The 143,122-nt window shown below is 42.3% G+C and overlaps 1 pseudogene and 27 gene segments (V, D, J or C); 12 read left to right on the top strand and 16 right to left on the bottom strand.

Annotated features, from left to right (window-relative positions):
* The first annotated feature begins 8,534 nt into the window (after positions 1–8,534).
* Positions 8,535–13,495, top strand: LOC115787731 (Ig kappa-b4 chain C region-like). The segment is given in 3 exon segments: positions 8,535–8,598; positions 12,287–12,340; positions 13,013–13,495. Coding segments are annotated over 3 exon segments (444 nt in total).
* A 16,410-nt stretch (positions 13,496–29,905) lies between these two features.
* On the bottom strand, positions 29,906–30,391 carry LOC115787730 (Ig kappa chain V region 3381-like). The segment is given in 2 exon segments: positions 29,906–30,228; positions 30,336–30,391. Coding segments are annotated over 2 exon segments (375 nt in total).
* Positions 30,392–31,541: 1,150 nt separating this feature from the next.
* LOC115787820 (Ig kappa-b4 chain C region-like) lies at positions 31,542–33,300 on the top strand. The segment is given in 2 exon segments: positions 31,542–31,771; positions 32,832–33,300. Coding segments are annotated over 2 exon segments (465 nt in total).
* Positions 33,301–35,104: 1,804 nt separating this feature from the next.
* Positions 35,105–38,784, bottom strand: LOC115787728 (Ig kappa chain V region 120-like). The segment is given in 2 exon segments: positions 35,105–35,427; positions 38,732–38,784. Coding segments are annotated over 2 exon segments (375 nt in total).
* Positions 38,785–40,062: 1,278 nt separating this feature from the next.
* Positions 40,063–41,641, top strand: LOC115787924 (Ig kappa-b4 chain C region-like). The segment is given in 2 exon segments: positions 40,063–40,167; positions 41,227–41,641. A coding segment is annotated over 1 exon segment (258 nt).
* A 3,309-nt stretch (positions 41,642–44,950) lies between these two features.
* LOC115787921 (Ig kappa chain V region 3381-like) lies at positions 44,951–45,433 on the bottom strand. The segment is given in 2 exon segments: positions 44,951–45,273; positions 45,381–45,433. Coding segments are annotated over 2 exon segments (375 nt in total).
* Positions 45,434–47,233: 1,800 nt separating this feature from the next.
* Positions 47,234–47,903, bottom strand: LOC115787923 (Ig kappa chain V region GOM-like). The segment is given in 2 exon segments: positions 47,234–47,607; positions 47,824–47,903. Coding segments are annotated over 2 exon segments (360 nt in total).
* A 911-nt stretch (positions 47,904–48,814) lies between these two features.
* On the bottom strand, positions 48,815–49,305 carry LOC115787727 (Ig kappa chain V region 3381-like). The segment is given in 2 exon segments: positions 48,815–49,146; positions 49,254–49,305. Coding segments are annotated over 2 exon segments (384 nt in total).
* Positions 49,306–50,635: 1,330 nt separating this feature from the next.
* LOC115787726 (Ig kappa-b4 chain C region-like) lies at positions 50,636–52,534 on the top strand. The segment is given in 2 exon segments: positions 50,636–50,702; positions 52,209–52,534. Coding segments are annotated over 2 exon segments (393 nt in total).
* A 5,819-nt stretch (positions 52,535–58,353) lies between these two features.
* LOC115787725 (Ig kappa chain V region 3381-like) lies at positions 58,354–58,839 on the bottom strand. The segment is given in 2 exon segments: positions 58,354–58,676; positions 58,784–58,839. Coding segments are annotated over 2 exon segments (375 nt in total).
* Positions 58,840–60,302: 1,463 nt separating this feature from the next.
* On the bottom strand, positions 60,303–61,386 carry LOC115787922 (Ig kappa chain V region GOM-like). The segment is given in 2 exon segments: positions 60,303–61,084; positions 61,301–61,386. Coding segments are annotated over 2 exon segments (360 nt in total).
* A 1,493-nt stretch (positions 61,387–62,879) lies between these two features.
* On the bottom strand, positions 62,880–63,359 carry LOC115787724 (Ig kappa chain V region 3547-like). The segment is given in 2 exon segments: positions 62,880–63,199; positions 63,307–63,359. Coding segments are annotated over 2 exon segments (372 nt in total).
* Positions 63,360–70,857: 7,498 nt separating this feature from the next.
* Positions 70,858–72,556, top strand: LOC115787920 (Ig kappa-b4 chain C region-like). The segment is given in 2 exon segments: positions 70,858–71,008; positions 72,076–72,556. Coding segments are annotated over 2 exon segments (465 nt in total).
* Positions 72,557–73,880: 1,324 nt separating this feature from the next.
* Positions 73,881–74,868, bottom strand: LOC115787723 (Ig kappa chain V region 2717-like). The segment is given in 3 exon segments: positions 73,881–73,893; positions 74,441–74,705; positions 74,813–74,868. Coding segments are annotated over 3 exon segments (330 nt in total).
* A 10,136-nt stretch (positions 74,869–85,004) lies between these two features.
* Positions 85,005–85,488, bottom strand: LOC115787722 (Ig kappa chain V region 3547-like). The segment is given in 2 exon segments: positions 85,005–85,327; positions 85,434–85,488. Coding segments are annotated over 2 exon segments (375 nt in total).
* Positions 85,489–86,525: 1,037 nt separating this feature from the next.
* LOC115787829 (Ig kappa-b4 chain C region-like) lies at positions 86,526–88,165 on the top strand. The segment is given in 2 exon segments: positions 86,526–86,635; positions 87,689–88,165. A coding segment is annotated over 1 exon segment (258 nt).
* Positions 88,166–91,086: 2,921 nt separating this feature from the next.
* Positions 91,087–91,572, bottom strand: LOC115787721 (Ig kappa chain V region 3381-like). The segment is given in 2 exon segments: positions 91,087–91,409; positions 91,517–91,572. Coding segments are annotated over 2 exon segments (375 nt in total).
* A 1,104-nt stretch (positions 91,573–92,676) lies between these two features.
* Positions 92,677–93,872, top strand: LOC115787720 (Ig kappa-b4 chain C region-like). The segment is given in 2 exon segments: positions 92,677–92,809; positions 93,476–93,872. Coding segments are annotated over 2 exon segments (462 nt in total).
* Positions 93,873–95,801: 1,929 nt separating this feature from the next.
* Positions 95,802–96,284, bottom strand: LOC115787719 (Ig kappa chain V region 3381-like). The segment is given in 2 exon segments: positions 95,802–96,121; positions 96,229–96,284. Coding segments are annotated over 2 exon segments (372 nt in total).
* Positions 96,285–104,665: 8,381 nt separating this feature from the next.
* On the bottom strand, positions 104,666–105,149 carry LOC115787718 (Ig kappa chain V region 3381-like). The segment is given in 2 exon segments: positions 104,666–104,988; positions 105,096–105,149. Coding segments are annotated over 2 exon segments (375 nt in total).
* Positions 105,150–106,048: 899 nt separating this feature from the next.
* On the top strand, positions 106,049–107,934 carry LOC115787828 (Ig kappa-b4 chain C region-like). The segment is given in 2 exon segments: positions 106,049–106,297; positions 107,360–107,934. Coding segments are annotated over 2 exon segments (465 nt in total).
* Positions 107,935–115,527: 7,593 nt separating this feature from the next.
* Positions 115,528–116,724, top strand: LOC115787717 (Ig kappa-b4 chain C region-like). The segment is given in 2 exon segments: positions 115,528–115,660; positions 116,327–116,724. Coding segments are annotated over 2 exon segments (462 nt in total).
* A 2,750-nt stretch (positions 116,725–119,474) lies between these two features.
* On the top strand, positions 119,475–122,019 carry LOC115787716 (Ig kappa-b4 chain C region-like). The segment is given in 3 exon segments: positions 119,475–119,479; positions 120,422–120,531; positions 121,590–122,019. Coding segments are annotated over 3 exon segments (351 nt in total).
* A 2,933-nt stretch (positions 122,020–124,952) lies between these two features.
* On the bottom strand, positions 124,953–126,171 carry LOC115788020 (Ig kappa chain V region GOM-like; annotated as a pseudogene).
* A 944-nt stretch (positions 126,172–127,115) lies between these two features.
* LOC115787715 (Ig kappa chain V region 3381-like) lies at positions 127,116–127,595 on the bottom strand. The segment is given in 2 exon segments: positions 127,116–127,435; positions 127,543–127,595. Coding segments are annotated over 2 exon segments (372 nt in total).
* Positions 127,596–128,720: 1,125 nt separating this feature from the next.
* Positions 128,721–130,300, top strand: LOC115788021 (Ig kappa-b4 chain C region-like). The segment is given in 2 exon segments: positions 128,721–128,830; positions 129,862–130,300. A coding segment is annotated over 1 exon segment (258 nt).
* Positions 130,301–131,731: 1,431 nt separating this feature from the next.
* On the bottom strand, positions 131,732–132,214 carry LOC115787714 (Ig kappa chain V region 3381-like). The segment is given in 2 exon segments: positions 131,732–132,051; positions 132,159–132,214. Coding segments are annotated over 2 exon segments (372 nt in total).
* Positions 132,215–134,437: 2,223 nt separating this feature from the next.
* Positions 134,438–136,000, top strand: LOC115787713 (Ig kappa-b4 chain C region-like; the record flags this gene model as incomplete). The annotated part of the segment is given in 2 exon segments: positions 134,438–134,579; positions 135,516–136,000. Coding segments are annotated over 2 exon segments (468 nt in total), but the record flags the coding sequence as incomplete, so codon positions are not given.
* Between the last annotated feature and the right edge of the window lie 7,122 nt (positions 136,001–143,122).

Here is a 143,122-nt window from a genome sequence, read left to right as displayed (position 1 = left end):
GTATCGCTATCTCCAGCAGCAAGGTTTTTATCATCCAGAACTATACGGTAGACTTCCATGGCTGTATTGAGGTTTAATATTTTCCCTATTTCTTCTTTCACTCCCTCCCAGTAGAGTTTTATCATAGGGCACTCCCAAAATATGTGGGAGAAGTCTCCTATTTGTCCACACTTCCGCCAGCAGAAGGCAGTTGCATTATTATCATAACTGGCTATTACAATTGGGGTTTTAAAGAATCTCATTCTCAGTTTCCAGCTAAACTCTCTCCAGTTTGGCCTATTAAGACATTTATGCCATTTACTCCAAGAATCTTCCCAGTCAGCATCATTGATTAAAACATTAAGTTCCAGTTCCCATTTATTCTTTACATCAAGAGTTCTCTCATCTTGATTAATGCATAATTTCTCATACAGAACTGAAATAATCTTTTTAAAGTCTTTTTTCTCCTCTACTGCATCAATCCAAAATTGCTCAAAATCTGTCGTCCTTTTTACTTTGTCTAGTTCCTCATGGTTTTGGAGATAATGCCTTATTTGGAAGAATCTGAAGAGGTCACTATTAACAATATTGTATTCGGCTTGAAGCTGGGAAAATGATTTTAATGTTGTCTCTGCAGATGATTGATTTATTTTAATCAGGCCTTTGTCTGCCCATTTACCAAATCCCCCATCAAATTTGATAGGTGCAAAATCAATTAAGCCAGTTATTCTAGATGCTCGAGATAAAGAAAGTGGCAACCCTAATTTCTTCCTAACCTTTTCCCACACCCCTAGAGTAAACATTATCCATTCATTTTGTATTTTTAGTTTCTGCCATTGTTTTCTATTTAAAAAGGGTAAATCTGCTATGGATATATTTGCTACAGAGCCTTGCTCCACCTGTAACCATTTTGTATCTGTATCCAGCCTAATCCAGGAAACCAGAGCCCTAAGCTGCGCCGCCCAATAATAGCTCTTAAAATGTGGGAGGGCTAGGCCACCTAAGACTGTAGACGAACAAAGAATATTAAGTCTCACTCTCGGGCGTTTATTTTGCCAGATGAATCTAGATATGAGCCTGTCCAGCAGTTTAAAGGTGGTGTTAGGGACTACAGCCGGGAGGGAGCCAAAGAGAAAAAGTAATTGTGGCAACACATTCTGTCATGGCCGGGGAGGAAACGGACGAGGAAGGACTCACATGAAGGACTCCAGAAGCAAACATAACTAAAAAGGGGATTTATTTCAACGGGGAAACACAAATACAAAAACCTTGGAAGGGAGGCACAGGGAGACGAAGGGCAGGCACAGGGAACACAGGAACATGCGGGCACAAAACATCAACGACGCGACAAGGAACACATGGAAACTGAGGGCTTAAATACACACTGGGTAATCAGGGCAAGAGGAAACAGCAGGGAACCACAGGTGAGGCAAATGAAACTAATTACACAGGGGAAGCAAAGCTGAACACAAAGCACAGGAAAACCAGACTGTCAAAATAAACAGGAAGTGATAAACCAAGGAACATACTGACTAAACACGGGGAACAGGCACAGACTCAGGACAGAGACGCAGACATATCACAACACTAGGAAACACAAGACAAACATACTGGGAGGAGAAGCTCAGGAAATAAACTAAACACAAAACGCTGGGCAAACGGCCCAGGACGTGACAGTACCCCCCCCTTAAAGGCCGGCTCCCGACGGCCAAAACCAGAAAACAAAACCAGACAAGGGCGGGAGGCGGGGGACCAGGAGGGAGGGCCCGAAACAAAAACAAAGACAGGGAGCAAAACAGAAATCACAGGGCGTGAACAAAACAAATCAAACCCGTACAGGAAGAAAACAAAAACACAGGACCAGAACAAAAGGCGACGGCACAAGGCCGGAGACAGTCCAACAGGGGGCATCAAAATGAGGCAGAGCAGAGGCAACACAGTCCAAACAAGAACAAAACACGGGGACGAGAAGCAAAAAAAAAAAAAACAACCGTATCAAAAAAAACGCGACGGCACAAGGCCGGAGAGCTCCAATGTCCAAAACAGGGGGCCGAAACAAGGAACAGTCCAGGAGCTATGACAAAACAAAAAACAGCAGGGGAAAAAACAGTCCACAGTTCAGGGGAGTCAGTGGGAAATCCAAAAACAAAAAACACACAGTTCAGGAGGCCGCAGAGGCCAAGGGGCCACAAAGCAAAATCCCAACGAGGGAGGCCGACCGCGCTCCCTGCGGCGGCGGCGACGAGGACGAGAAGGAATCACTGGAGGCCGACCGCGCTCCCAGCGGCGGCGGCGACGAGGACGAGAAGGAATCACTGGAGGCCGACCGCGCTCCCAGCGGCGGCGGCGACGAGGACGAGAAGGAATCACTGGAGGCCGACCGCGCTCCCAGCGGCGGCGGCGACGAGGACGAGGGGGAGTCACAGGAGGCCGACCGCGCTCCCAGCGGCGGCGGCGACGACGAGGGGGAGTCACTGGAGGCCGACCGCGCTCCCAGCGGTGGCGGCGACGAGGAGGGGTCACCGGAGGCCGACCGCGGGGCGTGCGGCGGCGGCGACGGGGAGCAGACACTGGAGGCCGACCGCGGGGCATGCGGCGGCGGAGAAGGGCGACCCCGGGCTCTGGTGGGGAACCCTCGGGTGACGTGGAGCGCTCGGACTGAGCGGAGCCCCCCATCGGCTCGGACTGAGCGGGACCCCCTGGCTCGGAGCGCTCGGACTGAGCGGAGACCCCCATCGGCTCGGACTGAGCGGGACCCTCGTGCGCGGAGCGCTCGGACTGAGCGGAGACCCCCATCGGCTCGGACTGAGCGGGACCCTCTGGCGCGGAGCGCTCGGACTGAGCGGGACCCCCTGGCTCGGACTGAGCGGAGACCCCCATCGGCTCGGACTGAGCGGGACCCTCTGGCGCGGAGCGCTCGGACTGAGCGGGACCCCCTGGCTCGGACTGAGCGGAGACCCCCATCGGCTTGGAGTGAGCTGAGCCCATGGGCTGAACGGGGCCTACATAGTGAGGCACCGGATGCGTAGGCTGGGACCGCGGAACAGGGCACACTGCTGCTTTATTGAGCAGCAGGGGCTGCTCGAGGAATAGCAGAGGTGCAGGGGACTGCGTGGAAGCAGGCCGGGAGACGACTGGCTGCGTGGAAGCAGGCCGGGAGACGACTGGCTGCGTGGAAGCAGGCCGGGAGACGACTGGCTGCGTGGAAGCAGGCCGGGAGACGACTGGCTGCGTGGAAGCAGGCCGGGAGACGACTGGCTGCGTGGAAGCAGGCCGGGAGACGACTGGCTGCGTGGAAGCAGGCCGGGAGACGACTGGCTGCGTGGAAGCAGGCCGGGAGACGACTGGCTGCGTGGAAGCAGGCCGGGAGACGACTGGCTGCGTGGAAGCAGGCCGGGAGACGACTGGCTGCGTGGAAGCAGGCCGGGAGACGACTGGCTGCGTGGAAGCAGGCCGGGAGACGACTGGCTGCGTGGAAGCAGGCCGGGAGCCAGAGAGAGCGGGCTGTGAGCTAGGGAGATCTGGCTGCGTGGAAACAGACCGAGAGCTAGGGAGATCTGGCTGCGTGGAAACAGACCGAGAGCTAGGGAGATCTGGCTGCGTGGAAACAGACCGAGAGCTAGGGAGATCTGGCTGCGTGGAAACAGACCGAGAGCTAGGGAGATCTGGCTGCGTGGAAACAGACCGAGAGCTAGGGAGATCTGGCTGCGTGGAAACAGACCGAGAGCTAGGGAGATCTGGCTGCGTGGAAACAGACCGAGAGCTAGGGAGATCTGGCTGCGTGGAGACAGACCGAGAGCTAGGGAGATCTGGCTGCGTGGAGACAGACCGAGAGCTAGGGAGATCTGGCTGCGTGGAGACAGACCGAGAGCTCGCTGACACTGGGGCCTGAGAGGGAGCTGACACTACTGGAGCTACAGAAGGAGCAGGAGCTGAGGGAACTGGGACCAAAACCGAAGGAACTAAGACAGGGGCTGAGGGAACTGACTGAGAGGGCACTGAAACAGCTGACACTGGGGACCGAGGAAGAGTTACTGGAGCTGACTGAAGGCGAGGGAGAGCGACTGGAGCTAGAGCTGACTGAGACCCTGCTGCTGCAGCTAACACAGAAAACCGATGCGAAGGCTTGGACCTGGTTGCCCCCACCCGCGGAACAGGAACGGGTGCAGAGGTCAGCCCGTCCGTGGCTGCCCCCACCCGCGGAACAGGTACGGGTGCAGAGGTCAGCCCGTCCGTGGCTGCCCCCACCCGCGGAACAGGTACGGGTGCAGGGGGAGCTGGAGCCAAGGGAGCGGGAGCAGGGTGAGCAGAGGGAGCTGGAGCTAACTGAGGGGTCTGAGACTGCGACTGAGGAGGAGCTGGAGCTACAGCTGACTGGGAACACTGCGACTGAGGAGGAGCTGGAGCTACAGCTGACTGGGAACACTGCGACTGAGGAGGAGCTGGAGCTACAGCTGACTGGGAACACTGCGACTGAGGAGGAGCTGGAGCTACAGCTGACTGGGAACACTGCGACTGAGGAGGAGCTGGAGCTACAGCTGACTGGGAACACTGCGACTGAGGAGGAGCTGGAGCTACAGCTGACTGGGAACACTGCGACTGAGGAGGAGCTGGAGCTACAGCTGACTGGGAACACTGCGACTGAGGAGGAGCTGACACTGGAGGAACTGACACTGGAGGAACTGACAGAGTGCTAGGGTGAACAGACATTAGGGAAACCGACTGAAGGCTAGAGGGGCCTGAGTACGTCAAAACTGGCCGCGTGGAAGCAGGCCGGGAGACAGAAAGAGCAGACTGCGAGCTAGAGAGAGCAGGAGCTAAGGGCGTTAGAGACTGACTGCGAGGAGACTGACTGCGAGGAGACTGACTGCGAGGAGACTGACTGCGAGGAGACTGACTGCGAGGAGACTGACTGCGAGGAGACTGACTGCGAGGAGACTGACTGCGAGGAGACTGACTGCGAGGAGACTGACTGCGAGGAGACTGACTGCGAGGAGACTGACTGCGAGGAGACTGACTGTGAGCTAGGGAGAGGAGCTGACTGCGTGGAAGCAGCCTGAGGCACAGCTGACTGGGGAGACTGAGACACAGCTGACACCGGGCACTGAGAATGCGCTGACACTGGGGACTGAGAATGAGCTGACACTGGGGACTGCTGTAGGTGAAGGGTGGAGGTTAAGAAATCCTGCACTAACCCATGCAGAGAGCCAAATAACCAAGGGTAATCATCGACTAGCCCTTGCAGCTGGGCCGTGAGCTGTTGCTGTTCCTGCTCACATGGGTCAGCCAGAAGGTCCATAACCAGTGAATCCACCCAACAGATAATGGTCTGCTTTGCCACCTCAGGGAGGGGAAAGGCAGGGGGGTGACGGGAATAATTGTCCGCAGGCATAGTAGCGTTGAAGCCAGTGTTACTCACGGAAACGGAGGATTGGGTGTGAAGTGGTGAAGCGGTCCGCGGCGTTATACCGCTCGGGTCTCGGGGTGCCTTCCGCCGTTGCTGCCGGGAACTCCCTCTCCTCCGCGGCTGCCGAGGAAGGGAGGGATCAGCGAAAGGGGAGGCAGGTGAGTGACGATGACGGGGACTGTTCAAAGACGCCGGGCCCCCCAGCGCTAGACGAGTGCCGTCGAAAAAATTGGAGCCGGAGGGGGTTTTGTAATGGTCGCGTCGTTCTGTCATGGCCGGGGAGGAAACGGACGAGGAAGGACTCACATGAAGGACTCCAGAAGCAAACATAACTAAAAAGGGGATTTATTTCAACGGGGAAACACAAATACAAAATCCTTGGAAGGGAGGCACAGGGAGACGAAGGGCAGGCACAGGGAACACAGGAACATGCGGGCACAAAACATCAACGACGCGACAAGGAACACATGGAAACTGAGGGCTTAAATACACACTGGGTAATCAGGGCAAGAGGAAACAGCAGGGAACCACAGGTGAGGCAAATGAAACTAATTACACAGGGGAAGCAAAGCTGAACACAAAGCACAGGAAAACCAGACTGTCAAAATAAACAGGAAGTGATAAACCAAGGAACATACTGACTAAACACGGGGAACAGGCACAGACTCAGGACAGAGACGCAGACATATCACAACACTAGGAAACACAAGACAAACATACTGGGAGGAGAAGCTCAGGAAATAAACTAAACACAAAACGCTGGGCAAACGGCCCAGGACGTGACACATTCATCCTGATCGTTTCCACCCTGCCCACTAGAGACAGAGGGAGAATTTGCCATCTTTCCAAATCTTTTTTAATCTGTGATAGAAGCTTTCCATAATTGGCATTATGTAGTTGAGACGAGTTATCAGTCAGTGTGACTCCCAGGTACCTACTAACGTGATTTTTAATTAAGGTAGGTTTTTATCTCGGAGTTTATCTTGGAGTAAACATTAAATTGACCCAATAACTTTAATAAGCTGCACTGACTCAAAAGTCTGAATTTCTGAAGTTCTGTCTCTGTGCTCACAGTTGCTGAAACATAATGAGTGTCTCTGAAAAACAAACTATTCAGCTAACGCTGTTTACCCCCTAAAACATCCAAAGTACTGATTATTTCCCTTCATGTCACAGATACATTAAATGCTTAGTTCAGGTGTAACTGAGAAAAAGAGTGTTGCTCAGAGTGCAATAAATCCTTGGTGTTTGTTGTAGATATAATAACAAAATGAGTGCACACAGCAGGCTTTAATTGTGTTTTTTACAAGAGGCTCTGGCCTCAGCCTGTTAGGACTGTGCTGTCCAATCTATGTGTTGCAGGGTCCCTGTCTCCCTAAACTGATGTGTGCAGGTTAGCATTTGTCCACTCTGATGAACTTCACGTGAAATTTGTATGAACAATTCTGTCAGTAAACATGTCAAAGCGGGGACTTTACAGAAAGTGAAGAAGGCTTTAATGCACTGAAGAAGATTTGCTGAGAAAGATAAAGACAGAGTTCAAAGTGTGGAAGCCTCCCTGCTACTGCTGTGCTCTTCAAGCACTGCTACAACATCCAGAAACATCAGAGTCGCTGTTCAGAGGCCACATCACTGCACAAACAATGAATATATAAGAATATCATCCTAAAGAAGTCAACTGTTGAGTGATGCACTCAGTGAAAGAAATGAAATAGTTGGATTTTTTCATCCATGAATGTAAAAAATAAAAAGCCTTTATCAAAACATCTGTGTGCATTTTCCCGCAGATACACAGCCTGAGACGCTGACATACATTTGAAATGCATTAAGATTCCTTATCATCTTGGAAATATGAACAATACGTGTGTTTCAAACTTTCCTTTTGAGAGCAGGGAGAAACCTTTAAAATAATGTTTGCTGAGACTTTTCCCAAAATTTCCTGCGTGGACGCTGGAGTACCAAATCTTACTGAATCCTAAAATGTCTTCACCTGTGGGGGCACAAAAACTTTCAGTCTCCTACACCAGGATGATGCTGTGGTTTAAACAGAGAAGCAGACCATGTAACGTGAAGCAGTACTGGACAATGGATAATATCAATGTGCAATTATCACCTCAGCTGTCAGACATCTTATATCTTCTTTGTCTTTTTGTATCTTTGCTGATTATTAATCTATTGATTCTTTTGCTTGTATATTTTTGTGTATTTCCGACTGACAGTATTTCCAACTACATCTCTGCTTGTGTGACTATAATGTAAAAAGTGCTACTGGAACTTTAATTTCCCTGACAGAACCCTCCCAAAGGGATTAATAAAGTTTAATCTAATCTCTCATATATATGTCATATATATTCCAGGTGATTTTGGTATGGCCAATTAGATGATTGGCTGAATGAGCTGTCAATCAAAATGTGAGGGTCTAGCCTGCGATATATAACTACATAACGTGGCCAGTAAACAGGCTAAACGTATGAGTGAAGGGTTTAAAGGCTGGCTGTTGATGAAAGTGTAGCTCCGAGGGGAGAGAAACTAGAGATTTGAGGCTCCAGCACAGCATGAACAGTTCAGAAACAATTTGAAATGAGAAAAAAGAGCTATTTATTAACTGATTAAGTTGTGTTTTAGACTGCTTATTGCTAGCTGATCTATTCTGACCTAAAGTGCAGCCGTGACTAGTTCTGAATGACAGCTTCACAGCAGGCAGCCTCCCCCTCTTCCAGGTACTGTGTACCGGCACAGAATCTTTTAGTGGTACGCAGTACCGGACTGTACCGGCTTACTTTCACCCCTGCCTGCACCTCTCCAGGCTCTCTTCCACCTGCTCTCTACTCTCACTACAGATCATACAAAGTTGCCCTTTTATTAACAATTAAATGGTTGCTGTGTGCCGCAACCAAAACAAAACAGTAACAACAACGAGACTGACTCGGATAATGACGAGAGGGAACCCGGCATGCTTGATGCCGAAATCTCCCAGCTGTTCAACTCAGACACTGAAGATGAGGAATTTGATGGATTTGTGGAAGATGAATGATTTAAAATGTGAGGGTATTTTTCTGTATTTGTTACAACTGAACAATATTCTGAGTTATTGTGAATGAGTTGAATAAAGTTCGACTTACCTGACGCTTTTGTTTCGCTCTACATAATGTTTTGTCATGCTCCTTATAACCCGGTGCGCCTTATGGTCCTCAAAATACGGTACCTCTTTGGTATGTAATTGTAATTTTTTAGTATAAGACAAAGTGTGCAAAGATGAGAAAACAAATTTCTTTGCAGGTTGTGTCCAAGGCCATGACGCACTTATTATCAGACTGATGCTGTAGCTGTAGCTCAGTAGGTAGAGCAGGTCACCTACTGATCAGAAGGTCAGGGGTTCGATTCCTGGCTACTCCAGGCTACATGCCAATGTATCCTTGGGCAAGGTACTTAACCCCAAGTTGCTCTCCGACGCAACTGTCGGAGTATGAACGTGTGTGAATGTTATATAATTAAAGCACTGAGCTCAGTTAATATGGAAGTGCTTGTATGAATGGGTGTGCATGGGTAAATGTAAAATGTGTTGTATAAGCGCTTTGAGTGCTCTGACTGAGTAGAAAAGCGCTATGTAAGAACTAGTCTTTATGCTACATGGTGGTGGGAACTCATCTTCACTCAAACGTTCACATCATCTCCCAGATCCCGACATTTTTCCATCAGTGAGCTTTTACAACACGACCAATGATCGATCATTGATCACTGTGTTCTGTGTCTAAAGCTTCATACAGATCAGTGTGATGTAACAGTGATGCTGCAGTAACTACAGTAAATGTTTCAGAGCTGCAGCTGCGCTCATTATAAATCCATGACATCATCGCCGTCTCCGTCCTTACAGCCTGTTGACGAGTGAACGACTGTAAAAGCTTCATGTTACGTACAAAAATAACAAACTAACATCTAACTGGGATTTCAGTGCTTGTAGAAACACAAACGTCTGCAGATGAATTCGCTCCTCTGACGCTCTGACAGCCACTTTATGAAGGAGGAAATGAATCCGTGTGTCAGACAGGTGGTTCAGGTGCAGCAGGAGGGGAGGAGTCAGAGAGACACTTAGAGTCTATTTGATAAAACCTGCCAGAGAGCAGGTTGGGTTCACCGTCCTTTACCCCAGTGACAGAGGTCAAAGGTCATGATGAAGTTTTCTCCATAACTGTTCCACTTTGGCTCCTCTTTATGTATTTATTGTAAAAAAAAAAAAAAATAAAAAAATCATGTGCATGTGTGTCTTTTTAAAAATGAGACACTAAAAAAGTCTCACACTTTAGTTTAATCGTCGCAGTAAATTTTATACTTAAAGTTTTCAAAGCCTGTAACAGTGGGGAAAGTTCTATCATCCATTTTCTTCTGCTGATCCAAAGTTCAGTGATGCAGGAGCAGGAAGTTGAAAATACTTCCTACTTTTCCTGTTTTATTCTGAATAAATTGATGAATTGTAATAAAATGTCATGTGTTCAGTTATTTTCTTTTTGTTTGTCTTCAATTGTGTCTCTGTTCTATGTGTGTGAGTTTAACTTTTAATAACACGTGTGTGTGTGTGTGTGTGTGTGTGTGTGTGTGTGTGTGTGTGTGTGTGTGTGTGTGTCCTCAGTGAACTGTATCAGTCTCTGCAGTAGCTTCCAGCTGCAGCAGTCAGTTCAGTTTCTGTTCAGTCTGACTGAGGGAGGTTTTTGTACGACTGTTTTTCACTGTGTGAACACCCACTGACTGTTAGGAATGTGCAAACTCTGACAGTAATAAACTGCTGCATCTTCAGCCTGGACTCCACTGATGGTCAGAGTGAAGTCAGAGTTTGATCCACTGCCTGTAAAACGAGCTGGAATCCCTGAATATCGCTGATTACCATACTTTATTAAAAGTTTAGGAACTCCTCCATCTTTCTGTTGGTACCAGTAAATATTGTTGTTGTTATAAACATTCTGACTGGTCCTACACTTGATGGTCACAGATCCTCCCACAGCAGAGCTCACTGCTCCAGGCTGAGTCACTGTGTATTGTCCTCTGGACTCTGAGGATACAGAGACACAAACATAAAGCAGCTTGATGGTTTTGTCAGCTTCATTTCAGAGGGACAGATGTTGATAGAGGAGAGGAGTTTGATTCTCTGGACTTTACCTGTGAAGCAGCAGCAGAGGAGAGTCCAGATGAGGACGCAGATCAAAGTCATGTTTTTGATGAGGACGATTTCTGTGGCTTCTGTTGTGATGAAGGACAGCTGTCAGTCATCCAGTGTTCAACTCTCAGGACTATAAAGTCTCCCAGAGCACTGGAGCATGGTGCTGCTGATGCAAAGTGGCTCTCTATGGAAATGCTCTCACTGACTCACACAGGGATCAATATGATGATGCTGATTATCAACACTGTAAATCCGGATAAATTGAATCTACGTTAAAAAAAAAACTAAGGTAACTGGTTGCCTTAAATTTTTGAAGTAATGAAGCATCAGTTGAATAAGTGCAGTGGACTATGTTCAATGTACTTGAGACAATTTTGGAATGGAGTGAAAGATCTAAGTTAAATTGAAGATACTTAGTTTAAGGAATCACTCACCACCCATTTATTTCACTCAGCTTGTTAAGTAAGCACTGCTCCATTACCAATTGAACTAAACTGTATGTTCTAATTGACCAAATTATCTGTTATAGTTGGAGTCTATACCAGCTGACAGGGTGAGAGACAGGGTACACCCTGTACAGGTTGCCAGCCTGTTGCAGGGCTAACACAGAGAGACAGACAACCATTCACACCTGTGGGCAATTTAGAGTGACCAATTAACCTAACCCCAGTTATTGCATGTAATTTGGGAGGAAACCCACGCAGGCACAGGGAGACACACAGCCAAGGTCAAACCCAGAACTTCTAGAAGTTATTCTAGCTGTGAGGCAGCAGTGCTAACCACCGCACCACCGCGCTGCCTGATATATCATCAATCCAATATCATCAATCCTGTTAAAACTGGTATAAACTAGATTTTTGGTTGGTGCAAAACCTGATGATATTAATTTGTTTGAATTCAAACACATAATTACAATAAGACAGACCATTAAAAAAATACAGTATATTCAGAATTGATAAGTAATGTAGCAAAAGGACAGCTGTTAAAGAAATTAATATAAACTCAGTGGGAGATATATTACAATTAACCTGTGGACTCTGAAAATAAAATGTAGATATTTTATTATTATTAATATTCTAAAATGATTTTGGGGAATCAAGCAGGTCTTAATTTACATGGATACCTTTTAAATCCAGTGAACATTCTATGAATTGGTGCCACTGTGTTATTGTGAGTGTTTGATATCAGAAGAAAGGCCCAAAACAACAAAAGTCCAAAGTCACACATTCCAAATCTATATATTCTTCACTGTAATATTTTCAGTTTTCACATCAGCTGACAAAACTGTACAAACAGTGAATGATTTTGTTGAGTTTGTTTGTCTCAGAGTCAGAGAGCCGTGTCTCTGTGCAGTCAGAGGTTTTTGTACGGCGGCTCAGTGAGTTTGTATCACTGTGGTGGACGTTTGGTGGAGGAACCAGACTGGAATTTGGAAGTAAGTGAAATTTAAAGCGTTTTTTTAAGACACGCTTTCTGTTTTTGCTTTCTTTACTTTATAGTCATCAGAACTAAAACATTTTTATTTTTAATGTTTGATTTTCTTATGGCTTTTCGCACTAAGAGACAAAGGCTCATTCTGAAATGGAGATGTATAAAAAAAAAAAAAAAAATCAAACATTGATACAGAGAATAAGGAGGTTTTTCTTCTCTTTAAATGGTTGAATCTTGAGGGTTTGTAGGTTTAGTTCAGTCAGAGTCAGAGAGCCGTGTCTCTGTGCAGTCAGAGGTTTTTGTACGGCGGCTCAGTGAGTTTGTATCACTGTGGTACACGTTTGGTGGAGGAACCAGACTGGATTTTGGAAGTAAGTCAAAAAACAAATTTAATTTTAGGTCCTTTTTGTTTTTACCAGAAAAATATGAATCTCAGTTCATTTCCATGTTAACTTTCTTACATTTTTGTTTCAAACTGAATGAATCTTAGAAATGTAAAAAGTTCTAAAAATGTAGGAAACAGTTTATTTCTTTTAGTAATCTCTGTTTTTAAATTTTAAAAAGAATTCTGTACATTTAATTCATTTGTTTAAATTATTTATAAGGAGAAAAAATTTATTATGTGCTGTCATTACAGTCGCTGCTGTTTGATGAACTCAATCTTTTAGGACAACGTGAAGTTAAAAATATTGATGGTTTGTTGTGTCAAATATTGTTTCAGAGTTAGTTTTAATTCTGTTAAATACTGTTTGAAATCTTCAGGAAGTCAGAAGTGTTAGTGAGCTACATTAGGTTTGTTTGTTTCCATGAAATATTTTAAAGTCATGTGTGATTCATACTTTTATTTCCAGAGTAGTTTGAACATATTTCAGGTCAAACTGTGATGATTCTCTCTGTGCTGATGTGCATGAGAGCTTTCTTAAAGGAAGTGAAACAATGTGTGAGTGAGTGAGTGATGGAGCAGAAAAACATCTGGCAGAAACTTCTTCAAGGAGAACATCAAGTTGTGGTTCCTGTGCTCTAAGCTGATTGGTGTCTCCTAGGTGATGTGCGCCCCGCCCTGAAGGTGCTGGGACCCTCCAGTGAGGAGCTGCAGCAGGGGAAGGCCACGCTCATGTGTCTGGCCAACAAGGGCTTCCCCTCAGACTGGAGGCTGTCCTGGAAGATGGACGGCAGCAGTGGCAGCATCAGCTGGGAGGAGAGCAGGAGCCCCGGGGTGTTGCAGGACGGCCGCTACAGCTGGAGCAGCACCCTGAGGCTCCCTGCAGAGGACTGGGTGAAGGTGGGCTCTGTGACCTGTGAGGCCACCCAGGGCTCCCAGGCTCCAGTCTCAGAGACACTGAGGAGAGACCAGTGTTCCCAGTCCTGATGAGACTCACTGATCCTGCTCTCTGTTTACAGTCTGTGCTGTAACTCTTTCTGTCTGTTTCTCTTTCTTCTCAGATCAAATAAAATTCAATTATTTTCATCTGATAATGTCAAAAATATGTTTTAAGATAATAAAGATGTTTTTGTTTTAAGCAAAACTGTTTCCAAGTAAATTGTTTGTTTAGTGTGAATCTGAAATAGCTCTACACTCAACAGCTTAAAAGTTGGACACATGAGAAACTCACACCTATTTATTATTTTAAACACAAAGAAATGACACAGCAGGAGAGCAAAGAAGTGAGCGATGAAACAAACATAACAATAATGTTGCTGTTTAAACATCTACAGTTAACAATAACAAGGAGAGTCCATCTGTTTAAGAAATTCATGTGATGATTGAAAGCTTCATGTTAGCTACATGATGGAAGCTGGTCCCAGAAATCTAAAAACACAGTTTAATTTAAATAAAACTCTGAAAAAATATGGTTTTAAATTTTTAGAAAAGTATAAGCTAAGGTTTCAGTTTCATATGTAATAAAATCATAATGAATCAGTTCTTATTGTTTGTAACAGATTACTTGAAATCAAATAAATGGATATAAAACAAAACACATTTTCAAATATAAGCTGACTTCTTTGTTAATATTGTCATAAAATATAAATGATCATCTCTAATATTAAAAAAGTTTAATAAATGTTTCATATTTTTATTCAACGCAAATAAATTTTAAAAAATGATTGAAAGGCTGTAATAAAGCTGATTGAACCTAAAACTTTATTATATCATCAAAGTGATAGGTTCAGATCATTTTAAAAACTCAGAGAACAAACACACAACTCTTTTGAACTGGCGCAAGGAGGAGAGATCCGTTCCTTGAACTCAGCTCGCGGCTGAGCGGAAGTTATCTGTCCCGGGGAACTGCTTCCTGCGCAGCGCTTTTATTCGGATTTTCACAATAAGATCACGTGGGTTACATCAAACACAGTTTACAGCATGTAATAAACAACATTCTTGGCTTTTTCCTTACCATATATGGTCGTAAGCATACTGTGACATGTGCGCATGTAACATGGCGTATACGAGTCACGTATCCTATATGTGTTCTCTGCAGGCTGAGAGCAGCCTGCAGGTAACTACAACTTCCTTTGTAAGAAATACCACCACGTGTTCCCATTTCAAACATAAAAACAACAGTATCATATGCACATAGAACAACTTATAGAAAATATACAAACAGAAGATATGATAATTTATAATAAACAGAATGGAATTTATACCATAACTCCAACATTTCCCCCCTGTTTATCATAACTTCACTGGCATCTTATTTCCACGCCACACCACTTGCTTGCACATTTTCAGTGTGGGTTTCATTCATTGCCAAATATTTACATATTTACAAAATATCCTCAGGCATTTCAGCGTCTTGGTCGACCATCTGAAGCTGCAAATATGACACAACATAACCAGTAAAAATCTTCGTTATCATGGACCTGATGCAGGGCAGAATACACATTGTAAACACACAAATGAACACTAACACACACAAAACAGGAGTCAGGCATTTCAACAATACCTGCCACCAAGTTCCCGCATTTAGCCAGGAAAACCAATCACTCTGGCTTCCCTGAGTGTGCTGTTGTACATATTTTTGTAATTCAGTCAGTCTGTAGAGTGCCTCCCTTATGGCTCCACCAGCATTATCTTCATCTGGGATGTAAGTACAACATGTCTTACCAATAATCTTACACACGCCACCCTGGGACGCTGTCAAAAGATCTAATACTATCCTATTTTGCATCACCATTGCTCTGAGTGAACTTAACTCTTTTAAAGTTCCTTGTCCTAGAGCTATGGTTGTATTTACCAGACGTAATAGTGCATAGCGATTTATTTCCACTTGGTCATGCACAAATCCCAGTCCAATTCCTGGAAAGATAGACTGGGCAATCTTCGCTCCGACTCCCCAAATCCGGAGCTCCTCTGGGACTTGGCTCGTGAGCCACTCTCCAACCTGTCGCTTCGTCTTGTGATGTGTATGACTGGCCTGGTACTGCATGAAAAAGACATGATCTGACACATATGCAACACTACACAGGCCTCCCCAATCTGGGGGAAGGGACACGTACGCTTTGTGACCACAGATGAAATAACAATCCGCTAACACTCTTGTTCCCTTGGGTCCTGCATGGTGCTACTCGTGAGCACTGACTCAGCTCTCCAGTGTCCATCTGTATTCTGTAGGCCAGGTCAGACTGACAGTCCTCCCACTTGGTGGTTCCATTAGCTATAACACATGCTGGAAAAGCTTTCTCTGGCAAATGATTCAACATTAGCACCTCAGGAAGGGGGTGGCTACCTGATGCCTGGTGGGCAAATCTGTTAACATGAAATAATTACTATTAATGGGAGGACGTATCCCCTTTACTTTTTTAAAAATTATAATAAGATTTGCTTTACTCCATTTAGCTCTTCTCCCTGGGTGTGTAGCCAACCCATAAAGGCACCACGAGCGCTCCAGCTAACATTGTAAGGCCTCAGTCCAGTATTGTATCCTGCCACTGACATGTGCACACACACAACAATTTGTCCAATTAATATCATGAGCTGTGACATTCATTAACTGCCACCACTCATTGGTTGTATATTCATGTGGGTACTGGGTGTAATTTAATGAAGACGTTCCTCCTAAAACTAGCAGTGTGCTCATGCTGAAAATAGTTGGAATAATGGATCAGTTGTTTTCTTCACTGGGTTGAGACGAAAAAACCACTATAAGGAATTTCCCCCTTTGTAACCAGACTTCCACCTTTACTCCGAAGTAAGTGGCTCCACCTTCTTGCAGTGACTCAGATGAATCCATGTAGATCTTTCAGCGATTTTCACTGCTGTTGGTGTGGTCAGGAGAACTTGGTATGGGCCGTCCCACCTCGGGTTCGACCAGCACTTCCGTTTGATGACCTTGACCAGCACCCAGTCTCCTGGCTGTATCAGTGGCACCTGTGAAGAGAGAAAAAGATGCTTCTGGCACTTTGTTAGCATCAGTTACTCGTTTGCTTTGTAGAAATTTCCTCATCCAGTCACTCAAATCACAGCTCTCTTCTGCCTTCTCTTCCTCCGTATATACAGGCAGCCTGAATGGTCTGCCGTATAATATTTCATATGGAGTAAGTCCTATTTCTGATGGTGTTATGCGCATGTACATTTTCACTAGGTCTATACAGTCCACCCAAGGTCTCTTCCTCAACCTGTTTTTTATCGTCCTACATTGATTCAGTTCTGTAAAATCCATGTGGAGGAACTGAAAAGGATAACATGGTGTTGGAAATCTACCCCTTCTTGGTCTCAGATTACCCTGTGGATTATTTTTACAGCAAGTTAAACATGCTCTACAAAAATTTTTAATTTTTTTTAAATAGTTATAAAAGCCTTTTACATTGAAGTATTTGCTTATCTTTACCACTCCTCCCTGTTGAGGCATGGTAAGGCCCATGACTCAATAATGCTGCAGTTTTAAAAAGGGCTTTAGGGAGTACCGGTTTATCATTAATATGATAAATGTTATCCTTCAGTGTCGCTGTGGCCATAAAGGCCCTGTGCCGCTTTCTTAGCTATCTTATCTGCAAAAGGCATTTCCTAAGGTGTCAGGATCTTTGCCCACAGTGTGGGCTGCACATTTACAAATAGCTATGTTTTTGAGTTTCATAATAGCCAAGAGTAACTCTTAACTGTTAACTGTTAACAATGTAGCATGTTTCACTGGCTGACCTGTAGACGTCTGCATTCCCCTTCTTGCCCACTGGGCTGCAAAAAGATGTACTGTTGAAAATGCATATTGGCTATCTGTATAAATTGTCACAGTCTTATCCTTATAAAGTAAGCAGGCTTCTACGAGAGCTATAAGTTCTGCTGCTTGGGCAGAAAAATGAGCTCTGGCTCAGTTTCCACTGGTAGATATAATCAGACAAAGTTGGACTAAATTTTACTCCTGGAAGCTAAAACATTTTAGACACTAAAAGAATGAGTGTACAGTTGTCCTGACTATTTTGCCTGAGCTTGGAACTGCAAAACCTATTTAACTGTATTCCCAGATGTGGACATTGAATAGATGTGGCGTCCACTTAACTTAAATGAAACAAATAATGCATATTCACGGACAGTAGAATTTGTTGCTCCCTAATCAACCAAAAAAGAAAAATTTTCCCATTTACAATTAAATTTAGCATAAGCATTTTCCTATGCAATTCCAATGCAACTGTACATGGATGCATTAAAATAATATGTTACAGGAAACCTGCTGAGCAGGTTGCTGCACGTGTGCTAGGCTGTGTGTTAGACGCCAGTAATGAGTGTGAGTGTGTGTGTGTGTGTGTGTGTGTGTGTGTGTGTGTGTGTGTGTGTGTGTGTGTGTGTGTGTGTGTGTGTGTGTGTGTGTGTGTGATATCTCACTTCCCTTTTCTGCTGATCAGGCAACTCGCCTTCATCTGACTTGTCTGAAGTCCTCCTCTCCGATCAGTGTGACACAGTCTGGTTAGTCCACGTTCCATTCACCAGTTGTGGACATTCAGTTCACCAATGACCCGTCAGGCTGCAGTTGTAACATCTGTCATCTCGACGCACCTGGAAAAGTCACCCCTTCTTCTTCCACGGGCCACACTTTACCTAGTGACAAAGATTCAGTACAGAGTCAATGTTGCTGTTCAATGTTCAAGGGCATAGAGAGATGAGTTATCACAAGTAACAACAAATGGAGGTGGCCCCAAAACCGCCACTCCATTAATTAGAGCATCAGCTGTTCTGCTGCTCAAGCTCTGCTAAGATCTCGCTCTCCGCCGAGTTCTTTAACTATTAATTTTCTATTCCTACATTCCCATTTCCATTTTCCCAAACATTTCATTTATCTTTCATATTCAGCCATTTTACAGATTTTCACTTTTTCCCTATGCACACTCTAACCCAATAATTTACTCATTCAAATTATTTGGATCCATATCTCTTCTTTATATCATTTGCATGTGGCACTGTCAGGGGAAGGATTAACATCACTGCTCTAAGATCCCATTTTTCCTAGTGAGACGTCTCTCACAGGTTTTCTTCTTTCTACGTGTAAGAAAACAGAGAAAAAGGACACGTTCAAGGAGCCTAATCACCTTAGGTTAAACACAATTTGTCTTTAACCTCTTTTACATGTGACCCAGTCTGCGTGTCACCCGCTCAGCGATGGGTGTTACCCTATAGGCAGACTCCCAATGTCTATTCAACCCCGACAGTGACAGATGCAATTTTTAATTTACTTTTTAAATTATTTATTTATTTATTCTTTTCTTATTTTTAAATTATTTGGAATCCTTCTCACTCGATGTGTTACGGCCGTGCCTCTAAGGCAGGGTCCTTGAATCCAGGTGGCTGTCCAGCAAAGAGTGAAAATTCGAGTTCCTCCGTAATATGCAAATACAGGAGGACTGAAGCTTTTTTTTTTCTTCAGCCGGGCCAGAGACTCGTCAATCTTTGTGGAAATACTCACTGGATCTTACCAACAATCACCAAAATTATTATAGAATTTTACTTATCAAATGAGGGAGAGAAGATTCCTTTACATACTTTATTACTCGTACGAGGAGAAGTCACATACATACCAAGGAATGTATATGAGTTCTGCCTCTTACCAGAAACACAATGCACTTATACCCTTTTACACCCCCCTGTTCTCCCCCTCCTTAACCCAACCATAAAGAAGAGGAGATCCTCCCCCACTTACATGTTCCTGCCTAAAAGAGACTAACCAAAAGGACAATAAAACTAACTAATGTGACCCCCATTAACACATGAGATCCTGAGGGAGGAAGGGTGTGTATAGGTTACAGATAAGGAAATGCTCATCTGGACAGTTTTTACAACCTACATTGATTTTATGAGATGATACACATTTAACTACTTCGAACATTTCTACATTTGTCTACGGTCTAAAAACTAAGATTGTGTTTTATCATTGCCAACACCCCTATGTGGATTAGCTACTTCTACATAGCAAAGGTATTTACTGGCGGCCCTAAAGAGTGTGAGTGTCCCACAGAACAATCACAACTCCCAGCCCCCGAGCAATGCTTTTCACCCTATTTACACAGGGGGGGCTCTAAATCTGGATATCCTCCTTATACCAGGGCAGCCACATTCCCTGTTTGTTCTTATTATGACTTCTAAGGACCATCCTTCCTGCCCTTAAATTTAATTGCTGCACTAAATCCCCCTCCTCCTCAACCTGTAAATTACCATCTGCCCCCTGTAACTGCGGGGGAGATGCTTGAGCTGAAAGAGGTGCTTGAGCTGGGGGAGGTGGTTGAGCTGGTTGAGGTGGGGGTTGCCCCCTACAAGGCCTAACCGTCTCATCCTCTGGCCTTAACAATGCAGCATGCACATTGCAGGAAGTTTGTTTTCCCTTCTTTTGTTCTCTGCCCGTGTAACAGTTAATATTGTATTGGATTCCACTTGTCATTATTTTTCATTTTGGGTTTATGCATAGCGGGTGAAACGGCGCCATCTCTTGGTGGTTAGCCGCGATAAGGGTAGTGGACACAGGAACCTCGTTGCCAGTGTATGGGAGAAGAGCACGAGGTGGGTTCGCTGATATTAGCACTGTGGTAAAATGTTGTGTATTATTGCTGTATGTTTGTATATGATCACTGGCTAACTGTAATATGTACTTATATCAACCAGGACACTAATGAGTTGCATATTGTACCTTTGATGAGATTAATAACATTATAACACACAGTTGGAAAAGTTCGCTAGCCTGATGCTAATGGAAAATGCCATTCCTTGTAAGGTGCTGTACCCGATGATGAGCCCATGATTCTGACCAGTACATGTTCCGTTTCATGCAGGTATTTATTTCATGATATTGTATTTTATTTCAATATAAATGTATTAGACCTCGTTGCCAGTGTATGGGAGAAGAGCACGAGGTGCTGTACCCGATGATGAGCCCATGATTCTGACCAGTACATGTTCCGTTTCATGCAGGCAGATAAAGTCAGCATTCATCTCATCCTGTCTCCTGATTGTCATTGAACACAACGCAGACACAAACTATACGACGAATGAAAACACAGAACTGGGTTATGATTATTTGGACCGAGCTGAATTAATACACGGCCAAGTTCAGCACGGTTACACTGGTGCCGTGACCCGTTCTTCAGCTGTGTCGGCGCGGGCTGAGTCTACTTCCCGGAGCGCTCGCATCGGAGTACCGGGGCTGCGTCTACTTCCTGGAGCCGCTCGCTTCGGAAGTGCCTCGGATTCGGGACAGCTGTGTGGACCCTTACCGCTTTGGCGGTGTGGCGGTAATTTGTTTAGTAAATGCAAAGCTATTTTTAACCCTTTGTACCATTGTTTGGAGCTGTTTGTGGTTTTATGAGTGGCAGCACTGTTGCCATTGACCGCAAATTTTTTTTTTGCTCTCTCTACCTCAGTGAAGGAGGGGCGTTTTGAGACGCAACTATTTTGAGTGTATTTATTTTGTGGATGATTTCTGTTGCCCTGTTCTACTTTGTTGACCTGATGGGGATGCTTTTGTTCCCCTGTATTTGAGTTGTATGTGCTTTATTTTTTTTGTTATTTTTGACTGTTTTTTTGCTGTTGTTGGTAAAGTGTTGAGTATGGCAGGCAATTTTTTTGGTAGGGGGAGAGGGTTTACCCCTATGCCTGCAGCTGCTAGAGGGAGAGGTGTGCTTTTGTACACTCCAGCATCATCCTCACCAATACCAAGTTATGCAGATTTGGGTGGAAATGTTGATGACACTTTTGATGCACCACAAAGTGATGTTAATGATAAACGTTTGGGTGATATAGCTTCACAGATTGGAATTTCTATTGGTGAAAGTATTGCATCTTGCATTGAAACCCGCCTTAATAATACGCTGTGTTCAGGAGTAGTTGGGGGTACAGCTAATGAGTCTGCAATGTTAAATGTCATTGTTCGCCCTGATGTTAAGGAACCTGTGAGTTTTACAGGGGATCATGACTCATGTTCAGTCCAAGAGTGGGAAGTCATGATGTTATCCTATTTGAAAAAGAAGGGCATCCCTGTGGCTGAACAAGCTGATGAAGTAGTATCTAAGCTTGTGGGGAGGGCACATGAAGTGGTTAAAGTGGGCATACGCAGTAAGCCAGTTTTGAATCTGCGTGAAGGACCTGAGCCCATTTTTGAGTTACTGAAGCAACACTTTAGTGATACTATGTCCTCCAGCTTGCCCTTAGCTGATTTTTATGCTACTGTGCCCCATCCTGACGAGCACCCCTTTGACTATTGGCTGAGACTTAATAAAGCTCTGGATGTGACAGAGGACTCTCTAAAGAGACAAAATAAGGCTTTTGACTATCTGTCACGTGACTTAGCTGCCATGTTTATCCAGAACTGTCCTGATCCTGAACTGTCGCTCATATTCAAGTGTAGACAGCTGAAAGAATGGACAGTTGCAGAAATTCACGAGAAGCTCGTTGAACACTGCAGAGCTCGCAAGCGACTATCCAAACACAGTGTGACCAATGTTTTGCCTTCTCAGCAACAGGAGGTCACCACTTCTATGCAACGTGCGACACTCACAAGTGCGATTGTGCCTGCGGCTGCTGTTGTGTCGCCACCTGCTGGACAGGCAGCCGAGAGCTCCCCGGACCGCGTGGACCAGGTCATCACTCTGCTCGAACGTGTTCTGGAGCAGCAGCCACAACAGTACAAGTTTCAAAGTAAGTTCAATGTGCGCACACAGAGAGACCAACCAATGAAAGTAAAGCCCGTAGTACCTTGTGCGGTATGCAGCGATGATGGACACACTACTCAGTACCACTGCAGGTCGAACCGTCTGTGCTTTAACTGTTTTGCGCCTGACCATGTGCGAGTGGAGTGTCCGGGGGCCGTGGTGAGGAAAGCTAGAGGCGCTAAGCAGGGGGCGCAACCACAGGAAAACTGAGTGGCCTGCATGTGGTGGGGGCAAGTGTTGGGCCTAAAAGTGATCCCCCTGTCGCAAATGTTGATGATGACATGGAGTCTGTATGCCAAAGTGTGTGCGAAGTGAGAGAGATGGGATACACACCTATAGTTCAAAACATTCAGAGACTCAAACAACATGTGTAACCGACCCTCCCCAGTCAAAGCTAAGTGAACTGGGACTCTCTGATGTAGACATTGAGTCGTGTGACGTTGCCCCCGAATACAAGGCTAGACTGGCGGAACTCATAGTCGAATACCAGTCGATTTTCTCGAGGGACAAGCTAGATTGTGGTAAGGCCACTGGTTGCCTACACCGTATCAGAGTCATGGATGAGAAACCATTCCGGTTACCATGTAGACGCATACCGCCCACCCAGTATGAAAAACTGAGAGAGGTGTTAGATGAGATGGAGGAGCGTGAAATCATTCGAAAGTCTAGCAGTGAGTTTGCATCTCCACTGGTGATCATTTGGAAGAAGACGGGTGACCTGCGGATCTGCAATGATTTCCGCTGGCTCAACGCACGCACTATCAAGGATGCTCACCCGCTCCCTCATCCAGCTGATGCTCTAGCAGCCTTGGGGGGCAATGCATTTTTTTCGACCATGGATTTGACCTCTGGCTATTACAATGTGGAAGTCCATGAGGCTGATCGAAAGTACACTGCCTTTTCATCGCCATTTGGATTGTACGAGTACAATCGGATGCCTCAAGGACTTTGTAATAGTCCAGCTACATTCATGAGGATGATGTTAAATATCTTTGGGGACCAGAACTTCATGAGCTTACTGTGCTATCTGGATGATGTTTTGGTGTTTGCCCCGACAGAGGAGCTGGCACTCGAGCGTCTGAAAATGGTCTTTCAGAGGCTGCAGAACCATAACCTCAAACTCCCCCCAAAGAAATGTCACTTTCTGAAGAGGTCAGTGAAGTTTCTCGGTCATGTCATTTGTACAGATGGGATCTAGCCCGATCCTGACAAAGTGTCTGCTATCACCGCTCTAACTGAGTCAGACCTTATGGAGGATGGCACGAATATTCCTTCTCAGAGAAAGATCCGCTCCTTCCTTGGCATGGCAGTCTACTACCAGCCGTTTATTGAGGGTTGTTCTGCCATGGCCAGACCATTATTTCGACTAATCTCAGGTTCTAAAGGTCCACGTGGAGGTGGGAGGAAACGTCGCCAAGCCCGTAAACAGCTCCATGCTGAGGATTGGACTGGGGATTGTCAGCAAGCTTTCTGCCAACTTAAGCAGGCTTTGCTGGATCGGGTCATGCTGGCCCACCCGAACTTTAGTGAGCCCTTTCTGCTGTCTGTGGATGCTTCTTCTGACGGACTTGGTGCAGTCCTGTCACAGGTACCTGCTGGTGGTTCAACAGCCAGACCAATTGCCTTCGCCAGTAAATCGCTTAGTTACGCCCAGTCTAAGTATCCAGCGCATCGGCTAGAGTTTTTCGCCTTAAAGTGGGCGGTGTGTGAAAAATTCCATCACTGGTTGAGAGGTCACCAATTCACCGTGTGGACAGACAATAATCCGCTGACCTATATTCTGTCCAAGGCTCGGTTAGATGCATGTGAACAGAGGTGGATCGCTAAGTTAGCGCCATTTCAGTTTGACATCAAGTTCATTCCTGGATCAAAGAATGTGGTGGCTGATGCTCTTAGCAGGCAGCCCTTCGTACAGTCTAGTACATCTCACCGTTTGACAAGAGTACCTTATGACAAGTTACTGGCAGAGGCTGCAGCGCTTGGTGCTAATGGAGTTCAGGAGGTGTTTCGCTGGTCAGCTAACCCACCTGAAGTAGCATCTGAGTGCGGCCAACAGATATCTCAGGGTGTGGCAGTTGTTAAGTCAGGGACAGTATCATCGCTGGAGGTGGCTGCTGCACTTCATGGATGCAGTGAAGGTGACGCTGTGGTGTGCCCACATGCCCTTCTCCTGCCACAGTTCTCGCAGACGGTTCTAACACCCAGGCAGGTCAACTCTGAGTTGTTCTCGCATGATGTATTGAAAGAAAAGCAGAGAACTGATGCTGTTCTGAGTAAAGTAATCTTCTTTGTGGAGAGAAAGCGGAGACCATCCAGGAGGGAACGTGCCAAGGAATTGTCTGAGGTCGTCAAGCTTTTGAGGAGCTGGGATAAGCTTGTACTGAGAGACGGAGTTCTGTACCGGGTAGCTAAAAATCCTGTCACAAAGAGAAAGACCTACCTTTTTGTTGTTCCTCACTCATTGCGCAGTAAGGTGTTACAAGGTGTTCACGATGAGGCTGGCCACCAGGGTCAGCAGCGGACATTGTATCTGACAAGACAAAGGTTTTATTGGATAGGCTTGCTGCGTGATGTTGTGGAGTATGTACGACACTGCAGACGCTGTGTAGTCAGCAAGTCACCAGAGCCTGAAGCCAGAGCCCCATTGAAAAATATAATGACCTCTGAACCTCTTGAACTAGTCAGTGTCGATTTCTGGACTGCTGAGAATTCGTCAAATCGTTCGTTGGATGTGCTAGTGGCTACTGACCACTTCACGAAGATGGCACACGCCTTCTTGTGCCCCAATCAGTCAGCCAGAGCACTTGCGCACCAGTTATGGAACAACTACTTTTGCATTTATGGGTTTCCCAAGCGGCTACATTCAGATCAGCTCGCTAGCTCGCTAATTGCAGAGCTATTGAATGTGGCAGGTGTGCAAAAGTCACACACTACGCCTTATCACCCTATGGGAAATGGCTCGTGTGAAAGGATGAATCGGACTCTAGGTAACATGATTCGAGCGCTGCCACCAAGAGCTAAACACCGGTGGCCCGAGGCCCTGAAATCCCTGACATTCGCCTACAACTGTACAGTGCATGAAACAACTGGATATGCACCGTTTCTCCTCATGTTTGGGAGGGTGCCACGTCTTCCGGTGGATGTCATATTTGGCTCTGTACTCAGTGATCCAGAGGTGGTGGACTATGACCACTACATTGAGTCCTTGCGGAAGGACATGAGAGAAGCCATGGCCGTAGCTCAGTCAGCGGCAACTAAACAGCTCCAGCGTCACGCTGATTTATACAACCGTAAGGTACGGGGGGTACCGGTGGAAGTAAACGACAGAGTGTTGCTGGCCAACAGAAAGGAACGTGGCAAACGGAAGCTTGCTGAGCGCTGGGAAAGCACGGTGTATGTGGTGGTCGGAAAGGACAACGAGAGCCACACATTTAGGATTCAGAATCCTGTTACAGAGCAAGTGAAAGTGGTCCATCGCAACCTAATAATGCCAGTAAACTTCCTCCCTCTGTCCGAACATGACTCTGATGACCAGGAGGAGGTTGTATTGTCTCCATCTTCAAGTGAACTTGACCTTAGTGTCGAGAGGTCAGTTGTCGGTGACACTATTTCTGACTCAGCAGAGTTTAGAACAAGAGTGTGGGTGTCTGAACTGCCTTTGGGAGCAGGCAGTGGGTCAAGTGCAGAGGATGCTGAGCAGTTGGAGCTGGATGAAGCGTTGGAACCTGCTGATGTCTTGTCCAGGGGCAGTGCGTTACCTCAAGGCCAGCCAGTTTTTGATCAGTTGCAACCCACTGACGAAGCTACGTTGATGGACAGCAGTTCACCAGACTATGGCTGCCCGGCATCCCTGGCGGTTTGCCCAGAGACTCTTACGGCTCCTAATACTGACGCTCCTACCGATATACCTGCTACTGATGCTGCCACAGCAACAGTAATTGACGGTGCGACTCACCGTAGATCTAGAGCTGGGCGGTTGTTGAGACCAGTGACTAGACTTATTGAAATGATGCACCAGAAACCAACATTGGTCTCATGAGTTCTTTGTTATAGAATTACAGTTTTGTTTGTTCTCATTTTTACCTTGATGAGGTTTTGTGACATTTTTGATCAATTGTCTGTTTGTCTTGCTATTCAAGAGGTGTGTTTTGCAGCTACATGTTCATTTAATATGTATATGGGCATATTTTTTTCCCCTACGTGTGTAGATAGGGTCTGGCCAACCCTTTTCTCGTATTGATCCTCATGGGATAGTCTTTGTGACTGGGTAATTGTAACTGTGATTTTGATGTGATAATACCTCACCAGCAATTTTGGAAACGGTGGTTCTGTCTTGGTTTCCTGCGCATTAGAATAGCGGTTGTGCACCTTTTTGTGAGATTGTACCTGTGGTTTTATTGTATTGGTCATTTTTTTGTTGTTTTGTTTGTTGCAATGGGACAAGTGGAATTCAGCAGAGGGGAGTGTAACAGTTAATATTGTATTGGATTCCACTTGTCATTATTTTTCATTTTGGGTTTATGCATAGCGGGTGAAACGGCGCCATCTCTTGGTGGTTAGCCGCGATAAGGGTAGTGGACACAGGAACCTCGTTGCCAGTGTATGGGAGAAGAGCACGAGGTGGGTTCGCTGATATTAGCACTGTGGTAAAATGTTGTGTATTATTGCTGTATGTTTGTATATGATCACTGGCTAACTGTAATATGTACTTATATCAACCAGGACACTAATGAGTTGCATATTGTACCTTTGATGAGATTAATAACATTATAACACACAGTTGGAAAAGTTCGCTAGCCTGATGCTAATGGAAAATGCCATTCCTTGTAAGGTGCTGTACCCGATGATGAGCCCATGATTCTGACCAGTACATGTTCCGTTTCATGCAGGTATTTATTTCATGATATTGTATTTTATTTCAATATAAATGTATTAGACCTCGTTGCCAGTGTATGGGAGAAGAGCACGAGGTGCTGTACCCGATGATGAGCCCATGATTCTGACCAGTACATGTTCCGTTTCATGCAGGCAGATAAAGTCAGCATTCATCTCATCCTGTCTCCTGATTGTCATTGAACACAACGCAGACACAAACTATACGACGAATGAAAACACAGAACTGGGTTATGATTATTTGGACCGAGCTGAATTAATACACGGCCAAGTTCAGCACGGTTACACCCGCAGCCCTTTTTTTTGTGCTTGTTCCAACCACATTTTTTTCACCCATTAACTGTCTTTTTCAACTTTCCTCTTCCCTTCTTTTGTTACCACTTTTTTTAAAATTCCCACCAAATCTTCACATTCCCTTAACTCCAACTTTCCACTAAAACCATACTTTTTCTTCCATTTATCACAAAATATTGTGCTGCCCGGAGAGTATCTCTCCATATATTTTAAATCCCCCTCTAGGGCAGGCTTACTCAGTTTGCTATCCATACACCCCATTTTACTCCCCGTGCTTTGTCCCGATCCGACCACGTGTCTTTCTGGGACCTAATACCAAATCCGCCAATCACTGTGTACTCCCTTTGTGCCATTACTTCCACTTCAAAAGGCGGCTTTCACGCTCTCATTCACTCACATTCACACACACGTAAGCGTATTTTCGGCGCCTATTTTAAATTTTTAAAGTCCGAATTTGGGAAACCTCTCTTTCCGGCGAGAGTTACCAATTTACTTTATCTTTTTAACGAAAGTAAAACTACAGTACCGTCTTCCCAGCCTGAGCAGACCTGCACCTCCCGAGTGCAGCGGTAACCACTGAGGATAACCAATTTTCTCCAGCCCGAGCAGACCTATACCTCACTGGTCCAGAAATTAATTTCTGGGCCTAGGTTCGAAAGTATAGTGGTAACCGCTGGAGTTTTTACGTTTTCCAGCCCGAGCAGACCTGTGCGTCCCCGAACCTAAGACCACAGCGGTAACTGCTGGTTAAAAACGGATTCCTTTCGGCGAATCTACCTAATTTATAACACGCGGCTTTCACATACCTTTGTTACTGTTGGTGTTACGTCCCCTCGGACTCTGGGAGAGTGACGAACGGCGCTGGAGGAGCGAACCTAATGACCGGCCTGATCATGAATACATGCTCAGGGCTTCTCTCAGGTCAGCTAATGATCCTGGCTGCCGACAGTCTGCGGTGTTCCTCTCCTCCAGCGTCAGTCAGTAAAAAATGACCAAAAAATGATAGGTTCAGATCATTTTAATAACTCAGAGAACAAACACACAACTCTTTTGAACTTGTGCAAGGAGGAGAGATCCGTTCCTTGAACTCAGCTCGTGGCTGAGCGGAAGTTATCTGTCCTGAAGGACCGCTTCCTGCAGCAGCGCTTTTATTCGGATTTTCACAATAAGATCACGTGGGTTACACCAAACGCAGTTTACAGCATGTAATAAACAACATTCTTGGCTTTTTCCTTACCATATATGGTCGTAAGCATACGCTGACATGTGCGCATGTAACATGGCGTATACGAGACACGTATCCTATATATGTATTCTCTGCAGGCTGAGAGCAGCCTGCAGGTAACTACAACTTCCTTTGTAAAAAATGTCACCACGTGTTTCCATTTCAAACATAAAAACAACAGTATCATATGTACATAAAACAACTTATAGAAAATATACAAACAGAAGATATGATAATTTATAATAAACAGAATGGAATTTATACCATAACTCCAACAGAGCTAACTGATCATCTGCTGAGGAACGGTTTCAGTCAGGTTTCAGAATTCATCACAGTACAGAAACAGCATTAGTGAAGGTTACAAATCATCTTACAGCCTCTGACAGTGGACTCATCTCTGTGCTTGTCCTGTTGGACATCAGTGCATCCTTTAATACAGCTGACATTTTATTACATTTTATATTAAATATTAACATGTTACTTCAGAGATTAGAGCATGATAGGTATTAAAGGTACTGCACTGCAGTGGTTTGAATCATATTTATCTAATAGACTCCAATTTGTTAAGGTTAATTATGGAGTTCCACAGGGTTCTCTGCTAGGACCAGTTTTATTTACATTATACATGCTTCCCTAAGGCAGTATTATTAGAAAGCATTGCATACATTTTCACTGTTATGCAGATGATACCCAGCTTTATCTATCCATGAAGCCAGATGGCACACATCTTAAAGACATAAAGGCCTGGATGACCTCTAATTTCCCCACATTACTGCCTTCACAAGAACACATGGCAATATGTGTTGTCCACTCCTTTTTGAAATAATGAATGAAATCTTGATTTTTATGTAATGATATGCAAAGTATTACATCTCCCATCCATCCATCCATCCATCCATCCATCCATCCATCCATCCATCCATCCATCCATCCATCCATCCATCCATCCAGTCTCTTCCACTTATCCTTTATGTTCTAAGTGTTTAACTTTATCTTTCTAGCAATCAATTTGACGACTCCTCTGTTTGGAGTTGTTGTACATGTGGGTGAACTGTGGAGAGGTGAGTGTGTGTGTCCTGTAGAAAGAAAATTTCTGCCTCTAAGTCATTTAACTGTTCAACAATTTTTAGCCTGGAACCAACTTTGAGTTCATTCATAAAGCAAACCTAAGTGTGGTCATGCTTAAACTACCTGGTGGAGGGTTTAGTGTTCACAAAATGTGTGTGTGTGTGTGTGTGTGTGTGTGTGTGTGTGTGTGTGTGTGTGTGTGTGTGTGTGTGTGTGTGTGTGTGTGTGTGTTCTCAGTGAACTGTATCAGTCTCTGCAGTAGCTTCCAGCTGCAGCAGTCAGTTCACTTTCTGTTCAGTCTGACTGAGGGAGGTTTTTGTACGACTGTTTTTCACTGTGTGAACACATTCTGACTGTTAGGATAGTGCCAACTCTGACAGTAATAAACTGCTGCATCTTCAGCCTGGACTCCACTGATGGTCAGAGTGAAGTCAGAGTTTGATCCACTGCCTGTAAATCGAGCTGGAATCCCTGATGCTCGATTGCTAGCACCGTAAATGAGACGTTTGGGAGGTTTTCCATCTTTCTGTTGGTACCAGTCTAACCAGTTGGAGCTATGAACATTCTGACTGGTCCTACAGTTGATGGTCACAGATCCTCCCACAGCAGAGCTCACTGCTCCAGGCTGAGTCACTGTGATCTGTCCTCTGGACTCTGAGGATACAGAGACACAAACATAAAGCAGCTTGATGGTTTTGTCAGCTTTATTTCAGAGGGACAGATGTTGATAGAGGAGAGGAGTTTGATTCTCTGGACTTTACCTGTGAAGCAGCAGCAGAGGAGAGTCCAGATGAGGACGCAGATCAAAGTCATGTTTTTGATGAGGACGATTTCTGTGGCTTCTGTTGTGATGAAGGACAGCTGTCAGTCATCCAGTGTTCAACTCTCAGGACTATAAAGTCTCCCAGAGCACTGGAGCATGGTGCTGCTGATGCAAAGTGGCTCTCTATGGAAATGCTCTGACTGACTCACACAGGGATCAATATGATGATGCTGATTATCAACACTGTAAATCCGGATAAATTGAATCTACTTTAAAAAAAAAAACTAAGGTAACTGGTTGCCTTAAATTTTTGAAGTAATGAAGCATCAGTTGAATAAGTGCAGTGGACTATGTTCAATGTACTTGAGACAATTTTGGAATGGAGTGAAAGATCTAAGTTAAATTGAAGATACTTAGTTTAAGGAATCACTCACCACCCATTTATTTCACTCAGCTTGTTAAGTAAGCACTGCTCCATTACCAATTGAACTAAACTGTATGTTCTAATTGACCAAATTATCTGTTATAGTTGGAGTCTATACCAGCTGACAGGGTGAGAGACAGGGTACACCCTGTACAGGTTGCCAGCCTGTTGCAGGGCTAACACAGAGACAGACAACCATTCACACCTGTGGGCAATTTAGAGCGACCAATTAACCTAACCCCAGTTATTGCATGTAATTGTGGGAGGAAACCCACGCAGGCACGGGGAGACACACAGCCAAGGTCAAACCCAGAACTTCTAAAAGTTATTCTAGCTGTGAGGCAGCAGTGCTAACCACCGCACCACCGTGCTGCCTGATATATCATCAATCCAATATCATCAATCCTGTTAAAACTGGTATAAACTAGATTTTTGGTGGGTGCAAAACCTGATGATATTAAGTTGTTTGAATTCAAACACATAATTACAATAAGAGAGACCATTAAAAAAATACAGTATATTCAGAATTGATAAGTAATGTAGCAAAAGGACAGCTGTTAAAGAAATTAATATAAACTCAGTGGGAGATAAATTACAATTAACCTGTGGACTCTGAAAATAAAATGTAGATATTTTATTATTATTAATATTCTAAAATGATTTTGGGGAATCAAGCAGGTCTTAATTTACATGGATACCTTTTAAATCCAGTGACCATTCTATGAATTGGTGCCACTGTGTTATTGTGAGTGTTTGATATCAGAAGAAAGGCCCAAAACAACAAAAGTCCAAAGTCACACATTCCAAATCTATATATTCTTCACTGTAATATTTTCAGTTTTCACATCAGCTGACAAAACTGTACAAACAGTGAATGATTTTGTTGAGTTTGTTTGTCTCAGAGTCAGAGAGCCGTGTCTCTGTGCAGTCAGAGGTTTTTGTACGGCGGCTCAGTGAGTTTGTATCACTGTGGCTCACGTTTGGTGGAGGAACCAGACTGGATGTTGGAAGTAAGTCAGTCTTAGAACTCTTTGATTTCTTCTTCTTTTCATTCCTTTCATTTCCTTTAATATTCAGCATGTAGGAAACTTTTCATGTTCACGATTCATTATTTTAGAAACATTTTTGCTCTGAGAAACAAAGTCAGCTTTGGAAATGTAGATTCAAAACTTTCTTTCTTTCTTTCTTTCTTTCTTTCTTTCTTTCTTTCTTTCTTTCTTTCTTTCTTTCTTTCTTTCTTCTTTCTTTCTTTCTTTCTTTCTTTCTTTCTTTCTTTCTTTCTTCTTTCTATAATAATCATTTGTTGTCAGACTCGTCATGTTTGCTTTGTTTCACTGAAACTGTGAAGTTTGAAGTTTAAACTCTGATGTTTTTATCGTGTCAGATGTTTCAAAGTTAGTTTGGAATTATGTGAACTGTTCAGTAACATTTGAAACCTCTATGAAGAACATTTGATGCTGATGAGTAGTTGTTCTTGTTTCCACTCATTCCTTCAGTCAGTGAGCATATTACTCCAGTTTTAGCTTCTCTTCACTGGCTTGCTGTCAATATTAGGATTCATTTGAAGATTTTATTGATGGTTTTTAAGCTCTGAAATGTGCTGGCACCTTTTTCATGTTCTCACCTCTGTCAGAGCGCTGAGGTCTGCTAATCAGATCATCCTCAATATTCCAAGATTTAGACTTAAACATAGAGCTGACCGAGCTTTTCCAGTCGTTGCCCCGAGTCTCTGGAATGCCTTACCATTTCATATTAGAGCTGCCCGAACAGTTTCTACCTTTAAGTCTTTGCTCAAGACTCATTTCTACTCTCAGGCCTTTAATTGCAGATAAATGTGTTTTGTTTTTTAATGTGTGTTATTTTTGCTGCCTGTGAAGCTCTCTGGTTGTTTAAATGTTGGTCAAACTGTGATGATTCTCTCTGTGCTGATGTGCATGAGAGCTTTCTTAAAGGAAGTGAAACAATGTGTGAGTGAGTGAGTGATGGAGCAGAAAAACATCTGGCAGAAACTTCTTCAAGGAGAACATCAAGTTGTGGTTCCTGTGCTCTAAGCTGATTGGTGTCTCCTAGGTGATGTGCGCCCCGCCCTGAAGGTGCTGGGTCCCTCCAGTGAGGAGCTGCAGCAGGGGAAGGCCACGCTCATGTGGCTGGCCAACAAGGGCTTCCCCTCAGACTGGAGGCTGTCCTGGAAGATGGACGGCAGCAGTGGCAGCATCAGAGGGGAGGAGAGCAGGACTCCCGCAGTGCTGCACAATGACGGCCGCTACAGCTGGAGCAGCACCCTGACACTCACTGCAGACCAGTGGGGGAAGGTGGGCTCTGTGACCTGTGAGGCCACCCAGGGCTCCCAGGCTCCGGTCTCAGAGACACTGAGGAGAGACCAGTGTTCCCAGTCCTGATGTGACTCAGTCTGATGCTGGTTTAAAGCTCCTGCTTTCATTCTGTGCTCTTTAACAATCTCACTCTCTCTTCATCCTTGTTGTGTTTGTTGCTTTTCGTAGAGTTGATGTTTGTAAGGTTTTTCAAATAATAAATATCTTTCTTACACACATCTTTGTATTTCTTGCAGTACTATCATTAATCAGAAAATGACCTCAAAGGGAAAATTACATTTTAGAACAAAAACAGATTGACATGTTTTGTTTTTCATGATTTTAGAACTGTTGATGGTGTTCTCATATCTGTTTAATTTTAATTCATATTCCTGTCTTGCATTTTGCTCTGAGTACGAGGATTTTAAAAACTAAACACTGAAGATTTTTTGGGTTTGAAATCAAAAATAATTTAACATGAACCGATTAACCAGAAATAAGAGAAATCCTATAAAACTCTGCTTATGCATATTATGTATGATCCATCCATAAATGAATACATCAGACTTTGTACAGATGCACAGCAGGCAGCAGTAATGCAGGTCAAAAGTCATGAATGAAGGTAACATTGAAACAACTTTGAAATCAACAGACATGTAAAAATATTACATCAGCCAACAAATGTAACATAAAGGAGACTGAAATTTAAAATAAAGAATATTTTACATATTTAAACAAAACAAAGAAAAAACACAGCATGAGCAAAAGTAAGTATTGTAACATATAAAATTTCATACTGAGAAATCAAATGTTTAATAATATGTTGTTGACTACAGCCGAGAGCTGATAGAGTCAGTGACATCATCATTGTGCTGCTGGTGTGTGATTGGCTCTGAAAGGCCTGAAGAGCCTCTGATCAGCACTGGCCTCTGAACATGTCATGCTGTTTGACCCTCAACAAACACTGAATAATCAAATCATTCATGACATCATTTGATTTCCACCAGTAAAAACATGTTAATTTACTACATCTAATACATCTACATACTCTTACATGGGACTTTCTGGGATCTACAGGCTGAAACGTTAAAATTCTTGTGATTGATTCTTGTCTTCACAAACTGGATGTACTTAAGATGTCTGTGAAGAAGCACGAGGTAAGGTCAAAGGTCATGAAGTGGATTGATTGTCACACATTCTCACAGCTTGTCTGTAGATACAAAGATTATATTGAATGGATGTTGTGAAGCTGCAATGGATGAAGTAATCAGATACATATTGACTAGTGGTGTGATGTCAGTGCTGCTGTGTCCCTGCTTTTGTGGAGGGGCTGGGGTTGGGCTGTTTGTTCCATATCGAAGCTTCAGAGTCGCACCGTCATCACTAGTTTGAGCCAGTCTGCCTTCCCCACACCGCTCTCACCTCAGAGTGACAAACACAAAATAATCCCCTTCTCCATTTTTCGTCAGAACCGACCCGAGGATCTCTCTTCTCCCCCATGCCTCCTCACACCACCAGTCTGGGAGTATTAGTCAGCTTCAGAGTTATTCATGCATTCAGTGGTAGCCCTTTTATAAATGTACATTTATATTTATGAGTGACTCTGTTTAGTTTGGCATAGGTTTGGTTCTCATCAATCGTGTTCACACTTTGCAAACTAAGAAGCTCAAATTTCGTGGTTAGACTGGCTGCTGATTTTTATGTCAGTTCTTTTGAGTCACCTGTAAATAAAGTTTACTGTGAATTTGAACTCCACGCTCCTCCATGACTGCATCTGAATCCCTTTGTTTGAGTGTACAGCACTGATGACAAGTGGTTAAAGGGGTACTTTGGAAGGTTTAGTGTGCTTAATGACAGTTTACACTGTGAGTGTGTGTGTGTGTGTGTGTGTGTGTGTGTGTGTGTGTGTGTGTGTGTGTGTGTGTGTGTGTCCTCAGTGAACTGTATCAGTCTCTGCAGTAGCTTCCAGCTGCAGCAGTCAGTTCACTTTCTGTTCAGTCTGACTGAGGGAGGTTTTTGTACGACTGTTTTTCACTGTGTGAACACATGCTGACTGTTAGGATAGTGAAAACTCTGACAGTAATAAACTGCTGCATCTTCAGCCTGGACTCCACTGATGGTCAGAGTGAAGTCAGAGTTTGATCCACTGCCTGTAAAACGAGCTGGAATCCCTGATGCTCGAGTGCTAGCACCGTAAATGAGACGTTTAGGAACTCCTCCATCTTTCTGTTGGTACCAGGCTAAATAGTTGGAGCCATGAACATTCTGACTGGTCCTACACTTGATGGTCACAGATCGTCCCACAGCAGAGCTCACTGCTCCAGGCTGAGTCACTGTGTATTGTCCTCTGGACTCTGAGGATACAGAGACACAAACATAAAGCAGCTTGATGGTTTTGTCAGCTTCATTTCAGAGGGACAGATGTTGATAGAGGAGAGGAGTTTGATTCTCTGGACTTTACCTGTGAAGCAGCAGCAGAGGAGAGTCCAGATGAGGACGCAGATCAAAGTCATGTTTTTGATGAGGACGATTTCTGTGGCTTCTGTTGTGATGAAGGACAGCTGTCAGTCATCCAGTGTTCAACTCTCAGGACTATAAAGTCTCCCAGAGCACTGGAGCATGGTGCTGCTGATGCAAAGTGGCTCTCTATGGAAATGCTCTCACTGACTCACACAGGGATCCATGTACAGTTATCACAGTGTGAATTAACAGGTGTCATTTCAATCAGAAATAATTTAGTTATTTCTGATTGAAATGACACCTGTTAATTGGTGTACAAACTGGTGTAATGGATTAAAAACAGATTGAAATAATTTTCATACCAAACTGCATTCCTTTCCAAAATTGATACCATTGACTGCCCCCATGCTTGCCTGACCTAAATCCAACATCATGTTCAAAAGAATCATCTGAATCAGTGGGTAATATATAACTGTTTCAGTATACATTTATATACATTAATAAAATGAGTCTGTCACAGGGTCAGACTGCCTGATTTTTTTTTCATATTACATATGATCACATGGTAATCATAAACAGGTGTTTGGGTCAAACTTGACCTGTTTTAATATTTAACAGCAGTCAAAATCGCATAAATGTCATTTTAACATTTGATTTGATTAATTTGACATTTTATCCACAGCAAATACATTTATAACTTTATTTTATTGGAATTAATTTGTTTTCATTTAGACTGGATCTGGTATTTAAAGTCAGTTAATTTAAAAAGTATGTGAACCACAATAAAACCCTAAGTTTTATTTTCTAATAATGAACTCATATGAAAAGCTGAAAGCTTCTCTGGACTGTCTATTATATATATCTACATCTCATCAGTAGTTTTACATCCTCACTGTGTACGACTGTGGATACTGTGGATCCTCTGAAAAAGAAAGCTTCAAATCAGAAGGGCCTGACTCCCTGCTATAACTCACAAACGCACAGCTTAAAGCAGATCACCTGTAAGCTGGAGAGGAAATGACATCTTATTAATTTAGAAGATGCTCCTTTAGTCTGGAGAAAGAGTTTGTTGCTCTATAAAAGAAAAGCCCTCCGTAAAACTAGGACATCTTACTATTCATCACTGATTGAAAAAATAAGAACAACCCCAGGTTTCTTTTCAGCTCTGTAGCCAGGCTGACAAAGAGTCAGAGCTCTGTACAGCCGAGTATTCCTTTAAATTTAACTACTACACATTAGAGAAAAAAATGATTCATAACCATCTCACAGATGTATCCTGGTACTTTCAGTAGTACTGCTGTTTATTTAGACTCTTTCTCTCTGATCTTTCTGAGTTCAATAGTTGCTTCCTCCAACCTCATTCTTACTAGACTGCTCAAAGAAGTTCTTTCATTAATTGATGCTTTTATCTTAAATATGATCAATCTGTCTTCATTAGTTGGCTATGTACCACAGACTTTAAGGTGGCAGTAATTAAACCATTACTTAAAAAGCCATCAGTTGACCCACCTGTCTTAGCTGATTATAGGCCAATCTCCAACCTTCCTTTTCTCTCAAAGATTCTTGAAAGAGTAGTCGTAAAAGAGCTAACTGATCATCTGCTGAGGAACGGTTTCAGTCAGGTTTCAGAATTCATCACAGTACAGAAACAGCATTAGTGAAGGTTACAAATCATCTTACAGCCTCTGACAGTGGACTCATCTCTGTGCTTGTCCTGTTGGACATCAGTGCATCTTTTAATACAGTTGACATTTTGTTACATTTTATATTAAATATTAACATGTTACTTCAGAGATTAGAGCACGATAGGTATTAAAGGTACTGCACTGCAGTGGTTTGAATCATATTTATCTAATAGACTCCAATTTATTAAGATTAATTATGGAGTTCCACAGGGTTCTCTGCTAGGACCAGTTTTATTTACATTATACATGCTTCCCTAAGGCAGTATTATTAGAAAGCATTGCATACATTTTCATTGTTATGCAGATGATACCCAGCTTTATCTATCCATGAAGCCAGATGGCACACATCTTAAAGACATAAAGGCCTGGATGACCTCTAATTTCCCCACATTACTGCCTTCACAAAAACACATGGCAATATGTGTTGTCCACTCCTTTTTGAAATAATGAATGAAATCTTGCTTTTTATGTAATGATATGTAATGTATTACATCTCCCATCCATCCATCCATCCATCCATCCATCCATCCATCCATCCATCCATCCATCCATCCATCCATCCATCCATTCATCCATCCATCCATTCATCCATCCATCCATCCATCCATCCATCCATCCATCCATCCATCCATCCATCCATCCATCCAGTCTCTTCCACTTATCCTTTATGTTCTAAGTGATGAACTTTATCTTTCTAGCAATCAATTTGACGACTCCTCTGTTTGGAGTTGTTGTACATGTGGGCGAACGGGGAGAGGTGAGTGTGTGTGTCCTGTAGAAAGAAAATTTCTGCCTCTAAGTCATTTAACTGTTCAACAATTTTTAGCCTGGAACCAACTTTGAGTTCATTCATAAAGCAAACCTAAGTGTAGTCATGCTTAAACTACCTGGTGGAGGGTTTAGTGTTCACAAAATGTGTGTGTGTGTGTGTGTGTGTGTGTGTGTGTGTGTGTGTGTGTGTGTGTGTGTGTGTGTGTGTGTGTCCTCAGTGAACTGTATCAGTCTCTGCAGTAGCTTCCAGCTGCAGCAGTCAGTTCACTTTCTGTTCAGTCTGACTGAGGGAGGTTTTTGTACGACTGTTTTTCACTGTGTGCACACCCACTGACTGTTAGGATAGTGCAAACTCTGACAGTAATAAACTGCTGCATCTTCAGCCTGGATTCCACTGATGGTCAGAGTGAAGTCAGAGTTTGATCCACTGCCTGTAAATCGAGCTGGAATCCCTGATAATCGTTGATTAACATACTTTATTAAAGGTTTAGGAACTCCTCCATCTTTCTGTTGGTACCAGAAAATACAGTTGTTGCTATAAACATCCTGACTGGTCCTACACTTGATGTTCACAGATCCTCCCACAGCAGAGCTCACTGCTCCAGGCTGAGTCACTGTGATCTGTCCTCTGGACTCTGAGGATACAGAGACACAAACATAAAGCAGCTTGATGGTTTTGTCAGCTTCATTTCAGAGGGACAGATGTTGATAGAGGAGAGGAGTTTGATTCTCTGGACTTTACCTGTGAAGCAGCAGCAGAGGAGAGTCCAGATGAGGACGCAGATCAAAGTCATGTTTTTGATGAGGACGATTTCTGTGGCTTCTGTTGTGATGAAGGACAGCTGTCAGTCATCCAGTGTTCAACTCTCAGGACTATAAAGTCTCCCAGAGCACTGGAGCATGGTGCTGCTGATGCAAAGTGGCTCTCTATGGAAATGCTCTCACTGACTCACACAGGGATCAATATGATGATGCTGATTATCAACACTGTAAATCCGGATAAATTGAATCTACTTAAAAAAAAAACTAAGGTAACTGGTTGCCTTAAATTTTTGAAGTAATGAAGCATCAGTTGAATAAGTGCAGTGGACTATGTTCAATGTACTTGAGACAATTTTGGAATGGAGTGAAAGATCTAAGTTAAATTGAAGATACTTAGTTTAAGGAATTACTCACCACCCATTTATTTCACTCAGCTTGTTAAGTAAGCACTGCTCCATTACCAATTGAACTAAACTGTATGTTCTAATTGACCAAACGTATCTGTTATAGTTGGAGTCTATACCAGCTGACAGGGTGAGAGACAGGGTACACCCTGTACAGGTTGCCAGCCTGTTGCAGGGCGAACACAGAGAGACAAACAACCATTCACACCTGTGGGCAATTTAGAGCGACCAATTAACCTAACCCCAGTTATTGCATGTAATTGTGGGAGGAAACCCACGCAGGCACAGGGAGACACACAGCCAAGGTCAAACCCAGAACTTCTAGAAGTTATTCTAGCTGTGAGGCAGCAGTGCTAACCACCGCACCACCGCGCTGCCTGATATATCATCAATCCAATATCATCAATCCTGTTAAAACTGGTATAAACTAGATTTTTGGTTGGTGCAAAACCTGATGATATTAAGTTGTTTGAATTCAAACACATAATTACAATAAGAGAGACCATTAAAAAATACAGTATATTCAGAATTGATAAGTAATGTAGCAAAAGGACAGCTGTTAAAGAAATTAATATAAACTCAGTGGGAGATATATTACAATTATCCTCTGGTCTCTGAAAATAAAAATGTAGATATTTTATTATTATTAATATTCTAAAATGATTTTGGGGAATCAAGCAGGTCTTAATTTACATGGATACCTTTTAAATCCAGAGAACATTCTATGAATTGGTGCCACTGTGTTATTGTGAGTGTTTGATATCAGAAGAAAGGCCCAAAACAACAAAAGTCCCAAGTCACACATTCCAAATCTATATATTCTTCACTGTAATATTTCAGTTTTCACATCAGCTGACAAAACTGTACAAACAGTGAATGATTTTGTTGAGTTTGTTTGTCTCAGAGTCAGAGAGCCGTGTCTCTGTGCAGTCAGAGGTTTTTGTACGGCGGCTCAGTGAGTTTGTATCACTGTGGCTCACGTTTGGTGGAGGAACCAGACTGGATGTTGGAAGTAAGTCAGTCTTAGAACTCTTTGATTTCTTTTTCTTTTCATTCCTTTCATTTCCTTTAATATTCAGCATGTAGGAAACTTTTCATGTTCATGATTCATTATTTAGAAACATTTTTGCTCTGAGAAACAAAGTCAGCTTTGGAAATGTAGATTCAAAACTTCTTTCTTTCTTCTTTCTTTCTTTCTTTCTTTCTTTCTTTCTTTCTTTCTTTCTTTCTTTCTTTCTTTCTTTCTTTCTTTCTTTCTTTCTTTCTTTCTTTCTTTCTTTCTTTCTTTCTATAATAATCATTTGTTGTCAGACTCGTCATGTTTGCTTTGTTTCACTGAAACTGTGAAGTTTGAAGTTTAAACTCTGATGTTTTTATCGTGTCAGATGTTTCAAAGTTAGTTTGGAATTATGTGAACTGTTCAGTAACATTTGAAACCTCTATGAAGAACATTTGATGCTGATGAGTAGTTGTTCTTGTTTCCACTCATTCCTTCAGTCAGTGAGCATATTACTCCAGTTTTAGCTTCTCTTCACTGGCTTGCTGTCAATATTAGGATTCATTTGAAGATTTTATTGATGGTTTTTAAGCTCTGAAATGTGCTGGCACCTTTTTCATGTTCTCACTCCTGTCAGAGCACTGAGGTCTGCTAATCTGATCATCCTCAATATTCCAAGATTTAGACTTAAACATAGAGCTGACCGAGCTTTTCCAGTCGTTGCCCCGAGTCTCTGGAATGCCTTACCATTTCATATTAGAGCTGCCCGAACAGTTTCTACCTTTAAGTCTTTGCTCAAGACTCATTTCTACTCTCAGGCCTTTAATTGCAGATAAATGTGTTTTGTTTTTTAATGTGTGTTATTTTTGCTGCCTGTGAAGCTCTCTGGTTGTTTAAATGTTGGTCAAACTGTGATGATTCTCTCTGTGCTGATGTGCATGAGAGCTTTCTTAAAGGAAGTGAAACAATGTGTGAGTGAGTGAGTGATGGAGCAGAAAAACATCTGGCAGAAACTTCTTCAAGGAGAACATCAAGTTGTGGTTCCTGTGCTCTAAGCTGATTGGTGTCTCCTAGGTGATGTGCGCCCCGCCCTGAAGGTGCTGGGTCCCTCCAGTGAGGAGCTGCAGCAGGGGAAGGCCACGCTCATGTGTCTGGCCAACAAGGGCTTCCCCTCAGACTGGAGGCTGTCCTGGAAGATGGACGGCAGCAGTGGCAGCATCAGAGGGGAGGAGAGCAGGACTCCCGCAGTGCTGCACAATGACGGCCGCTACAGCTGGAGCAGCACCCTGACACTCACTGCAGACCAGTGGGGGAAGGTGGGCTCTGTGACCTGTGAGGCCACCCAGGGCTCCCAGGCTCCGGTCTCAGAGACACTGAGGAGAGACCAGTGTTCCCAGTCCTGATGTGACTCAGTCTGATGCTGGTTTAAAGCTCCTGCTTTCATTCTGTGCTCTTTAACAATCTCACTCTCTCTTCATCCTTGTTGTGTTTGTTGCTTTTCGTAGAGTTGATGTTTGTAAGGTTTTTCAAATAATAAATATCTTTCTTACACACATCTTTGTATTTCTTGCAGTACTATCATTAATCAGAAAATGACCTCAAAGGGAAAATTACATTTTAGAACAAAAAACAGATTGACATGTTTTGTTTTTCATGATTTTAGAACTGTTGACGGTGTTCTCATATCTGTTTAATTTTAATTCATATTCCTGTCTTGCATTTTGCTCTGAGTACGAGGATTTTAAAAACTAAACACTGAAGATTTTTTGGGTTTGAAATCAAAAATAATTTAACATGAACCGATTAACCAGAAATAAGAGAAATCCTATAAAACTCTGCTTATGTATATTATGTATGATCCATCCATAAATGAATACATCAGACTTTGTACAGATGCACAGCAGGCAGCAGTAATGCAGGTCAAAAGTCATGAATGAAGGTAACATTGAAACAACTTTGAAATCAACAGACATGTAAAAATATTACATCAGCCAACAAATGTAACATAAAGGAGACTGAAATTTAAAATAAAGAATATTTTACATATTTAAACAAAACAAAGAAAAAACACAGCATGAGCAAAAGTAAGTATTGTAACATATAAAATTTCATACTGAGAAATCAAATGTTTAATGATATGTTGTTGACTACAGCCGAGAGCTGATAGAGTCAGTGACATCATCATTGTGCTGCTGGTGTGTGATTGGCTCTGAAAGGCCTGAAGAGCCTCTGATCAGCACTGGCCTCTGAACATGTCATGCTGTTTGACCCTCAACAAACACTGAATAATCAAATCATTCATGACATCATTTGATTTCCACCAGTAAACACATGTTAATTTACTACATCTAATACATCTACATACTCTTACATGGGACTTTCTGGGATCTACAGGCCGAAACTTTAAAATTCTTGTGATTGATTCTTGTCTTCACAAACTGGATGTACTTAAGATGTCTGTGAAGAAGCACGAGGTAAGGTCAAAGGTCATGAAGTGGATTGATTGTCACACATTCTCACAGCTTGTCTGTCGATACAAAGATTATATTGAATGGATGTTGTGAAGCTGCAATGGATGAAGTAATCAGATACATATTGACTAGTGGTGTGATGTCAGTGCTGCTGTGTCCCTGCTTTTGTGGAGGGGCTGGGGTTGGGCTGTTTGTTCCATATCGAAGCTTCAGAGTCGCACCGTCATCACTAGTTTGAGCCAGTCTGCCTTCCCCCACACCGCTCTCACCTCAGAGTGACAAACACAAAATAATCCCCTTCTCCATTTTTCGTCAGAACCGACCCGAGGATCTCTCTTCTCCCCCATGCCTCCTCACCCCACCAGTCTGGGAGTATTAGTCAGCTTCAGAGTTATTCATGCATTCAGTGGTAGCCCTTTTATAAATGTACATTTATATTTATGAGTGACTCTGTTTAGTTTGGCATAGGTTTGGTTCTCATCAATCGTGTTCACACTTTGCAAACTAAGAAGCTCAAATTTCGCGGTTAGACTGGCTGCTGATTTTTATGTCAGTTCTTTTGAGTCACCTGTAAATAAAGTTTACTGTGAATTTGAACTCCACGCTCCTCCATGACTGCATCTGAATCCCTTTGTTTGAGTGTACAGCACTGATGACAAGTGGTTAAAGGGGTACTTTGGAAAGTTTAGTGTGCTTAATGACAGTTTACAGTTTACATCAGAAATAATTTCTCTAATTTGTATTGTGGTGTACAAACTGGTGTAGTGGATTAAAAACAGATTTAAATCATTTTCATACCAAACTGCATTCTTTTCCAAAATTGATACCACTGACTGCCCCCATGCTTGCCTGACCAAAATCCAATAGAGCTCCTCTGAGACATCATGTTTCGATCCATCTCTTCATAAAAATCTTCCTAAAGAAAAATAGGGTCCGCAGTCTGCCCCCTGCTGTCTGTCAGGAGAATTACCACCATCACATTTTCCTCACTGTAATAACATCATGTTCAAAAGAATCATCTGAATCAGTGGGTAATATATAACTGTTTCAGTATACATTTATATACATTAATAAAATGAGTCTGTCACAGGGTCAGACTGCCTGATTTTTTTTTCATATTACATATGATCACATGGTAATCATAAACAGGTGTTTGGGTCAAACTTGACCTGTTTTAATATTTAACAGCAGTCAAAATCGCATAAATGTCATTTTTTTAGCATTTAATTTGATTAATTTGACATTTTATCCACAGTAAATACCTTTCTAACTTTATTTTATTGGAATTAATTTGTTTTCATTTAGACTGATCTGGTATTTAAAGTCAGTTAATTTAAAAAGTATGTGAACCACAATAAAACCCTGAGTTTTATTTTCTAATAATGAACTCATATGAAAAGCTGAAAACTTCTCTGGACTGTCTATTATATATATCTACATCTCATCAGTAGTTTTACATCCTCACAGTTTTATTTACATTATACATGCTTCCCTAAGGCAGTATTATTAGAAAGCATTGCATACATTTTCATTGTTATGCAGATGATACCCAGCTTTATCTATCCATGAAGCCAGATGGCACACATCTTAAAGACATAAAGGCCTGGATGACCTCTAATTTCCCCACATTACTGCCTTCACAAAAACACATGGCAATATGTGTTGTCCACTCCTTTTTGAAATAATTAATGAAATCTTGCTTTTTATGTAATGATATGTAATGTATTACATCTCCCATCCATCCATCCATCCATCCATCCATCCATCCATTCATCTATCCATCCATCCATCCATTCATCTATCCATCCATCCATCCATCCATCCATCCATCCATCCATCCATCCATCCATCCATCCATCCATCCATCCATCCATCCATCCTTTCATCCATCCAACCATCCATCCATCCATCCATCCATCCAGTCTCTTCCACTTATCCTTTATGTTCTAAGTGTTGAACTTTATCTTTCTAGCAATCAATTTGACGACTCCTCTGTTTGGAGTTGTTGTACATGTGGGCGAACGTGGAGAGGTGAGTGTGTGTGTCCTGTAGAAAGAAAATTTCTGCCTCTAAGTCATTTAACTGTTCAACAATTTTTAGCCTGGAACCAACTTTGAGTTCATTCATAAAGCAAACCTAAGTGTAGTCATGCTTAAACTACCTGGTGGAGGGTTTAGTGTTCACAAAATGTGTGTGTGTGTGTGTGTGTGTGTGTGTGTGTGTGTGTCCTCAGTGAACTGTATCAGTCTCTGCAGTAGCTTCCAGCTGCAGCAGTCAGTTCACTTTCTGTTCAGTCTGACTGAGGGAGGTTTTTGTACGACTGTTTTTCACTGTGTGCACACCCACTGACTGTTAGGATAGTGCCAACTCTGACAGTAATAAACTGCTGCATCTTCAGCCTGGACTCCACTGATGGTCAGAGTGAAGTCAGAGTTTGATCCACTGCCTGTAAAACGAGCTGGAATCCCTGATGCTCGAGTGCTAACATGGTAAATGAGCAGTTTAGGAACTCCTCCATCTTTCTGTTGGTACCAGGCTAAAAAGTTGGAGTTATGAACATTCTGACTGGTCCTACAGTTGATGGTCACAGATCCTCCCACAGCAGAGCTCACTGCTCCAGGCTGAGTCACTGTGTATTGTCCTCTGGACTCTGAGGATACAGAGACACAAACATAAAGCAGCTTGATGGTTTTGTCAGCTTCATTTCAGAGGGACAGATGTTGATAGAGGAGAGGAGTTTGATTCTCTGGACTTTACCTGTGAAGCAGCAGCAGAGGAGAGTCCAGATGAGGACGCAGATCAAAGTCATGTTTTTGATGAGGACGATTTCTGTGGCTTCTGTTGTGATGAAGGACAGCTGTCAGTCATCCAGTGTTCAACTCTCAGGACTATAAAGTCTCCCAGAGCACTGGAGCATGGTGCTGCTGATGCAAAGTGGCTCTCTATGGAAATGCTCTCACTGACTCACACAGGGATCAATATGATGATGCTGTTTATCAACACTGTAAACCAGGATAAATTGAATCTACTTTAAAAAAAAAACTAAGGTAACTGAATCATTCATTTTCATCAGAATTCAAATGTTCAAAATACATTTTGTTGAGTTCTTTCTGAATGAATAATTTCATTTGCATTTCTTAATAAATATTTTGCTTTTCTTTGATCAACTGATAATTTATGAGATAATTGATTGTAAATAGGTTTCATATTATGTACAGAGACAGCTTTAAGCATATGAATGTGTAGTTTCAGTGTATTTTCTTGTTCTTGCATCTTTGGCTTCATCTACACTCATACAAACATTTTTTTAAATGTGAATTTTCAACTTTCATTTAGAAAAATATCACAATCCACATGAAAATCAGAAGGACGGCCTCTACAGCTGGAGCAGCACACTGAGGCTCCCTACAGACCACTGGGGGAAGGTGGGCTCTGTGACCTGTGAAGCCACTCAGGGCTCCCACACTCTGGAGAAACCGATGTTCCCAGTCCTGACCTGATTCAATCTGATCCCAGTTTTCCACTCCTGCTCTCAGTCTCCACTCTTTAACAGCCTCACTCTGTAGCTTCATCATAATGTGTTCACTTACTTTCATCCAGCTGATGTGTTCAAGATTTTTAAATGATGATGTCATTCTGGGTGGTAACCTGAACACAGGTGCAGAGCACAGTAATCAGGTTAAGAACAGGAAGTTTCTGTAACAGGTTAGACAGCAGTTTGTTCTTTTCCTTCAAGTGTGTGATCAGCAGGATGGAGACCTCAGACACACTCCACTACTGGAACACAAAAACACACTCACACAAACACACACTCACACAAAAACACACTCACAACAACAGGAGAGAGAGAGAGAGAGAGAGAAGGACGAGTCAGCCCAAGAGAGTCATTGACCCTGTCAAATTAATATCTTTCATATATTTATTAATATTTATTGTATTTTACTTTACATTAAGAACATCACATTAGTTAAATAAATACTGAAAAAGGAATATTTTAGTCTGTAATCACAGGTCATTTTAATGTTCATGTTATTGTGTATGAATGTGTAACTTTGATGCAAAAATGCAAACTGCAGATAAAAGTTACTGCTGATGACTTTGTGAAAATTAAAAATGCTCTATATTTGGATTTAAACTAAATTATTCTGTATTAAATTACTAAATAAAATAATATAATTTAATTTTGTAGAGACAGTATTTCATAGTAATGCAGGGCAAATCTCATGAAGGAAGTTAACATTGAACTGACCTTGAAAATAAAAACAAATATTTAAAAATCTCAACAATCAAAACTCAAGAAGAAGCCAGAAGCAAAACAGGACAAAATGTTGTCAGTGGGTTAAACTGATAAACTGCATGAAAAAGATAAAACTGAAATAAAAATATTATTGGTCTAATTTGATGTAAGAGGAAAAAAATTATGTAAAATGATTTTGACCTTTATATTACTCTAATTTCAGACGGATAGTTTTTGCTTTTAAATCAAGTTAAAAGTTTTATATTTTTAAAAATATGTAAAACAATCAACAAAACAATAGAATGAGTATCATTAAATGTAGAAAAAAATATTTGTATGCATTTAGAAATAAACAGATTATAACTTGATGCTTTTTGTGCGACTGCAGCTGTCAGATCAGTTCCTCTCCAGCTGTCTGAGGTTTTTGTACGACGGGTTTTCACTGTGTGAACGGGTAGCTGTTGTGCTGCTGACAGTAATAAACTCCTGCATCTTCAGCCTGAACTCCACTGATGGTCAGAGTGAAGTCGGTCTGAACTGCTGTTGCCCTGAAACGATCTGGAACTCCAGACTGACGGATTGTAGTATCATAGATCAGAAGTTTAGGAGCTTCTCCAGATTTCTGAAGGTACCAGTTTATGTCATCACCTATCAGTGTGCTGGATTTACACCTGATAGAGACAGTCTGTCCTGGAACAACAGACTGAGCTTCAGGAGTCTGAGTCAGGATGATTTCTCCTGATGAACCTGGAAACATGAGAAAGAGGAGAAGAGTTATTGAGACCAATCCAGCTTGGAGAAAGATGATCAACATCCAAAGAGAAGAGGATCATTTCTTTAACATGGAGAACAGATGGAAGAAGGTCAATGCTGCTGGTTTCAGTGTTTCTCCATCAGAGCAGAACATCATTGTGGTGAACCTGGCTGCATCCCGAAGCAAAGTTTTCTCTCAGAGATTCTCACCCTGAACAAGGAGCCCCAGGGTGGCCAGCAGGAGAGTCAGTGACATCATCATTGTGCTGCTGCTGCTGCTGTGTGAGTGGCTGTGAAAGGCCTGGACAGCCTCTGATCAACACTGGCCTCTTAACAGCTGGGAGCAGAGAGGCAGGACACATATGCAAACACACAGAGTCAGTCAGCTGCAGCTGTCCTCAGTATAACATGCAGTGAACAGTGAGCACACAATTTAATCATTCATGACATCCAGTGGAGAAAAATATTGATTTTCACCAGTAAAAGAATGTCAGTTTATTCATGTTATTCTACTACATTTAATACACATACTGAACTTCCCTCCACAACCTGCAGGACATTTACATCAAGCATTGCAGGTTCAGAGCTAAGAAGATCCTTAAACAGTCCAGACACTCCCTGCTCCCATCAGGTTGGCATTACTGCTGCCTGAGGACTGAGACTGAAAGGCTGAAGAAGAGTTTTAGTCCACAAGCTTTCCATCTGCTCAGCTCTGAGCTCCAAACTGGATGTTATGTAAAATGTAAATTATTCTATTCTGTTCTGTTTGAGTTGCACTGAACCATAAACTCATTAACAAAACTGCAATAACATGCATTCATGTAAATATCAGTGTCTAGGACTTTATATTTTTACCTTTTATTCATTTTTATATCTTATCTTATGATTGTTGTCTTTACATAACATGGGAATTGATGCTCTTACAATGTATGTGAAGAATTAAAGGTTGAGGTCAAAGGTTATAAAGATTATTAACTGTTACACTCACACTTTGTCTGAGCTTATAATGATACTGAATGGATGTTGTGAAGCTGCAATGGACAAAGTATTCAGATACATACTGACTAAAAATGACCTCTGTGTGTGTGTGTGTGTGTGTGTCCTCAGTGAACTGTATCAGTCTCTGCAGTAGCTTCCAGCTGCAGCAGTCAGTTCAGTTTCTGTTCAGTCTGACTGAGGGAGGTTTTTGTACGACTGTTTTTCACTGTGTGAACACCCACTGACTGTTAGGAATGTGCAAACTCTTACAGTAATAAACTGCTGCATCTTCAGCCTGGACTCCACTGATGGTCAGAGTGAAGTCAGAGTTTGATCCACTGCCTGTAAAACGAGCTGGAATCCCTGAATATCGCTGATTACCATACTTTATTAAAAGTTTAGGAACTCCTCCATCTTTCTGTTGGTACCAGGCTAAATAGTGAGAGCTGCCAGATGCATAAACATTCTGACTGGTCCTACAGTTGATGGTCACAGATCCTCCCACAGCAGAGCTCACTGCTCCAGGCTGAGTCACTGTGATCTGTCCTCTGGACTCTGAGGATACAGAGACACAAACATAAAGCAGCTTGATGGTTTTGTCAGCTTCATTTCAGAGGGACAGATGTTGATAGAGGAGAGGAGTTTGATTCTCTGGACTTTACCTGTGAAGCAACAGCAGAGGAGAGTCCAGATGAGGACGCAGATCAAAGTCATGTTTTTGATGAGGACGATTTCTGTGGCTTCTGTTGTGATGAAGGACAGCTGTCAGTCATCCAGTGTTCAACTCTCAGGACTATAAAGTCTCCCAGAGCACTGGAGCATGGTGCTGCTGATGCAAAGTGGCTCTCTATGGAAATGCTCTCACTGACTCACACAGGGGTCCATGTACAGTTATCACAGTGTGAATTAACAGGCGTCATTTCAATCAGAAATATCCATCCATCCATTCGCTTCCTCTTATCCTGTTCAGGGTCGCGGGGGGGCTGGAGCCTATTCCAGCTGTCATAGGATGAGAGGCAGGGTACACCCTGAACAGGTCGCCAGCCTGTCACAGGGCCAACACAGAGAGACAGAAAACCTTTCACACTCACATTCATGCTCTCATTCACACCTATGGGCAATTTAGAGCAGCCAATTAACCTAACCCCAGTAACTGCATGTCTTTGGAGTGTGGGAGGAAATCAGAGCACCAGGAGGAAAACCGCGCAAGCACGGGGAGAACATGCAAACTCCACACAGAGAGAGAGAGGGAGAAGTCTGGGCCAAGGAGGAATCAAACCCAGGCCTTCTAGATGGTGTTCTGACTGTGAGGCAGCAGTGCTATCCACTGCGCCACCGTGCTGCCCTCCCCCTGAATCAGAAATAATTTGTCTAATTTGTCTCATGATGTATAAACTGGTTGTAATGGATTAAAAACAGATTTAAATTCATACCAAACTGCCTTCCTTTCCAAAATTGATACCACTGACTGCTCCCATGCTTGCGTGACCTAAATCCAATAGAATTCCTCTGGGACATCATGTTTCAGTCCATCCGACACTGCCAAGTTGCACCTAAGACTGTCCACGTGTGTGTAAGGATTTGAGCAACTTGACACGGACCAGATTGTGATGGCTTGATGACTGGATCAGAGCATCTCCAAACCTGCAGCTCTTGTGGGGTGTTCCTGGTCTGCAGTGGTCAGTATCTATCAGAGGTGGTCTAAGGAACAGTGCTGAACCAGCGACAGGGTCATGGGCGGCCAAGGCTCACTGATCCAAGAGCAAAGGCTGGCGTGTGTGCTCCAATCCAACAGATGAGCTACTGCAGCTCAGACTGCATAAGAAGTTAATCCTACATCTGACAGAAAGATGTCAGAATACAAAGTGCATCACAGTTTGTTGTGTATAGGGCTGCATGACCACAGAGCAGCAGGGTACCCATGCTGACCCCATCATCCACTGAAAGCACCAACAATGAGCCTGTGAGCATCAGAACTGGACCACAGAGCAATGGAAGAAGGTGGCTGGATCTGAAGAATCACGTTTTTGTTCATATCACATTGATGGCCAGGTATGTGTGTGTCGCTTACCTGGGGAACACCTGGCATCAGGATGCACTGTGGGAAGAAGGTAAGCTGGCAGAGGCAGTGTGATGATCTACATGGATGTTACTTTGACACGTACCACCTACCTAAGCATGGTTGTAGACCATGTTCACCCTTTGATGGAAACTGTATTCCCTCATGGCTGTGGTCTCTTTCAGCAGGATAATGTTTCCTGCCACAAAGCAAAAAATGGTTTGAGGAACAGAACAACAAGTTTGAGGTGTTGACTCGGCCTCCAAATTCCCCAGATCTCGATCCAATCATCCGTCTGTGGGATGTGCTGGAAATCTCGCAACTTCCAGGACTTAAAGGATCTGTTGCTAAGATCTTGGTGTAGATACCACAGCACACCTTCAGGGTCAGGGCTGCTTTGGCAGCAAAGGAGGACCAACACAATATTTGGCACATGGTCATAATATCATGCCTGATCGTGTATATAACCTTAGTAACTTAGTAAGTTATTCTGGTGAGTTTGTTTGTCTCAGAGTCAGAGAGCCGTGTCTCTGTGCAGTCAGAGGTTTTTGTACGGCGGCTCAATGAGTTTGTATCACTGTGGTGGACGTTTGGTGGAGGAACCAGACTGGAAGTTGGAAGTAAGTCACATTTAAAAGTGTTTTATTTAAGTATTTTTTTTTTATCTTAATTATATTTTACTTGTCTGCTGGTAATAGCAAAAAACATAAGTATAATTTTTGTAAATTTAAGAATATGTACTGCATTCCCAATGAAACAATCTGGATTAGAAATGGATATTAGAAATAGATTTTAATTATTTTGAAACATTAGAATAATCCAGAGATTAAATTTTTTATTTATGATTTTAATGGCTGAATCTTGAGGGTTTGCAGGTTTAGTTCAGTCAGTCAGAGTCAGAGAGCCGTGTCTCTGTGCAGTCTGCAGAGGAAGCAGACATCAAGTTAGAAGTTTATTCTGTTTTCCTATCAAATTGTTTCATTTTATTAATTTATATATTTCTTTTCTGACTTGTGAATGAGAGAAACATAATTTCACAAACAAATTGTTGCTGATATTTTTCATCATGCTCTTTTGTCATGGAGGGTAATTCAGATCAGCTCTGTCAAAACATTTTGTCTGAATTTTGGTCAAATTAAAATTTAATCTTGATAAAAATAATCTTTATTTGTAGAAAATACAAAGATAAGATAATATTTTTAGTCTCTCAAATATTTTTTAAAATTTTGTTTAAATTTATGTGAACTTAGATACACATGAACAACATTTCATATTGCTGAATATATTTTCTATACTTGTTTCCACTGAACAGTGATGTGAGGTCATGTATGAGTTTGATGATTTTAAACTTGTTTTTGTACATTTTGCTAGTTTGAACATATTTCAGGTCAAACTGTGATGATTCTCTCTGTGCTGATGTGCATGAGAGCTTTCTTAAAGGAAGTGAAACAATGTGTGAGTGAGTGAGTGATGGAGCAGAAAAACATCTGGCAGAAACTTCTTCAAGGAGAACATCAAGTTGTGGTTCCTGTGCTCTAAGCTGATTGGTGTCTCCTAGGTGATACTCGTCCCATCCTGACAGTGCTGCCCCCCTCCAGTGAGGAGCTGCAGCAGGGCAATGCCACAATCACATGTCTGGCCAACAAGGGCTTCCCCTCAGACTGGAGGCTGTCCTGGAAGGTGGACGGCAGCGGCAGCATCAGCTGGGAGGAGAGCAGGAGCCCTGTGGTGCTGCACAAGGACGGCCTCTACAGCTGGAGCAGCACCCTGAGGCTCCCTGCAGATCGGTGGGGGAAGGTGGGCTCTGTGACCTGTGAGGCCACCCAGGGCTGCCAGACTCTGGTCTCAGAGCCACTCAGGAGAGACCAGTGTTCCCAGTCCTGACCTGCCTCAGTCTGATGTTGTTTTTACTGCTCAGTCTGCACTCTGTAACTGTCTATCTTCTATTATAACAAATAAAGACTAAAACAGTTTCTTTCTCACAACAACAACATTTGTGTTTTCAGATAATAAAGATGTTTTGCAAAGTAAATTTGAATCAGGCATTTAACTTTACTCAGAATTTACAAATCTGCACACACCTGATGAATATATTTACAAGCGTTTAGTCCAACATGAAGTCTTTATGTTACACTGGTTGAACAACATAACACAGGCTGAAAGGAGCATTAAGAAGATGAGCATTCAGAGAAAAGATGAAAAAATTAAAGGATGATTGTACCAGTTATTTCTGTTTATTTAAATTTCCATGAAGGTGTGTGTGTGTGTGTGTGTGTGTGTGTGTGTATCTACTAACCTTAAAAAATATCTTTTACTAACGTGATTTTTTTTTTTTGGAACTTTTATTAGAACAAATCCTTGACATGGTCCACACACATATCAACATTGCAACATTTTCAGAGAAACAGCTTTTACAAAGATTTTTTTTTAAATCCAATATCACAAAAGTTCAAGTCCTCTGTTCCAGGTAGGAAATAACTGAAGACCATCTTCTCATATAAGTGTCCTTCCGTAGTCTCAGAGTTGCTGTTATGTCCTCCATTAAGTTGACAGTGTTTAACCTCTGAATCATTGTTCCACAGTCGGTGGATGTGGTCTAAGCCAGTTTGCAGTAATAACCTTATGAGCAATTAACACAAGGGCTTGTAACATATATATGGTATCGCTATCTCCAGCAGCAAGGTTTTTATCATCCAGAACTATACGGTAGACTTCCATGGCTGTATTGAGGTTTAATATTTCCCCTATTTCTTCTTTCACTCCCTCCCAGTAGAGTTTTATCATGGGGCACTCCCAAAATATGTGGGAGAAGTCTCCTATCTGTCCACACTTCCGCCAGCAGAAGGCAGTTGCATTATTATCATAACTGGCTATTACAATTGGGGTTTTAAAGAATCTCATTCTCAGTTTCCAGCTAAACTCTCTCCAGTTTGGCCTATTAAGACATTTATGCCATTTACTCCAAGAATCTTCCCAGTCAGCATCATTGATTAAAACATTAAGTTCCAGTTCCCATTTATTCTTTACATCAAGAGTTCTCTCATCTTGATTAATGCATAATTTCTCATACAGAACTGAAATAATCTTTTTAAAGTCTTTTTTCTCCTCTACTGCATCAATCCAAAATTGCTCAAAATCTGTCGTCCTTTCTTTTACTGTGTCTAGTTCCTCGTGGTTTTGGAGATAATGCCTTATTTGGAAGAATCTGAAGAGGTCACTATTAACAATATTGTATTCGGCTTGAAGCTGGGAAAATGATTTTAATGTTGTCTCTGCAGATGATTGATTTATTTTAATCAGGCCTTTGTCTGCCCATTTACCAAATCCCCCATCAAATTTGATAGGTGCAAAATCAATTAAGCCAGTTATTCTAGATGCTCGAGATAAAGAAAGTGGCAACCCTAATTTCTTCCTAACCTTTTCCCACACCCCTAGAGTAAACATTATCCATTCATTTTGTATTTTTAGTTTCTGCCATTGTTTTCTATTTAAAAAGGGTAAATCTGCTATGGATATATTTGCTACAGAGCCTTGCTCCACCTGTAACCATTTTGTATCTGTATCCAGCCTAATCCAGGAAACCAGAGCCCTAAGCTGCGCCGCCCAATAATAGCTCTTAAAATGTGGGAGGGCTAGGCCACCTAAGACTGTAGACGAACAAAGAATATTAAGTCTCACTCTCGGGCGTTTATTTTGCCAGATGAATCTAGATATGAGCCTGTCCAGCAGTTTAAAGGTGGTGTTAGGGACTACAACCGGGAGGGAGCCAAAGAGAAAAAGTAATTGTGGCAACACATTCATCCTGATCGTTTCCACCCTGCCCACTAGAGACAGAGGGAGAATTTGCCATCTTTCCAAATCTTTTTTAATCTGTGATAGAAGCTTTCCATAATTGGCATTATGTAGTTGAGACGAGTTATCAGTCAGTGTGACTCCCAGGTACCTACTAACGTGATTTTTAATTAAGGTAGGTTTTTATCTCGGAGTTTATCTTGGAGTAAACATTAAATTGACCCAATAACTTTAATAAGCTGCACTGACTCAAAAGTCTGAATTTCTGAAGTTCTGTCTCTGTGCTCACAGTTGCTGAAACATAATGAGTGTCTCTGAAAAACAAACTATTCAGCTAACGCTGTTTACCCCTAAAACATCCAAAGTACTGATTATTTCCCTTCATGTCACAGATACATTAAATGCTTAGTTCAGGTGTAACTGAGAAAAGAGTGTTGCTCAGAGTGCAATAAATCCTTGGTGTTTGTTGTAGATATAATAACAAAATGAGTGCACACAGCAGGCTTTAATTGTGTTTTTTACAAGAGGCTCTGGCCTCAGCCTGTTAGGACTGTGCTGTCCAATCTATGTGTTGCAGGGTCCCTGTCTCCCTAAACTGATGTGTGCAGGTTAGCATTTGTCCACTCTGATGAACTTCACGTGAAATTTGTATGAACAATTCTGTCAGTAAACATGTCAAAGCGGGGACTTTACAGAAAGTGAAGAAGGCTTTAATGCACTGAAGAAGATTTGCTGAGAAAGATAAAGACAGAGTTCAAAGTGTGGAAGCCTCCCTGCTACTGCTGTGCTCTTCAAGCACTGCTACAACATCCAGAAACATCAGAGTCGCTGTTCAGAGGCCACATCACTGCACAAACAATGAATATATAAGAATATCATCCTAAAGAAGTCAACTGTTGAGTGATGCACTCAGTGAAAGAAATGAAATAGTTGGATTTTTTCATCCATGAATGTAAAAATAAAAGCCTTTATCAAAACATCTGTGTGCATTTTCCCGCAGATACACAGCCTGAGACGCTGACATACATTTGAAATGCATTAAGATTCCTTATCATCTTGGAAATATGAACAATACGTGTGTTTCAAACTTCCTTTTGAGAGCAGAGAGAAACCTTTAAAATAATGTTTGCTGAGACTTTTCCCAAAATTTCCTGCGTGGACGCTGGAGTACCCAATCTTACTGAATCCTAAAATGTCTTCACCTGTGGGGGCACAAAAACTTTCAGTCTCCTACACCAGGATGATGCTGTGGTTTAAACAGAGAAGCAGACCATGTAACGTGAAGCAGTACTGGACAATGGATAATATCAATGTGCAATTATCACCTCAGCTGTCAGACATCTTATATCTTCTTTGTCTTTTTGTATCTTTGCTGATTATTAATCTATTGATTCTTTTGCTTGTATATTTTTGTGTATTTCCGACTGACAGTATTTCCAACTACATCTCTGCTTGTGTGACTATAATGTAAAAAGTGCTACTGGAACTTTAATTTCCCTGACAGAACCCTCCCAAAGGGATTAATAAAGTTTAATCTAATCTCTCATATATATGTCATATATATTCCAGGTGATTTTGGTATGGCCAATTAGATGATTGGCTGAATGAGCTGTCAATCAAAATGTGAGGGTCTAGCCTGCGATATATAACTACATAACGTGGCCAGTAAACAGGCTAAACGTATGAGTGAAGGGTTTAAAGGCTGGCTGTTGATGAAAGCGTAGCTCCGAGGGGAGAGAAACTAGAGATTTGAGGCTCCAGCACAGCATGAACAGTTCAGAAACAATTTGAAATGAGAAAAAAGAGCTATTTATTAACTGATTAAGTTGTGTTTTAGACTGCTTATTGCTAGCTGATCTATTCTGACCTAAAGTGCAGCCGTGACTAGTTCTGAATGACAGCTTCACAGCAGGCAGCCTCCCCCTCTTCCAGGTACTGTGTACCGGCACAGAATCTTTTAGTGGTACGCAGTACCGGACTGTACCGGCTTACTTTCACCCCTGCCTGCACCTCTCCAGTCTCTCTTCCACCTGCTCTCTACTCTCACTACAGATCATACAAAGTTGCCCTTTTATTAACAATTAAATGGTTGCTGTGTGCCGCAACCAAAACAAAACAGTAACAACAACGAGACTGACTCGGATAATGACGAGAGGGAACCCGGCATGCTTGATGCCGAAATCTCCCAGCTGTTCAACTCAGACACTGAAGATGAGGAATTTGATGGATTTGTGGAAGATGAATGATTTAAAATGTGAGGGTATTTTTCTGTATTTGTTACAACTGAACAATATTCTGAGTTATTGTGAATGAGTTGAATAAAGTTCGACTTACCTGACGCTTTTGTTTCGCTCTACATAATGTTTTGTCATGCTCCTTATAACCCGGTGCGCCTTATGGTCCTCAAAATACGGTACCTCTTTGGTATGTAATTGTAATTTTTTAGTATAAGACAAAGTGTGCAAAGATGAGAAAACAAATTTCTTTGCAGGTTGTGTCCAAGGCCATGACGCACTTATTATCAGACTGATGCTGTAGCTGTAGCTCAGTAGGTAGAGCAGGTCACCTACTGATCAGAAGGTCAGGGGTTTGATTCCTGGCTACTCCAGGCTACATGCCAATGTATCCTTGGGCAAGATGCTTAACCCCAAGTTGCTCTTCGACGCAACTGTCGGAGTGTGAATGTGTGTGAATGTTAGATAATTAAAGCACTTAGCTTAGTTAATATGGAAGTGCTTGTATGAATGGGTGTGCATGGGTAAATGTAAAATGTGTTGTATAAGCGCTTTGAGTGCTCTGACTGAGTAGAAAAGCGTTATGTAAGAACTAGTCTTTATGCTACATGGTGGTGGGAACTCATCTTCACTCAAACGTTCACATCATCTCCCAGATCCCGACATTTTTCCATCAGTGAGCTTTTACAACACGACCAATGATCGATCATTGATCACTGTGTTCTGTGTCTAAAGCTTCATACAGATCAGTGTGATGTAACAGTGATGCTGCAGTAACTACAGTAAATGTTTCAGAGCTGCAGCTGCGCTCATTATAAATCCATGACATCATCGCCGTCTCCGTCCTTACAGCCTGTTGACGAGTGAACGACTGTAAAGCTTCATGTTACGTACAAAAATAACAAACTAACATCTAACTGGGATTTCAGTGCTTGTAGAAACACAAACGTCTGCAGATGAATTCGCTCCTCTGACGCTCTGACAGCCACTTTATGAAGGAGGAAATGAATCCGTGTGTCAGACAGGTGGTTCAGGTGCAGCAGGAGGGGAGGAGTCAGAGAGACACTCAGAGTCTATTTGATAAAACCTGCCAGAGAGCAGGTTGGGTTCACCGTCCTTTACCCCAGTGACAGAGGTCAAAGGTCATGATGAAGTTTTCTCCATAACTGTTCCACTTTGGCTCCTCTTTATGTATTTATTGTAAAAAAAAAATAAAAATAAAAAAATCATGTGCATGTGTGTCTTTTTAAAAATGAGACACTAAAAAAGTCTCACACTTTAGTTTAATCGTCGCAGTAAATTTTATACTTAAAGTTTTCAAAGCCTGTAACAGTGGGGAAAGTTCTATCATCCATTTTCTTCTGCTGATCCAAAGTTCAGTGATGCAGGAGCAGGAAGTTGAAAATACTTCCTACTTTTCCTGTTTTATTCTGAATAAATTGATGAATTGTAATAAAATGTCATGTGTTCAGTTATTTTCTTTTTGTTTGTCTTCAATTGTGTCTCTGTTCTATGTGTGTGAGTTTAACTTTTAATAACACGTGTGTGTGTGTGTGTGTGTGTGTGTGTGTGTGTGTCCTCAGTGAACTGTATCAGTCTCTGCAGTAGCTTCCAGCTGCAGCAGTCAGTTCACTTTCTGTTCAGTCTGACTGAGGGAGGTTTTTGAACGACTGTTTTTCACTGTGTGAACACCCACTGACTGTTAGGATAGTGCAAACTCTGACAGTAATAAACTGCTGCATCTTCAGCCTGGACTCCACTGATGGTCAGAGTGAAGTCAGAGTTTGATCCACTGCCTGTAAAACGAGCTGGAATCCCTGAATATCGATTGCTAGCATAATAAATGAGCAGTTTAGGAACTCCTCCATCTTTCTGTTGGTACCAGTAAAAATAGTTGTTGTTATGAACATCCTGACTGGTCCTACAGTTGATGGTCACAGATCCTCCCACAGCAGAGCTCACTGCTCCAGGCTGAGTCACTGTGATCTGTCCTCTGGACTCTGAGGATACAGAGACACGAACATAAAGCAGCTTGATGGTTTTGTCAGCTTCATTTCAGAGGGACAGATGTTGATAGAGGAGAGGAGTTTGATTCTCTGGACTTTACCTGTGAAGCAGCAGCAGAGGAGAGTCCAGATGAGGACGCAGATCAAAGTCATGTTTTTGATGAGGACGATTTCTGTGGCTTCTGTTGTGATGAAGGACAGCTGTCAGTCATCCAGTGTTCAACTCTCAGGACTATAAAGTCTCCCAGAGCACTGGAGCATGGTGCTGCTGATGCAAAGTGGCTCTCTATGGAAATGCTCTCACTGACTCACACAGGGATCAATATGATGATGCTGTTTATTATTAGAGAGAATTTTTCACAACATATCCTTCATGTAACTCACAAACCCTTCAGGATGAGGAGAGGTGACAAATTAAGGACAAACTTGATTTCTTTGACCCCTACAGTGAGGGGATGAAATGGTTTGAGACCACTTCTTCCACTTCTAGTTGCTCTAATTCAGGGGTATTCAACTCCAGGCCTTGTGGCCCGGTGTCCTGCAGGTCTTAGATTTGTCCCTGATGCAACACACCTGAATCAAATGGCTGAATTACTTCCTCAGTATGCAGTCAAGTTCTCCAGAGTCCTGCTAATGACTTCTATATTTGACTCAGGTGTGTTCAACCCTGTACAACTACAGTGAGCACTTGGTCCGCATAAGTTGGACTTGTTTCCTGTGGGTGTTGAACTCCACCAGAGCTGCTCTTTGTCACCAATACTGTTCATAGGATAATATATAATATATTGTAAATAGTCTGGCCTGTTAAGGTTCAACACACAGGCACATCATGTACATTGTATATAGTGTTATTATTAGTAGTATTATTATTATCATTATTAAGGTTAATCTTGTTTTTTGTTTATATATATATATATATATATATATATATATATATATATATATTCTTTTCTTAATAGTGTAAATTATTATATGTATATTTATAAGAACTGCGGCTGCTGTTACACACAAATTTCCCCTCTGTGGGACAATAAAGGCTGTTTCTTCTTCTTCTTCATAATTTTTATGGACAGACTTTCTAATCATGCAGAGCACAGTAATCAGGTTAAGAACAGGAAGTTTCTTTAACAGGTTAGACAGCAGTTTGTGCTTTTCTTTTCAGGTGTGTGATCAGCAGGATGGAGACCTCAGACACACTCCACCCCTGGAACACAAAAACACACACACACACAAACACACACTCACACAAAAACACACACACACCAACAGGAGAGAGAGAGAAGGGACGAGTCAGCCCAAGAGAGTCGTTGACCATGACAAATTAATATCTTTCATATATTTATTGACATTTGTATTTTACTTTACATTAAGAAGATCACATTAGTCAAATAAATACTGAAAAAGGAATATTTTAGTCTGTAATCACAGGTCATTTTAATGTTCATCGTTATTGTGTATGAATGTGTAACTTTGATGCAAAAGTGCAAACTGCAGATAAAAGTTACTGCTGATGATTTTGTGAAAATTAAACATGCTCTATATTTCATTTTAAACTAAATTATTCTGTATTAAATTACTAAATAAATGAATATAATTTAATTTTGTAGAGACAGTATTTCATAGTAATGCAGGGCAAATCTCATGAAGGAAGTTAACATTGAAATGACCTTGAAAATAAAAACAAATATTTAAAAATCTCAATAATCAAAACTCAAGAAGAAGCCAGAAGCAAAACAGGACAAAATGTTGTCAGTGGGTTAAACTGATAAACTGCATGAAAAAGATAAAACTGAAATAAAAATATTATTGGTCTAATTTGATGTAAGAGGAAAAAAAATTATGTAAAATGATTTTGACCTTTATATTACTCTCATTTCAGACGGATAGTTTTTGCTTTTAAATCAAGTTAAAAGTTTTATATTTTTAAAAATATGTAAAACAATCAACAAAACAATAGAATGAGAATCATTAAATGTAGAAAAAATATTTGTATGCATTTAGAAATAAACAGATTATAACTTGATGCTTTTTGTGCGACTGCAGCTGTCAGATCAGTTCCTCTCCAGCTGTCTGAGGTTTTTGTACGACGGGTTTTCACTGTGTGAACGGGTAGCTGTTGTGCTGCTGACAGTAATAAACTCCTGCATCTTCAGCCTGAACTCCACTGATGATCAGAGTGAAGTCGGTCTGAACTGCTGTTGCCCTGAAACGATCTGGAACTCCAGACTGACGAGCTGTAGTATCAGCGATCAGAAGTTTAGGAGCTTCTCCAGATTTCTGAAGGTACCAGTTTATGTCATCACCTATCAGTGTGCTGGATTTACACCTGATAGAGACAGTCTGTCCTGGAACAACAGACTGAGCTTCAGGAGTCTGAGTCAGGATGATTTCTCCTGATGAACCTGGAAACATGAGAAAGAGGAGAAGAGTTATTGAGACCAATCCAGCTTGGAGAAAGATGATCAACATCCAAACAGAAGAGGATCATTTCTTTAACATGGAGAACAGATGGAAGAAGGTCAATGCTGCTGGTTTCAGTGTTTCTCCATCAGAGCAGAACATCATTGTGGTGAACCTGGCTGCATCCTGAAGCAAAGTTTTCGCTCAGAGAGTCTCACCCTGAACAAGGAGCCCCAGGGTGGCCAGCAGGAGAGTCAGTGACATCATCATTGTGCTGCTGCTGCTGTGTGAGTGGCTGTGAAAGGCCTGGACAGCCTCTGATCAACACTGGCCTCTTAACAGCTGGGAGCAGAGAGGCAGGACACATATGCAAACACACAGAGTCAGTCAGCTGTCCTCATCGTGTCTCCTGTTTCATGTAACTTTTATTAACAGGATCCTTTTTTTGTTCTTACGCTTCAAACTGAATAACAAAGCAAAGATATTTCAAACACACCAGAACATTTATATTAAATTGATATTCATGCAACTCCATCTGCTGAAGAACAGCATGTGATTTGGCTGAAGTCTTCACACCTCCACAAAGTTTTCATCAACCTCTGTTTATAAGATCAAACTTCAACTTTCAGCCTAATTACATTTGTTCAGTGTTTATTTTTCAGAGAGTGTGTGATTGCTTATGCTTTGTAGTTTATAATTAAAATAATTCTATAAATGTGTTCAGAAAGTTTACTATAGAGCCCAATGTGCTGTTTTTCTGTTGTATGATCCTATTTTTGGGTTTCCTTCAGATTATAAAGTCTTTATATTTACAATCATATTTAGCTGCAGCTGTGAAATATAGATTAGGTTTGGGTCACTTTTATCATGAAGATCTGTGATGCTGATTTGTGTTATATAGTCTAGCTGGCTATAACTGAGATGTGTGTTGTAGAGTGAAGCTGAAGTCAGTCACACAGATTCTCATAAACTGTGACACACTGGGTGATTACCATCACACTCTTGTCCATTCCTGCAATTAAAATGAAAGTAATGAAAGTAATTTTAAGATTGGTCTGTCTTCAGTTAAACAATGTGATGTTGTGAGCCAAAGGTTTTCTAATGTGTTGAATATGAAAACGTTCTCTGCTGCTGCTGCCGTCAGTGTCAGATCAATAAAATTCTCCTCCACCTCCTTCATCAGAGGAAGGCTGCAGAGGTCTTTCCCTGAGCTCACGCTGATGGTGTGACTCTGATCAGATATTTATCATTTTGATTAACGGAGCCAAAGATTTACTGAAGACTGCACAGAGATAGAAACATATAATTCAATGGAAATTGAGCAGCTCAGAAACACAGATTGTTCCATTACCTTCAAGTGTTTCATTTACCTTTGAGCAAAATGTGTTTCTTACAGCATGTTGCTCAAACTCATGGATGAATATCTTTACTCTTCACCTGAGTCTTCATATTTATAAGATTATCCACTGTGAACCTGAGGTCAAAGGTCATGATTAAGCATTTTCTAATACAATGTCATGTGGCTCGTTTCAATTTTTTGGCCAATCCATAAAAAGCAAAAAAATTAACAGGCACATGATCTCTGACAGTCAGTCATTTTTTTAAAAATAATTAACTTGTGTTGATAAATGTTCATTCATGTGTGTGTGTGTGTGTGTGTGTGTGTGTGGTGTGTGTGTGTGTGTGTGTGTGTGTGTCCTCAGTGAACTGTATCAGTCTCTGCAGTAGCTTCCAGCTGCAGCAGTCAGTTCACTTTCTGTTCAGTCTGACTGAGGGAGGTTTTTGTACGACTGTTTTTCACTGTGTGAACGAATACTGACTGTTCACATAGAATTCACCCATGCAATAATAAACTGCTGCATCTTCAGCCTGGACTCCACTGATGGTCAGAGTGAAGTCAGAGTTTGATCCACTGCCTGTAAAACGAGCTGGAATCCCTGATGCTCGACTGCTAGTAGAATAAATGAGCAGTTTAGGAACTCCTCCATCTTTCTGTTGGTACCAGGCTAAACGGTTGCTATGAACATTCTGACTGGTCCTACAGTTGATGGTCACAGATCCTCCCACAGCAGAGCTCACTGCTCCAGGCTGAGTCACTGTGTATTGTCCTCTGGACTCTGAGGATACAGAGACACAAACATAAAGCAGCTTGATGGTTTTGTCAGCTTCATTTCAGAGGGACAGATGTTGATAGAGGAGAGGAGTTTGATTCTCTGGACTTTACCTGTGAAGCAGCAGCAGAGGAGAGTCCAGATGAGGACGCAGATCAAAGTCATGTTTTTGATGAGGACGATTTCTGTGGCTTCTGTTGTGATGAAGGACAGCTGTCAGTCATCCAGTGTTCAACTCTCAGGACTATAAAGTCTCCCAGAGCACTGGAGCATGGTGCTGCTGATGCAAAGTGGCTCTCTATGGAAATGCTCTCACTGACTCACACAGGGATCAATATGATGAAGGTGTTTATCAGTGAATCATTTACTTTTATCAGAATTCAAATGTTTAAAAAAATACATCTTGTCACTGAGTTCTTTCTTAAAGGATATTTTTGTCTGCTTTTTTAAATAAATATTTTTGCTTTATCTTTGATCGACTGATAATTTATAATACTATTGATTATAAATATGCTTCATATTTTGTACAGAGACACCTTTAATCATATGAATGTGTAGTTTCAGTGTATTTTCTTGTGTTCTTGCATCTTTGGCTTCATCTACACTCATGCAAACATTTTTTTAATTTGTGATTTTCAACTTTCATTTACAAAAATATCACAATCCACATGAAAATCAGAAGGACGGCCTCTACAGCTGGAGCAGCACACTGAGGCTCCCTACAGTCCACTGGGGGAAGGTGGGCTCTGTGACCTGTGAGGCCACTCAGGGCTCCCACACTCTGGAGAAACCGATGTTCCCAGTCCTGACCTGATTCAATCTGATCCCAGTTTTCCACTCCTGCTCTCAGTCTCCACTCTTTAACAGCCTCACTCTGTAGCTTCATCATAATGTGTTCACTTATTTTCATCCAGCTGATGTGTTCAAGATTTTTAAATGATGATGTCAGTCTGGGTGGTAACCTGAACACAGGTGCAGAGCACAGTAATCAGGTTAAGAACAGGAAGTTTCTGTAACAGGTTAGACAGCAGTTTGTTCTTTTCTTTTCAGGTGTGTGATCAGCAGGGCGGAGACGTCAGACACACTCCACCCCTGGAACACAAAAACACACTCACACAAATACACACTCACACAAAAACACACTCACACCAACAGGAAAGAGAGAGAGAGAGAGAGAGAGAAAGGGCGAGTCAGCCCAAGAGAGTCGTTGACAATGACAAATTAATATCTTTCATATATTTATTGCCATTTATTGTATTTTACTTTACATTAAGAACATCACATTAGTTAAATAAATACTGAAAAAGGAATAATTTAGTCTGTAATCACAGGTCATTTTAATGTTCATGTTATTGTGTATGAATGTGTAACTTTGATGCAAAAATGCAAACTGCAGATAAAAGTTACTGCGGATGACTTTGTGAAAATTAAAAAATGCTCTATATTTGGATTTCAACTAAGGTATTCTGCATTAAATGACTAAATAAATGAATACAATTTCATTTTGTAGAGACAGTATTTCATAGTAATGCAGGACAAAACTCAGGAAGGAAGTTAACATTGAACTGACCTTGGAAATAAGACATTTTTAAAAAATCTCAACAATTACAACTCAAGAAGAACTCAGAAGCATCAGGTAACAGTTTATGTCATCACCTATCAGTGTGCTGGCCAGTGTTATTTTTGACAGCAAATTTAGATTTAGTTTTAGTCATAGTCTTTTGATGAAAATGTAATTTAGTTTTAGTCATAAATTAGTCATCTGAATAGTTTTAGTTTTAGTCTAGTTTTAATCGATGAAATTATCGTAAAAATATAGTTGACTAAATCTACAGCCGATATAAAGGGAGTAAAATGTAGATGCTTTTTCTTCACTTCCCTTGAATTAGTCATTATACACACTTACACAAAATTACACATTTATTAAAAGTTATGGAATATTATTAATAACATTAGCGTTTCACCTGCTTCCCACACAACTGATCATTAACACCACCTTACTGAGATAATACGAGCGTTTTACAGCAGGACGCTCTGACAGGTACAGGGCAGTGTTCAGGACTAAGATTAGGAAAGGCTAATCCACCGCGGTGTGGAGATTTTCTCTAAACACAAACGCTAAACTGGGAAAAACACTTTACCCTGCATGACATTAAAATGCTGACCTCTGCATGGAGATCTGGGTGACTGGTTTGCAGATGTTGTAAGATTTGTGGTGTTTTTACCCGAGATAGTCGCCCCACATGGTTTGCACATCATTTTGTTTGTCACGGTATCAAAGGACAAATGTGTCCATACATCGGCTCGTCTCTTTCTCCCTGCTGACATTGTTTACATAACTTAGTTCTATCGGAAGGAACGACAAATCACAGGCTAGTTTGTCCTTCCCGGGTTTAGAGCAAATTTGTGCAACTGTGCGTTTGATTGGATGTTTTCCTAACTTAAGCAGCAGTAGAGAAACATGAGCCTGTTTCAAGTCCTGCCGCCAGAAAAATTCACTTTCAAGGCTGAAGACTGGCCCAAGTGGATCAAGCACTCGAGAGGTTTCGAATTGCGTCCGGTCTGGAAACGCTAGCCGACGAAAACCAGGCGAATGCGCTGATCTACGCAATGGGGGAGGAGACAGAGGATATTCTGACCTCTCTGCATCTGAGTCCTACTGAAGCAAGCGAATTCAGCACAATTAAAGACAAATTAGATGCTCATTTCATAACACGGAGAAACGTCATCTTTGAAAGAGCAAAATTCAATCAGAGGCAGCAAGAGCTGTGTGAGTCAGTCGATTGTTTTATTACTGCACTGCATTGCCTTGCCGAACATTGTGGATATGGAGCTCTGCACGATGAAATGGTGAGAGACAGACTAGTAGATGGCCTAAGAGACACTAAACTATCTGAACAATTGCAAATGGACCCTGAATTAACGCTCTCCAAGGCAGCCACCAGAGCAAGACAGTGAGCAAATAAAGAAACAACAAGAAATGCTAAAGAAAAATTTTAAAGGAGATGCATTAACTTAAGTTAAGCCACAGTCATCCATGTCAGCTAGTAAAGCAGCATGGAAAAAGACCATCAAAAACACACAATGCAGAAGATGTGGAGATATGAAGGGCCACAGCTTGCAGCAATGCCCAGCTAAGGAAGCAGTGTGCAACCACTGCAAGAAAAAAGGGCATTATGCCAGAGTGTGTAGAGCTAAAAGGCTTAATGAGGGGAACGTAGCAATATTGACAGAAGAGGTGGGAGATGAGGCCGCATTTCTGGGTTCACTCACAGGTATTACAGATGAGGGCCCATGGATGACAGAGATAAAAATGGATCACAGCAACATCGTGTGTAAAATAGACACAGGTGCCGACGTAACTGCAGTGCCAGAGAGGATGTACAGCCCGGACCAACTCAACAGACTGAAGAGAGTTTCAAAGGCCCTGAAGGGACCAAGAGGAAGGCCACTGAAAGTAAAAGGACAATTTACTGCCATACTAAAGAAAGGACAAAAGAGCATCTCACAGGAAGTCTATGTGGTGGAGGAGCTGGCCACACCATTGTTAGGTCGTTTAGCTGCTGTAGCGCTGCAGTTGGTAGCTAGGCTGGATGCCATCAGCCTAGACTCAGATGAAGCAGTAAAAGCAGAATTCCCAAAGCTATTCAAAGGCCTAGGAAAGATGCAGGGCGAGTATAACATTGTCCTGAAACCAGACGCTAAACCTTTTTCTTTCTCTACGCATTTCTCTCCCTCTCATACCTAAGGTCAAAGAAGAACTAAACCGCATGGAGCAGCAGGGAGTCATCTCCAAGGTGGAACAACCAACCGAGTGGTGTGCGCCTATGGTAGTAGTACCCAAACGAACAGGTAAGGTGAGAATATGCACTGATCAAATCAGTCATGAGGGAAAGACACCCGCTTCCCTCTGTAGAGCACACACTGGGACAGTTGGCAGGAGCCAAAGTATTCTCGAAGCTAGATGCGAATTCTGGATTCTGGCAGATTCCACTCTCAAAAGAATCTTCACTGCTCACTACCTTCATAACTCCATTTGGAAGGTACTGTTACAATCGCCTATGCTTCGGAATTTCTTCTGCTCCAGAGCACTTCCAGAAGCATATGACACAAACCCTTGAGGGTCTGGAGGGTGTTTTGTGCCAGATGGATGATGTACTCATCTGGGGAGCTACTCAACAGCAGCATGACGAGAGGCTACGTGCAGCACTGTCACGACTTCAGGAGGCCGGGGTCACACTCAACGAAAAATGTGAGTTTTCCAAGAGCAGAATCAAGTTTCTGGGGCAGGTGATTGAAGCATCAGGAGTGAGCGCAGACCCAGAAAAGGTGAACGCAGTCAAGCCCATGAGAGAACCCCACAACATCAGCGAGGTGAGAGGGCTGCCGGGAATGATAAATCACCTGGGGAAATCCATACCCCACCTGACTGAGAAAACCCGTCTGCTGAGAGACTTGCTGAAAAAGTCAAATATGTGGATGTAGGGCTCCCAACAGCAGGAAGCTTTTGAGGTCATTAAAAAGGAACTTACAACACCACCAGGATTGGCACTTTATGACCCAAATGCTGAGACATGGGTCTCTGCTGATGCCTCATCATTTGGCTTGGGTGCTGTCCTCCTTCAAAAGCAAACAGACCAGGACTGGAAACCAGTAGCGTATGCTTCCAGGTCCTTAACAAGCACTGAGCAGAGGTATGCTCAAATCCAAAAGGAGGCACTGGCCTCCACATGGGCCTGTGAGAAATTCGCAGAGTTTCTCATCGGAAAAAACTTCCATATGGAAACAGACCACAAGCCCTTGGTCTCTTTGCTGGGCTCAAAGACATTAGACATGCTCCTACCGCGAATACAGCGTCTCAGAATGAGACTATTGAGGTTCTCGTACACAATCTCACATGTGTCTGGTAAGAACATTGCAACGGCAGATGTACTTTCTAGATCTCCGGTGACTAGCACAGCAGATGGATTGCAGGAGGAAGAAACAAACCTCTATGTCAATATAGTCATGGCAAATTTGCCAGTCACAGAGCCTAGGCTCAGGGAGATTCAAACACACCAAGACAATGACCCTACACTTCGCCAGCTCAAGACACATTGTTTAGAGGGCTGGCCTGATAAATTCTCTGTTGTAGAGGCAATTCGGCCCTGCATGCCATTTTCAGGCGAATTCACAGTACAAAATGGAGTGCTGCTAAAAGGAGGAAGAATTGTCATCCTGGCATCCCTCCGGGCAGAGATGTTGTGCAAATTGCACGAGGGACATTTGGGCATGACAAAATGCCGTGAGCGTGCTAAGCAGTCGGTGTGGTGGCCAGGTCTTAGCAAGGAATTGCAACAGTTGATTGAGAACTGTGACACTTGTGCACGAGAGCAAACAAACTTCAAAGAACCAATGATGCCAACAGTGTTTCCAGCCAGACCATGGTCCACTGTCGGAGCTGATCTTTTCCAGTATGGTAACCAGCATTACCTTCTTATTGTCGACTATTTTTCCAGATTCTTTGAAGTTGCCAAATTATCATCCACTACTTCAGAAGCAATGATCCAGCACTTTAAATCGATCTTTGCTCGTCATGGTATTCCAGAAGTTGTACGTTCGGATAATGGCCCACAGTTTTCTTGTGACAGTTTCCAACCTTTCGGACAGGAATGGGGCTTCAACCACGTGACGTCCAGTCCTCATTTTCCACAGAGCAACGAGGAGGCTCAGAGAGCAGTGAGAACCATTAAGGGTCTTCTAAAAAAGTCAACCGACCCCTATCTCGCCCTCATGGCCTACCGCGCTGCTCCACTGGCGAATGGATACAGTCCCACAGAGCTTCTCGTGGGAAGAAGGATCAGAACATCTGTTTCTATAGCACCATCCCAACTCCAGCCAAGATGTTTGGACTGGGACAAGCTAAGAGAGACTGAAAACACATACAGGAGAAAACAGAAATGCAACTATGACCACAGACATAGAACACATGTCATGACACATCTCCATCCTGGTAAGAATGTGTGGGTAAAGGACATTGGGGAGCGAGGCACAGTGGTGTGCCCTGCAGACACACCAAGATCCTACATTGTGGAGACACCTCGGGGCATCCTACGGAGAAACGGATTCCATCTCTCCCCAACCCCGGTGGCTCCTGACATTGCGACTAGCTTTCCTGACATGCCAACAGGCGGAGTCACGGCGACAGACACAGCCAGAACACTCCCCTCACCAGAGGCTCAAGTTCAACCACAGCAGCAGAGCCAAACGCCTGAGCGTTGTTACCTCATCAGAAACAGGAAGGTCCCTAGTCACCTCCAGGACTTTGTTTGTACATAAGTTAAGGTACAGAGAGCCGAGTGGGCAATGGGGCAGAATAATCCCCACACTTGGCAGAAGGGATGGGTAGTCTACCCCACCCTTCTCTAGAAAAAAAAAAAGAAGTTACTTGTCTCAGAAAGGGGGATGTAGTATCAGCTCAGTTAGAGGGTAGGAACATTTGTTGTGGGTCATGTAATGGAAAAAAGGGAGGGGGAAACATTTAAATAAAGCGACAGGGGTCCAAACCGGATGGTACGTGTCTGTGTCGTCTCTCACAGCTCACTAAGGGTTAAGGTGGTCCCTAACAACGTGACACCAGGCATTTTCGTCTCGTTTTCATTCGTTGACGAAAGTGTCAATTAATTTCGTTATCATTTTTATATCCTTTTAGGTAGTTTTAATTTAATTATCGTCTCGTTATCGTCATGAAAAAAAGGGTCGTTGATGAAAACTATGACGAAAATATTTCGTCAAGGAAATTAACTCTGGTGCTGACTGGATTTACACCTGATAGAGAAAGTCTGTCCTGGAACAACAGACTGAGCTTCAGGAGTCTGAGTCAGGATGATTTCTCCTGATGAACCTGGAAACATGAGAAAGAGGAGAAGAGTTATTCAGACCAGTCCAGCTTGGAGAAAGATGATCAACATCCAAACGGAAGAAGATCATTTCTTTAACATAGAGAACAGATGGAAGAAGGTCAATGCTGCTGGTTTCAGTGTTTCTCCATCAGAGCAGAACATCATTGTGGTGAATGTGTTCAAAAAGTTTAATAAAGAGCCCAAAGTGTTGTTTTTCTTTTGTTTGATCCTTTTATTGGGTTTTCTTCAGATTATAGAAGCTCGACACAGTTGAACTCTGGGAGATTTTGGAGCGATGTGTTGGACAGAGCTCTCCATCTGCATGTTTTGGGAGGATGGCCTTCATCCCTCCAGCAGAGTTCAGAGTCTTGGAGTCTCAGTGGCGGCTCATCACCAAAGTATTTACATGTTTTTGTGTCCTTTGTCAATACATATGCATCTTTCTATGGAGGGAATCAGCCAGTTTATCAGAGGATCAAATGGAAACATGTCTTATTTTTCAATATTTACAGATATTACAATTATCCTCTGGTCTCTGAAAATAAAAATGTAGATATTTTATTATTATTAATATTCTAAAATGATTTTGGGGAATCAAGCAGGTCTTAATTTACATGGATACCTTTTAAATCCAGTGAACATTCTATGAATTGGTGCCACTGTGTTATTGTGAGTGTTTGATATCAGAAGAAAGGCCCAAAACAACAAAAGTCCAAAGTCACACATTCCAAATCTATATATTCTTCACTGTAATATTTTCAGTTTTCACATCAGCTGACAAAACTGTACAAACAGTGAATGATTTTGTTGAGTTTGTTTGTCTCAGAGTCAGAGAGCCGTGTCTCTGTGCAGTCAGAGGTTTTTGTACGGCGGCTCAGTGAGTTTGTATCACTGTGGCTCACGTTTGGTGGAGGAACCAGACTGGATGTTGGAAGTAAGTCAGTCTTAGAACTCTTTGATTTCTTTTTCTTTTCATTCCTTTCGTTTCCTTTAATATTCAGCATGTAGGAAACTTTTCATGTTCATGATTCATTATTTTAGAAACATTTTTGCTCTGAGAAACAAAGTCAGCTTTGGAAATGTAGATTCAAAACTTTCTTTCTTTCTTTCTTCTTTCTTTCTTTCTTTCTTTCTTTCTTTCTTTCTTTCTTTCTTTCTTTCTTTCTTTCTTTCTTCTTTCTTTCTTTCTTTCTTTCTTTCTTTCTTTCTTTCTTTCTTTCTATAATAATCATTTGTTGTCAGACTCGTCATGTTTGCTTTGTTTCACTGAAACTGTGAAGTTTGAAGTTTAAACTCTGATGTTTTTATCGTGTCAGATGTTTCAAAGTTAGTTTGGAATTATGTGAACTGTTCAGTAACATTTGAAACCTCTATGAAGAACATTTGATGCTGATGAGTAGTTGTTCTTGTTTCCACTCATTCCTTCAGTCAGTGAGCATATTACTCCAGTTTTAGCTTCTCTTCACTGGCTTGCTGTCAATATTAGGATTCATTTGAAGATTTTATTGATGGTTTTTAAGCTCTGAAATGTGCTGGCACCTTTTTCATGTTCTCACTCCTGTCAGAGCGCTGAGGTCTGCTAATCAGATCATCCTCAATATTCCAAGATTTAGACTTAAACATAGAGCTGACCGAGCTTTTCCAGTCGTTGCCCCGAGTCTCTGGAGTGCCTTACCATTTCATATTAGAGCTGCCCGAACAGTTTCTACCTTTAAGTCTTTGCTCAAGACTCATTTCTACTCTCAGGCCTTTAATTGCAGATAAATGTGTTTGTTTTTTAACGTTTGTTATTTGTGCTGCCTGTGAAGCTCTCTGGTTGTTTAAATGTTGGTCAAACTGTGATGATTCTCTCTGTGCTGATGTGCATGAGAGCTTTCTTAAAGGAAGTGAAACAATGTGTGAGTGAGTGACTGATGGAGCAGAAAAACATCTGGCAGAAACTTCTTCAAGGAGAACATCAAGTTGTGATTCCTGTGCTCTAAGCTGATTGGTGTCTCCTAGGTGATGTGCGCCCCGCCCTGAAGGTGCTGGGTCCCTCCAGTGAGGAGCTGCAGCAGGGGAAGGCCACGCTCATGTGTCTGGCCAACAAGGGCTTCCCCTCAGACTGGAGGCTGTCCTGGAAGATGGACGGCAGCAGTGGCAGCATCAGAGGGGAGGAGAGCAGGACTCCAGCAGTGCTGCACAATGACGGCCGCTACAGCTGGAGCAGCACCCTGACACTCACTGCAGACCAGTGGGGGAAGGTGGGCTCTGTGACCTGTGAGGCCACCCAGGGCTCCCAGGCTCTGGTCTCAGAGACACTGAGGAGAGACCAGTGTTCCCAGTCCTGATGTGACTCAGTCTGATGCTGGTTTAAAGCTCCTGCTTTCATTCTGTGCTCTTTAACAATCTCACTCTCTCTTCATCCTTGCTGTGTTTGTTGCTTTTCGTAGAGTTGATGTTTTTAAGGTTTTTCAAATAATAAATATCTTTCTTACACCCATCTTTGTATTTCTTGCAGTACTATCATTAATCAGAAAATGACCTCAAAGGGAAAATTACATTTTAGAACCAACAACAGATTGACATGTTTTGTTTTTCATGATTTTAGAACTGTTGACGGTGTTCTCATATCTGTTTAATTTTAATTCATATTCCTGTCTTGCATTTTGCTCTGAGTACGAGGATTTTAAAAACTAAACACTGAAGATTTTTTGGGTTTTGAATCAAAAATAATTTAACATGAACCGATTAACCAGAAATAACAGAAATCCTATAAAACTCTGCTTATGTATATTATGTATGATCCATCCATAAATGAATACATCAGACTTTGTACAGATGCACAGCAGGCAGCAGTAATGCAGGTCAAAAGTCATGAATGAAGGTAACATTGAAACAACTTTGAAATCAACAGACGTGTAAAAATATTACATCAGCCAAGAAATGTAACATAAAGGAGACTGAAATTTAAAATAAAGAATATTTTACATATTTAAACAAAACAAAGAAAAAACACAGCATGAGCAAAAGTAAGTATTGTAACATATAAAATTTAATATGGAGAAATCAAATGTTTAATGATATGTTGTTGACTGCAGCCGAGAGCTGATAGAGTCAGTGACATCATCATTGTGCTGCTGGTGTGTGATTGGCTCTGAAAGGCCTGAAGAGCCTCTGATCAGCACTGGCCTCTGAACATGTCATGCTGTTTGACCCTCAACAAACACTGAATAATCAAATCATTCATGACATCATTTGATTTCCACCAGTAAAAACATGTTAATTTACTACATCTAATACATCTACATACTCTTACATGGGACTTTCTGGGATCTACAGGCCGAAACTTTAAAATACAAACTTGCAACAATGAACACAAACAGGATGAATCTTAACAGGAATGTGCAGGTGTGTGATGATGATCTTTGTCTTCACAAACTGGATGTACTTAAGATGTCTGTGAAGAAGCACGAGGTAAGGTCAAAGGTCATGAAGTGGATTGATTGTCACACATTCTCACAGCTTGTCTGTAGATACAAAGATTATATTGAATGGATGTTGTGAAGCTGCAATGGATGAAGTAATCAGATACATATTGACTAGTGGTGTGATGTCAGTGCTGCTGTGTCCCTGCTTTTGTGGAGGGGCTGGGGTTGGGCTGTTTGTTCCATATCGAAGCTTCAGAGTCGCACCGTCATCACTAGTTTGAGCCAGTCTGCCTTCCCCCACACCGCTCTCACCTCAGAGTGACAAACACAAAATAATCCCCTTCTCCATTTTTCGTCAGAACCGACCCGAGGATCTCTCTTCTCCCCCATGCCTCCTCACACCACCAGTCTGGGAGTATTAGTCAGCTTCAGAGTTATTCATGCATTCAGTGGTAGCCCTTTTATAAATGTACATTTATATTTATGAGTGACTCTGTTTAGTTTGGCATAGGTTTGGTTCTCATCAATCGTTTTCACACTTTGCAAACTAAGAAGCTCAAATTTCGTGGTTAGACTGGCTGCTGATTTTTATGTCAGTTCTTTTGAGTCACCTGTAAATAAAGTTTACTGTGAATTTGAACTCCACGCTCCTCCATGACTGCATCTGAATCCCTTTGTTTGAGTGTACAGCACTGATGACAAGTGGTTAAAGGGTACTTTGGAAAGGTTTAGTGTGCTTAATGACAGTTTACACTGTGAGTGTGTGTGTGTGTGTGTGTGTGTGTGTGTCCTCAGTGAACTGTATCAGTCTCTGCAGTAGCTTCCAGCTGCAGCAGTCAGTTCACTTTCTGTTCAGTCTGACTGAGGGAGGTTTTTGTACGACTGTTTTTCACTGTGTGAACATACTCTGACTGCTAATTTCATGAACACTCTGACAGTAATAAACTGCTGCATCTCCAGCCTGGACTCCACTGATGGTCAGAGTGAAGTCAGAGTTTGATCCACTGCCTGTAAAATGAGCTGGAATCCCTGATGCTCTCCTGTTAGCAGTGTAAATGAGCAGTTTGGGTGGTTTGCCATCTTTCTGTTGGTACCAGGCTAAATAGTGAAAGATGCCATCAAAATAAACATCCTGACTGGTCCTACAGTTGATGTTCACAGATCGTCCCACAGCAGAGCTCACTGCTCCAGGCTGAGTCACTGTGATCTGTCCTCTGGACTCTGAGGATACAGAGACACAAACATAAAGCAGCTTGATAGTTTTGTCAGCTTCATTTCAGAGGGACAGATGTTGATAGAGGAGAGGAGTTTGATTCTCTGGACTTTACCTGTGAAGCAGCAGCAGAGGAGAGTCCAGATGAGGACGCAGATCAAAGTCATGTTTTTGATGAGGACGATTTCTGTGGCTTCTGTTGTGATGAAGGACAGCTGTCAGTCATCCAGTGTTGAACTCTCAGGACTATAAAGTCTCCCAGAGCACTGGAGCATGGTGCTGCTGATGCAAAGTGGCTCTCTATGGAAATGCTCTGACTGACTCACACAGGGATCAATATGATGATGCTGTTTATCAACACTGTAAATCAGGATAAATTGAATCTACTTTTAAAAAAAAACTAAGGTAACTGGTTGCCTTAAATTTTTGAAGTAATGAAGCATCAGTTGAATAAGTGCAGTGGACTATGTTCAATGTACTTGAGACAATTTTGGAATGGAGCGAAAGATCTAAGTTAAATTGAAGATACTTAGTTTAAGGAATCACTCACCACCCATTTATTTAACTCAGCTTGTTAAGTAAGCACTGCTCCATTACCAATTGAACTAAACTGTATGTTCTAATTGACCAAACGTATCTGTTATAGTTGGAGTCTATACCAGCTGACAGGGTGAGAGACAGGGTACACCCTGTACAGGTTGCCAGCCTGTTGCAGGGCTAACACAGAGAGACAGACAACCATTCACACCTGTGGGCAATTTAGAGCGACCAATTAACCTAACCCCAGTTATTGCATGTAATTGTGGGAGGAAACCCACGCAGGCACAGGGAGACACACAGCCAAGGTCAAACCCAGAACTTCTAGAAGTTATTCTAGCTGTGAGGCAGCAGTGCTAACCACCGCACCACCGCGCTGCCTGATATATCATCAATCCAATATCATCAGTCCTGTTAAAACTGGTATAAACTAGATTTTTGGTTGGTGCAAAACCTGATGATATTGTAACGTTGTAAACACACTTCCACAGTCGGCGATATTCACAACAAAGGTCGTCTTTATTAGCAGAAAAACGGCTGCTGTAGGCCACAGCCACGCCAACCACAACTACAACAGCGGAACAGCAACACACACACACAGGCAAGCTCTCGGTCTTTTCTCTCTCTCCATGCTGCCTTCACGAACCTCCCGAACAGTCCGAAATCCCACAACATCAACACGCTCTCTAACTAAGAGAATCGCTACATTGCCCCCCCTCACTAAATCCCTCGCCCCGAGGGATCCCGTACAAAGTCTCTGAGGTGACCTGGGGGTCTTCTCTGCCTCTGCAGCCCCCTTGTAGACGACACTTGGGGCTGTGTCTGCTGTCCTGCAGCACCCTGCTTTTGATCTGGGATGGGGTGCAAAAGTGGAGGAAGCTGTGGGGCAGTAGAAGGGGGCACAGTCAGTGAGTCTGGGGCTGTGGCTGTTTCATTTCTCAGGGGGGTTGACTGGACTGGGCGCACATCACCCTTATATGGAGCCAGCCTGTCTCTATGAAGGGCCACTCGTCTCCCCCTAGTCGGCAGCTGAACCGTGTACACCACTTCCCCCAGCTTCTCTACCACTACACAAGGCCCCACCCAGTGGCAGTCCAGCTTAGGGCACCGTTCTTTCTTCCTCCTCGGGCTGTACACCCACACAAGGTCACCGGCCCTGAAGTCTTTCCCTTTTACCCTCAAGTCATAATTCCTTTTCTGTCTCATTCCCGCTTTCTCCAGCTGATCACGGGCAAAAGCATGGGCCGACTCCAGCCGGTCCTGCAGTCTCCTGGCGTATTCCGGACCCGGTACGACTACCGGAGCGTCCGGAGGCCTCCCCAGTGCCATCTCCGCTGGCGTCCGTAGCTCTCGCCCCAGCATGAGCAGGGCAGGCGTACACAAGGTGGAATCCTGCACAGCGGACCTATACGCCAACAAAACAAGGGGGAGATGCATGTCCCAATCACGCTGGTGCTCTGCAGTGAGGATGGCCAGCTGTTTCGCCAGGGTCCTGTTGAAGCGCTCGACGAGCCCATCACTCTGCGGGTGTAACGGTGTCGTCCGGGTCTTTCGCATCCCTAAGCGCTCACACATGACAGAGAAAACAGCCGACTCAAAGTTCCTTCCCTGGTCACTGTGAATGGTTTCTGCCATCCCGAACCTGGCAAACATGCCCTCCACCAGCCTGTCGACCACCGTCTCCGCCTCCTGGTCGGGTATGGCATATGCCTCCGGCCATTTTGTGAAGTAGTCCATGGCAACTAAGACATAACGGTTTCCTCTGTCTGTGCGTGGAAAAGGCCCCATCACGTCCACTGCTACTCTCTCCATCGGGGTTCCCACTGCTAACTGCTGTAGCTGGGCCCGGGACTGGTCTGAGGGACCCTTGTGCGCTGCACAGAGGTCACACCGGCGGCAAAAGTCCTCAACATCCCTCCTGAGCTGCCCCCAGTAGAAACTCTGCCGGAGCCGCCGAAGGGTTTTGGAAACTCCAAAATGCCCCACCCCGGCGGTTCCGTGGGAGGCCTTCAAAACTGCCTCCCTCAGGGCCCTGGGGACCACCACCTGCCACCTCTCCTCCCCCGTAGCTGGCTCCTTCCAGGCTCTCTGCAGCACTCCGTCCTTTACTCGGAGAGCTGAAAATTTCACAAACAGTCCTTTAGTTGCAGGTGAGTATACAGCCACTCCGCTCCACTGCGGTCTTTGACCAGACTCCACCCATTGTAGCACTGGCCAGAGGTCAACATCCTGCTCCTGTTGCGCTCTCCACTCGAGCGGGTCAATCACCTGTGCCACTCTGCAGGCCAGCTCACCTCCGCTACACCCGGAATCATGCTCTCCCCCAGCCCGGAGCTCCTCCTCCCGGGCTTCCCGCTTTTCGCAGTACCGGCAACCAGCTGGAGCACAGGGGCGGCGGGACATGGCATCTGCGTTGGCGTGGTGAGCCCCCGCTCGGTACTTCACTTCGAAGACGTATGGCGCTAATTCCTCCAGCCAGCGTGCAATCTGCCCCTCTGGCTCCTTAAACGCCATTAGCCACTGCAAGGCTGAATGGTCTGACCGGACAGTGAAGGGCAGGCCACAAAGGTAGTACCTGAAGTGACTTATTGCCCGTACTATGGCCAGGAGCTCCCTTCGCGTCACACAGTAGCGTCGTTCAGCCTTATTAAAGGTTCTGCTGAAGTACGCCACCACTCTCTCCCCCGCTGGCCCCACCTGGCTCAACACTGCCCCCATTCCGACATCGCTGGCATCTGTGTCTAGAATAAACGGCAGACTGGGGTCCGGGGGTGGCGAGGGTGGGAGATTCTGTTAGGGCGTTTTTCAGCCGCTCAAAAGCCTGTTCACATCCTGCTGACCAGTCAAAGTCACTATCCTTTTTCTGCAGGCGGAACAGGGGCGCAGCAATACAGGAGAACCCCCTTACAAACCGCCTGTAGTAGGACGCCAGACCAAGGAAGCTCTTTAAGTCCTTCAAGTTTGTGGGGGTTGGCCAGTCCTTCACCGCCTGCACTTTCTCCTCCAGCGTACTGATACCCTCACCCCCGATTTTGTGTCCCAGGAACTCCAGCTCTTTCCTCATAAAGCAGCACTTATCAGGGTGGAGTTTCAGGCCCGCTGCCGCTATCCGCTGTAGAATCTGCCGCAGGGATGCCAGAGCTGCCTCGAAGGAACTTCCGTGGACCAGGATGTCGTCCAAGTAGACCAAACATTCCTGTCGGGGAATATCGGCCAGCACCTTTTCCATCAACCTTTCAAACGTGGCCGGCGCATTGCATAGGCCGAAGCAGAGAACACGGAATTGCCACAGCCCCCTGCCTGTGCTGAAAGCAGTCTTTGGTCTGGCTGCGGGGCTGAGGGGCACTTGCCAATACCCGCTACGCAGGTCCAGCGAGGAGAACCAGGAAGAGCCGGAAACCAAATCCAGGCACTCATCGATGCGGGGCAGCGGGTATGAGTCTTTCTTAGTCACACTGTTCAACGGCCTAAAATCGACACAGAATCTCATTTTGGGGCTCTTCTTCTTTTTAACCATCACAACCCCCGAGGCCCAGGGGCTGTCGGAGGGTTCAATGACGCCAGCCCTGAGCATCTCCCCGATCGCACTATCAGCCGCAGCCTGATGCGCCAGGGGGAGGCGGCGAGGGCGTGACTTCACAGGCCGTGCATCTCCCGTGTCAATGTCGTGCTGCAGGAGGTGAGTTAAGCCTACCTCGTCTTCTGACAGAGCAAAAATGTCCTTGAACTCCAGCAGCACCTGCCACAGCTCCTCCCGCTGTGGATGATCTAAATCTTGGCAGCTACGTGTCCATATGTCCCTCACTACTGCCAGTCTATCCCCCTCCCCCATTACAGTGTGCTGGTCTGAGGCAGGAGAACCCACCACGGTGGCTAAATCAGGGTCAGGGGACAGGGGTGCAGGGGGGTAGATCGGGGGCGGAAGGTGTGCCTCATGGTGCACCCCCGCTGCTCTCGACTTTGGCGGGTGTAGGTTCGGGGCCTGTGCGGGGCGCACCAGGTCAACCATGGGGCCCCCTGGAAAGATCAGCGTGTTATTCCCCAGGTCTAAGACACTCTGTGAGGCCCGCAGAAAGTCCAGGCCTAATATGCAAACGTCCTGCACCGCTGCCACCCACACCTTCAAGTTCACTCCCAGGCCCCCCACCTGAATAGGGACCAGTCCTTTTCCCAACATCGGGGCTAACTCACCAGTCACTGTACGCAGTTTTACTGTAGTTGGTTCCAACTGGGTTCCTACCGGCACCACGTCAGGTCTCATCAAGGTCGCAGTGGAGCCAGTGTCAACCAGAGCTGTGCACGGAGCCCCTGCCAGGGTGATGGGGATGTGACAAAAATCCCCTGCACGCGTCCAGCCCACCACCCTCGCGGACTCTGTGCTGTCGTCTGCTTCTGGGGGGAGCTGAGCCCCGCACCCCCAGCTGTACCGTTGGGCTCTGTCCACCGGCGCCCCGGCGGATTGGGACACAGAAGAGGGGGCCTGCGCCGTCCCGCCTACGCAGGCCCTGAGGCGTTTCCCTGAACACCGGCACGGTCTGGGCATCGCACGCTGATGTGGCCCAGCTGTCCGCACGTCCAGCAAACAGGAGGGTCTCGGCGAGGACGAGCACCGCGGCGTGAAGATTGTAGAGACACGCCTCGAACCAGTTCGGTCAATTCGGCCCGCCCAAGCTGGCACCCCCTGGCCCGGGGCCTCCGGCACCGCAGCCCTCACCACCGGGTCATACTCGCTATGGTCGCACCCCGCAGAAGCCACCACGGCCTCCCTCTCCAAGGCCATCTCCAGGGCCTCGTGCAGATTGCGGGGGTGGGAAAGTTGAGTCTGGATGCGCAGCTCACCAGGGATAATGGCGCGGATGAACTGGTCTCTGGCCAGCTCGTTCTGCACGTCGATGGGCATGTGGGCATATGCTTTCTTCGCTAGCATCTCAATGTCATTAGCCAAAGCGCGAAGCGGCTCACCCGGTTGTCTCCGTCTACTCGTCAGTTCGGACCGCAGGACAGCAGGCTGGCCACACTGCCCAAACCGCCGCTGCAGAGCACCAACCAGAGCCCTGTAGTCACCCCTCTCCGCTGGGCTAAGCAGCAGCAGGCATGCCAAAGTGTCGTCAGTGAGGCACAAGGCTAGCTGGAGTGCTTTAGTGTCTTTGGACCAGGCCGCAGCATGCGCTAACAGTTCAAATTGAGCATGGAAGGCCTCCCAGTCAGCCTTACCGGAGTACTTGGGGGTTTTCACATTTGCCTGGCAGGGCCGGGCGCCACTATCGCCAAGCACGGGCCCCGCGCTGTTTGGGGCGGGCGTCTCCGCGCCCGCGTATATTCCTGCAGTCGACGGGCTAAAGCCAGCGGCGGCCACCAGGCCTCTGGCAGTCCGTCTGAGGCGGGCCAAACGCTCTCCGGCACTGTCCGCTCCCTCAGGACCCAGCGTGCCCCCAAAGTCACTGTCCATAGCCTCTCTCTTGATCTTCGGGCGGGCCCCGGCCACATCTCGCTGCACTGCCATAGTTAGCGCAGGCTGTCAACTGAGGTAGCCGAAGCAGGGCTAGCCGACGGTTAGCAGTTTGACTTCTGACACCAGTGTAACGTTGTAAACACACTTCCACAGTCGGCGATATTCACAACAAAGGTCGTCTTTATTAGCAGAAAAACGGCTGCTGTAGGCCACAGCCACGCCAACCACAACTACAACAGCGGAACAGCAACACACACACACAGGCAAGCTCTCGGTCTTTTCTCTCTCCCCATGCTGCCTTCACGAACCTCCCGAACAGTCCGAAATCCCACAACATCAACACGCTCTCTAACTAAGAGAATCGCTACAATATTAAGTTGTTTGAATTCAAACACATAATTACAATAAGAGAGACCATTAAAAAAATACAGTATATTCAGAATTGATAAGTAATGTAGCAAAAGGACAGCTGTTAAAGAAATTAATATAAACTCAGTGGGAGATAAATTACAATTAACCCGTGGACTCTGAAAATAAAAATGTAGATATTTTATTATTATTAATTTTCTAAAATGATTTTGGGGAAATAAGCAGGTCTTAATTTACATGGATACCTTTTAAATCCAGTGAACATTCTATGAATTGGTGCCACTGTGTTATTGTGAGTGTTTGATATCAGAAGAAAGGCCCAAAACAACAAAAGTCCAAAGTCACACATTCCAAATCTATATATTCTTCACTGTAATATTTTCAGCTTTCACATCAGCTGACAAAACTGTACAAACAGTGAATGATTTTGTTGAGTTTGTTTGTCTCAGAGTCAGAGAGCCGTGTCTCTGTGCAGTCAGAGGTTTTTGTACGGCGGCTCAGTGAGTTTGTATCACTGTGGCTCACGTTTGGTGGAGGAACCAGACTGGATGTTGGAAGTAAGTCAGTCTTAGAACTCTTTGATTTCTTCTTCTTTTCATTCCTTTCATTTCCTTTAATATTCAGCATGTAGGAAACTTTTCATGTTCATGATTCATTATTTTAGAAACATTTTGCTCTGAGAAACAAAGTCAGCTTTGGAAATGTAGATTCAAAACTTTCTTTCTTTCTTTCTTTCTTTCTTTCTTTCTTTCTTTCTTTCTTTTTCTTTCTTTCTTTCTTTCTTTCTTTCTTTCTTTCTTTCTTTCTTTCTTTCTTTCTTTCTTCTTTCTTTCTTTCTTTCTTTCTTTCTTTCTTTCTTTCTTTCTTTCTATAATAATCATTTGTTGTCAGACTCGTCATGTTTGCTTTGTTTCACTGAAACTGTGAAGTTTGAAGTTTAAACTCTGATGTTTTTATCGTGTCAGATGTTTCAAAGTTAGTTTGGAATTATGTGAACTGTTCAGTAACATTTGAAACCTCTATGAAGAACATTTGATGCTGATGAGTAGTTGTTCTTGTTTCCACTCATTCCTTCAGTCAGTGAGCATATTACTCCAGTTTTAGCTTCTCTTCACTGGCTTGCTGTCAATATTAGGATTCATTTGAAGATTTTATTGATGGTTTTTAAGCTCTGAAATGTGCTGGCACCTTTTTCATGTTCACACCTCTGTCAGAGCACTGAGGTCTGCTAATCAGATCATCCTCAATATTCCAAGATTAGACTTAAACATAGAGCTGACCGAGCTTTTCCAGTCGTTGCCCCGAGTCTCTGGAATGCCTTACCATTTCATATTAGAGCTGCCCGAACAGTTTCTACCTTTAAGTCTTTGCTCAAGACTCATTTCTACTCTCAGGCCTTTAATTGCAGATAAATGTGTTTTGTTTTTAAATGTGTGTTATTTTTGCTGCCTGTGAAGCTCTCTGGTTGTTTAAATGTTGGTCAAACTGTGATGATTCTCTCTGTGCTGATGTGCATGAGAGCTTTCTTAAAGGAAGTGAAACAATGTGTGAGTGAGTGACTGATGGAGCAGAAAAACATCTGGCAGAAACTTCTTCAAGGAGAACATCAAGTTGTGGTTCCTGTGCTCTAAGCTGATTGGTGTCTCCTAGGTGATGTGCGCCCCGCCCTGAAGGTGCTGGGTCCCTCCAGTGAGGAGCTGCAGCAGGGGAAGGCCACGCTCATGTGTCTGGCCAACAAGGGCTTCCCCTCAGACGGGAGGCTGTCCTGGACGTTGGACGGCAGCAGTGGCAGCATCAGAGGGGAGGAGAGCAGGACTCCCGCAGTGCTGCACAATGACGGCCGCTACAGCTGGAGCAGCACCCTGACACTCACTGCAGACCAGTGGGGGAAGGTGGGCTCTGTGACCTGTGAGGCCACCCAGGGCTCCCAGGCTCCGGTCTCAGAGACACTGAGGAGAGACCAGTGTTCCCAGTCCTGATGAGACTCAGTCTGATGCTGGTTTAAAGCTCCTGCTTTCATTCTGTGCTCTTTAACAATCTCACTCTCTCTTCATCCTTGTTGTGTTTGTTGCTTTTCGTAGAGTTGATGTTTGTAAGGTTTTTCAAATAATAAATATCTTTCTTACACCCATCTTTGTATTTCTTGCAGTACTATCATTAATCAGAAAATGACCTCAAAGGGAAAATTACATTTTAGAACAAAAACAGATTGACATGTTTGTTTTTCATGATTTTAGAACTGTTGACGGTGTTCTCATATCTGTTTAATTTTAATTCATATTCCTGTCTTGCATTTTGCTCTGAGTACGAGGATTTTAAAAACTAAACACTGAAGATTTTTTGGGTTTTGAATCAAAAATAATTTAACATGAACCGATTAACCAGAAATAACAGAAATCCTATAAAACTCTGCTTATGTATATTATGTATGATCCATCCATAAATGAATACATCAGACTTTGTACAGATGCACAGCAGGCAGCAGTAATGCAGGTCAAAAGTCATGAATGAAGGTAACATTGAAACAACTTTGAAATCAACAGACATGTAAAAATATTACATCAGCCAAGAAATGTAACATAAAGGAGACTGAAATTTAAAATAAAGAATATTTTACATATTTAAACAAAACAAAGAAAAAACACAGCATGAGCAAAAGTAAGTATTGTAACATATAAAATTTAATATGGAGAAATCAAATGTTTAATGATATGTTGTTGACTGCAGCCGAGAGCTGATAGAGTCAGTGACATCATCATTGTGCTGCTGGTGTGTGATTGGCTCTGAAAGGCCTGAAGAGCCTCTGATCAGCACTGGCCTCTGAACATGTCATGCTGTTTGACCCTCAACAAACACTGAATAATCAAATCATTCATGACATCATTTAATTTCCACTAGTAAAAACATGTTAATTTACTACATCTAATACATCTACATACTCTTACATGGGACTTTCTGGGATCTACAGGCCGAAACTTTAAAATACAAACTTGCAACAATGAACACAAACAGGATGAATCTTAACAGGAATGTGCAGGTGTGTGATGATGATCTTTGTCTTCACAAACTGGATGTACTTAAGATGTCTGTGAAGAAGCACGAGGTAAGGTCAAAGGTCATGAAGTGGATTGATTGTCACACATTCTCACAGCTTGTCTGTAGATACAAAGATTATATTGAATGGATGTTGTGAAGCTGCAATGGATGAAGTAATCAGATACATATTGACTAGTGGTGTGATGTCAGTGCTGCTGTGTCCCTGCTTTTGTGGAGGGGCTGAGGTTGGGCTGTTTGTTCCATATCGAAGCTTCAGAGTCGCACCGTCATCACTAGTTTGAGCCAGTCTGCCTTCCCCCACACCGCTCTCACCTCAGAGTGACAAACACAAAATAATCCCCTTCTCCATTTTTCATCAGAACCGACCCGAGGATCTCTCTTCTCCCCCATGCCTCCTCACACCACCAGTCTGGGAGTATTAGTCAGCTTCAGAGTTATTCATGCATTCAGTGGTAGCCCTTTTATAAATGTACATTTATATTGATGAGTGACTCTGTTTAGTTTGGCATAGGTTTGGTTCTCATCAATCGTTTTCACACTTTGCAAACTAAGAAGCTCAAATTTCGTGGTTAGACTGGCTGCTGATTTTTATGTCAGTTCTTTTGAGTCACCTGTAAATAAAGTTTACTGTGAATTTGAACTCCACGCTCCTCCATGACTGCATCTGAATCCCTTTGTTTGAGTGTAACAGCACTGATGACAAGTGGTTTAAAGGGGTACTTTGGAAAGGTTTAGTGTGCTTAATGACAGTTTACACTGTGAGTGTGTGTGTGTGTGTGTGTGTGTGTGTGTCCTCAGTGAACTGTATCAGTCTCTGCAGTAGCTTCCAGCTGCAGCAGTCAGTTCACTTTCTGTTCAGTCTGACTGAGGGAGGTTTTTGTACGACTGTTTTTCACTGTGTGAACACCCACTGACTGTTAGGAATGTGCAAACTCTGACAGTAATAAACTGCTGCATCTTCAGCCTGGACTCCACTGATGGTCAGAGTGAAGTCAGAGTTTGATCCACTGCCTGTAAAACGATCTGAAATCCCTGAATATCGACTGCTAGTGTAGTAAATGAGCAGTTTGGGAATTTGTCCATCTTTGTGTTGGTACCAGTAAATATGGTTGTTGCCATAAACATTCTGACTGGTCCTACAGTTGATGTTCACAGATCCTCCCACAGCAGAGCTCACTGCTCCAGGCTGAGTCACTGTGTATTGTCCTCTGGACTCTGAGGATACAGAGACACAAACATAAAGCAGCTTGATGGTTTTGTCAGCTCATTTCAGAGGGACAGATGTTGATAGAGGAGAGGAGTTTGATTCTCTGGACTTTACCTGTGAAGCAGCAGCAGAGGAGAGTCCAGATGAGGACGCAGATCAAAGTCATGTTTTTGATGAGGACGATTTCTGTGGCTTCTGTTGTGATGAAGGACAGCTGTCAGTCATCCAGTGTTGAACTCTCAGGACTATAAAGTCTCCCAGAGCACTGGAGCATGGTGCTGCTGATGCAAAGTGGCTCTCTATGGAAATGCTCTCACTGACTCACACAGGGATCAATATGATGATGCTGTTTATCAATGAATCATTCATTTTTTATCACAATTCAAACATTTATAAAATGCATTTTATCAATCTGAGTTCTTTCTGAAAGGACATTTTAATCTGCTTTTTTAAATAAATATTTTTGCTTTATCTTTGATCAACTGATAATTAATAATATTATTCACTGTAAATATGCTTTATATTTTGTACAGACATCTTTTTGACATTGTGGTGAATGGATTCAAAAAGTTTAATAAAGAGCCCAAAGTGTTGTTTTTCTTTTGTTTGATCCTTTTTTTGGGTTTTCTTCAGATTATAAAAGCTCGACACAGTTGAACTCTGGGAGATTTTGGAGCGATGTGTTGGACAGAGCTCTCCATCTGCATGTTTTGGGAGGATGGCCTTCATCCCTCCAGCAGAGTTCAGAGTCTTGGAGTCTCAGTGGCGGCTCAGCACAGAAGTATTTACATGTTTTTGTGTCCTTTGTCAATACATATGCATCTTTCTATGGAGGGAATCAGCCAGTTTATCAGAGGATCAAATGGAAACATGTCTTATTTTTCAATATTTACAGATATATTATAATTAACCTGTGGTCTCTGAAAAAAAATGTAGATATTTTATTATTATTAATATTCTAAAATGATTTTGGGGAATCAAGCAGGTCTTAATTTACATGGATACCTTTTAAATCCAGTGAACATTCTATGAATTGGTGCCACTGTGTTATTGTGAGTGTTTGATATCAGAAGAAAGGCCCAAAACAACAAAAGTCCAAAGTCACACATTCCAAATCTATATATTCTTCACTGTAATATTTTCAGTTTTCACATCAGCTGACAAAACTGTACAAACAGTGAATGATTTGTTGAGTTTGTTTGTCTCAGAGTCAGAGAGCCGTGTCTCTGTGCAGTCAGAGGTTTTTGTACGGCGGCTCAGTGAGTTTGTATCACTGTGGTGGACGTTTGGTGGAGGAACCAGACTGGATGTTGGAAGTAAGTCAGTCTTAGAACTCTTTGATTTCTTCTTCTTTTCATTCCTTTCATTTCCTTTAATATTCAGCATGTAGGAAACTTTTCATGTTCGTGATTCATTATTTTAGAAACATTTTTGCTCTGAGAAAACAAGTCAGCTTTGGAAATGTAGATTCAAAACTTTTCTTCTTTCTTCTTTCTTTCTTTCTTTCTTCTTTCTTTCTTCTTCTTTCTTTCTTCTTTCTTTCTTTCTTTCTTTCTTTCTTTCTTTCTTTCTTTCTTTCTTTCTTTCTATAATAATCATTTGTTGTCAGACTCGTCATGTTTGCTTTGTTTCACTGAAACTGTGAAGTTTGAAGTTTAAACTCTGATGTTTTTATCGTGTCAGATGTTTCAAAGTTAGTTTGGAATTATGTGAACTGTTCAGTAACATTTGAAACCTCTATGAAGAACATTTGATGCTGATGAGTAGTTGTTCTTGTTTCCACTCATTCCTTCAGTCAGTGAGCATATTACTCCAGTTTTAGCTTCTCTTCACTGGCTTGCTGTCAATATTAGGATTCATTTGAAGATTTTATTGATGGTTTTTAAGCTCTGAAATGTGCTGGCACCTTTTTCATGTTCTCACCTCTGTCAGAGCGCTGAGGTCTGCTAATCAGATCATCCTCAATACTCCAAGATTTAGACTTAAACATAGAGCTGACCGAGCTTTTCCAGTCGTTGCCCCGAGTCTCTGGAATGCCTTACCATTTCATATTAGAGCTGCCCGAACAGTTTCTACCTTTAAGTCTTTGCTCAAGACTCATTTCTACTCTCAGGCCTTTAATTGCAGATAAAAGTGTTTTGTTTTTTAACGTGTGTTATTTTTGCTGCCTGTGAAGCTCTCTGGTTGTTTAAATGTTGGTCAAACTGTGATGATTCTCTCTGTGCTGATGTGCATGAGAGCTTTCTTAAAGGAAGTGAAACAATGTGTGAGTGAGTGACTGATGGAGCAGAAAAACATCTGGCAGAAACTTCTTCAAGGAGAACATCAAGTTGTGGTTCCTGTGCTCTAAGCTGATTGGTGTCTCCTAGGTGATGTGCGCCCCGCCCTGAAGGTGCTGGGTCCCTCCAGTGAGGAGCTGCAGCAGGGGAAGGCCACGCTCATGTGTCTGGCCAACAAGGGCTTCCCCTCAGACTGGAGGCTGTCCTGGAAGATGGACGGCAGCAGTGGCAGCATCAGAGGGGAGGAGAGCAGGACTCCCGCAGTGCTGCACAATGACGGCCGCTACAGCTGGAGCAGCACCCTGACACTCACTGCAGACCAGTGGGGGAAGGTGGGCTCTGTGACCTGTGAGGCCACCCAGGGCTCCCAGGCTCTGGTCTCAGAGACACTGAGGAGAGACCAGTGTTCCCAGTCCTGATGTGACTCACTGGGACTCTGATCCTGCTTTTCTTCAGCTACTGCTCTCTGTGTGCTCCAACTCTCTCTGTCTCTTTCTTTCTTTTTCTTCTCACATTAAAAGAAAAAAATCAAATCATAATATTTTCCATCTCATAAGGATAAAAAAATGCTAAAACAATCTCCTCTAGTTTGATCCTTTTGTGATTGTCTGCTGTAAAACTGATATTTGAACTTTTCAAAAGAATAAAAATGTACTGAGTAAACATGTTCTTTGACTCGCTGAGTTTAACAAATATCAAACATTTTGTAAGATTTATTAAGCCGACCAAAAGAAAAATGGCAGCAGAACACATTGAGTGTAATGTTGTGTAAAATGGTTGAATTCATTCTTATATCCACATTTAATATATTTGATAGATGCTGAGGCCATGTCAGTGGCAGATTAACTCTAATCTCTTCATAATTTCTAGTCTTGAAGCAGTTCTTTGACCTGCATTTTATTCTGACCTTGTGAAACAATAAATAATAAAGATTAAAGAGCAGAGAGTCATCCTTATCTTTAAGGAGAGATCATTTAAAACCATTTAAGATGATTGATCAAAGTCTGATTAATCAATTATTGGGCAATAAATGATTAAACTCTGATGGAGCCTCACAGCAGGCTGGAGTTTAGACACTGGTGTTGGCAGAGATGAAGCAGGTGGAGACTTGAATGAGGATCTCTGATTGTCCAGGATGAGGTGGAGATGGGGAGGAGGCGGGTCGCACCAATGAGAGTTTGAAAGGCAGAATGAAAGAAGAGCGCTGAGATTTAAAGCACACAGAACAGAAGCTGATTGGCTCGCAGAAGGAGGGCAAGAAGATGATTGGACTCAAGTAATGAGGACAGAATTGATCCTGACAGTGGAAGTGATGGTTTCAGAGATTTATCAATGCTGACGTGTAATGTTGCAAAGATGGACTGAAATGTTAAATATACAGAGTATAAAGAGTTTAACAATAATTGAGGAACATTGTTTGGTTCTGGCTTTTTTATGAGCATGATTAAACACACAAATGAAAATAAAAATATTTAAAATGTGATACTTGAAAATGTTTTAATTAAAGATATCACAGTATTTCTCAGTCACTAAAACACTAAACCACACTCCCTAAATCAAATCCACAGAGGCCTTAACACATTTCTCTAATCACACACTCTTCTTGCCAAACCGTGAACACAGTTCAGGCACTTCGACACATTCGGTGCAGCTCAATCGCTCTCTTTTCTGTAACAGCAAACACAGTCTCAGTCACTAAACACACTTCACATGTGTTTTGCTAAACCTTAAACACTGGCAGCAGAATGCAAACACAACTCCAACACCGCTGTCAGCTGTTACACTCAGCAACTTACAACTGAGCACACATTTGTCAAATGATGTGAGCAGAACAACTGTGCAGGACAAAAGTCAGTTTAATGTGCAGGCGGCACATGTGCATCTACAATGGACAGACACATACAGAGAGGCAGAGGAGGAAGAGCACGTGTGAGAGGTGGCAGATGAGGAGGAAGAGGACGAGGACCACTGAGCAAAGAAACCACGTCCTCGTCCACGAGATGACAATGAGGGAAGCGGGACAAAGGGTCCAACCCAATCTGAGCAGATTCTCTGTGGCAGCATCATCAGGGCATTCACTGTTCATGCTGTACAACCTTTGACACCCAGTATGCCACACTGCAGGTACTGTGACGTTCATTACAGTGTAATGTCCAAGTGTACTCTGACTTTCCCAGAATTGAACAACGACCACATGCGGGTGGCAGGAGCGCCCTTTTCACGCCTCATGTGGAAGTCCCTGGTCAGCGGGGTGGCAATGTCACCCTCTGTGCAGCCATTGGTAACTGGGGGGGTCCTCCACCATCATGCTCCACCTGGAGCCATACAACGCCGGACATCTCCTCACATGGGTGGTCTACAGCATCGCATTGCTGTGTGTGAACAGCTGGATCAGCAAGCAGTGCCTCTTGTATACGTCATAGTTTGGGACACTGAAATTTCACCGTGCTGAGGGGTTCACAAACAACCAGCACTACATGAACATGTTCCATCCACCTTACAGCCCCTTCCTCAGTCCAATAGAGGAGTTTTTCTCTGCGTGGAGGTGGAAGGTGTTTGACCGACAGCCCTACACCAGGGAGAATATACTGGAGGCAATGGAACATGCATGTGACGATGTTACTGTAGAGTCCTGTTAAGACTGGATTCGGCACATATTATTATTTTATTTTATTTATTTATTATTTACGTATCGTTTGTTTATCTACATTCATCACTGTCATGTCACTCTGACTATGGCACTGTTTCACTGTACACACTTGAAATAAACATTTTCTGCTGACTACGTGTCCTGGATGCTGCGTCTTAAATTATTTGATGTAGTGTGTAACAGATGGTCTTTGTGAATAGGTTTTTTACTTGCTGTGTGTTTGATCTCCCCACAGTGGTTGGTTTTGCACACAGATCACTGCTTTTTGCAGTGATGGTTTGATTTTGACAGGAAAGTCTGGGATTTTGGAAATTAGCTTTGAGTTTTTGGATTTGTGTCAGGAAATGTGAGACAGCAGTTCAGAAATACTGTAATACAATGTAAACCGAGCAGCTCAGAAACACAGATTGTTCCATTACCTTCAAGTGTTTCATTTACCTTTGAACAAAATGTGTTACTTACAGCATTTTGCTCAAACTCATGAATGAATGTCTTTGCTCTTCACCTGAGTAAAGATTATCCACTGTAAACCTGAGGTCAAAGGTCATGATTAAGCATTTTCTCATCCAATGTCATGTTGCTCATCTTAATTTTTTAGTAAATCAATAAAAAGCAAAAAATTAGGAGGATCATGATCTCTGACAGTCAGTAATTTTTTAAAGTAAGTAACTTGTCTTGATACATGTTTAATCATGTGTGTGTGCTTGTGTGTGCATGTGTGTGTGTGTGTGTGTGTGTCCTCAGTGAACTGTATCAGTCTCTGCAGTAGCTTCCAGCTGCAGCAGTCAGTTCACTTTCTGTTCAGTCTGACTGAGGGAGGTTTTTGTACGACTGTTTTTCACTGTGTGCCCACCCACTGACTGTTAGGATAGTGAAAACTCTGACAGTAATAAACTGCTGCATCTTCAGCCTGGACTCCACTGATGGTCAGAGTGAAGTCAGAGTTTGATCCACTGCCTGTAAATCGAGCTGGAATCCCTGATGCTCGAGTGCTAGCACCGTAAATGAGACGTTTGGGAGGTTTTCCATCTTTCTGTTGGTACCAGGCTAACCAGTTGGAGCTATGAACATTCTGACTGGTCCTACAGTTGATGGTCACAGATCCTCCCACAGCAGAGCTCACTGCTCCAGGCTGAGTCACTGTGATCTGTCCTCTGGACTCTGAGGATACAGAGACACAAACATAAAGCAGCTTGATGGTTTTGTCAGCTTCATTTCAGAGGGACAGATGTTGATAGAGGAGAGGAGTTTGATTCTCTGGACTTTACCTGTGAAGCAGCAGCAGAGGAGAGTCCAGATGAGGACGCAGATCAAAGTCATGTTTTTGATGAGGACGATTTCTGTGGCTTCTGTTGTGATGAAGGACAGCTGTCAGTCATCCAGTGTTCAACTCTCAGGACTATAAAGTCTCCCAGAGCACTGGAGCATGGTGCTGCTGATGCAAAGTGGCTCTCTATGGAAATGCTCTGACTCTGATAGTGTCTTGTGTCAAACACTTGATGATATTTATCAATGAATCAGTTTCTCAGAATGTTTAGTCCAAAATATTTCAAAATGCATTTTCTAATATTAGTTTTTCTCTTGACAGGATATTTCTCCATTCCTCAATAAATATTGATCTTTGATTCGCCAGTTAATTAAATCTTCAGATCATTGGTTGGAAAAGTGTATTTTTTTCTTTCTTAGATCTTAGGTTACAACCACACATATATGAGTATCTTTTAAACTGAGAATTTTGTGCCTTTATTTTGAAAAACATCTCTGTCTACAGGAAAACAGTAGAAACTATGTAATGAGCATGCCCATGCGATATATGGCAATATGACCAAAACCATAAAGAAATGTTGGCCAATCAGAAACCTACAAACAATTAAACAGCACACAGTCTAATAACATAAAAAGATAAAGTTGCACAAATGTTACTTACTTTAGCAAATCTGGCCCTAAATATTCTCATTCACTATAACACACTTTGCAGTGATTGCAGTGACTGCAACTCAGCATCAATTTGTTAAAATCAATTATTTCTCTTTTAAATTATTTTAAAAGTAGTTTTAGGATAACAGAACAACCACATGAGGCTGGAAAGACTCGAGTTGTCCTGATCTTTGTGTTTTCTGTGTTGTGATGTAGAGTGTAATAACTGCTCAGCATTGTTATCATTTTGACTTTTTCTGTGCACGAAAACACTGAACACAGAGAAAAGTTTTGATGCATTTGTGAAGTTTGAGCAGTTTTGTGAATGTCGGCTGAACATTAAGTTCATTGTTTAAAGTTTTAGGAAGTGCAGAAACTTTAAAGATATGAATCTTATCTGTGGTGGAAACACTGTCAAATGTACATAATAATAATGTTGGGCTGTGTTTCATTAGTTTTTATTTTAAAATTACACTCTTATTATATTATTAAATGATACAAACAATCCTTCATGTTGTTGAGTTTGTTTGTCTCAGAGTCAGAGAGCCGTGTCTCTGTGCAGTCAGAGGTTTTTGTACGGCGGCTCAGTGAGTTTGTATCACTGTGGTGGACGTTTGGTGGAGGAACCAGACTGGATGTTGGAAGTAAGTTTATTCTGTTTTTTCTTTTTATGTAAATATGTGTAATTGTGAATGTGAACAGTATTGATGTAGTAGTATTAATATTCCCATTATACCATGGTGGCTGACCTCATCAGCTTTGCCTGAACTTTATGTCGACATTTGAGTCAAACTGAAATGAATGTGATGTGTAAATAATATAAACTTTAATCATGCTGTGATTGTTTTCTAGTTTTCCTCCACAGTTACTGTAGCTAGGATGAATTAACTGTTACTGTCCTCATGTAAACTGGACAGATTGAAGATAAAGATGTTTTTATTGTGTCAGATATGATTTCAAATTTAGTCTGAAATCCTGAAATTGTTCAAAAACTGATTAAAATCCACATGAAGTAAGTGGTGGTATGAAGTTTTTATCTCTACCAAGTAGTGTATTACACAGATCTGATGATTTTTAAGCTTAACTTGTTTTATAAATGTTGTCGCTTTTATTTCCAGAGTAGTTTGAACATATTTCAGGTCAAACTGTGATGATTCTCTCTGTGCTGATGTGCATGAGAGCTTTCTTAAAGGAAGTGAAACAATGTGTGAGTGAGTGAGTGATGGAGCAGAAAAACATCTGGCAGAAACTTCTTCAAGGAGAACATCAAGTTGTGGTTCCTGTGCTCTAAGCTGATTGGTGTCTCCTAGGTGATGTGCGCCCCGCCCTGAAGGTGCTGGGTCCCTCCAGTGAGGAGCTGCAGCAGGGGAAGGCCACGCTCATGTGTCTGGCCAACAAGGGCTTCCCCTCAGACTGGAGGCTGTCCTGGAAGATGGACGGCAGCAGTGGCAGCATCAGCTGGGAGGAGAGCAGGACTCCCGCAGTGCTGCACAATGACGGCCGCTACAGCTGGAGCAGCACCCTGACACTCACTGCAGACCAGTGGGGGAAGGTGGGCTCTGTGACCTGTGAGGCCACCCAGGGCTCCCAGGCTCTGGTCTCAGAGACACTGAGGAGAGACCAGTGTTCCCAGTCCTGATGTGACTCAGTCTGATCCTGGTTTAAAGCTCCTGCTTTCATTCTGTGCTCTTTAACAATCTCACTCTCTCTTCATCCTTGTTGTGTTTGTTGCTTTTCGTAGAGTTGATGTTTGTAAGGTTTTTCAAATAATAAATATCTTTCTTACACACATCTTTGTATTTCTTGCAGTACTATCATTAATCAGAAAATGACCTCAAAGGGAAAATTACATTTTAGAACAAAAACAGATTGACATGTTTTGTTTTTCATGATTTTAGAACTGTTGACGGTGTTCTCATATCTATTTAAGTTTAATTCATATTCCTGTCTTGCATTTTGCTCTGAGTACGAGGATTTTAAAAACTAAACACTGAAGATTTTTTGGGTTTTGAATCAAAAATAATTTAACATGAACAGATTAACCAGAAATAACAGAAATCCTATAAAACTCTGCTTATGTATATTATGTATGATCCATCCGTAAATGAATACATCAGACTTTGTACAGATGCACAGCAGGCAGCAGTAATGCAGGTCAAAAGTCATGAATGAAGGTAACATTGAAACAACTTTGAAATCAGCAGACATGTAAAAATATTACATCAGCCAACAAATGTAACATAAAGGAGACTGAAATTTAAAATAAAGAATATTTTACATATTTAAACAAAACAAAGAAAAAACACAGCATGAGCAAAAGTAAGTATTGTAACACATAAAATTTCATACTGAGAAATCAAATGTTTAATGATATGTTGTTGACTGCAGCCAAGAGCTGATAGAGTCAGTGACATCATCATTGTGCTGCTGGTGTGTGATTGGCTCTGAAAGGCCTGAAGAGCCTCTGATCAGCACTGGCCTCTGAACATGTCATGCTGTTTGACCCTCAACAAACACTGAATAATCAAATCATTCATGACATCATTTGATTTCCACCAGTAAAAACATGTTAATTTACTACATCTAATACATCTACATACTCTTACATGGGACTTTCTGGGATCTACAGGCCGAAACTTTAAAATACAAACTTGCAACAATGAACACAAACAGGATGAATCTTAACAGGAATGTGCAGTTGTGTGATGATGATCTTTGTCTTCACAAACTGGATGTATTTAAGATGTCTGTGAAGAAGCACGAGGTAAGGTCAAAGGTCATGAAGTGGATTGATTGTCACACATTCTCACAGCTTGTCTGTAGATACAAAGATTATATTGAATGGATGTTGTGAAGCTGCAATGGATGAAGTAATCAGATACATATTGACTAGTGGTGTGATGTCAGTGCTGCTGTGTCCCTGCTTTTGTGGAGGGGCTGGGGTTGGGCTGTTTGTTCCATATCGAAGCTTCAGAGTCGCACCGTCATCACTAGTTTGAGCCAGTCTGCCTTCCCCCACACCGCTCTCACCTCAGAGTGACAAACACAAAATAATCCCCTTCTCCATTTTTCGTCAGAACCGACCCGAGGATCTCTCTTCTCCCCCATGCCCCCTCACACCACCAGTCTGGGAGTATTAGTCAGCTTCAGAGTTATTCATGCATTCAGTGGTAGCCCTTTTATAAATGTACATTTGGGACGGAGTGACTCTGTTTAGTTTGGCATAGGTTTGGTTCTCATCAATCGTTTTCACACTTTGCAAACTAAGAAGCTCAAATTTCGTGGTTAGACTGGCTGCTGATTTTTATGTCAGTTCTTTTGAGTCACCTGTAAATAAAGTTTACTGTGAATTTGAACTCCACGCTCCTCCATGACTGCATCTGAATCCCTTTGTTTGAGTGTACAGCACTGATGACAAGTGGTTAAAGGGGTACTTTGGAAAGGTTTAGTGTGCTTAATGACAGTTTACACTGTGAGTGTGTGTGTGTGTGTGTGTGTGTGTGTGTGTGTGTGTGTGTGTGTGTGTGTGTGTGTGTCCTCAGTGAACTGTATCAGTCTCTGCAGTAGCTTCCAGCTGCAGCAGTCAGTTCACTTTCTGTTCAGTGTGACTGAGGGAGGTTTTTGTACGACTGTTTTTCACTGTGTGAACACATACTGACTGTTAGGATAGTGCAAACTCTGACAGTAATAAACTGCTGCATCTTCAGCCTGGACTCCACTGATGGTCAGAGTGAAGTCAGAGTTTGATCCACTGCCTGTAAAACGATCTGAAATCCCTGAATCTCTGCTGCTAATATAGTAAATGAGACGTTTGGGAGGTTTTCCATCTTTCTGTTGGTACCAGGCTAAACAGTTGCTATAAACATCCTGACTGGTCCTACACTTGATGGTCACAGATCCTCCCACAGCAGAGCTCACTGCTCCAGGCTGAGTCACTGTGATCTGTCCTCTGGACTCTGAGGATACAGAGACACAAACATAAAGCAGCTTGATGGTTTTGTCAGCTTCATTTCAGAGGGACAGATGTTGATAGAGGAGAGGAGTTTGATTCTCTGGACTTTACCTGTGAAGCAGCAGCAGAGGAGAGTCCAGATGAGGACGCAGATCAAAGTCATGTTTTTGATGAGGACGATTTCTGTGGCTTCTGTTGTGATGAAGGACAGCTGTCAGTCATCCAGTGTTCAACTCTCAGGACTATAAAGTCTCCCAGAGCACTGGAGCATGGTGCTGCTGATGCAAAGTGGCTCTCTATGGAAATGCTCTCACTGACTCACACAGGGATCAATATGATGATGCTGTTTATCAACACTGTAAATCAGGATAAATTGAATCTACTTTTAAAAAAAAACTAAGGTAACTGGTTGCCTTAAATTTTTGAAGTAATGAAGCATCAGTTGAATAAGTGCAGTGGACTATGTTCAATGTACTTGAGACAATTTTGGAATGGAGTGAAAGATCTAAGTTAAATTGAAGATACTTAGTTTAAGGAATCACTCACCACCCATTTATTTCACTCAGCTTGTTAAGTAAGCACTGCTCCATTACCAATTGAACTAAACTGTATGTTCTAATTGACCAAACGTATCTGTTATAGTTGGAGTCTCTACCAGCTGACAGGGTGAGAGACAGGGTACACCCTGTACAGCAGGGGTCACCAACCTTTTTGAAACTGAGAGCTACTTCATGGGTACTGAGTCATACAAAGGGCACCAGTTTGACACGCTCTTCTGAAATAACAAATTTACTCAGTTTGCCTTTAGTTATACATTATCAATAATGATTAATGATACTCATCTATGAGAAGACACTGATCATGTTAATGGTTTCTCCCAATAATTAGCAATGAAAACAAGGTGGGAAACATATCAATATTCAGCACTTTATCTCTTTTAATCTCAGTAATTGTCACATTTTTAGATAATCACTTACATCACTACATTTCATAGGAAAAATGTCCAATTTTCACTAGCCATTCACAAACATTTTTTTAGCAAATCATGAACTATGTTGCACCATGTTTCAAAAGTTATTATGTAATGTTAAAGAAAAATCAACTTACATATTTTTAAATAAATCTTGTCACATTTTGAACTCATGACCAAATCTGCTGCATTTTTAACAAAATTATAACTTATATGTCATGAACACACTTTTAAATTGAACACAATTCCTCAATATTTTAATTAAACTTTGCCATGACACTGCCATGTTGCCACTAACATCTGGCATTGGTTTCTTTATTAGTGAGAAGACTGGCATTGCATGCTGTTCACCAGTGCACTGTAATCTGGTGTGTAACTTGAAACTGCAACTGTGAGTGCATCTTTCAGATGTGCATCAGTGAGGCATGTTCTGTGTTTGTTCTTGATGAAGTTCATGTCAGAAAACGCTGATTCACAGAGATAGGTTGAACCAAACAGGCTGGCAACCTTCATAGCTGCTGTGCATACACCACTGTACTTCTCTGTGTCAACAAGGGACCAAAAGTTTGGTGCAGTCTGGTAAACTTTGAGGTGTAGGTCATTTTGCAATGTTATGATTTCCATCTCCACCTGTCCAGCATCCAAGTTGAATGTTGCACTTAGTTTCTCAGCAAAGTATGTTGTGTCCACATTCATGAAAGGATTGGAAATGAATGACACACATGGCTCAAGCTGATCAAGATCACAAAACCTATTCTCAAACTCTTGCCCAAGTCTGTTTATGACTTCACAGTACTTTTCTGCAACTTTGTCAAATGTGTCAGATGCAGAAGCATTGTTTTTCAGCACCAACTGCACAGAGGGAAAGTGCAGCACTTTTTTTCTCTGTAAATCCACAGAGAAAATGTTCATCTTGGCTTTAAATGCATTTAAAGCACTTATCATATCAACAACAGTTTTACCTTTGCCTTGCAGCTCGCAGTTCAAGACGTTTAGTTTCCCACAGGGTTATTATAGTTAACGAAAACGAACGAAATAACGAAAACTGAAATTGAAAAAACATTGTCGTTAACTGAAATAAATAAAAACTATAATTAAAAGGAAAAAACGATAACTAATTAAAACTGAATTGTGAGTTTACAAAACTAACTAAAACTAACTGAAATAATCGATAAACTTACTTTCATTTATTTGTTTTTTGGGGGGGGTTTTTAAGCCTTGTGGATTGATATGAAATCATTGTTTCCGCTCTCCGAGTTTAAGCTGGGAGCGCCACAGGACAACTGTGTGAGTGCGCATGTGCGTGCGCTCACCGCGCTGGTCCGCAAAGTAATGGCTGCGGTCTGCCTAGTCCCGTATGGAGGTTCTTTGAGTACAAACACCTGCACACGACCACAAGGTAATTAACACACACAATCCAGCTACACAAGCATAAATGCGGACATGAGGTCGGCAACTTCTGTAGGTTGTGTACAGAGGCCGCAAAGACCCTGCAGGTTTAATTAGCGAGCATCTAACCAAGCTAGCTCCAAAACAGAAGCAGCTTCAGGTGGTGAGAACATCAGGATGCAGCTGGATTTGAGCTTTGACTCCTTCAAAGAGTTTGTTTTTGTTTAACACCACATGTAGGCGTTATTAATCTGCTGCACTGATGCTGAAGTTTAATTGTGGAGTTTATTGTAGAATTTATTGAGTTTGGGAGTTCATGTTTTTCTTTGTTTCTCCCTGGTTATGCTCATGTGTGTCCTTAATATTACACAAATTTAGCATGTCTTGTGAACAGTTGGTTGTTGACTATATTTCTTTAAACTGTATCTTTTGTCAAGTTTTCATTACACAATAGTCACTTTTGCGCCTTGAATCTTGCACCTGATTAGGTATGAAAATACTAAAACTAATACTGAAACTAACTGAAACTAACTAAAACTAAGCATGAAACCAAAAATAAAAACTAATAAAAACGAGCAAAACCACTCTGAAAACTAATTAAAACTAACTGAATTAGAGAAAAAAAAGTAAAAACTAACTAAAACTAAACTATAATGTAAAATCCAAAACTATTATAACCCTGGTTTCCCAGTAATGTCCGTCAAAAATGCAAGGTCAAGGGTCCACTCTGTGTCTTCTAGCAGTGAGACGTCTTCGCCTTTGGACTGCATGAACTCTTTGATTTCACCCAAAAGTGACAAAAAAAGAAATAAAACTCGTCCTCTGCTGAGCCATCGGATTTCTGTGTGTAGCAGCAGTTCACCATATTCAGCTGACATCTCCTCCAATAGCACCTTGAAAATCCTGTGCTGTTTAGCTTTGGAGCGGATGTTGTTAATTATTTTTACAACGGGAGTCATCACGTGCTCAAAGCCGATCACTTTTGCACATAACGCCTGCTGGTGAATGACACAGTGATAATGCAGAAATGTTGGGAAGTCTGGGTCACCTTTACAGTGAGCGATGAAACCTGTATGTCGGCCGATCATAGCAGGAGCCCCGTCTGTTGTCACCGCCACCAGTTTTTCCAATGCTACCTTCTTCTGCACGAAAAACTCCTTCAGCGTGTTATAAATGTCAACTCCCCTCGTAGTTGTCTTTAAGGGCAGTAGTGTCAGGAGTTCTTCTCTTGTGGAGAAATCTTCAAACACCATCCGGATGAAGACCAATAGCTGCGCTGTACTGCTGCCGTCCACGGACTCGTCGCACTGGATGCTAAACCACCTGCACTTTGCCAGATCCCGGTCCAGCTGATCGGCCAGGTTACCAGACATAGCTGACACTCGTCTAGCCATCGTAGATGCCCCCAGTTGGACGTCGGAGAGAGTACAGATTAGATCGGTTCCATTTTTGTCGTCTTTAAGTACAGTGTTAGCTATTATCATCATTGCTTCTTTGACAACTGCTCCATCTGAAAATGCCTTCTTCTTCTTGATCAGAAAATGTGTAGCTCTGAACGAGGCTTCGGTTGCTTTTAGTGACTTTTTTCCCGCCCTCGTGAAAAAAGATTGTTGCTTACCCAAAGCTGCCTTTAGCTCACTGGCTTTTTCTGCACGTAGTGCGCTTCCCGGTGGGTAGTTAGCATGGTAATTTTTGTGACACGTAGTGAAATGTCTCTCAATATTGTGCCGCTTTGCCGTCGCTACGGTCGCCCCACAAATGAGACACACGCAGGTTTCTTTCACAACCGTAAAAAAGAACTCCTTCTCCCATTCCTCGTTAAAGTGATAAGTTTTCTTTCTTTTTTCAGCCATATTTTTGGGGAAAGAAACTGCACTCAGCGCCCATCTTCGCTGTGTCCGCTAGCCTACGTTCCATTAGCACTGGTTTTGTCATGCGCACAATACTGACCATTGAATTAGAACTAGAGTAAGTCAGAGTTCACCCTAACTTTTCTAAACGTCATGTATAATGAGGATATTTTTAAGATACTGTCATTTTTAAAGCTATATAAATGCAAGTGTGATTATAAAAAAGAATAGCAACAGAATAAAAATTTTTTTAGACACAGCTCACTAGTGAGTTGTGCTATTTTTAGAACGGGCCTGCGGGCGACTCATGTGGTCCTTGCGGGCGACCAGGTGCCCGCGGGCACCGTGTTGGTGAGCCCTGCTGTACAGGTTGCCAGCCTGTTGCAGGGCCAACACAGAGGGACAGACAGCCATTCACACCTGTGGGCAATTTAGAGCGACCAATTAACCTAACCCCAGTTATTGCATGTAATTGTGGGAGGAAACCCACGCAGGCACAGGGAGACACACAGCCAAGGTCAAACCCAGAACTTCTAGAAGTTATTCTAGCTGTGAGGCAGCAGTGCTAACCACTGCACCACCGCGCTGCCTGATATATCATCAATCCAATATCATCAGTCCTGTTAAAACTGGTATAAACTAGATTTTTGGTTGGTGCAAAACCTGATGATATTGTAACGTTGTAAACACACTTCCACAGTCGGCGATATTCACAACAAAGGTCGTCTTTATTAGCAGAAAAACGGCTGCTGTAGGCCACAGCCACGCCAACCACAACTACAACAGCGGAACAGCAACACACACACACAGGCAAGCTCTCGGTCTTTTCTCTCTCCCCATGCTGCCTTCACGAACCTCCCGAACAGTCCGAAATCCCACAACATCAACACGCTCTCTAACTAAGAGAATCGCTACATTGCCCCCCCTCACTAAATCCCTCGCCCCGAGGGATCCCGTACAAAGTCTCTGAGGTGACCTGGGGGTCTTCTCTGCCTCTGCAGCCCCCTTGTAGACGACACTTGGGGCTGTGTCTGCTGTCCTGCAGCACCCTGCTTTTGATCTGGGATGGGGTGCAAAAGTGGAGGAAGCTGTGGGGCAGTAGAAGGGGGCACAGTCAGTGAGTCTGGGGCTGTGGCTGTTTCATTTCTCAGGGGGGTTGACTGGACTGGGCGCACATCACCCTTATATGGAGCCAGCCTGTCTCTATGAAGGGCCACTCGTCTCCCCCTAGTCGGCAGCTGAACCCTGTACACCACTTCCCCCAGCTTCTCTACCACTACACAAGGCCCCACCCAGTGGCAGTCCAGCTTAGGGCACCGGCCTTTCTTCCTCCTCGGGCTGTACACCCACACAAGGTCACTGGCCCTGAAGTCTTTCCCTTTTACCCTCAAGTCATAATTCCTTTTCTGTCTCATTCCCGCTTTCTCCAGCTGATCACGGGCAAAAGCATGGGCCAACTCCAGCCGGTCCTGCAGTCTCCTGGCGTATTCCGGACCCGGTACGACTACCGGAGCGTCCGGAGGCCTCCCCAGTGCCATCTCCGCTGGCGTCCGTAGCTCTCGCCCCAGCATGAGCAGGGCAGGCGTACACAAGGTGGAATCCTGCACAGCGGACCTATACGCCAACAAAACAAGGGGGAGATGCATGTCCCAATCACGCTGGTGCTCTGCAGTGAGGATGGCCAGCTGTTTCGCCAGGGTCCTGTTGAAGCGCTCGACGAGCCCATCACTCTGCGGGTGTAACGGTGTCGTCCGGGTCTTTCGCATCCCTAAGCGCTCACACATGACAGAGAAAACAGCCGACTCAAAGTTCCTTCCCTGGTCACTGTGAATGGTTTCTGCCATCCCGAACCTGGCAAACATGCCCTCCACCAGCCTGTCGACCACCGTCTCCGCCTCCTGGTCGGGTATGGCATATGCCTCCGGCCATTTTGTGAAGTAGTCCATGGCAACTAAGACATAACGGTTTCCTCTGTCTGTGCGTGGAAAAGGCCCCATCACGCCCACTGCTACTCTCTCCATCGGGGCTCCCACTGCTAACTGCTGTAGCTGGGCCCGGGACTGGTCTGAGGGACCCTTGTGCGCTGCACAGAGGTCACACCGGTGGCAAAAGTCCTCAACATCCCTCCTGAGCTGCCCCCAGTAGAAACTCTGCCGGAGCCGCCGAAGGGTTTTGGAAACTCCAAAATGCCCCACCCCGGCGGTTCCGTGGGAGGCCTTCAAAACTGCCTCCCTCAGGGCCCTGGGGACCACCACCTGCCACCTCTCCTCCCCCGTAGCTGGCTCCTTCCAGGCTCTCTGCAGCACTCCGTCCTTTACTCGGAGAGCTGAAAATTTCACAAACAGTCCTTTAGTTGCAGGTGAGTATACAGCCACTCCGCTCCACTGCGGTCTTTGACCAGACTCCACCCATTGTAGCACTGGCCGGAGGTCAACATCCTGCTCCTGTTGCGCTCTCCACTCGAGCGGGTCAATCACCTGTGCCACTCTGCAGGCCAGCTCACCTCCGCTACACCCGGAATCATGCTCTCCCCCAGCCCGGAGCTCCTCCTCCCGGGCTTCCCGCTTTTCGCAGTACCGGCAACCAGCTGGAGCACAGGGGCGGCGGGACATGGCATCTGCGTTGGCGTGGTGAGCCCCCGCTCGGTACTTCACTTCGAAGACGTATGGCGCTAATTCCTCCAGCCAGCGTGCAATCTGCCCCTCTGGCTCCTTAAACGCCATTAGCCACTGCAAGGCTGAATGGTCTGACCGGACAGTGAAGGGCAGGCCACAAAGGTAGTACCTGAAGTGACTTATTGCCCGTACTATGGCCAGGAGCTCCCTTCGCGTCACACAGTAGCGTCGTTCAGCCTTATTAAAGGTTCTGCTGAAGTACGCCACCACTCTCTCCCCCGCTGGCCCCACCTGGCTCAACACTGCCCCCATTCCGACATCGCTGGTATCTGTGTCTAGAATAAACGGCAGACTGGGGTCCGGGGGTGGCGAGGGTGGGAGATTCTGTTAGGGCGTTTTTCAGCCGCTCAAAAGCCTGTTCACATCCTGCTGACCAGTCAAAGTCACTATCCTTTTTCTGCAGGCGGAACAGGGGCGCAGCAATACAGGAGAACCCCCTTACAAACCACCTGTAGTAGGACGCCAGACCAAGGAAGCTCTTTAAGTCCTTCAAGTTTGTGGGGGTTGGCCAGTCCTTCACCGCCTGCACTTTCTCCTCCAGCGTACTGATACCCTCACCCCCGATTTTGTGTCCCAGGAACTCCAGCTCTTTCCTCATAAAGCAGCACTTATCAGGGTGGAGTTTCAGGCCCGCTGCCGCTATCCGCTGTAGAATCTGCCGCAGGGATGCCAGAGCTGCCTCGAAGGAACTTCCGTGGACCAGGATGTCGTCCAAGTAGACCAAACATTCCTGTCGGGGAATATCGGCCAGCACCTTTTCCATCAACCTTTCAAACGTGGCCGGCGCATTGCATAGGCCGAAGCAGAGAACACGGAATTGCCACAGCCCCCTGCCTGTGCTGAAAGCAGTCTTTGGTCTGGCTGCGGGGCTGAGGGGCACTTGCCAATACCCGCTACGCAGGTCCAGCGAGGAGAACCAGGAAGAGCCGGAAACCAAATCCAGGCACTCATCGATGCGGGGCAGCGGGTATGAGTCTTTCTTAGTCACACTGTTCAACGGCCTAAAATCGACACAGAATCTCATTTTGGGGCTCTTCTTCTTTTTAACCATCACAACCCCCGAGGCCCAGGGGCTGTCGGAGGGTTCAATGACGCCAGCCCTGAGCATCTCCCCGATCGCACTATCAGCCGCAGCCTGATGCGCCAGGGGGAGGCGGCGAGGGCGTGACTTCACAGGCCGTGCATCTCCCGTGTCAATGTCGTGCTGCAGGAGGTGAGTTAAGCCTACCTCGTCTTCTGACAGAGCAAAAATGTCCTTGAACTCCAGCAGCACCTGCCACAGCTCCTCCCGCTGTGGATGATCTAAATCTTGGCAGCTACGTGTCCATATGTCCCTCACTACTGCCAGTCTATCCCCCTCCCCCATTACCTGCAGGCTGAGAGCAGCCTGCAGGTAACTACAACTTCCTTTGTAAGAAATACCACCACGTGTTCCCATTTCAAACATAAAAACAACAGTATCATATGCACATAAAACAACTTATAGAAAATATACAAACAGAAGATATGATAATTTATAATAAACAGAATGGAATTTATACCATAACTCCAACAGTGTGTGTGTCCTCAGTGAACTGTATCAGTCTCTGCAGTAGCTTCCAGCTGCAGCAGTCAGTTCCCTTTCTGTTCAGTCTGACTGAGGGAGGTTTTTGTACGACTGTTTTTCACTGTGTGAACACATACTGACTGTTAGGAATGTGCAAACTCTGACAGTAATAAACTGCTGCATCTTCAGCCTGGACTCCACTGATGGTCAGAGTGAAGTCAGAGTTTGATCCACTGCCTGTAAAATGAGCTGGAATCCCTGAATATCGAGTGCTAGTGTAGTAAATGAGCAGTTTAGGAATTTGTCCATCTTTCTGTTGGTACCAGTTTAAATAGTTGTTGCCATGAACATCCTGACTGGTCCTACAGTTGATGGTCACAGATCCTCCCACAGCAGAGATCACTGCTCCAGGCTGAGTCACTGTGATCTGTCCTCTGGACTCTGAGGATACAGAGACACAAACATAAAGCAGCTTGATGGTTTTGTCAGCTTCATTTCAGAGGGACAGATGTTGATAGAGGAGAGGAGTTTGATTCTCTGGACTTTACCTGTGAAGCAGCAGCAGAGGAGAGTCCAGATGAGGACGCAGATCAAAGTCATGTTTTTGATGAGGACGATTTCTGTGGCTTCTGTTGTGATGAAGGACAGCTGTCAGTCATCCAGTGTTCAACTCTCAGGACTATAAAGTCTCCCAGAGCACTGGAGCATGGTGCTGCTGATGCAAAGTGGCTCTCTATGGAAATGCTCTCACTGACTCACACAGGGATCAATATGATGATGCTGTTTATCAATGAATCATTCATTTTTTATCACAATTCAAACATTTATAAAATGCATTTTATCAATCTGAGTTCTTTCTGAAAGGATATTTTAATCTGCTTTTTTAAATAAATATTTTTGCTTTATCTTTGATCAACTGATAATTAATAATATTATTCACTGTAAATATGCTTTATATTTTGTACAGACATCTTTTTGACATTGTGGTGAATGGATTCAAAAAGTTTAATAAAGAGCCCAAAGTGTTGTTTTTCTTTTGTTTGATCCTTTTATTGGGTTTTCTTCAGATTATAAAAGCTCGACACAGTTGAACTCTGGGAGATTTTGGAGCGATGTGTTGGACAGAGCTCTCCATCTGCATGTTTTGGGAGGATGGCCTTCATCCCTCCAGCAGAGTTCAGAGTCTTGGAGTCTCAGTGGCGGCTCAGCACCGAAGTATTTACATGTTTTTGTGTCCTTTGTCAATACATATGCATCTTTCTATGGAGGGAATCAGCCAGTTTATCAGAGGATCAAATGGAAACATGTCTTATTTTTCAATATTTAAAGATATATTACAATTAACCTGTGGTCTCTGAAAAAAAATGTAGATATTTATTATTATTAATATTCTAAAATGATTTTGGGGAATCAAGCAGGTCTTAATTTACATGGATACCTTTTAAATCCAGTGAACATTCTATGAATTGGTGCCACTGTGTTATTGTGAGTGTTTGATATCAGAAGAAAGGCCCAAAACAACAAAAGTCCAAAGTCACACATTCCAAATCTATATATTCTTCACTGTAATATTTTCAGTTTTCACATCAGCTGACAAAACTGTACAAACAGTGAATGATTTTGTTGAGTTTGTTTGTCTCAGAGTCAGAGAGCCGTGTCTCTGTGCAGTCAGAGGTTTTTGTACGGCGGCTCAGTGAGTTTGTATCACTGTGGTGGACGTTTGGTGGAGGAACCAGACTGGATGTTGGAAGTAAGTCAGTCTTAGAACTCTTTGATTTCTTCTTCTTTTCATTCCTTTCATTTCCTTTAATATTCAGCATGTAGGAAACTTTTCATGTTCATGATTCATTATTTTAGAAACATTTTTGCTCTGAGAAACAAAGTCAGCTTTGGAAATGTAGATTCAAAACTTTCTTTCTTTCTTTCTTTCTTTCTTTATTTCTTTCTTTCTTTCTTTCTTTCTTTCTTTCTTTCTTTCTTTCTTTCTTTCTTTCTTTCTTTCTTTCTTTCTTTCTTTCTTTCTTTCTTTCTATAATAATCATTTGTTGTCAGACTCGTCATGTTTGCTTTGTTTCACTGAAACTGTGAAGTTTGAAGTTTAAACTCTGATGTTTTTATCGTGTCAGATGTTTCAAAGTTAGTTTGGAATTATGTGAACTGTTCAGTAACATTTGAAACCTCTATGAAGAACATTTGATGCTGATGAGTAGTTGTTCTTGTTTCCACTCATTCCTTCAGTCAGTGAGCATATTACTCCAGTTTTAGCTTCTCTTCACTGGCTTGCTGTCAATATTAGGATTCATTTGAAGATTTTATTGATGGTTTTTAAGCTCTGAAATGTGCTGGCACCTTTTTCATGTTCTCACTCCTGTCAGAGCGCTGAGGTCTGCTAATCAGATCATCCTCAATACTCCAAGATTTAGACTTAAACATAGAGCTGACCGAGCTTTTCCAGTCGTTGCCCCGAGTCTCTGGAATGCCTTACCATTTCATATTAGAGCTGCCCGAACAGTTTCTACCTTTAAGTCTTTGCTCAAGACTCATTTCTACTCTCAGGCCTTTAATTGCAGATAAATGTGTTTTGTTTTTTAATGTGTGTTATTTTTGCTGCCTGTGAAGCTCTCTGGTTGTTTAAATGTTGGTCAAACTGTGATGATTCTCTCTGTGCTGATGTGCATGAGAGCTTTCTTAAAGGAAGTGAAACAATGTGTGAGTGAGTGAGTGATGGAGCAGAAAAACATCTGGCAGAAACTTCTTCAAGGAGAACATCAAGTTGTGGTTCCTGTGCTCTAAGCTGATTGGTGTCTCCTAGGTGATGTGCGCCCCGCCCTGAAGGTGCTGGGTCCCTCCAGGGAGGAGCTGCAGCAGGGGAAGGCCACGCTCATGTGTCTGGCCAACAAGGGCTTCCCCTCAGACTGGAGGCTGTCCTGGAAGATGGACGGCAGCAGTGGCAGCATCAGAGGGGAGGAGAGCAGGACTCCAGCAGTGCTGCACAATGACGGCCGCTGCAGCTGGAGCAGCACCCTGACACTCAGTGCAGACCAGTGGGGAAAGGTGGGCTCTGTGACCTGTGAGGCCACCCAGGGCTCCCAGGCTCTGGTCTCAGAGACACTGAGGAGAGACCAGTGTTCCCAGTCCTGATGTGACTCACTGGGACTCTGATCCTGCTTTTCTTCAGCTACTGCTCTCTGTGTGCTCCAACTCTCTCTGTCTCTTTCTTTCTTTTTCTTCTCACATTAAAAGAAAAAATCAAATCATAATATTTTCCATCTCATAAGGATAAAAAAATGCTAAAAACAATCTCCTCTAGTTTGATCCTTTTGTGATTGTCTGCTGTAAAACTGATATTTGAACTTTTCAAAAGAATAAAAATGTACTGAGTAAACATGTTCTTTGACTCCCTGAGTTTAACAAATATCAAACATTTTGTAAGATTTATTAAGCCGACCAAAAGAAAAATGGCAGCAGAACACATTGAGTGTAATGTTGTGTAAAATGGTTGAATTCATTCTTATATCCACATTTAATATATTTGATAGATGCTGAGGCCATGTCAGTGGCAGATTAACTCTAATCTCTCATAATTTCTAGTCTTGAAGCAGTTCTTTGACCTGCATTTTATTCTGACCTTGTGAAACAATAAATAATAAAGATTAAAGAGCAGAGAGTCATCCCTATCTTTAAGGAGAGATCATTTAAAACCATTTAAGATGATTGATCAAAGTCTGATTACTCAATTATTGGGCAATAAATGAATAAACTCTGATGGAGCCTCACAGCAGGCTGGAGTTTAGACACTGGTGTTGGCAGAGATGAAGCAGGTGGAGACTTGAATGAGGATCTCTGATTGTCCAGGATGAGGTGGAGATGGGGAGGAGGCGGGTCGCACCAATGAGAGTTTGAACGGCAGAATGAAAGAAGAGCGCTGAGATTTAAAGCACACAGAACAGAAGCTGATTGGCTCGCAGAAGGAGGGCAAGAAGATGATTGGACTCAAGTAATGAGGACAGAATTGATCCTGACAGTGGAAGTGATGGTTTCAGAGATTTATCAATGCTGACGTGTAATGTTGCAAAGATGGACTGAAATGTTAAATATACAGAGTATAAGAGTTTAACAATAATTGAGGAACATTGTTTGGTTCTGGCTTTTTTATGAGCATGATTAAACACACAAATGAAAATAAAAATATTTAAAATGTGATACTTGAAAATGTTATAATTAAACACAAACTACAGAGAATGGGAAGGACAAGAGGAACAACATTGTCATCCCATATGTGTCAGGCTTGTCAGAGAAACTCAGAAGAATTTTCTCCAAGCATGACATCTCAGTATACTTCAAACCAAGTCACACCCTAAGACAAAAACTGGTTCATCCCAAGGACAAACCCGCCAAACACAAGATCAGCGATGTAGTGTATGCTGTTCAGTGCAGTGAAGAATGCTCGGACCTCTACATTGGTGAAACCAAACAGCCTCTTCACAAACGAATGGCACAACATAGAAGAGCCACCTCGACAGGACAAGATTCAGCAGTACATCTGCATCTGAAGGAAAAAGGGCACTCTTTTGAGGATGCCAATGTCCACATTTGGACAGGGAAAACAGATGGTTTGAAAGAGGAGTGAAAGAAGCCATCTATGTCCACTGTGAACAACCATCATTGAACAGAGGAGGTGGATTACGTCACCAACTTTCCCCCGCTTACAGTGCTGTCCTGAGCTCCCTTCCCAGACGTCTCAACCCCCATTCACACCTTTGTTCCAGTGACCTCAATAGGCCACAGGAAACAATGGAGCGGAGTCCTAAATTGGTTTCAACTGAAACCACTGATTAAATATGACCCACGCCCCCTTCACACCTGGGCACATGCGTTCAAGCACATGATCAATAGAGGGTCATAACCACCTCCAGGGGACTACGCCCACAGGGGTTTAAATACCTGGGTCTCTCCACCATTTGGTTGAGAACTGAAGAAGCCTTTCGGATGAGAGGTGAAACGTCTTCAAGAAACAAAAAGAAGTCCAGTCGCCTTTTCAAGCTCCAGAGGTTATAATTAAAGATATCACAGTATTTCTCAGTCACTAAAACACTAAACCACACTCCCTAAATCAAATCCACAGAGGCCTTAACACATTTCTCTAATCACACACTCTTCCGGCCACACCGTGAACGCAGTTCAGGCACTTCGACACATTCGGTGCAGCTCAATCGCGCTCTTTTCTGTAACAGCAAACACAGTCTCAGTCACTAAACACACTTCACACGTGTGTTGCTAAACCTTAAACACTGGCAGCAGAATGCAAACACAACTCCAACACCGCTGTCATCTGTTACACTCAGCAACTCACAACTGAGCACACATTTGTCAAATGATGTGAGCAGAACAACTGTGCAGGACAAAAGTCAGTTTAGTGTGCAGGCGGCACATGTGCATCTACAATGGACAGACACATACAGAGAGGCAGAGGAGGAAGAGCGCGTGTGAGAGGTGGCAGACGAGGAGGAAGAGGACGAGGACCACTGAGCAAAGAAACCACGTCCTCGTCCACGAGATGACAATGAGGGAAGCGGGACAAAGGGTCCAACCCAATCTGAGCAGATTCTCTGTGGCAGCATCATCAGGGCATTCACTGTTCATGCTGTACAACCTTTGACACACAGTATGCCACACTGCAGGTACTGTGACGTTCATTACAGTGTAATGTCCAAGTGTACTCTGACTTTCCCAGAATTGAACAACGACCACATGCGGGTGGCAGGAGCGCCCTTTTCACGCCTCATGTGGAAGTCCCTGGCCAGCGGGGTGGCACTGTCACCCTCTGTGCAGCCATTGGTAACTGTGGGGTCCTCCACCATCATGCTAACCTGGAGCCATACAACACCAGACATCTCCTCACATTCCTGGGTGGTCTACAGGATCACATGGCTGCATGTGAACAGCTGGATCAGCAAGCAGTGCCTCCTGTATACATCATAGTTTGGGACACTGAAATTTCACCGTGCTGAGGGGTTCACAAACAACCAGCACTACATGAACATGTTCCATCCACCTTACAGCCCCTTCCTCAGTCCAATAGAGGAGTTTTTCTCTGTGTGGAGGTGGAAGGTGTTTGACCGACAGCCCTACACCAGGGAGAATATACTGGAGGCAATGGAACATGCATGTGACGATGTTACTGTAGAGTCCTGTTAAGACTGGATTCGGCACATATTATTATTTTATTTAATTTATTTATTATTTACGTATCGTTTGTTTATCTACATTCAGCACTGTCATGTCACTCTGACTATGGCACTGTTTCACTGTACACACTTGAAATAAACATTTTCTGCTGACTACGTGTCCTGGATGCTGCGTCTTAAATTATTTGATGTAGTGTGTAACAGATGGTCTTTGTGAATAGGTTTTTTACTTGCTGTGTGTTTGATCTCCCCACAGTGGTTGGTTTTGCACACAGATCACTGCTTTTTGCAGTGATGGTTTGATTTTGACAGGAAAGTCTGGGATTTTGGAAATTAGCTTTGAGTTTTTGGATTTGTGTCAGGAAATGTGAGACAGCAGTTCAGAAATACTGTAATACAATGTAAACCGAGCAGCTCAGAAACACAGATTGTTCCATTACCTTCAAGTGTTTCATTTACCTTTGAGCAAAATGTGTTTGCTCAAACTCATGGATGAATGTCTTTGCTCTTCACCTGAGTAAAGATTATCCACTGTAAACCTGAGGTCAAAGGTCATGATTAAGCATTTTCTCATCCAATGTCATGTTGCTCATCTTAATTTTTTAGCAAATCAATAAAAAGTAAAAAATTAGGAGGATCATGATCTCTGACAGTCAGTATTTTTTTAAGTAATGAACTTGTCTTGATACAGGTTCATTCGTGTGTGTGTGTGTGTGTGTGTGTGTGTGTGTGTGTGTGTGTGTTCTCAGTGAACTGTATCAGTCTCTGCAGTATCTTCCAGCTGCAGCAGTCAGTTCACTTTCTGTTCAGTCTGACTGAGGGAGGTTTTTGTACGACTGTTTTTCACTGTGTGCCCACCCACTGACTGTTAGGATAGTGAAAACTCTGACAGTAATAAACTGCTGCATCTTCAGCCTGGACTCCACTGATGGTCAGAGTGAAGTCAGAGTTTGATCCACTGCCTGTAAATCGAGCTGGAATCCCTGATGCTCGAGTGCTAGCACCGTAAATGAGACGTTTGGGAGGTTTTCCATCTTTCTGTTGGTACCAGGCTAACCAGTTGGAGCTATGAACATTCTGACTGGTCCTACAGTTGATGGTCACAGATCCTCCCACAGCAGAGCTCACTGCTCCAGGCTGAGTCACTGTGATCTGTCCTCTGGACTCTGAGGATACAGAGACACAAACATAAAGCAGCTTGATGGTTTTGTCAGCTTCATTTCAGAGGGACAGATGTTGATAGAGGAGAGGAGTTTGATTCTCTGGACTTTACCTGTGAAGCAGCAGCAGAGGAGAGTCCAGATGAGGACGCAGATCAAAGTCATGTTTTGATGAGGACGATTTCTGTGGCTTCTGTTGTGATGAAGGACAGCTGTCAGTCATCCAGTGTTCAACTCTCAGGACTATAAAGTCTCCCAGAGCACTGGAGCATGGTGCTGCTGATGCAAAGTGGCTCTCTATGGAAATGCTCTCACAGACAGTAACTACAACAGGGACTCTGATCTGATGATGCTGTTTTCCACTTCCCATAACTTTCTACAAATGACCACAAATATGGAAATGCTCTCTTTGTCATGTCTTTATTTTATTTTGTTTTTTGCTCACAAAGGTCAAAGTGACACAATCAACATATGTCTTTGTCTTTGGTAGCATGCAGAGCTAAATTTAGATTGTCATTTGGAGATGAACTTTTCTTTTACTCAACATGAGGCTTTTTTAAAGGCTGGAATAGTTTTCACTGAATTAAAATCATTCACTGCTAATTTAACAGTTTATTTGAGTTTAAATGAATCAGTGTGCTGTACGTCTGCAGTGGACATTTGCTCTCTGACTGCTTCTAAGTTTTTTTATTTTTTTATTTTATTTTTTTTTACAACTTTTACTCTGTTAACTGTTCATAGTAAAATTGTTATTAAACTGTAATTGCTTGTTTTGTTATGATCAGAGTTTTAAAATTGAACAGGCTGTTATGAGAAGTGATGTGATAAATATCTACATATTTACACAAGTCTGTGATCAGACAGCAGTACACAGACTGCTGTCAGTGTTTCCACTCAGTAAATTAATTCTGTTCTGTCCTCAGTTACACATGATCATCATTTCTGAGCTGTCAAATATTAAATTGATCCTTTCTCTGCTGCTGTTAGCTGTCATTAAACTGTAAGATCAGTACAACTCTGGTCCAACATCTGGTTCTAAATCAGTAGAATCAGAGTCCAGAGGTCCTTTCACTGAGCTCAGCTGCAGTCCTCATTATCACACTGATCCAGAATCATTGTTGTCATATCATTAGAGTCTATACTGAAGTACTGAAATATTGCTCAACATGGAGTGCTCACAGATTTGTTGATCTTTTCCTCATTGTGTGCACTATTTTAAACACAGGGTGGCCCACAGGAGAGTCAGTGACATCATCATTGTGCTGCTGCTGTGTGAGTGGCTGTGAAAGGCCTGGACAGCCTCTGATCAACACTGGCCTCAGTTTATTCATGTTATTCTACTACATTTAATACACATACTGAACTTCCCTCCACAACCTGCAGGACATTTACATCAAGCATTGCAGGTTCAGAGCTAAGAAGATCCTTAAACAGTCCAGACACTCCCTGCTCCCATCAGGTCGGCATTACTGCTGCCTGAGGACTGAGACTGAAAGGCTGAAGAAGAGTTTTAGTCCACAAGCTTTCCATCTGCTCAGCTCTGAGCCCCAAACTGGATGTTATGTAAAATGTAAATTATTCTATTCTGTTATGTTTGAGTTGCACTGAACCATAAACTCATTAACAAAACTGCAATAAGATGCCCTCATGTAAATATCAGTGTCTAGAATTTTATATTTTTACCTTTTATTTATTTTTATACCTTATCTTATCTTATGATTGTTGCCTTTACATAACATGGGAATCAATGCATTTATGATCTATGCGAAGAATTACAGGTTGAGGTCAAAAGTCATGAAGTTGAGTGAAACTGCAATGGACAAAGTATTCAGATACATACTGACTAAAAATGACCTGTGTGTGTGTGTGTGTGTGTGTGTGTGTGTGTGTGTGCGCGTGTGTGTGTGTGCGTGTGTGTGTGTGCGTGTGTGTGTGTGTGTGTGTGTCCTCAGTGAACTGTATCAGTCTCTGCAGTAACTTCCAGCTGCAGCAGTCGGTTCACTTTCTGTTCAGTCTGACTGAGGGAGGTTTTTGTACGACTGTTTTTCACTGTGTGCACACCCACTGACTGTTAGGATAGTGCCAACTTGCACAGTAATAAACTGCTGCATCTTCAGCCTGGACTCCACTGATGGTCAGAGTGAAGTCAGAGTTTGATCCACTGCCTGTAAATCGAGCTGGAATCCCTGATGCTCGAGTGCTAGCACCGTAAATGAGCAGTTTAGGAACTCCTCCATCTTTCTGTTGGTACCAGGCTAAATGGTTGGTATAAGCATCCTGACTGGTCCTACAGTTGATGGTCACAGATCCTCCCACAGCAGAGCTCACTGATCCAGGCTGAGTCACTGTGATCTGTCCTCTGGACTCTGAGGATACAGAGACACAAACATAAAGCAGCTTGATGGTTTTGTCAGCTTCATTTCAGAGGGACAGATGTTGATAGAGGAGAGGAGTTTGATTCTCTGGACTTTACCTGTGAAGCAGCAGCAGAGGAGAGTCCAGATGAGGACGCAGATCAAAGTCATGTTTTTGATGAGGACGATTTCTGTGGCTTCTGTTGTGATGAAGGACAGCTGTCAGTCATCCAGTGTTCAACTCTCAGGACTATAAAGTCTCCCAGAGCACTGGAGCATGGTGCTGCTGATGCAAAGTGGCTCTCTATGGAAATGCTCTGACTCTGATAGTGTCTTGTGTCAAACACTTGATCATATTTATCAATGAATCAGTTTCTCAGAATGTTTAGTCCAAAATATTTCAAAATGCATTTTCTAATATTAGTTTTTCTCTTGACAGGATATTTCTCCATTCCTCAATAAATATTGATCTTTGATTCGCCAGTTAATTAAATCTTCAGATCATTGGTTGGAAAAGTGTATTTTTTTCTTTCTTAGATCTTAGGTTACAACCACACATATATGAGTATCTTTTAAACTGAGAATTTTGTGCCTTTATTTTGAAAAACATCTCTGTCTACAGGAAAACAGTAGAAACTATGTAATGAGCATGCCCATGCGATATATGGCAATATGACCAAAACCATAAAGAAATGTTGGCCAATCAGAAACCTACAAACAATTAAACAGCACACAGTCTAATAACATAAAAAGATAAAGTTGCACAATGTTACTTACTTTAGCAAATCTGGCCCTAAATATTCTCATTCACTATAACACACTTTGCAGTGATTGCAGTGACTGCAACTCAGCATCAATTTGTTAAAATCAATTATTTCTCTTTTAAATTATTTTAAAAGTAGTTTTAGGATAACAGAACAACCACATGAGGCTGGAAAGACTCGAGTTGTCCTGATCTTTGTGTTTTCTGTGTTGTGATGTAGAGTGTAATAACTGCTCAGCATTGTTATCATTTTGACTTTTTCTTTGCACGAAAACACTGAACACAGAGAAAAGTTTTGATGCATTTGTGAAGTTTGAGCAGTTTTGTGAATGTCGGCTGAACATTAAGTTCATTGTTTAAAGTTTTAGGAAGTGCAGAAACTTTAAAGATATGAATCTTATCTGTGGTGGAAACACTGTCAAATGTACATAATAATAATGTTGGGCTGTGTTTCATTAGTTTTTATTTTAAAATTATACTCTTATTATATTATTAAATGATACAAACAATCCTTCATGTTGTTGAGTTTGTTTGTCTCAGAGTCAGAGAGCCGTGTCTCTGTGCAGTCAGAGGTTTTTGTACGGCGGCTCAGTGAGTTTGTATCACTGTGGTGGACGTTTGGTGGAGGAACCAGACTGGATGTTGGAAGTAAGTTTATTCTGTTTTTTCTTTTTATGTAAATATGTGTAATTGTGAATGTGAACAGTATTGATGTAGTAGTATTAATATTCCCATTATACCATGGTGGCTGACCTCATCAGCTTTGCCTGAACTTTATGTCGACATTTGAGTCAAACTGAAATGAATGTGATGTGTAAATAATATAAACTTTAATCATGCTGTGATTGTTTTCTAGTTTTCCTCCACAGTTACTGTAGCTAGGATGAATTAACTGTTACTGTCCTCATGTAAAACTGGACAGATTGAAGATAAAGATGTTTTTATTGTGTCAGATATGATTTCAAATTTAGTCTGAAATCCTGAAATTGTTCAAAAACTGATTAAAATCCACATGAAGTAAGTGGTGGTATGAAGTTTTATCTCTACCAAGTAGTGTATTACACAGATCTGATGATTTTTAAGCTTAACTTGTTTTATAAATGTTGTCGCTTTTATTTCCAGAGTAGTTTGAACATATTTCAGGTCAAACTGTGATGATTCTCTCTGTGCTGATGTGCATGAGAGCTTTCTTAAAGGAAGTGAAACAATGTGTGAGTGAGTGACTGATGGAGCAGAAAAACATCTGGCAGAAACTTCTTCAAGGAGAACATCAAGTTGTGGTTCCTGTGCTCTAAGCTGATTGGTGTCTCCTAGGTGATGTGCGCCCCGCCCTGAAGGTGCTGGGTCCCTCCAGTGAGGAGCTGCAGCAGGGGAAGGCCACGCTCATGTGTCTGGCCAACAAGGGCTTCCCCTCAGACTGGAGGCTGTCCTGGAAGATGGACGGCAGCAGGGGCAGCATCAGCTGGGAGGAGAGCAGGACTCCAGCAGTGCTGCACAATGACGGCCGCTACAGCTGGAGCAGCACCCTGACACTCACTGCAGACCAGTGGGGGAAGGTGGGCTCTGTGACCTGTGAGGCCACCCAGGGCTCCCAGGCTCTGGTCTCAGAGACACTGAGGAGAGACCAGTGTTCCCAGTCCTGATGTGACTCAGTCTGATCCTGGTTTAAAGCTCCTGCTTTCATTCTGTGCTCTTTAACAATCTCACTCTCTCTTCATCCTTGTGTGTTTGTTGCTTTTCGTAGAGTGATGTTTGTAAGGTTTTTCAAATAATAAATATCTTTCTTACACACATCTTTGTATTTCTTGCAGTACTATCATTAATCAGAAAATGACCTCAAAGGGAAAATTACATTTTAGAACAAAAACAGATTGACATGTTTTGTTTTTCATGATTTTAGAACTGTTGACGGTGTTCTCATATCTATTTAAGTTTAATTCATATTCCTGTCTTGCATTTGCTCTGAGTACGAGGATTTTAAAAACTAAACACTGAAGATTTTTTGGGTTTTGAATCAAAAATAATTTAACATGAACAGATTAACCAGAAATAACAGAAATCCTATAAAACTCTGCTTATGTATATTATGTATGATCCATCCATAAATGAATACATCAGACTTTGTACAGATGCACAGCAGGCAGCAGTAATGCAGGTCAAAAGTCATGAATGAAGGTAACATTGAAACAACTTTGAAATCAGCAGACATGTAAAAATATTACATCAGCCAACAAATGTAACATAAAGGAGACTGAAATTTAAAATAAAGAATATTTTACATATTTAAACAAAACAAAGAAAAAACACAGCATGAGCAAAAGTAAGTATTGTAACACATAAAATTTCATATTGAGAAATCAAATGTTTAATGATATGTTGTTGACTGCAGCCAAGAGCTGATAGAGTCAGTGACATCATCATTGTGCTGCTGGTGTGTGATTGGCTCTGAAAGGCCTGAAGAGCCTCTGATCAGCACTGGCCTCTGAACATGTCATGCTGTTTGACCCTCAACAAACACTGAATAATCAAATCATTCATGACATCATTTGATTTCCACCAGTAAAAACATGTTAATTTACTACATCTAATACATCTACATACTCTTACATGGGACTTTCTGGGATCTACAGGCCGAAACTTTAAAATACAAACTTGCAACAATGAACACAAACAGGATGAATCTTAACAGGAATCTGCAGGTGTGTGATGTTGATCTTTGTCTTCACAAACTGGATGTACTTAAGATGTCTGTGAAGAAGCACGAGGTAAGGTCAAAGGTCATGAAGTGGATTGATTGTCACACATTCTCACAGCTTGTCTGTAGATACAAAGATTATATTGAATGGATGTTGTGAAGCTGCAATGGATGAAGTAATCAGATACATATTGACTAGTGGTGTGATGTCAGTGCTGCTGTGTCCCTGCTTTTGTGGAGGGGCTGGGGTTGGGCTGTTTGTTCCATATCGAAGCTTCAGAGTCGCACCGTCATCACTAGTTTGAGCCAGTCTGCCTTCCCCCACACCGCTCTCACCTCAGAGTGACAAACACAAAATAATTCCCTTCTCCATTTTTCGTCAGAACCGACCCGAGGATCTCTCTTCTCCCCCATGCCTCCTCACACCACCAGTCTGGGAGTATTAGTCAGCTTCAGAGTTATTCATGCATTCAGTGGTAGCCCTTTTATAAATGTACATTTATATTTATGAGTGACTCTGTTTAGTTTGGCATAGGTTTGGTTCTCATCAATCATGTTCACACTTTGCAAACTAAGAAGCTCAAATTTCGTGGTTAGACTGGCTGCTGATTTTTATGTCAGTTCTTTTGAGTCACCTGTAAATAAAGTTTACTGTGAATTTGAACTCCACGCTCCTCCATGACTGCATCTGAATCCCTTTGTTGAGTGTACAGCACTGATGACAAGTGGTTAAAGGGGTACTTTGGAAAGGTTTAGTGTGCTTAATGACAGTTTACACTGTGAATGTGTGTGTGTGTGTGTGTGTGTGTGTGTGTGTGTGTGTGTGTGTGTGTGTGTGTGTGTGTGTGTGTGTCCTCAGTGAACTGTATCAGTCTCTGCAGTAGCTTCCAGCTGCAGCAGTCAGTTCACTTTCTGTTCAGTCTGACTGAGGGAGGTTTTTGTACGACTGTTTTTCACTGTGTGAACATCCACTGACTGTTAGGATAGTGCAAACTCTGACAGTAATAAACTGCTGCATCTTCAGCCTGGACTCCACTGATGGTCAGAGTGAAGTCAGAGTTTGATCCACTGCCTGTAAAACGAGCTGGAATCTCTGATAATCGTTGATTAACATACTTTATTAAAAGTTTAGGAACTCCTCCATCTTTCTGTTGGTACCAGAAAAAACAGTTGTTGCTATAAACATTCTGACTGGTCCTACACTTGATGGTCACAGATCCTCCCACAGCAGAGCTCACTGCTCCAGGCTGAGTCACTGTGTATTGTCCTCTGGACTCTGAGGATACAGAGACACAAACATAAAGCAGCTTGATGGTTTTGTCAGCTTCATTTCAGAGGGACAGATGTTGATAGAGGAGAGGAGTTTGATTCTCTGGACTTTACCTGTGAAGCAGCAGCAGAGGAGAGTCCAGATGAGGACGCAGATCAAAGTCATGTTTTTGATGAGGACGATTTCTGTGGCTTCTGTTGTGATGAAGGACAGCTGTCAGTCATCCAGTGTTCAACTGTCAGGACTATAAAGTCTCCCAGAGCACTGGAGCATGGTGCTGCTGATGCAAAGTGGCTCTCTATGGAAATGCTCTCACTGACTCACACAGGGATCAATATGATGATGCTGTTTATCAACACTGTAAATCAGGATAATTTGAATCTACTTAAAAAAAAAAAAAAACTAAGGTAACTGGTTGCCTTAAATTTTTGAAGTAATGAAGCATCAGTTGAATAAGTGCAGTGGACTATGTTCAATGTACTTGAGACAATTTTGGAATGGAGTGAAAGATCTAAGTTAAATTGAAGATACTTAGTTTAAGGAATCACTCACCACCCATTTATCTAACTCAGCTTGTTAAGTAAGCACTGCTCCATTACCAATTGAACTAAACTGTATGTTCTAATTGACCAAACGTATCTGTTATAGTTGGAGTCTATACCAGCTGACAGGGTGAGAGACAGGGTACACCCTGTACAGGTTGCCAGCCTGTTGCAGGGCGAACACAGAGAGACAAACAACCATTCACACCTGTGGGCAATTTAGAGCGACCAATTAACCTAACCCCAGTTATTGCATGTAGTTTGGGAGGAAACCCACGCAGGCACAGGGAGACACACAGCCAAGGTCAAACCCAGAACTTCTAGAAGTTATTCTAGCTGTGAGGCAGCAGTGCTAACCACCGCACCACCGCGCTGCCTGATATATCATCAATCCAATATCATCAATCCTGTTAAAACTGGTATAAACTAGATTTTGGTTGGTGCAAAACCTGATGATATTAAGTTGTTTGAATTCAAACACATAATTACAATAAGAGAGACCATTAAAAAAATACAGTATATTCAGAATTGATAAGTAATGTAGCAAAAGGACAGCTGTTAAAGAAATTAATATAAACTCAGTGGGAGATAAATTACAATTAACCTGTGGACTCTGAAAATAAAAATGTAGATATTTTATTATTATTAATTTTCTAAAATGATTTTGGGGAATCAAGCAGGTCTTAATTTACATGGATACCTTTTAAATCCAGTGACCATTCTATGAATTGGTGCCACTGTGTTATTGTGAGTGTTTGATATCAGAAGAAAGGCCCAAAACAACAAAAGTCCAAAGTCACACATTCCAAATCTATAAATTCTTCACTGTAATATTTTCAGTTTTCACATCAGCTGACAAAACTGTACAAACAGTGAATGATTTTGTTGAGTTTGTTTGTCTCAGAGTCAGAGAGCCGTGTCTCTGTGCAGTCAGAGGTTTTTGTACGGCGGCTCAGTGAGTTTGTATCACTGTGGTGGACGTTTGGTGGAGGAACCAGACTGGATGTTGGAAGTAAGTCAGTCTTAGAACTCTTTGATTTCTTCTTCTTTTCATTCCTTTCATTTCCTTTAATATTCAGCATGTAGGAAACTTTTCATGTTCATGATTCATTATTTTAGAAACATTTTTGCTCTGAGAAACAAAGTCAGCTTGGAAATGTAGATTCAAAACTTTCTTTCTTCTTTCTTTCTTTCTTTCTTTCTTCTTTCTTTATTTCTTTCTTTCTTTCTTTCTTTCTTTCTTTCTTTCTTTCTTTCTTTTCTTTCTTTCTTTCTTTCTTTCTTTCTTTCTATAATAATCATTTGTTGTCAGACTCGTCATGTTTGCTTTGTTTCACTGAAACTGTGAAGTTTGAAGTTTAAACTCTGATGTTTTTATCGTGTCAGATGTTTCAAAGTTAGTTTGGAATTATGTGAACTGTTCAGTAACATTTGAAACCTCTATGAAGAACATTTGATGCTGATGAGTAGTTGTTCTTGTTTCCACTCATTCCTTCAGTCAGTGAGCATATTACTCCAGTTTTAGCTTCTCTTCACTGGCTTGCTGTCAATATTAGGATTCATTTGAAGATTTATTGATGGTTTTTAAGCTCTGAAATGTGCTGGCACCTTTTTCATGTTCTCACTCCTGTCAGAGCGCTGAGGTCTGCTAATCAGATCATCCTCAATATTCCAAGATTTAGACTTAACATAGAGCTGACCGAGCTTTTCCAGTCGTTGCCCCGAGTCTCTGGAATGCCTTACCATTTCATATTAGAGCTGCCCGAACAGTTTCTACCTTTAAGTCTTTGCTCAAGACTCATTTCTACTCTCAGCCTTTAATTGCAGATAAATGTGTTTTGTTTTTTAATGTGTGTTATTTTTGCTGCCTGTGAAGCTCTCTGGTTGTTTAAATGTTGGTCAAACTGTGATGATTCTCTCTGTGCTGATGTGCATGAGAGCTTTCTTAAAGGAAGTGAAACAATGTGTGAGTGAGTGACTGATGGAGCAGAAAAACATCTGGCAGGAAACTTCTTCAAGGAGAACATCAAGTTGTGGTTCCTGTGCTCTAAGCTGATTGGTGTCTCCTAGGTGATGTGCGCCCCGCCCTGAAGGTGCTGGGTCCCTCCAGTGAGGAGCTGCAGCAGGGGAAGGCCACGCTCATGTGTCTGGCCAACAAGGGCTTCCCCTCAGACTGGAGGCTGTCCTGGAAGATGGACGGCAGCAGTGGCAGCATCAGAGGAGAGGAGAGCAGGACTCCCGCAGTGCTGCACAATGACGGCCGCTACAGCTGGAGCAGCACCCTGACACTCACTGCAGACCAGTAGGGGAAGGTGGGCTCTGTGACCTGTGAGGCCACCCAGGGCTCCCAGGCTCTGGTCTCAGAGACACTGAGGAGAGACCAGTGTTCCCAGTCCTGATGTGACTCACTGGGACTCTGATCCTGTTTTTCTTCAGCTACTGCTCTCTGTGTGCTCCAACTCTCTCTGTCTCTTTCTTCCTTTTTCTTCTCACATTAAAAGAAAAAATCAAATCATAATATTTTCCATCTCATAAGGATTAAAAAAATGCTAAAAACAATCTCCTCTAGTTTGATCCTTTTGTGATTGTCTGCTGTAAAACTGATATTTGAACTTTTCAAAAGAATAAAAATGTACTGAGTAAACATGTTCTTTGACTCCCTGAGTTTAACAAATATCAAACATTTTGTAAGATTTATTAAGCCGACCAAAAGAAAAATGGCAGCAGAACACATTGAGTGTAATGTTGTGTAAAATGGTTGAATTCATTCTTATATCCACATTTAATATATTTGATAGATGCTGAGGCCATGTCAGTGGCAGATTAACTCTAATCTCTTCATAATTTCTAGTCTTGAAGCAGTTCTTTGACCTGCATTTGATTCTGACCATGTGAAACAATAAATAATAAAGATTAAAGAGCAGAGAGTCATCCCTATCTTTAAGGAGAGATCATTTAAAACCATTTAAGATGATTGATCAAAGTCTGATTAATCAATTATTGGGCAATAAATGATTAAACTCTGATGGAGCCTCACAGCAGGCTGGAGTTTAGACACTGGTGTTGGCAGAGATGAAGCAGGTGGAGACTTGAATGAGGATCTCTGATTGTCCAGGATGAGGTGGAGATGGGGAGGAGGCGGGTCGCACCAATGAGAGTTTGAAAGGCAGAATGAAAGAAGAGCGCTGAGATTTAAAGCACACAGAACAGAAGCTGATTGGCTCGCAGAAGGAGGGCAAGAAGATGATTGGACTCAAGTAATGAGGACAGAATTGATCCTGACAGTGGAAGTGATGGTTTCAGAGATTTATCAATGCTGACGTTGTAATGTTGCAAAGATGGACTGAACTGTTAAATATACAGAGTATAAAGAGTTTAACAATAATTCAAACTTACAAGATTATCCACTGTGAACCTGAGGTCAAAGGTCATGACTAAGAATTTTCTAATACAATGTCATGAAATTTGTCTTAATTTTTTTGGCAAATCAATTAAAAGCAAAAATTAACAGGATCATGATCTCTGACAGTCAGTACACTTTTTCAAGTAATAAGCTCATCTTGATAAATGTTCATTCGTGTGTGTGTGTGTGTGTGTGTGTGTGTGTGTGTGTGTGTCAGTGAACTGTATCAGTCTCTGCAGTAGCTTCCAGCTGCAGCAGTCAGTTCACTTTCTGTTCAGTCTGACTGAGGGAGGTTTTTGTACGACTGTTTTTCACTGTGTGAACACCCACTGACTGTTAGGATAGTGCAAACTCAGACAGTAATAAACTGCTGCATCTTCAGCCTGGACTCCACTGATGGTCAGAGTGAAGTCAGAGTTTGATCCACTGCCTGTAAAACGAGCTGGAATCCCTGAATCTCTGCTGCTAGCAGTGTGAATTAGACGTTTGGGAGGTTTTCCATCTTTCTGTTGGTACCAGGCTAAATAGTGAGAGCTGCCAGATGCATAAACATTCTGACTGGTCCTACAGTTGATGTTCACAGATCCTCCCACAGCAGAGCTCACTGCTCCAGGCTGAGTCACTGTGTATTGTCCTCTGGACTCTGAGGATACAGAGACACAAACATAAAGCAGCTTGATGGTTTTGTCAGCTTCATTTCAGAGGGACAGATGTTGATAGAGGAGAGGAGTTTGATTCTCTGGACTTTACCTGTGAAGCAGCAGCAGAGGAGAGTCCAGATGAGGACGCAGATCAAAGTCATGTTTTTGATGAGGACGATTTCTGTGGCTTCTGTTGTGATGAAGGACAGCTGTCAGTCATCCAGTGTTCAACTCTCAGGACTATAAAGTCTCCCAGAGCACTGGAGCATGGTGCTGCTGATGCAAAGTGGCTCTCTATGGAAATGCTCTCACTGACTCACACAGGGATCAATATGATGATGCTGTTTATCAACACTGTAAACCAGGATAAATTGAATCTACTTAAAAAAAAAACTAAGGTAACTGAATCATTCATTTTCATCAGAATTCAAATGTTCAAAATACATTTTGTTGAGTTCTTTCTGAATGAATAATTTCATTTGCATTTCTTAATAAATATTTGCTTTCTTTGATCAACTGATAATTTATGAGATAATTGATTGTAAATAGGTTTCATATTATGTACAGAGACAGCTTTAAGCATATGAATGTGTAGTTTCAGTGTATTTTCTTGTTCTTGCATCTTTGGCTTCATCTACACTCATACAAACATTTTTTTAAATGTGAATTTTCAACTTTCATTTAGGAAAATATCACAATCCACATGAAAATCAGAAGGACGGCCCTCTACAGCTGGAGCAGCACACTGAGGCTCCCTACAGACCACTGGGGGAAGGTGGGCTCTGTGACCTGTGAGGCCACTCAGGGCTCCCACACTCTGGAGAAACCGATGTTCCCAGTCCTGCCCTGATTCAATCTGATCCCAGTTTTCCACTCCTGCTCTCAGTCTCACTCTTTAACAGCCTCACTCTGTAGCTTCATCATAATGTGTTCACTTACTTTCATCCAGCTGATGTGTTCAAGATTTTCAAATGATGATGTCAGTCTGGGTGGTAACCTGAACACAGGTGCAGAGCACAGTAATCAGGTTAAGAACAGGAAGTTTCTGTAACAGGTTAGACAGCAGTTTGTTCTTTTCCTTCAAGTGTGTGATCAGCAGGATGGAGACCTCAGACACACTCCACTACTGGAACACAAAAACACACTCACACAAATACACACTCACACAAAAACACACTCACAACAACAGGAGAGAGAGAGAGAAAGGGCGAGTCAGCCCAAGAGAGTCATTGACCATGTCAAATTAATATCTTTCATATATTTATTAATATTTATTGTATTTTACTTTACATTAAGAAGATCACATTAGTTAAATAAATACTGAAAAAGGAATAATTTAGTCTGTAATCACAGGTCATTTTAATGTTCATGTTATTGTGTATGAATGTGTAACTTTGATGCAAAAGTGCAAACTGCAGATAAAAGTTACTGCTGATGACTTTGTGAAAATTAAAAATGCTCTATATTTGGATTTAAACTAAATTATTCTGTATTAAATTACTAAATAAAATAATATAATTTAATTTTGTAGAGACAGTATTTCATAGTAATGCAGGGCAAATCTCATGAAGGAAGTTAGCATTGAAATGACCTTGAAAATAAAAACAAATATTTAAAAATCTCAATAATCAAAACTCAAGAAGAAGCCAGAAGCAAAACAGGACAAAATGTTGTCAGTGGGTTAAACTGATAAACTGCATGAAAAAGATAAAACTGAAATAAAAATATTATTGGTCTAATTTGATGTAAGAGGAAAAAAAATTATATAAAATGATTTTGACCTTTATATTACTCTCATTTCAGACGGATAGTTTTTGCTTTTAAATCAAGTTAAAAGTTTTATATTTTTAAAAATATGTAAAACAATCAACAAAACAATAGAATGAGTATCATTAAATGTAGAAAAAATATTTGTATGCATTTAGAAATAAACAGATTATAACTTGATGCTTTTTGTGCGACTGCAGCTGTCAGATCAGTTCCTCTCCAGCTGTCTGAGGTTTTTGTACGACGGGTTTTCACTGTGTGAACGGGTAGCTGTTGTGCTGCTGACAGTAATAAACTCCTGCATCTTCAGCCTGAACTCCACTGATGATCAGAGTGAAGTCGGTCTGAACTGCTGAAACGATCTGGAACTCCAGACTGACGGATTGTAGTATCATAGATCAGAAGTTTAGGAGCTTCTCCAGATTTCTGAAGGTACCAGTTTATGTCATCACCTATCAGTGTGCTGGATTTACACCTGATAGAGACAGTCTGTCCTGGAACAACAGACTGAGCTTCAGGAGTCTGAGTCAGGATGATTTCTCCTGATGAAACTGGAAACATGAGAAAGAGGAGAAGAGTTAATGAGACCAATCCAGCTTGGAGAAAGATGATCAACATCCAAAGAGAAGAGGATCATTTCTTTAACATGGAGAACAGATGGAAGAAGGTCAATGCTGCTGGTTTCAGTGTTTCTCCATCAGAGCAGAACATCATTGTGGTGAACCTGGCTGCATCCTGAAGCAAAGTTTTCACTGAGAGAGTCTCACCCTGAACAAGGAGCCCCAGGGTGGCCAGCAGGAGAGTCAGTGACATCATCATTGTGCTGCTGCTGCTGTGTGAGTGGCTGTGAAAGGCCTGGACAGCCTTTGATCAACACTGGCCTCTTAACAGCTGGGAGCAGAGAGGCAGGACACATATGCAAACACACAGAGTCAGTCAGCTGCAGCTGTCCTCAGTATAACATGCAGTGAACAGTGAGCACACAATTTAATCATTCATGACATCTAGTGGAGAAAAATATTGATTCTCACCAGTAAAAGAATGTCAGTTTATTCATGTTATTCTGCTACATTTAATACACATACTGAACTTCCCTCCACAACCTGCAGGACATTTACATCAAGCATTGCAGGTTCAGAGCTAAGAAGATCCTTAAACAGTCCAGACACTCCCTGCTCCCATCAGGTCGGCATTACTGCTGCCTGAGGACTGAGACTGAAAGGCTGAAGAAGAGTTTTAGTCCACAAGCTTTCCATCTGCTCAGCTCTGAGCTCCAAACTGGATGTTATGTAAAATGTAAATTATTCTATTCTGTTCTGTTTGAGTTGCACTGAACCATAAACTCATTAACAAAACTGCAATAAGATGCCCTCATGTAAATATCAGTGTCTAGAATTTTATATTTTTACCTTTTATTCATTTTTATATCTTATCTTATGATTGTTGTCTTTACATAACATGGGAATTGATGCTCTTACAATTTATGTGAAGAATTACAGGTTGAGGTCAAAAGTCATAAAGTTGATTAACTGGTACACTCACACTTTGTCTGAGCTTATAATGATACTGAATGGATGTTGTGAAGCTGCAATGGACAAAGTATTCAGATACATACTGACTAAAAATGACCTGTGTGTGTGTGTGTGTGTGTGTGTGTGTGTGTGTGTGTGTGTGTGTGTGTGTGTCCTCAGTGAACTGTATCAGTCTCTGCAGTAGCTTCCAGCTGCAGCAGTCAGTTCACTTTCTGTTCAGTCTGACTGAGGGAGGTTTTTGTACGACTGTTTTTCACTGTGTGAACACATACTGGCTGTTCAACCAGTGCAAACTCTTACAGTAATAAACTGCTGCATCTTCAGCCTGGACTCCACTGATGGTCAGAGTGAAGTCAGAGTTTGATCCACTGCCTGTAAAACGAGCTGGAATCCCTGATGCTCGAGCGCCAGTGTAGTAAATTAGCAGTTTAGGAATTTGTCCATCTTTCTGTTGGTACCAGGTGAAATAGGTCTTATAAACATCCTGATTGGTGCTACAGTTAATGGTCACAGATCCTCCCACAGCAGAGCTCACTGCTCCAGGCTGAGTCACTGTGATCTGTCCTCTGGACTCTGAGGATACAGAGACACAAACATAAAGCAGCTTGATGGTTTTGTCAGCTTCATTTCAGAGGGACAGATGTTGATAGAGGAGAGGAGTTTGATTCTCTGGACTTTACCTGTGAAGCAGCAGCAGAGGAGAGTCCAGATGAGGACGCAGATCAAAGTCATGTTTTTGATGAGGACGATTTCTGTGGCTTCTGTTGTGATGAAGGACAGCTGTCAGTCATCCAGTGTTCAACTCTCAGGACTATAAAGTCTCCCAGAGCACTGGAGCATGGTGCTGCTGATGCAAAGTGGCTCTCTATGGAAATGCTCTGACTCTGATAGTGTCTTGTGTCAAACACTTGATGATATTTATCAATGAATCAGTTTCTCAGAATGTTTAATCCAAAATATTTCAAAATGCATTTTCTAATATTAGTTTTTCTCTTGATAGGATATTTCTCCATTCCTCAATAAATATTGATCTTTGATTTGCCAGTTAATTAAATCTTCAGATCATTGGTTGGAAAAGTGTATTTTTTTCTTTCTTAGATCTTAGGTTACAACCACACATATATGAGTATCTTTTAAACTGAGAATTTTGTGCCTTTATTTTGAAAAACATCTCTGTCTACAGGAAAACAGTAGAAACTATGTAATGAGCATGCCCATGCAATATATGGCAATATGACCAAAACCATAAAGAAATGTTGGCCAATCAGAAACCTACAAACAATTAAACAGCACACAGTCTGATAACATAAAAAGATAAAGTTGCACAAATGTTACTTTAGCAAATCTGGCCCTAAATATTCTCATTCACTATAACACACTTTGCAGTGATTGCAGTGACTGCAACTCAGCATCAATTTGTTAAAATCAATTATTTCTCTTTTAAATTATTTTAAAAGTAGTTTTAGGATAACAGAACAACCACATGAGGCTGGAAAGACTCGAGTTGTCCTGATCTTTGTGTTTTCTGTGTTGTGATGTAGAGTGTAATAACTGCTCAGCATTGTTATCATTTTGACTTTTTCTGTGCACGAAAACACTGAACACAGAGAAAAGTTTTGATGCATTTGTGAAGTTTGAGCAGTTTTGTGAATGTCGGCTGAACATTAAGTTCATTGTTTAAAGTTTGAGAAGTGCAGAAACTTTAAAGATATGAATCTTATCTGTGGTGGAAACACTGTCAAATGTACATAATAATAATGTTGGGCTGTGTTTCATTAGTTTTTATTTTAAAATTACACTCTTATTATATTATTAAATGATACAAACAATCCTTCATGTTGTTGAGTTTGTTTGTCTCAGAGTCAGAGAGCCGTGTCTCTGTGCAGTCAGAGGTTTTTGTACGGCGGCTCAGTGAGTTTGTATCACTGTGGTGGACGTTTGGTGGAGGAACCAGACTGGATGTTGGAAGTAAGTCAGTCTTAGAACTCTTTGATTTCTTTTTCTTTTCATTCCTTTCATTTCCTTTAATATTCAGCATGTAGGAAACTTTTCATGTTCGTGATTCATTATTTTAGAAACATTTTTGCTCTGAGAAACAAAGTCAGCTTTGGAAATGTAGATTCAAAACTTTCTTTCTTTCTTTCTTTCTTTCTTTCTTTCTTTCTTTCTTTCTTTCTTTCTTTCTTTCTTCTTTCTTTCTTTCTTTCTTTCTTTCTTTCTATAATAATCATTTGTTGTCAGACTCGTCATGTTTGCTTTGTTTCACTGAAACTGTGAAGTTTGAAGTTTAAACTCTGATGTTTTTATCGTGTCAGATGTTTCAAAGTTAGTTTGGAATTATGTGAACTGTTCAGTAACATTTGAAACCTCTATGAAGAACATTTGATGCTGATGAGTAGTTGTTCTTGTTTCCACTCATTCCTTCAGTCAGTGAGCATATTACTCCAGTTTAGCTTCTCTTCACTGGCTTGCTGTCAATATTAGGATTCATTTGAAGATTTTATTGATGGTTTTTAAGCTCTGAATGTGCTGGCACCTTTTTTCATGTTCTCACTCCTGTCAGAGCACTGAGGTCTGCTAATCAGATCATCCTCAATATTCCAAGATTTAGACTTAAACATAGAGCTGACCGAGCTTTTCCAGTCGCTGCCCCGAGTCTCTGGAATGCCTTACCATTTCATATTAGAGCTGCCCGAACAGTTTCTACCTTTAAGTCTTTGCTCAAGACTCATTTCTACTCTCAGGCCTTTAATTGCAGATAAATGTGTTTTGTTTTTTAATGTGTGTTATTTTTGCTGCCTGTGAAGCTCTCTGGTTGTTTAATGTTGGTCAAACTGTGATGATTCTCTCTGTGCTGATGTGCATGAGAGCTTTCTTAAAGGAAGTGAAACAATGTGTGAGTGAGTGACTGATGGAGCAGAAAAACATCTGGCAGAAACTTCTTCAAGGAGAACATCAAGTTGTGGTTCCTGTGCTCTAAGCTGATTGGTGTCTCCTAGGTGATGTGCGCCCCGCCCTGAAGGTGCTGGGTCCCTCCAGTGAGGAACTGCAGCAGGGGAAGGCCACGCTCATGTGTCTGGCCAACAAGGGCTTCCCCTCAGACTGGAGGCTGTCCTGGAAGATGGACGGCAGCAGTGGCAGCATCAGCTGGGAGGAGAGCAGGAGCCCTGTGGTGATGGAGAAGGACGGCCGCTACAGCTGGAGCAGCACCCTGACACTCCCTGCAGACCAGTGGATGAAGGTGGGCTCTGTGACCTGTGAGGCCACCCAGGGCTCCCAGGCTCTGGTCTCAGAGACACTGAGGAGAGACCAGTGTTCCCAGTCCTGATGAGGCTCACTGATCCTGCTCTCTGTTTACAGTCTGTGCTGTAACTCTTTCTGTCTGTTTCTCTTTCTTCTCAGATCAAATAAAATTCAAATATTTTCATCTGATAATGTCAAAAATATGTTTTAAGATAATAAAGATGTTTTTGTTTTAAGCAAAACTGTTTCCAAGTAAACTGTTTGTTTAGTGTGAATCTGAAATAGCTCTACACTCAACAGCTTAAAAGTTGGACACATGAGAAACTCACACCTATTTATTATTTTAAACACAAAGAAATGACACAGCAGGAGAGCAAAGAAGTGAGCGATGAAACAAACATAACAATAATGTTGCTGTTTAAACATCTACAGTTAACAATAACAAGGAGACTCCATCTGTTTAAGAACTTCATGTGATGATTGAAAGCTTCATGTTAGCTACATGATGGAAGCTGGTCCCAGAAATCTAAAAACACAGTTTAATTTAAATAAAACTCTGAAAAAATATGGTTTTAAAATTGTAGAAATGTATAAGCTAAGGTTTCAGTTTCATATGTAATAAAATGATAAAATCAAAACAATAAGAAGTGAATCAGTTCTTATTTTTTGTAACAGATTACTTGAAATAAAAAAAATGGATATAAAACAAAAGACATTTTCAAATATAAGCTGACTTCTTTGTTAATATTGGTCATAAAATATAAATGATCATCTCTAATATTAAAATAAATAAATCAAATTGTTATGTATTTATTCAGTAGAAATGAATAAAAAAAAGAAAACTTTTTTGAAAGGCTGTAGTAAAGCTGATTGAACCTAAACCTTTATTGTATCATCAAAGTATGAACATCAGCATCATTGATCATCATGAATATCAATATGCAGCCTGTCCTGGACATAATTTGGACTTTACAATCACACTCTTGTCCTTTTGTGCAATTACAATAAAAGTAATGAAAATAATTTTAATATTGGTCTGTCTTCAGTTAAACAATGTGATGTTGTGAGCCAAAGGTTTTCTAATGTGTTTTCTAATTTGTTTTCTAAATTGTTGAATATGAAAACAGTGCTGCTGCTGTCAGATCAATAAAAAGAGATAGAAACATGTATAACAATGTAAATCGAGCAGCTCAGAAACACAGATTGTTCCATTACCTTCAAGTGTTTCATTTACCTTTGAGCAAAATGTGTTACTTACAGCATTTTGCTCAAACTCATGAATGAATGTCTTCAAATTCCTAAGATTATCAACTGTGAACCACAGGTTAAAGGTCAGAATTTTCTCATACAATGTCATGTGGCTTGTCTTAATTTTTTGGCAAATCAATAAAAGAAAAAAATTAACAGGATCATGATCTCTGACAATCAGTAAGTTTTTAAAGTGATTAACTTGTCTTGATAAATGTTCATTCGTGTGTGTGTGTGTGTGTGTGTGTGTGTGTGTGTGTGTGTGTGTGTGTGTGTGTCCTCAGTGAACTGTATCAGTCTCTGCAGTATCTTCCAGCTGCAGCAGTCAGTTCACTTTCTGTTCAGTGTGACTGAGGGAGGTTTTTGTACGACTGTTTTTCACTGTGTGAACACATACTGACTGTTCAACCAGTGCAAACTCTGACAGTAATAAACTGCTGCATCTTCAGCCTGGACTCCACTGATGGTCAGAGTGAAGTCAGAGTTTGATCCACTGCCTGTAAAACGATCTGGAGTCCCTGAATATCGACTGCTAGTGTAGTAAATAAGCAGTTTGGGAATTTGTCCATCTTTCTGTTGGTACCAGGCTAAATAGTTTCTATAAACATCCTGACTGGTCCTACAGTTGATGGTCACAGATCCTCCCACAGCAGAGCTCACTGCTCCAGGCTGAGTCACTGTGATCTGTCCTCTGGACTCTGAGGATACAGAGACACAAACATAAAGCAGCTTGATGGTTTTGTCAGCTTCATTTCAGAGGGACAGATGTTGATAGAGGAGAGGAGTTTGATTCTCTGGACTTTACCTGTGAAGCAGCAGCAGAGGAGAGTCCAGATGAGGACGCAGATCAAAGTCATGTTTTTGATGAGGACGATTTCTGTGGCTTCTGTTGTGATGAAGGACAGCTGTCAGTCATCCAGTGTTCAACTCTCAGGACTATAAAGTCTCCCAGAGCACTGGAGCATGGTGCTGCTGATGCAAAGTGGCTCTCTATGGAAATGCTCTGACTCTGATAGTGTCTTGTGTCAAACACTTGATGATATTTATCAATGAATCAGTTTCTCAGAATGTTTAGTCCAAAATATTTCAAAATGCATTTTCTAATATTAGTTTTTCTCTTGACAGGATATTTCTCCATTCCTCAATAAATATTGATCTTTGATTCGCCAGTTAATTAAATCTTCAGATCATTGGTTGGAAAAGTGTATTTTTTTCTTTCTTAGATCTTAGGTTACAACCACACATATATGAGTATCTTTTAAACTGAGAATTTTGTGCCTTTATTTTGAAAAACATCTCTGTCTACAGGAAAACAGTAGAAACTATGTAATGAGCATGCCCATGCAATATATGGCAATATGACCAAAACCATAAAGAAATGTTGGCCAATCAGAAACCTACAAACAATTAAACAGCACACAGTCTAATAACATAAAAAGATAAAGTTGCACAAATGTTACTTTCTTTAGTAAATCTGGCCCTAAATATTCTCATTCACTATAACACACTTGCAGTGATTGTGTAACGGATTGAAACAAATTTTGTGTTAAAACAGAGACCCCCTCTATTTTTTTTAAATATACTAATGTGTATTTCTTAAGTCAGAGGCACAAAATGTATGTCACCAATAGGGGGTGCTATTGCATTACTGTGGAGACTAGAGGGCCGATACGCAGCCGCAGCGTCAGAATTAAACGAGCTGGTGGCCTGTTGTCATCGTCTCCTCTCCGTCTTTTCCACAGGTAAGCGATCAAAGTTCTTTTAGTGATCCAAACCTTGTTCTAAAGTTATCTTAATGAGTGTGGAGTTATGTACAAACGTTTTGAATAAGATGGGAATGTTTAAGTGTGTTTTAGTGTGGGAAAGAGTTGTATTTGCCAGTAAGGCAGGCAGCTTCATTTCTATCGCAAGTCCGCCATTGCTCGGGGCTAGAGGAGACAGTAGTAAAAGAAGTTGCTGTTAGGCACTATACAAGCGGTTGTGATTTACAGAAGTGCCTTTAATAAGATGAGGTCAGTTTGGATTATATTGTGTATGATTACTCTCTGACTTTAGGGCGAAGTCAGACCGCCATGTTAAGTCTTTTCAGTGTGTTACCCGCCATCAGGCATACTTCCGGTTATGGGGCTAATAAGCTCTTGGGGGTGTGTTTGGGGGTGTGTGCGTGGGTGTGTTATACTGGAAGTGAGGTAAAGCTACGAAAGCTGTCTGAAGCAGCATCATAGAGTGGGTTAAGCTATATTACAGTCAAATCGAAGTAAGCTATTGTACAAATGGAAATACAAATGGTTTGTTTACATTATTTTGTTACAATTTATTACTGTCCTGTTTGAAATGTGCATTATTTGGGCGTTATGTATCATATTATTTGCACTTTATGAACAAGTTATTTGTCTACTGTAGTCTTGGTTTATTACTAATAATTATTGAAGTTGTTTTTATATCATTTGATGTTTATTGTAAGCAATGAGTTTGGTTTTTCTCATGATGTGAGAATTAAATGAGCTGGTGGCCTGTTGTCATCGTCTCCTCTCCGTCTTTTCCACAGCCACTGCATTAATTCTCACCCGCGGGCAACACAGCCTGACCTCAGCTGTGTGCCGCTTGCTACCGCCCAGCTTCCCCTAGGGCTGGCGCCGGTAACAATTGCAGTGACTGCAACTCAGCATCAATTTATTAAAATCAATTATTTCTCTTTTAAATTATTTTAAAAGTAGTTTTAGGATAACAGAACAACCACATGAGGCTGGAAAGACTCGAGTTGTCCTGATCTTTGTGTTTTCTGTGTTGTGATGTAGAGTGTAATAACTGCTCAGCATTGTTATTATTTTGACTTTTTCTGTGCACGAAAACACTGAACACAGAGAAAAGTTTTGATGCATTTGTGAAGTTTGAGCAGTTTTGTGAATGTCGGCTGAACATTAAGTTCATTGTTTAAAGTTTTAGGAAGTGCAGAAACTTTAAAGATATGTATCTTATCTGTGGTGGAAACACTGTCAAATGTACATAATAAAAATGTTTGGCTGTGTTTCATTAGTTTTTGTTTTAAAATTACACTCTTATTATATTATTAAATGATACAAACAATCCTTCGTGTTGTCGAGTTTGTTTGTCTCAGAGTCAGAGAGCCGTGTCTCTGTGCAGTCAGAGGTTTTTGTACGGCGGCTCAATGAGTTTGTATCACTGTGGTACACGTTTGGTGGAGGAACCAGACTGGATGTTGGAAGTAAGTCACATTTAAAACTGTTTTATTTAAGTATTTTTTTTTATCTTAATTATATTTTACTTGTCCGCTGGTAATAGCAGAAAACATAAGTATAAATTTTGTAAATTTAAGAATATGTACTGCATTCCCAATGAAACAATCTGGATTAGAAATGGATATTAGAAAAAGATTTTAATTATTTTGAAACATTAGAATAATCCAGAGATTTAATTTTTTATTTATGATTTTAATGGTTGAATCTTGAGGGTTTGCAGGTTTAGTTCAGTCAGTCAGAGTCAGAGAGCCGTGTCTCTGTGCAGTCTGCAGAGGAAGCAGACATCAAGTTAGAAGTTTATTCTGTTTTCCTATCAAATTGTTTCATTTTATTAATTTATATATTTCTTTTCTGACTTGTGAATGAGAGAAACATAATTTCACAAACAAATTGTTGCTGATATTTTTCATCATGCTCTTTTGTCATGGAGGGTAATTCAGATCAGCTCTGTCAAAACATTTTGTCTGAATTTTGGTCAAATTAAAATTTAATCTTGATAAAAATAATCTTTATTTGTAGAAAATACAAAGATAAGATAATATTTTTAGTCTCTCAAATATTTTTTAAATTTTGTTTAAATTTATGTGAACTTAGATACACATGAACAACATTTCATATTGCTGAATATATTTTCTATACTTGTTTCCACTGAACAGTGATGTGAGGTCATGTATGAGTTTGATGATTTTAAACTTGTTTTTGTACATTTTGCTAGTTTGAACATATTTCAGGTCAAACTGTGATGATTCTCTCTGTGCTGATGTGCATGAGAGCTTTCTTAAAGGAAGTGAAACAATGTGTGAGTGAGTGACTGATGGAGCAGAAAAACATCTGGCAGAAACTTCTTCAAGGAGAACATCAAGTTGTGGTTCCTGTGCTCTAAGCTGATTGGTGTCTCCTAGGTGATACTCGTCCCATCCTGACAGTGCTGCCCCCCTCCAGTGAGGAGCTGCAGCAGGGCAATGCCACAATCACATGTCTGGCCAACAAGGGCTTCCCCTCAGACTGGAGGCTGTCCTGGAAGATGGACGGCAGCGGCAGCATCACCTGGGAGGAGAGCAGGAGCCCTGTGTTGCTGCACAAGGACGGCCTCTACAGCTGGAGCAGCACCCTGAGGCTCCCTGCAGACCAGTGGGGGAAGGTGGGCTCTGTGACCTGTGAGGCCACCCAGGGCTGCCAGACTCTGGTCTCAGAGCCACTCAGGAGAGACCAGTGTTCCCAGTCCTGACCTGCCTCAGTGTGATGTTGTTTTTACTGCTCAGTCTGCACTCTGTAACTGTCTATCTTCTATTATAACAAATAAAGACTAAAACAGTTTCTTTCTCACAACAACAACATTTGTGGTTTCAGATAATAAAGATGTTTTGCAAAGTAAATTTAAATCAGGCATTTAACTTTATTCAGAATTTACAAATCTGCACACACCTGATGAATATATTTACAAGCGTTTAGTCCAACATGAAGTCTTTATGTTACACTGGTTGAACAATATAACACAGGCTGAAAGGAGCATTAAGAAGATGAGCATTCAGAGAAAAGATGAAAAAATGAAAGGATGATTGTACCAGTTATTTCTGTTTATTTAAATTTCCATGAAGGTGTGTGTGTGTGTGTGTGTGTCCGTGCATGCGTGCGTGTGTGTGTGTGTGGTAGCTTGGTGTTGTTTTGGCGCAGCTGTAGGAGAAGAGAAGAGGCATGACCAAGACTGATCTTGGTATCTATAACTGGTCCACTTTTTTTTCCCACCAATCCATCCAATTCACAGCTTTTTTCTTTAATTATTTACTTTTTATAAATTAAACAAAAAAACATGAGACTGTTGAGTAAAATCTCAACTTATGATTTAGGCCCCGTTTCCACGATGCCGTTTCCACTGCCGTTTCAGCCTTGCGTTTACACGATAGCGTTTCAGAAACGATCTGTGTTTACACGATGACGTGAAATGATGAAAATGATATAGTTCCCATGCCAGGCCACAAGTTAGCGTTGGTTTTCTCTTTGCAAAGCTTGTTTACGCAAGACTGGCATGAGTGCAGTGACACAGTAGGAAGCGCTGCAAATTGTTCATTACTTACAAAACGGCCAATGTGAGAGGTTTTGTGTGGACTGACGATGAGGTTGGATCGCTGGTGCACACAACGCTGAATTACAAAACGGTAAAAACACAAGAAAAGGATAAGAAGCACTCGTGAATCCACGAGTACTGTTTATCAATTTGCGCATACGCGGAAAACTGTGGCCGTCGCAACCATAGTGCGCATGTGCGAGTCACCCATTTTCAAATCACTGGTTTCAAGCGTGTAAATGGAAGGAATGGAAAAATGATTACATATCAAATCATAATTGATGTGGCTTATCCTAACATAAAACAAGAAAGAAAGAAACAAACATGATAAGCAGACTGTAAAAATTAAACTGTCTTTGTGCTGTAACAACAGATTTACCTTCAGGCACAGCGAAGATGACTATGGAGGCAAGTCCTCCAATCAGAAGGGTTGCTATAGCAAAATGCAACTAGAATACTGACAGGGACTATAGTCCCCATCAGTACTCTAGCTGCAGCATTTTGGATCAGCTGAAGGCTTGAATTACAATAGTCCAGCCTAGTAATAAATACATGAATTAGCTTTAGCGCATCACTCTAAGACATGTTTCTAATTTTAAAGATATTGCACAAATACAGGAAAGCAGCCCTACATATTTGTTTAATATACACATTGAAGGACATATCCTGGTCAAATGTGACTCCAAGATTGCTCACAGTCTTACTGGAGGCCAAAGTAATGCCATCCAGAGCAAGTGGTTAGACACAATGTTTCTAATAGCATATTATAATAACAAAGAGGAACCTAACGAAATAATTTTGGTTTGTGTGAACATAACACATTTTAGCTCAGTGAATAAGCACACTGGTAAACAGGGAAGATGAGCTTCCAAACCTGAGAGGCCCCTTGCTGGAATTCTCCTACATGTTTACCAGAGAAACATGCATGCAATTTCACATAGGCGTGTCAGACACTACAGTATCTGAGTATTAAAAATAATTCAATGAAATGCAAGTTTTGCTGTGCCTTTGCTGGAATTTGTTCTATTTCTTAAAAATGTGACTTTCAGATGTTTTTTTTTTTTTTTTTTAAGCCTGACACTTCTTCATTTGTCCTCGACTTGTCCAGTTTCCTCATTTTTTCAAGAAGGCACTGAACACCATGCTGAGATTGTTGTTGTTGTTGAAAAATACAATTTTATTCCTGTCAAACTCCATTATTTTCATAGTTTAAGCTAAAAATATGGGGACAGATTGTATTGTTTTTTTGCGACAGTCTGCTAGTCCCTTCAGTTTGGATACCGAAAGCATCCACTCAGACGGCTTTTGCATGCAACAATGTTATCAAGCAAGCAGGCTAAGGTCAACCAGCAGCCAGATCAGCCCCAGATCAGCCCCAGATCAGCCCCAGAGGTTAGTTAACCTCACTCATAAGACAGCTCATAATAATACGAATTATAATAATCAGGTTTTTAGATCACAAAAATCAATGTTAAAAATGCTTTTCAAAAATGCGCAATACACATAATAAAATGCAAACTGAAAAAATTTAAAAATAATGAAATACACGACTGTGATGGCCACTGGGCTGGCCTTGTTTTTTTATTGCTGGTGTCTACCTTTTTCAGGTAACTACTGGGTGGAGCCCACCCAATTTCAGATGCAGCACACCTGAGCATGTCAAGCTCAGGTGCACTTTAAAGCAGCCCAGCCTGAACCTGCGGGAGACTCCTTTTTGGTCCTCTTGGAGGCTGCTTGGCTGACAAAGTGTTTTGGTACATTCTCACTCATACATCCTCTAAGCATTCAGACATGGGATGCACACTGATGTGCTGACAATCATTCTTTATCTTTTTTTTTTTTAATTGTCAAATTAATGTTTCGGTAAGCTGTAATTGGTCAAATAATATTTTGTTTTAACACAGCAGCAAATTGTAACTTTAAAGTCTAAGTAACAATTAATGAATGAAACTCTGAAGTCATACAACAAGAGTCTTTATCTAAATGGGCATTTTTTCTATGCATCCCTTCATGCTGATATTTTATGTTAGACTGATACAGCTCTGTTCCTAAATAAACCTCTGTAAAACACACATGTGGAAATGCTGGAAGATGTTTATGGTTCTTATCAGCTTTGCAGAGTCTAAATGCTGCTTTTACTCATGTTCCTAAGTCCTGATGAATATACTGATGTCCTGCTATGAACAGAATTTAATTCTGGACACTGACAAAGCAAAGAATTTCCAATGTAGCAGATATGAAGCAATGTTAACATTTATTCAATTCAAAACAATACAATACAATTCAATTCAGTTCAGTTAATTCAATTTAATTCAATCCAATTCAATTTCATTTGTATAGCACCATATCAACAGTAAATTGCCAGATCCTCCAGTTTAAACTCCCAGAGCCTTCAAAGGAAACAAAACAGGTTTTATGTCAGCATTTACACTTCATCACAGACTATCAGGTGTGAGCTGGATGCTCTGTAGGTGTCTCAGTAACTCACTGCTCTCTAAATGTCTTTCTGCTCTCCTCCACCAACAGGTTACTCATATCTTCTGCAGTGATGTGAGGTGGGATCTGATTTTTTTTCGCTGCAGTCTGAGGAACTCCCTCATTATTGCACACTGTTTTGCAGACTTCAACATATTTGATGTCAGTTTGGTGTCATTCTCCCTGCTGTTTTTGATCCAGCTCTAGTGGTGGAGTTGAACGCAGTCTCCAGGAGAGTGACCGGGCAAGAGAAGTACCCCACACTTCAGCTCTCTGACAGAGACACTGGAGAGAGATTTGGGCTTGAATACAGAGAGCCAGGCTGCCGCCCAGTCCCTCTGAACTGGGACAAACACAAAACCCTGAAGAGAGATGAACCAGCTGCCCTTCTGCCTCCATCCTCTCTACAGAAACCTGTGTCTGCCCTTTAAGTTTCTCCTCCAAGTTCCTCCTCCAGCTTGGCACCATCACTGACCCACTCTATGCTGATGTACTTTTAAAGCAGGAGACACCATCAGAAGACCTACAACAGCTATGGGTAAGTTAACTTAATGGTTATGTCAAGCAATTCTGGATAATCAATATTATTATTATTATTATTATTATTATTAATGCATTACATTATAAATGAGCTATATGAGCCATATGAGCTTAATGTTTCTCAGAAATCTCTGATGCCCTTCCTCTGCCCACGCGGTCCTCACCAAGGAGTGCCTGCACTGGACCTATAAAAACAGGTGGACGGGTTTTTGTGCTGGACCACACACGCTGGACATCACCCATGAAAGAGGCAATTGATGACTTGTTGCAAAAGCGCCATGGGAAGAAGGGCCTCCTAAAGCTTGTAGATCAAGATTATGCAAGCATGGTCCACCGTTCTGCGATGGATCCCAACAGCTTGCTGCATCCCACATCCAAGCTGCACATATCTGGCTACATGAAGCACTTGGGCAAACTTCTGAACACAAGTTCTTTGAACACAAGCCCAGAAAAACTTGTCCAGACGCAGCAGCTCTGGCATCCTTTAACAGAAGGAGTGAGACAGTTTGTGTTCCTGTGGTCACTATCGAGCCAGCTGTCTTCAACCCACCACCTCCTCCTCCCTTGTCTACACCTCTCATACAAGACTCAATGTTAGTCAGTGGTGGTAGTTTTGATCATCATGCAAATGTATTGTTTACAATATTGGGAAAACTTGCAGTCACCCGAGACCAGTGCCGGCCCGAGGCATAGGCGACAGATGCTGCCTCCAGACCACCAGGGGCCCCCAAGCTCACCCACAGTTGTCATGAAACTTTTTTCTATACACATGCCAATGTCCTAAACGAAATAAGAGGCTATTCCAATTGTCCAGATTTGTACAATTATGACAATACAAATTTAATGAACAGGCCACACTGACTTCCTGTGTCAGCGTGCATTCAGGTAGTTTGGGCAGGCATCTGCATCAGCAGTTGTGACCTGATGGTCTGTCAGTTACATTTCAAGCTGGAATTCACTGAGCTCCTGAGAGCAACCCATTCTCTCACGAATGTAGAAACCAGTCTGCATGCCCAGGTGCTTGGTTTATACACCTGTGGAAGTGACTGGAACACCTGAATTCAATGATCTGGATGGGTGAATGAATACTTTTGGCACTATTCGATTCCGTGACTTTTGTCTAGCTTACGCTCACATCTACAGCCAGTTTAGAATCACCAATAAACCCTTCATGTATGACTTACTGTGGGAAACATTTCTTCTTGCCGTTATGCAACAGTGCTGCCCCCTCCAGCACAGGCATGGCACCATCAGGAGGTCTCAGAGAATACGTGCTTGGGGTGACATCTAGTGTGAATGATAAAATGGTGCATTTATGACTTGCATGGGTGTGAATGTAGTTATTGTGCCTGCACACTAAATGTGAATACTGCAACTGCACATGGCTATGCACGTTGAAGAATGTGTCCTCTGTTTAACATTTGTAATTTATTGATAAATATTTAAGAAATAAAAATAATATTCTTTGACTGTCTAAGGTGTTAGGAAAAATATTGACTGAATCTAATGCTGAAAATGTCCCAAGAATGAAGCCAATAAAGAAATGAGTAAGAAGAGTGCTTTTTAATTATTATTTTTTAATAATAAGTATTATTATTTTTGTCTGGAAGATTTTGCAAGCAGATGTGATCTGAATGTACTGTTGTGCCAGACATATTTGCTCTTCCAAGATGAGCTGTATAGATTCTCTATTGGCTCGTCTTGTTAATGTTTGTCTTTTTATTTTATTTATTTATTTGTGTCACCCCCCCCCCCCCCCCCCCCCCCCCCCCCCCCCCCCCCCCCCATACATGATTATGTGTTGTAATAATGCCAGAGGGTGACAGGCTGGGGGAAAAAAGCAAGAAAGAAAACAAGAGAGAGGGGGGGGGGAGAAAAAGGGGACAGAGAGGACAGAGCACATGTAAAAAAAAAAAACCCACAATGGTTCGTCAGCTGCTGCACCTGTAAAAAAAGAAGAAGAAGAAGAAACATACAAAAAACAAAGTACCTGAAAAAAAATGGGAAAAAAGAACAAAACAAACAAAGCATGGCTACGTTTTGTGTCTGTTTGCATGAGCAGGAGTGTGAATGCCTGTCTCTGTCATGAAATGTACTCACTGAGGGTGGAAAGCTGCAGTTACACTGCCAGAAGCCAGAGGGCGATAGAGAAAGACCAGTAGACCCGGGCCACACGTTCTAATGACAACTGCATGCCCACCCCAGCAGAGGTTGAACATGTCATTTTATGTATGTCATAACCTAGATTATAATGACTTTTTATTAATTCTCAAAACTGTGGGGCTCCATAGCCATGCTACTAACATACTGAGTAAATATACACATTAAAGAATGAAAACCCTAAAGAATTTAGAACTACAGTACTTCTTAGTGTCCTTTCTTTTGGCCATATTTCCAAATAGGTTTCTACTATCTGTGTTATCTCCTTTTATTTATGATTGACTTAATGTCTTCCATACTTGTTGTTTTAGATACTACATTTGTGGACGGGCTGGCCAACATGCCAAAGAGGGTCAGTTGCCTCCCAGGCCTAAAAAGTGTAATTTCTGCCACAGCGTTTCTCACATGGTGATCACTGTCTGGTCAAAGCTCAGCAGCAGCAGCAGCATCATTAGTTTCTGCAGTTAAGCCTCATTATGGGAAAAGGAGGAAAGCCAAACGACCATCTGTGAAAAATGTGACTGAATGATTCAGGGATACTGTGTGTTTTTCTTTTCACTGGAACTTATTAAAACAGATACTGTAGGGTTTTATTACTGGTTTCTCCTGAGTACATGTGACAGTACTCTGGGTCTAGAGTAGCTTCTTGTTTGCCGCAAGTAACATTGTTAAGCACGACTGGTTTGGTGGTGGGTCAGCCTCACGTGGCGAGAGTATGCAGGTAGTTCCTGGAGGATGAAGGAATTCATACCGTTGCCTCGCCTGAACTAAATCCAGTAGAACACCTTTGGGACAATATGTTTCGGTCCATCTGACACTGCCAGGTTGCTCCTCAGACTGACCAGGAGCTCAGTGATGGCCTGGTCCAGATCTGGGACAAAATCCAGAGGACACCACCTGTCATCTCATTAGGAGCATGCCTGACATTGCTATGGATCCATACAAGCCCGTGGTGACCCAAATTGACTAACCTGCTGCATCATTCTTTCACTTTGATTTCAGGGGAATTCAGTTGATAGTTCAGCAGGTTGATAATTTTCATTTCTATCAAACAATGTGGCATCCTTTCTTTCCTAACACATTACCCAGTCCTCATCAGTACAGATATCCAGATTTTGTTCCCATGTGTTTTCAAAGTATTCTTTTAATTTTTTTGAGCCGTATATCCTGCCAGTAAAATAAGAGATGCTTAGAACTGCAATGTTTGGCTTTGACCCAGAAAACAGTCTCAGACAACAGTTTGTGCGCTTTAAGTGTTTATTTTATATA

Source organism: Archocentrus centrarchus, chromosome 11, assembly GCF_007364275.1.
Source record: "Archocentrus centrarchus isolate MPI-CPG fArcCen1 chromosome 11, fArcCen1, whole genome shotgun sequence".
NCBI lineage: Eukaryota > Metazoa > Chordata > Actinopteri > Cichliformes > Cichlidae > Archocentrus > Archocentrus centrarchus.
The sequence above is the reverse complement of the archived record's forward strand: the minus strand, read 5'-3'. Positions and strand labels throughout refer to the sequence as shown.